Source organism: Monodelphis domestica, chromosome 2, assembly GCF_027887165.1.
Source record: "Monodelphis domestica isolate mMonDom1 chromosome 2, mMonDom1.pri, whole genome shotgun sequence".
Classification (NCBI taxonomy): domain Eukaryota; kingdom Metazoa; phylum Chordata; class Mammalia; order Didelphimorphia; family Didelphidae; genus Monodelphis; species Monodelphis domestica.
The window spans coordinates 504,226,889-504,332,089 of record NC_077228.1 but is presented as its reverse complement, the minus strand read 5'-3'; the positions used below and the strand labels follow the sequence as shown (position 1 = coordinate 504,332,089).

General features: G+C 37.6%; 3 protein-coding genes and 1 pseudogene across 3 annotated transcripts in view; 2 read left to right on the top strand and 2 right to left on the bottom strand.

Annotated features, from left to right (window-relative positions):
• Positions 1 to 3,054: 3,054 nt before the first annotated feature.
• Positions 3,055 to 43,836, bottom strand: CRLF3 (cytokine receptor like factor 3). Its single transcript, XM_001368313.4, has 8 exons — positions 43,591 to 43,836; positions 31,160 to 31,367; positions 22,527 to 22,614; positions 21,388 to 21,565; positions 20,088 to 20,310; positions 19,173 to 19,305; positions 5,517 to 5,629; positions 3,055 to 4,573 (listed from the first exon to the last, which is right to left on the bottom strand). Exons 1-8 carry the CDS (start codon positions 43,723 to 43,725, stop codon positions 4,317 to 4,319), a joined length of 1,335 nt encoding a protein of 444 aa, XP_001368350.1. The 5' UTR covers positions 43,726 to 43,836; the 3' UTR covers positions 3,055 to 4,316.
• A 125-nt stretch (positions 43,837 to 43,961) lies between these two features.
• Positions 43,962 to 47,038, top strand: LOC130457533 (ADP/ATP translocase 3-like; annotated as a pseudogene).
• A 7,732-nt stretch (positions 47,039 to 54,770) lies between these two features.
• Positions 54,771 to 85,598, top strand: ATAD5 (ATPase family AAA domain containing 5). The gene is made up of 23 exons (XM_001368271.5): positions 54,771 to 55,189; positions 56,686 to 58,598; positions 59,134 to 59,215; positions 63,111 to 63,275; positions 63,675 to 63,801; positions 64,095 to 64,176; positions 65,948 to 66,129; positions 66,523 to 66,680; positions 67,141 to 67,303; positions 67,688 to 67,975; positions 68,304 to 68,400; positions 68,792 to 68,871; positions 69,114 to 69,256; positions 69,352 to 69,502; positions 74,839 to 75,003; positions 75,232 to 75,362; positions 76,584 to 76,677; positions 77,989 to 78,053; positions 79,874 to 80,054; positions 82,150 to 82,334; positions 82,833 to 83,695; positions 84,262 to 84,420; positions 84,555 to 85,598. Exons 1-23 carry the CDS (start codon positions 55,115 to 55,117, stop codon positions 84,631 to 84,633), a joined length of 5,628 nt encoding a protein of 1,875 aa, XP_001368308.4. The 5' UTR covers positions 54,771 to 55,114; the 3' UTR covers positions 84,634 to 85,598.
• Positions 85,599 to 99,209: 13,611 nt separating this feature from the next.
• Positions 99,210 to 105,201, bottom strand: part of TEFM (transcription elongation factor, mitochondrial) — a 13,996-nt gene continuing 8,004 nt past the window's right edge. The window contains exons 3-4 of the mRNA XM_007485568.2: positions 104,887 to 105,036; positions 99,210 to 102,274 (exon numbers count right to left, since the gene is read on the bottom strand). Of these exons, the coding sequence (XP_007485630.2) occupies positions 101,837 to 102,274; positions 104,887 to 105,036 (588 nt within the window). The 3' untranslated portion in view covers positions 99,210 to 101,836. The remainder of the gene's footprint in view (positions 102,275 to 104,886; positions 105,037 to 105,201) is intronic.

Sequence of the window (105,201 nt, the reverse complement as noted above, 5' to 3'; positions counted from 1 at the left end):
GGATGACTTCACAGAGGGAGCTATGAGGCTTTTGAGGGAGAACATACTAGGCACAAGGGAGAGCTGAGACATCCTACAAATGTTGCCTTGGGCAAAGTACCTCTCATACAAAATGCAAATGATAGCAAAATTATGGTTAAAGTTACAGATGTGGAAATGGAGGAACATTCCAACAAACTACAAGGTGTGTGTAGGATAAAACCCACCCTGTCAGGTGAGGCCAGAAAGGTGAAGTGATTTTTCAGCTGGTGGAAAGGCTTTGAATGCCAGGAAAATGAGTTTTAGCTTTACCACGGAGCCCTGAATTTGGAACAAAGGAATGAGAGGATCAGCCCCTCCATGAGGAAGGTTAATTTGTAGCATTATATTTGAGATACAATACAATGAAGTTAGAAATGCTGGTGAAGGGAGTCAGGATGGAAATTGAGGCTGTCAAGGAGTGGATAGTCAAAAAATGAGTAAAAAGATGACATAAGAACTAGAATTGCCCTCAAAGAATTTACTGGAGAGACGAGATGAGAATGTTTACATAAGTACAAGATATTTTCAGAGGAAAGGTGGGGGGAAGAGTTCTAAAAGCTGGGAGGGGTAGCAAGACATGGTTTCACTTCAATTGAACCTGGGTTATAAACAGCAGATAGAATGACATTCATTGGAAGAGGGAGAAATGTCAAGTTTAGGGCCCCCCAAGTAAGTAGGCCAGTGTGTCTGGAATGTTAGTGTATGAAAGGCAGGCAGTAAAGTGGAATAAACCTGGGAAAGTATGCTGCTGTGTACTGAAGGCTTTTGGTTGCCCACCTTGGGAGTTTTTAGAGGTAATAAAGAGCTAATAAAGCTGCAGAGTGACGAAAACTTTGGGCAGCTTTGTGACCAAAGGGATCGAGGGCCTCTGTACAGGAGAGAGACCCGGAGTTCACACTGGCAAACAACATGCCATTGGACTGGCTTTATGGGGTGAGAGAATGAAGCATTGAGGTGCACTCTAAGACCATGTGACTAGGATGATGGTGTATTCAACCAGAGAAGATTGAATGATGATGAGGGAAAGGCAGGTCCATGTTGTGCTTGCTGACATGGATATGCCTAAAGGATATTCCAATAGAGATGTCTGGGGGTAGTAATGCAAGAACTCCATGGAGAGATAAGAGATGGGTATACATTTCAAAGTTGGATAATAGAATGGAAAAGGCTGGTGACAAGAACAAAGACAAAGGATTTTCACAAAAAGAGCAAGAAGAACTGATCAAAACCTTCAAGGCGAGAGAAGCTTTTGCATTGGTGAGCCTGGAGAGCAGGAGTGGGGTTAGAGCTAGATGAAGAGGTGAGAATAGAGGCAATGAGGGTACAGCTTTTTCTCAGACAATAGAGATACAGGAGAGAAAAGCCAAACAAGTTAAAGGATGGGCTAAGTTTGGCATATTTGTTGTTTTAGAAGAGGACGAATGACATGGGAGTGATGACTTATGTGTGAAGTGCATTTAAGGGAGGCTTTTGGAACAAAGGGTTCTTATCCTCCACCCATTCTACTGGGGGTGTCTTCACAAACTGCCAAATGAGACAGGAAGGGATGGGGTCAAGGAACAAGGCCAGGGGAAAAGGGAATGAAAATAGGGCTATTTTGAGGAATCTTGATGGACAGAATAGGGAAGAATGAATGTTGGACTGATGGCCTCTTATTTCCTCAGGACCAAACAAGATGAGGTCCTCTGCTAACAAAAAGGGAGAAGCTTGAGAAAAGTTGATTTAGAACAGCTGGAAAGAAGGATCGCCAATCAGGAAAGAAGACAGGATTGTGTGCAGCTTGAAGAACCCAGGACAGGGCCAGGTCAGCATTGTAGCATTCATCTGGTGATTGGCACAGAAGACTTGAGGTTCTTCCTGGTTTAGGGTCTAAGGAGGCTTCCTGTTCTACCAGTTTTGTCCATTCTGAAATTTAAAAAACAAAACCCTATTCTGTATGTAGTTTCTTTATGAATGTCCCCAGGACATCAGTAATTCCGAAATAATTGCAGTTAGGCTCTTTGTTCCATGTCTGTCATTTGAGTTTCTGTTTTCCAATAGTTTGGATAAATATTTTTTTCCCCCTAGCTTATATTTCCCATTCAGTTTTGTACAATTTCTGTTTCTCTTGTTCATTACTTCTATATGAATTTATTGAGGTTTTTTTTTTTTGTAAACCCATATCTTTGTATTGGTCAAATTTCCTTCATTTCCTCTTATTGGTGTCTTAATTCATGTGATCATCCAGTATATTAGCGATCTCTCCCAGCTTTGGAAGAAATATCCACAAATACAAAAGAAATCTCAATTTCTACCTTCATTAATTAAGTTCTTTAATTAATCTTGTACTTTTCTTATCATTGATGAGTTTTGTTCAGTATCTTTCCAATGTATGCATTTGAAGCTATCCTACAATATTTTTATCTGTACCATCACTTTCTTTTACCCATTTCAAAATAGTTTCTCTTCTCTTTCCTTAGCTTAAGCTGGGCTTTTTCTTTCCTTTTCTCTTTTGGCCAGGCATGTGAGAAACCCAACACTGTGGCTTCGTCTCTGTCTGACCTTAACAGAACTTAGTCAGCCGAGGATAGCTGTAGCTGCCAAAGGCCTCGTAGACTGTGTAAACCACACAGTTTTCTTTGGCACATCTGCTGCACTAGACCTATTAAATAAATTCAGTTACCATTTCAAACTGATTTATTGGCAGTTTTGTTTTAAGTAGCTAACATTAGTTCATAATATGAGCAAAAATTAGTCCTTGGGTTACTTTTTCGAGTTTATACTAGTTTGGGCTAAAGATCTCTCTAAGCACAATTCACTTAAATAAGTCTGTTGAATGAATGAAATGAGACAAAATGAATCTTGCTGAAAATGAACTTTTGCATTTTTTCTTTTATAAGTTAAAAATACTTAAGAACATCCCTTTGCCCCATCAACCCCAGCCAAAAAAACTCCATAAAGTTAATTTACAGAATGAGTTTTGTTTAAAGTTTTTGATTAAATAGTGCAAGAACTAGTTTCATTAAGTACTGCAAAAAAAGAGAAATGCATACGTGTTTTGTACTGTATTTTATTCAGATTCAGCACTAATAAAGGCATGTACATCTGCCACATCTTTTTAACTACCACAAACCAAAATGAAAGACTGCTAACATATAAAAAAATCTAAGGGACAATGTCATGATTGTCAAACAGGGAACTAAATCCCAAAATAAATTATTTTACAAAAATATCAAACTTGCTTTTTCAAACATGTTTCTACCGATAAAAAATTCACATTAAAATTTGTTAAGTTGGTATAGCTATTTAAGACCATTATTTTAAGAAGAGGGCCTTAAAATAAATATTTTACATAAATGTAAAGATATCCAAAAAATCAAGTATCATCTTCTGTTTGGTTGGTCCTTGAGGGACAAACAAGCCGATAAGGCGCACTAGAGACCACGTGCCACAGCTCCACCCGCCACATGCACACCAAGAGATGTCATGTGGCTAACACTGTATGTGCCACTCCTAGAAGCAGCTTTACCCTGTGAACACCCTCTAGAGTACGGCAAACTCTACTGCAAAGTTTGAGCAAGAGAAAATACTTTGGTTAGATTATTAGAGGCACAGAAATAAAATACAGAAAGTCAAATGCTTTGAAGACAAGTATTATTACTGAATGCAAAAATTCAATACTGTCCTTAAAATCCCTGAACACACAAGGCACACTGGTGAAGAACAGCTAATCTAATGAAAGAGAACAAATAAGACCTTGATTTCAAGCTGGATTTTTTTTTTTTTGGTTATAAATTAAACCTATGTAGCAAGAGAAGACATTGTAAAAAAAGAAAATTGGAATGTTCCACATTTGCAATTCATAAGAGCCGTAACAGACAAGGTGGAACCTACATTCCATCTATGGCTCTTCCTATACTCCAACTGTATCAGGTCTGAAAGCGTTTTTATAAAACTTTGGTCTTGAAATATGAAGACTTAATCATAAGGTCGTACAAATGGGGTTTTCCAGGTTGACAACCAGACAAAGTGAATAAGTACGGAAAGACTGTTGGAAGAAACCCCCTGCCTACCCCTGCCCCCCTCCACGTTTTATTCTGAGAAATCCATTTCTGTTTTATAATGTGAGACTTTCTTATCATATACTTGGAAATAAACTTGACTGCATTATGTTTTTGTCCAAATAATACATATATTTGTAAATGAGTCCAGTTAGAAACACATTCGATTTCTAAACTGCCTATCTGAGAGATGAGCCTGGCTTTGTTACTTGTTAAACTTGGCGGAGGGTATCCTGATACCAATTAATCAGAAGGCTAAAACACCAATACTTTCCAACCAGGGTAAAAAAACGAACATCCAAAGTAAAGAGAAACATAGGCTTGATCAAGTAGCCAGTCAAAAACCACTTCCCTGTTATTCGAGCTAATAGTTACTCTCAGTTTAAAGTTCCCAGCATCATTATTAGCCGTAGTGACCAGCGTCACAGCTTCCATGTCAAACGTGACAGTGGACCCAGAAGTAACCGCAGGCAACTGGTTTGTCATCTCTTTCCCATTTACAAAAACTGCACCTGAAACAGAAAGAGAGGGTCAGTTTGTGTGGACGTTGAAGCCGGACAAAGAGGAACGGCCTCAATGTCTCCTAGAAACCACTAGGGCTGGGATCCTGTGACTGGCCCAATTCTTACTTTGGTTAAGAATATTCATTATTCTAACAAATTAATTCTCTCTTTTAAACAATTCCAAATGTCAGTCTTTCATAGCTCATAACTAAATGATTCATCGCCAGTACAATGAGAGACAGCTGTGTCTGACTACACAAAAAACATTAACTATTCAAAAACTGATTGGTCCAGAGGGATCAGTGGGTTGTAGTTGAACAATGAACTGGGGATGAGGAAGGGCTGGCTAGGTCAGGAGTTCTTAACCTTTTTTGTGTCATGGATCTCTAGCATTCTAGTGAGGCATATGGAACTTCTTTTTCCATTCTCCCCCCCTTCTCAGAATGTTTTTAAATTTTAAATAAAATACACCAGATTACAAAAGAAAGGAACTACACTGAAATTATTTAAAATAACACCACATTCATAGACCCTGGCTAAAAAGCCTTGCCTTGTACCTAGGTACAATCTCCTTTTAAAGGCTGGGAAAAAAAAAAAGAAAGCCCCACATCATAGAACTGGTTAAGTGGGGAGGACCTGAATGGAGATATTCAACTCAAATTTCCATTTTATCTCATTGACTCCCTGACCTGAGCGAGTCCTGGATCAACCATTAACTAGGGGTGTGACATTAGCTAAAAGATTACAAAATCATATATATAAAATTGGAGATTAAATGAGATAACTAATGTCTCTTCTCCCACTACAATAAATGTTTATCTAGATAGAGAAAAAGATAGAAATTTAGATAGATGGATACAAATAGATCTCTTACTAGACATGCACTTACGTAAGAATAACTTGTTAATTGGAGTATTTTATATAGACAGTTAAAACCTAAGTTATTTCTTACCATTTGTACCAATACACACTGCTTGATCTCGTTGTAGGGAGTCATATCCATTTTGTTTTTCTACACAAACTCCTATACTGTCTCGCTTATCTGGCTGGCCAACAGTTTCAACTCTGTAGGAAAAATGTGCAAGTTAATCAATTAAAAAAGGAAATGAACCTATAGTAATCCAGTGGCCTCTTATTCTAAAATATAGAGAGAAATCCCCCTGGGACATTTTCCCTTTCCAAATGTACAAACTTCTATTTTGTACTCAGTCTAAGACTTACTACAGTCATGCAAGTTGTGGTTATTTCCTCACCCAAACTTCACAGGCCATGTGAAGCCTGTGAGCCAGAAACATGACTTCTGACAGGTCTGCTGGAGACCCCCCTCCGTCACGCCCAGGAGCCTTTGTTTCTGCTTTAGCGCCAGACTGGCTCCCACTTGTCTATCACCCAGCCTCATGCCTGACAGTCAGCTTAAATGTGAAGCAGCAGGTCATTCCCCTCACATTTCAGGAAAGCGTATCGTTACTTGCAAGCTGAAAGATTAACATGAAACTGTAGGTTGTCCTTAGGAGGGTTTTGTTAATGGACAACACTTCAACCATCATGACAGGCAGAGGGAGAGGAGAGTGTAATTTAAGGAGTAAATTAAATTTCTGGGATGTTTTTCTTCACCCAAGGCAATAATTTAATTATTTGGAGGGTAGTGTTTCTATTTTAGATATCTAAGGACATTAGAAGGAATCTAGCATTTTCAAGCAGAATCCTAAGGCTCAATAACAAAGTACAACAAAATATAGGGGGGGGAATCCTCAAAATAGTGATAAATCCTTGGAGAAGAAAGTTCTTTAGCTATAAGCATCCTCAGTACTTAGTATTTTTATTTGAGAATTGTCTCTGAACAGAAACACAATATGTTACAGGAAACCAAAATATCCTCATTTCCTTTAAATGTTTTAGTATGAAGATAGTATTTTTCTCAGTCTTTATTTGAATTTAATTTGTATGAGTTTCCAAGATGTTTAACTTTTAACAGTAAAAAGTTAATGTTTCTAAAATGCAGAATTTAAAAAAATAAACAAATATTATATTGTTTTGACAACAGATACAGAAGTTTGAAGAAAAAAAAACATTTTACAAAGAGCAAATGACCATGGGACAAGTTAGGTTAGAAAAAGTGACATTAAAAAAAAACAACCAAATTCACCAATCTATGTTGTGATTATGCATGAACAAATTCAGAGGTTACTTTTAAATTGATGAATTTTCTTAATGCATATTAAAAAACGTAATTTACAGAAATTCTGTTTATATTCAAGTTAGTAGAAATGCATCTTATAGGCTTTTCTTCTTTTTTTTAAGTTCTTTTTTTTTTAAACCCTTACTTTCCACTTTAGAATCAAGACTGTTTTTGATTCTAAGGCAGAAGGGCAGTAAGGGCTAGGCAATTCGGGTTAAGTGACTTGCCTAGGGTCACACAGCTAGGAAGTGTCTGAGGCCAGATTGATTAATTTTTTTCTTAAGTAAATAAGACTTCCTGGGAAGGAAATGGACACTTGAACAGTAGTCAAAGAACAGGAAAAAATCTATTTTTATTTCTATTGCTTTTCAGCTAGCCCCCATTTCATGTAGTTAGAGCAGCAGCCCGATACATTGATTAACAAGGTCTCTGAAACCAAGTTCCTACTTTTAAGGAGGTTACCCAGGACACCGAAAAGGTTGGATCATTTCTGGGTTGATGTTGGCAGCAGCTGAGGAAGAGCTCTGCACCAAGGGTTCTGAATTTCTAGCCTCCTCATAGTGCATACATTTTTGCCCATCTGTTTTTTTTTTTCCAGGCACTTAAATGACAAATGTAGGAAATTCAGAGAAATGTGGAAAAATCTATATCAACTGTGTGAAAACATAGGTATAAGGTGGCCTCAACAATATCAAGGAAAAAACTCTACCACTAAAAAGCCAAACTGCTTACCTGAGAACCCAATCATGGCCTTTGGGGCAGTGAACATGCTTTCCTCCCCACAGCAGAGAGACAAGGATGCCTATGGCAGAAGCTTGTATACTCTGTCAGATGCAGGAGACCAAAAAGACCTGGTGCTGCCTGAGGAACAGCTTCCCAAAGGAAGGTCTTAGGAATATCAAGTGGGAAAAGTTGAAAGGGGAAAGACTGAGGGGCAAGAAGATGAGAACAAGGCTACTGAAGAAGTGAGAAGTGAAGCTTTTTGGTCATTCCAAAGATGGTCAGCCAGGGGACAGCTGGGTGGCTCAGTGGACTGAGAACCAGGCTCAGAGACAGGAGGTCTTGGGTTCAAGTTTGACCTCAGACACTTGCTGGCTGTGTGACCCTGGGCAAATCACTTAACCCCCATTGCTTAGCCTTTACTACTCTTCTGCCTTGGAACCAAAGATGGGTGACCTTCCTTTGAATGTTCTGTTCATGACTTGGCTGTAAGTCATTGTGTATATTGTTTCTTGGTTCTGCTTATTGTATATTCCATCTCATCATCATAGCTTTACTTTTCTCTCCTGCCTCTTGGAAACACTACTTGCCCATCCAACTCTGCTCCCGGTTCTCCCATAAGAGGTCTTTTCTGATTCCTGCAGCTGTTAATTCCTCTCTCATCTCACCTCAACCAAATTACTTACTAAAATAACTAAAGTACAAAATAGTACTGATGTATATGTGTACATGTTGCTTCCAGAAGGAGTCCTTGCTCCTAGAGGCAGGGACATTTCTGCTTTAGTCACTGTATTCCCAGTGACCAATAGAGAGCTTTGCATCTAATAGATTCTTAAACAATGTTTGCAGAATTACAGAATTTTATCTCAGTATTCACAAAATCAGTAAAAAAAAGTATTTACAGTAAGAAAAGTATAGACTCAAAATAAGTATGGGGAACATATGACAGTAGGGAGGCAGGGCTGTCTAGCCCATTTTACTTCTGTTTTCTCTGGAAAGAAGAATGATTTTGGACTGCAAAGGACAATGGGAAAATGGCTTATTGGGAGCTAAAATCTAAGATGACTAACTAGTGAGCACCAGAAAGAGAGCACCTAACTAATTGCCTTTGAGTTCAAGTTTCTTGGTCTGGCCAAATTACATCCCACAGTACTCTAAGAGGTAGAGATGTGATTGCTGAGTAGTCAATGAACTTTCAAAGATTGTGGAGAACTGAAGACGATGGTGAAGGGTCACACCATGTGAGGATCATTTGAAAGGACTAAAGTAGGGGAAGCTAGGTGTATCCGGGGATAGAGAAGCAGGCCTACAGTTAAGAGGACCTAGATTCAAATCTGACTTCCTTGTTGGGTGACCCTGGGCAAGTCACATAAGCCCAATTGTCTAGCCCTTGTTGCTCTTCTGTCTTAACTGATACTAAGACAAAAGGAAAGGGCTTAGGAAGGAAGAAAGAAAGAAAAAGAAGGAAAGGAGAAGATGTACAAGGCAAGATGGCAGCTGCAGTCTACTATTTGAAGTGCTAGAGCATTAAAGGTGGACTAAATTTCTTCTAATTGGCACAAAAAGGCAGAACTAGGCACAATGAGTAGAAGTAGCAGAAGTAAATTTAGGTTTGATGTAAGGAAAATCTATCACTTAAAAAATTCTACTAAAGTAAAATGAACTACTTTAAGAAGTATCATGTTCCCACTCTATGAAGTCTTCAAACAAAAGTTGGACGCTGAGGCATGTCAAGTATGGTATAAAAGGGATGTTTAGGTTTTCAATTTGACTATATGGCCTCTCTAGTTTCTTCCATGCAATCTGATGGTTTTTATCCCCATTCATACTCCTCCACAAAATAACAATGAATATCTTTCCAAATAAATTCCACTTGGGGCTGCTTTAGGGTAAATGTTTTAGAATTAGGTTAGTCCCATCCAGATCCACATTAAGATTCAAGAGTGGAACCATGTTATATGTTTTTAGGCTTTCTAATCCTTTGAGGAACCACAATGATAACAAAGGCAGGAACCCCTGTGGACTTCAAGCTCCGCATCACTAATCTTTTCACCATGAAAATCATTAGACCAGTAAGCCTCTCTGTGAGCTTTAACCATACCATCTGCCATAAACTCAACTCTGATTGGATCTATTTATTATTTCAAGTCTAATGAATGTGTTTACAAATAAAAAGTTGCAGAGAATGAATGCACCTAGTAATCAACAAGTTACTAAATGATTATTTCAAATTAATTCTGACTCATGGAATTTGGGCCTGGGAGAGACCTTACAGATCACCTATTTCAACTCCCTTACTTCAATTGAGAGACATGGAGGTCCCAAAAGGAAAAATGATTAGCCAAAGAGTAATAAAGTAATAGATCGTAGGTCTGGGACTTGAAGCTAGGTTCTCCTCCTACTGTATCTTTTCAGGAAGAAATGGGATATTTCAAGCAACAGCACTGTTTCTTGAAAATTGCTCAGGGCCTGGCTTTTCTCTACTTTCATTATTAGACAGCCTTCCTAATACTTCATAAATTCTGTTAGTTTGCTCCGATTATAAGACATAATATAAACAGTTGCAAGTTGAGAGCAGGTGATAGTTATGGATTTTCATGAACACCCTGGATTTATGACATACTATTCCCAGTAAGACTCATCTGAATCTCTCCATACTTTCACCCTCATTAAACTACCTACCTCCTTTAGTCTGGATTGCACAGACCGGCTTCCTGAATAGAATATAAGCTCCCTGAGACCAGGAATCATTTCATTTTTGGTTTTGTGTCTCACTGCTATCACAGACCCATAACAGATACAGGCTGATTACCGACCTTGCTCATGGTCACATGATAAATAAGACACAAGCTTGGAGGGTTAAGCTGGATCTTCTGACTTCACCTCTTATGTCTCCCCCCCCCTCCTAATTCTGCCTCTGTTACAGCCTATAGTCCTATTATAAGGAGGAGAAGAGAAGTGAGAAGGAAGACTGAGGAGCACCCAAAGGGATAGGCTGACTACACATTCAGACAAAGGAAAATGTCCTCTCCCCATTACCAAAGCCAACTCAAAACAGCAAATGATCCTAAAATGAGTCCTTTCTGTAAAGGAATTGGCTTAGTCAATTGGGTTTGTTTTCACTGAGGGGCTCAGGGAAGTGAGAGTGAGATCTAGAGATGGGAGGTCCTGGGTTCAAATTTGACCTCAGACACTTCCTAACTGTGCGACCCTGGGCAAGTCACTTAACCCCCATTGTCTAGCCCTTACTGCTCTTTTGCCTTAGATATACAATACACAGTAATGATTCTAAGACAGAAGGTGAGGTTTAAAAAAAAAATGCTTTGTTGAGCACTATCCAGCAAAACTGAGTATAATCCTTCGGATAGGAAAAAAATTAGGTATTTAAGTATTTCCAAGCATACTTGATAAAAAAAAAAGAGAGGAATGGAAAATTCAGTATTCAAACAGAAGAGTCAAGAAAAGCATAAAAAGTAAACATGAAAGAGTAATCATAAAGGACCTATTGGAGTTGAAATGTTTGCATTTCTTTCTTTCTTTTTTTTTAAACCCTTACCCTCCGTCTTGGAGTCAATACTGTGTATTGGCTCCAAGGCAGAACAGTGGTAAGGGCTAGGCAATGGGGGTCAAGTGACTTGCCCAGGGTCACACAGTTAGGAAGTGTCTGAGGCCAGATTTGAACCTAGGACCTCCCATCTCTAGGCCTGACTCTCAATCCACTGAGCTACCCAGCTGCCCCCAGTGTTTGCATTTCTATATGGAAAGTTAATACATAGAACTCCTAAGACCTTTATCATTAGGGTTATAAGAAGGAGTCTATATAGATGGGCATGAGCTGATTATATTGGGGTGATATCCAAAAGAAGGTATGGGTGAGAAAGAGTGATGTGCTGAAAGAAAGTGGAGGGGAGAGGCAGAATGGAGAAGATTTTCTCATATAAAGAAGGTATACAGGGCAGAGCTTTTATGATGGAGGGGAAAATGGCAGGGGGAAGTGGCAGGCAATGCTTGAACCTCACTCTAATTGGAATTGGTTCAAAGAGGAAAGAATCTCTATAAACATAGACATCTATCTCATCCAAGAGGGAGATAGGCCAGGAAGGAGATAAGAGATGGGGGGTGGGGGTGGGTGGGAGGTAGCAAGAGGAAGGGTGTGTCAGGGGAGACAGCGATCAGGCAAAATGGACAAAGAGGGACAAGATAAAAATAGAAGAAACAGAAGAAAATGAGATGGAGGGAGAAGCACAGTTAGTGATCATAACTGTGAACATGAATGGCATGAGCTAACCCATAGACCAGAAGCAGAGAGCAGAATGGATGGGAAGTTAGACTCTAACAATATGTTGTGCACAAGAGACACTTGGGACAGAAAAACACAGGGCTGGAGCATTATGCTTTAGTTGAAGAGAAGGAGCGGGGGTAGCAATCATGATCTCAGAGTAAGCAAAAGCAGAATTAGATCTAATTGAAAGATATAATCAGAGGAGTAGATTTTGTTAAAGATACCACAGACAATGAACATCAAAAAATTTTATGGCAAATTTCTCTTATAAAGGCCTTGTTTCATATATATATATATATATATATATATATATATATATATATATATTGAGAGGTAGATAGAGAGACAGAGAGAGAGACAGAGAGAGAGAGAGTATAGAACTGAGTCAAATTTATTAAAATAAAAACCATTCTCCAATCGATAAATGGTCAAAGGATCTGAACAGGCAGTTTTCAGAAGAAAAAATCAAAGCTATCTATAGTCATATAAAAAATGCTCTAAATCACTAATTCTTTATGAGAGAAAGACAAATGAAAATAACTCTAAGGTATAATCTCACACCTATCAGAAAAGACAAATTCTGGAGGGGAAAATGGAAAATAGACCCATTAAGGTAATGTTGGTGAAGTAGTGACCTGATCCATTCTGGACAACCGTTTGGAACCAAGCAAACCCTGTGATCCAGCAACACCACTACTGGGTCTTTTTCCTGAAGAGATCAGAGAAATAGGAAAGAGACCTCTCTATATGCAAGGATATTAACAGTAGCTCTTTTTGTGGTGGCAAAGAATTGGAAATGGAGGGGACACTCATCAACTGGGGAATAGCTGAATAAGTTGTGTCATATGATTGTGATAAGAAATGACTGATGGGACAAGGCAGGGTTAAGAAAAAAAACATCGGCAAGACCAATAGGAGGCAAAGAGAAGTGAAAAGACTAGGGAGATATATGGAAGTGGTGCCAAGATTTTGAAGTCTCCACCGATAAGACAAAATTGAAATTTCCCTCAGAGAGGGAAGAACATACACACAATCAATAGGGTATAGATGGGTATATCATATAGGAAAAATAGGAGGGGAAGGCAAGAAGAGAAGTGGGATGAGGCTGATAGAAAAAGAGGGCAAATTGCGGGAGGGGAGGTAAAAAACTAAACAGAAATAGGCTAGAGAGTAATACACAACAATCATAATGGTACAATTTTTTTTATAAGTCTCTAATAAAGGCCTCATTTCTCAAATACATAGAGAAATGAGTAGAATACATAAGAATACAAGTCATTCCCTAATTGCTAAATGGTCAAAGGTTTTGAACAGGCAGTTCTCAAAGTAATTAAAGCTCTTTATAGTTATGCAAAAAATGCTCTAAATAACTATTAATTAGAGAAACACAAAATTTGGAGGGGATGTGGGAAAGATGGGACACGAATGCACTGTTATGGGAGTTGTGAACTGATTCAATCATCCTAGAGAGCAATTTTTAACCTATACCCCATGGGCTATAAAACAGGACATGCCCTTTGACCCAGCAATATTATTACTAAGTTCATATTCCAAAGAGATAAGAAAAAAGGGTGGGGGGAGGAAGGACCTATATGCACAAAAACATTTTTTAAAGTTCTTTTTTGGGGTGGAGCAAAGAACTGGAAAGTGAGAGAATATCCATCAACTGTGTAATGGCTGAATAAATTATAGTATATGATTGTAATGGAATACTATTGTGCTATAAGAGATGACAAGCAGGAGAAGCTCAGAAAAACTTGGAAAGACAGGAACTGAAGAAGAGTGAAGTAAACAGAACCAGGAGAATACTGTATACTGTGATCAGAATACTGCATAATGAACAACTGAGTAATTTTGCTATTCTCAGCAATACAAGGATCTAAAACTATCCCAAAGGACTCATAAAAAACGTCATCTCCTTCCAAAGAAAAGGAACTGATAGAATCTGAATCCAGCTAACAGCAAACATTTTTTATTTTCCTTAATATTTTTTATTCGTGCTTCCTTCCACAAAAGGATTCATATGGAAAATGTTTTACATGATTGCACATGTAAAATTTATATAAGATTACCATCTCAAGAGGGGATTTGGAGTGGTGGGAAGGGAAGGACAGAATTCAAGACTCAATATTCTTTGAAAAATACTAGAAACTTTTTACATGTAATTGAAGAAAAATAAATAAAATAAAATGGCAAAAATTGACTGATTAACCTTAATTAAATGCCTTGGGAGACAGTAGTTTTCCTTTTATGAAACATCTTCAAAGGCTGGAAGGGCTGTAGAGGGGATGGATGACATAGCTCTTCTATTCCTAATATTCTGAGATTCCAACCCTTCTGTCCCTTTCTCTTATCTCTCTTCTCTTCCTTAGCAATCATATTTTGATTTCCCTTCGGCTCTACGTATTCTACAAAGATGATTACTAAAGCTACTCTATACCCCTACTATCCCTGGAGATCATCTCAAATTTCAAAATGCCTGCCAGACCTCCTAGCTGCTGTGCTAACACTTAAAGCTCAACATGCCTAAAACTTCACTCATCTACAATGAAAATCTGCCCCTCATAAGAATTTCCCTAAGTTGGCTGACAGCAACACTATTCTGGTTAATTAAACTCAAAACCCTGCAATCAGCATCTGACTCCTGATCCTCCCTGACAAACATCTGATGGGTTCCATTGTCTCATACTTCTAACCTCACCTCTTTCTCTCGAATCCTGGGGCTCGCCTCCAACCTTCATCCTATCTTCTCAGGCCTCCTCCCTCTAACAGTCTCCTGGATGGTGTGGGTTCTCCTAGCTCCAATTCATCCTCCACACCACTGCCAACAAGCTCTTTTTTTAAATTTATTTGAATAAGTTTATTTAGTCAATTTAGAACATTATTCCTTGGTTACAATAATCACATTATTTCCCTCCCTCCCCTCCTTCCACTCTTCCCGCAGCCAATGCGCACTTTCATTGGGTATTACTTGTGTCCTTGATCTGCCAACAAGCTCTTGCTAATGTACATATCTGATTCATGAAGTCTCTTGACTGCTCAGTGGCAGCTTGCTTCCTGTAGGAAACCCAGCCCAGTTCCATCGCCATCAGGGGGCGCCCTTCCTTCATGGCACAGCTGTTCTCTCTGGATCTGTGCAGGCGGTACCCCCCCAAGGTTTTTCCTTTACAATCCCATCTATCCAAATCCTTCCTCCTTTCGAGACCCAGCTCAGGGGGCGTGTCCTCCACAAAAACATCACCTGGTTATTCAAACTAGACCTGCTCCTCTCTGCATGACTGATCCCAGTCTTTATTGATTTCCTTTTAATTGGCATTATTGAGGTGTTCAGGGCTCATTCACTTAGCAGACTAGAAACATATTGAGGGAGAAAAAACCCATGTCTTCCTATTTGTGTCCTTTACTTCTTATAGGCACTTAGTCAATGTTAGCTGGACATAAAATAGGGATCATATTAGCATTTGACTGCGAGGGTTGTTGTGAGATCCAGTGAGGTAACCCATGAGAAGTGTTTTGCCAACTTTAAAGTGCTCTGTTAGCTTTTCTTACAAGTGCTAGAAGCGACACCCAATTATGCATCTATCACTATCGGTTTAACTGTGACCAATAAATCAAGACACTGCAGCTAACTGAACTTATTCCCTCCTGTGTACATGAGAGGACTGGACTAAAGCCTCGTCTACCCCCACCACAACCCCAGTCAAAGGAATGAACACGGTATTGCAGGGTAAATCCCTTCCTAATAATGTCAAGTTTGGGATTTCATATAAGCATTAACTCTTATATCAAACACTCAAGAACAGAAGAGGTTCTCTAATAAAATCTCTATCAACTAAGAGAATTCAGTCAATCACCTGCTCTGTCAAAAACAACTAGAACTGAAATAATGTAGGAAGGGATGCATTTCAAACGCAAAAGCTTCCACACCATGAAAAATAATTAAATTACTAACTGAAATAAGATCAAATGTGCTGGCGAACACAAACAGTCATCTGGAAATGCCAGAACAGAGAGCAAGAGCAAGGTTACCATTGGGGGTAAATGGGCCTCATCTGGGTTGGGTCAGGGAGAGGTTTGGAGGCAAGCCTGCAATGGGGAGCTGAGGATAAGAGGATAAGAGCACTGGGATCGAAACAACAGGTCTTTGGTTCAAATCCCAGCTCTGCCACTTACTCTGCCACTTACACTTACCTTAGTGAACTTGGGAGGGTCACTTAATGTCTGTGAGTCTCCACCTCCTCCTCACTTAGAAAATGAGAGGACTGGATGAGATCACTCTGAATGTCCATCTCAACTCGGAATCAATGAGCTGCAGGCACCAGGTAATAGAAGGTGCCAGAGACACAGGATCCCTATTTCCAGCAGATACAGCCTTGAGTAGTGTCCACATTCCTAGCTGATATTCCCCAGGGAAATATTGGGATGGGGGAATGTCTAAAGAGAAAGACTGTTCGTGGCACACTGGTCGTACTTTACTCCATTCTGCCTCCAAGATTAAGTCAAGTTTAGTAATGACACAGACCCAACACGACTTCAGCGGCACCTGCCTTCACTGAAACTTACTTTACAAGGGACAAATGCATTCATTCCACAATTAGGAATAGAAAGTTTAACAGGTAAATACCTGGCTGAGGGAATTAAAATAAATTAGCTTCAAAACATAACCAATCAGTGAATAATAAATAAAAGAGCATCCATTACCCCCACTGTCTTGTAATTCAATTTTTAAAAACCATTTATTTATTTAGTACATGGGTGCAAGACACTGTTAGGTTAGCAATGCAAACAAAATGAGACACAATATCTCTATTTGTAACTTCAGAGGAAAAATAAGAAATATGGGCAACTAAGTGTAAGACAAATGTGAGTTTGGTAAATTCAAAGGCAGCTAAATGGCTAGATAGAAATGGATAAAGTACCAGGCCTAGAATCAAGAAGATGAGTTCAAATCCAGCCTAGCTGTATGACCTGGGCAAATCACTTAACTCTGTATACCTCAGTTTCTTCATCTGTCAAATAAGCTAGAGAAGAAAATGGCAAATCATTCCAGGATCTTTGCCAAGAAATCCGTAAATGAGATCATAAAGAGTCAAACATGACTAAAATAATTCAACAACAACAACAACAAATAAAAGATTCCCAAATGAAGTGGCCTAAAAAATTTGGGACAGAGACAAACTGCTTCCAGCTGCTACTGGTAGTGAATAGGATTATGGAGGAGGTAGCACCTAAACTAGGGAGAGGCTCTGAATAGCTAGCAATGAAGACTACAGGAAGGAAGGCTCCCAGCTCCCCCCGGGTATGTGCTGCATCTTTATCAGACTGAACTCCTACTAGAATGCCTTTCTCATATATTGGAATGATATTTCCAATAAGGCTTGCAATTGGTTCAAGGCATGAAAGGCATACACAACAGTTGACAATTTTTTTTGGCATGTGGAATATTTTTAGTTAGTTATTTCAATGTTTTAAGCACCCTTTCCTTGGATGTCCCTTTTAATTAACTTCAAACATTCAGAAATGAATTTTCTAACAACTTGATCAATGAACAATCTCTGCTTATCTTCTGCAATGGTCATATTTCACTGTAGGACACAAATGGTTTTTCTTTTGGCAATTCTAGCTTACGATGAGCAGACAAAGCAGAGATGAGACTTTTATTATCTTTTGCCTGGGGGAACGACAAAAGAACTTTTCTCCTCCAGAAACTCTTTGGTTAGTATATATAGATATTCTACTGTTTTATAGATGCTTTTCTTAAGAGTGTGTCATGTCTTGTTTTCTCAAAAGTTGTGGAGTTCTTTCTGAACTTGTCCTGAGAATTAAAGTAAACATGACTTCAGAAACATTACATTGGGACTACAGTTCCCAATGACGTATTTCTGGATGGTGCTTAATTTTCCTTTACACTACAAGAAAGCTTTATTTTGACATTTGTCAGAACTGGCTTTAATAGTGATAATCCCTTCTTAAAAGGATCCCTTCATATGGTAACATTAAAGATTTCTTTCCCTTTGTTCAGGATAGAATCTACATGCTTTTTATAGGAAGCTGAAAGACTAATTTATTCTGGAAAGAAACAGTATTATCAGGTTGAGAGGAAATAGTACCATATTGTTCTATCATCTTTTATAGCTTTCAATGAGGCTGTGCATCTACTGGCTGAGGCTTTATTTTAGTAGGACTTGAAGGTTTCTTAGAGCCTTTCAGAGAGCCTTCATTTTTATTTGTGGTGGCTTTTGAAATACATAACTTTAATTTGGACAACTATGATGATGGGAGCTAAGGCTCAGTATCAGTGCCAAATTAGCATCTTGCTTCAACTTCTCTACAACCAGATGTTTCTTCTTACTATTTATCTTAGGACAAAAGGTCTGGCTAAGAGACACACAATAGATTTTATTGTCATGTTCATTTGTAACACTTTTAAGTTTCATTACAATTCTCAAGGTAATACCTATTCAATATCTATTGTTGACTTGGTCCAGACATTGGAGGACTACAAAGAAACAGCTTCATTTTCCCTTATTGTTCGTGTACTTTTTCTCCACAGAGATTTATTAGAATTTTTTTTAATCACCCATTTTAGGGTTGTTAAGTTTCAGGGCTATTGCCACTTTCTGGAGTAGGTCTCCAGAAACCTGGATACTTATTAATGGCTCAAAAAATTTGGCTAGGGAAGAGGAAGAAGTTACTGGTTTCAAAAAATCTTCAGATGTCACCACCCTATCTTATATAACAAGGAACAGAGAGTAGTGTTTATAGCAGATATGGAATACATGATAAAATAGCTAACATGGGGCCATATTTGAAAATGAAACCTTATCCTTTTAGGATCTGAAATTTACAGAAGGAATTGCCTTGCTAGACTAAAATATAGCCCCCCCACAAAAAAATACAAGAAATAAAAATGAGGTAAATCTTTCCTTCTCTCAATAAAGTTTCAGTTTTAAGAATACTAATTTAGAAATGTGACCTTAGGATTCACCAATGAGATGTGATAAAAACAGAAATAAACAAACTAAAATATAGGAAAACAATAGGAATTGGGGGATATAAAATAGAGAGTTAATAATTTGATTTTGAGAGAAAAGTACAACTATAAACAGTAATTTTACCTTGCTAATCTCTTACACACATACACAAATGATACACAAAACTTGGGATAAAACATTCTTTGACATCCTGATCTGTAATACTATTACTGTGTTTGCTTTTTCATTATGATCAATAATAGTTGGCAGTAGCATCAGTTTCACCACCAACCTGCCAATTTTCTATTTACCATCCTAAAGAAAATACCCAAGAAACCCAGAGCCAACGAACTTTCTCTAAAATTTTAATGTCCCATTTCTGAAGAAGGCTAAAGATATTCAAAGAAATAAATTTACTAAATGCACAACACATATTTTCCAGCATCTACTTGCCTGAACGTTAATGTCTGCCCACAGAAATAGGTTGGAGCACTGGAGTAAAGAACACCTGTTGCCTGGGAATCATTCCTGAGTGCTATATTTCTTCGACTGCTCAGGCTGTATCCCTCAAAGCCAGCTGTCCATTCTTTTTGGAGGCAAAAATATGAAAAATGAATAGAATCATCTGGAGCATTCTTACTATACACATCTGAGTCAGTTATGGATGGACAAGAATCAATATTGTAGATCTGATATACATGATCAGTTACAATTTGATAGTTATACCTCAGTTAAGAAAGCTATTAATCTAGTCCTACCTAGTTGTGAGGTGCCAGTGTTTAAAATAAAGTCATGATGCTCAAGTCCTATATCTAGCTAATGCTATTTTCTCCCTAATACCAACATGATCAAGTTTATTCTGGGTTTATTCTGATCTAATTTATCTGAGTAAATTATATTCCAATCTAATTTAGAACTAATCCAAAACACAACTGGGTCTTATTTTTGCTAAAACAGCAGGGTCAGTTTCAAAATTTTCAAGGAAAACTCTTTCCACAGACTTGTTTAACTCTTCACACAAGTCAACAGGCAAGAAATCATCTCATTTAGATCAATTTCCATAGACCTGTCTAGTCTTATCCTAGATCTCTGGTCATAAAACCAAATGGAGATAATATATGTGAAGCACTTTGCAAACTAAAGTATAAATGCTAGTTTTTATTCTAAAACAAGGCATCAAGAGTGCAAAGAATCTTTCTCAATGGTCATAAAGTTAGAAAGTAATAGACTTGTGAAGTTACATTGACTATCATGCTCTAATGTCTAAGTCAAGATCCATCTCAAGTAATTGTTTGTATCTGAGGAGCTAAAAGTATAAAATGTAATATTTTCACCTACAGAATAGTGCTATAGAAAGAAGTGGCATACCGTGAGGTACCAATGTAGAATGGCCTATCTGTGGAACACTCCAAGGACTCCACTCCTGCCGACCATCCCCTCGAGCGCAAACTCTGAATTGATAGTCAACATTGGGGTCTATATGTAATACTATGAACTCGGTTTCAGAACCAACGTATACGTCTTCAAAATGGTTTGAAGTACTCTTACGGAACTGGAGTCTATAATCTTGGGCTGTAAAGTCATCATCAACCTGCAGAGAAAAGTTTAACATTAGCCAAATGACCAAAGGAAAATTTCCTTCAATAACATCACTCAGAAGCCTGAAGAGAAGTGCCTATGAACTAGGGTTCTCTTTTCCTTTCCTTAGGACAACAAACAGCAAATTCAAATTAAACATTTGCTATACTTGAGAGTGAAAGACAATGACACTATAAATTCCTTGGGATTAAGGACTACAATATGTCATTTTCCCTCTCTGGCACATATGTGACTAATAACGTCTGTTGAATTGAATAATTTGTAGTTTCCATGGAAGATGAATAATTTTGCTTTTTTGGAAGCATGGTATCAAAATACAACTCTGGAAAGCAACTACATAAGAGATTACTGGGTAAAAAATATAATGCTAGAGACAAAAGACTGCACATATCAATTGTCCCCTCTCTACAGCTACCTCTGTACAAAATATGGAACAAGGACTTATATTTCATTGAGTAGAGATTACCAATACCTATTTTATTTGAACATTACTAACATTAGTGCTCTCTTCTGCATCATTATTTCATTTTAAAAATTAAGATTTATCATATTTAGAAATAATATTTTTACAAATTGGGTAGCGATCTATAAGTAATATATTTGTCAATAGTTGCTAGACTCAAGAGATTAAACTTTACACATCCTGCAAGTTAATGAGAACATTTTCAGAGAGAAGTACTGAAATAAAAAATATTATTTATGAATCTTATTTTAGAAGTATTTTAAGAGAACAGTAGTGATCACATATGGAGGCAGGCCAGCTAGTTTTCAGTAATATCTTCTGGCTTTTCTCTTTAACACATCTGTAGCAGATCTCAAACCCACTACAAAGCTAAGCTGAAAAACTGGTGATGGGAAAGATGTGAAGGAACTAAGAAAGGCCCTTTTCAAAACTATTTAGAATAGCTATCTCAATCCAAATTTCCTTTTACTATATTTTCATGATAATGGGATTTTTATTTTGAGAAAATTGGAAAATATGCTGAAGCCCTAAACATGAGATAAAAAACAAGACATCAACTTTTCAGACAAACATTTTAAAGCAAATTTCTCACACTGAATAGCTCACCTTACACCATCGTACTATAATACCTCCAGGCTTCTCTATGAGCTCTTCAATCTGTACTGGTGGCCGAGATGCAACTGTGCCATGATTGAAAATCTGATCCTTGACTATAGTGAGAATTGAGTCATCCAACTGAGCAGATAAACACGGCACATCAACTAGCAGAGGCACTTCTGGCAAGCTGGAGAAACAATGTTAATGCTTATTGTTCAATATTTAAAAATATAGAGACTGGAGGGACAGGCAGTTAAATGGCTCAGGGGATAGATTCAGGCCTGGAGTCAGGATGATCTGTGTTCAAATCTGACCTTAGACATTTCCTAGCTGTATGGCCCTGGGCAAGTCACTTAACTCCAATTGCCTAGCTCTTGCCACTCTTCTGTCTAAGAACTGATACTTAGACAAAAGTAAGGACTTTTAAAAAAATATTGAAACTAGAGGAAAATAAATTGAGGGAATAGTTAGTTGCTCCAAATTCTATATTACTTACATGCTGTTGAAACTCAGAAGAGTACTGAAGCCCAGGAAAGTTTCTAGCAGCAGGAGTTATGCAAGATGTTACAAAGATTTTCTTCCCATTTTACAACCATAAGGAAATATAACCACAGAGTTTAAAGAAAATTGGTAGTCTCAACTGTCAAATTTGCAAAGATTAGCCTCTCTATCTAAGGAACGTTTTTGTTTCAACAACAACACATCTGGAAACTAAAACCATATGAGCTTTTCATTTCACATGGACATCAACAAAACAAAAAGAAAGATAATAATTGCTACTGTTTTATTTTAATTTTTAAAATTTATGTTATTTTTTTCCACCTCACTTTCATTTCTGAATCTACCCCCCTTATCTAGTGAGCCATATCCTTATAACTAAGAATTAAAAAAAAAAAGTTTGGCAAAACTAACCAAAATATCAACCAAGTCTAATAATATACAAAATGTTCCAGAATCCTTCTCTGAAAAAAAAAAATAGGCAGGATGCCACTACTATGGTAATATTGCCAAGAAGAATAAAAAAATAGGAATCATTGGAAATGAATATCCTCTACCTCCCTCAAAATCAGATCTCTGTAAAAGAGAAATAGCACATAGTAGATTCAATTCTCAAAAAAACAAACTAAAGGTAACAATAATTCCTTTACCTGTCCAATTGAATGTGTGAGGCCTTTTTGGTAAAGCTCCATAGCTTTTCATTCTTTTCTCCCACACCACCAACTATGGCAATTTCACCTGGGGCCAGAGAAAAGAAAAACAGTAATATTAAGGAATATGATAGAGAAAAAACCCAAAGCACATTTCATCTATCAAGTGGTAACTGGCAGGATTCTTATCAAGCTGGGTCTCTGGTCTAATGGATAAATGAAAGGCCAGGAAAAAAACCCAACAAATCTTCCATATTTCCTTAGCTCATATACAAAGGAAGAAAAATAAAGGCAACTATTAATAAGAGGTACTAGTAAGGGATGGTTCTCTGGAAGGAGATAGGGAGGAGGGAAGGAAGGAATTTAGGATACTTAAAAACAAAATTAACAATAAAGTTTTGCTATTATTTTTAAAAAGTATTAGAAGGGGAAAAAAGTTAAGTCTAAGGATTGAGGGGGGAAAGGGATGGCGATAAAGAGGCAAATAAGTATTTACATAGCATTATATTAAATGCTTTTAGAAATATTATTTCATTTGTTCCTCCCTACAATGCTATAAGTCCTATTATTACATTTTACAGTTGAAGAAACTGAGGCAAACAGACTAAGTAACTTGCCAGAGGTCATGCAGCTAATAAATGTCTGAGATCACATTTGAACTCAGGTCTTCCTGACTTGGGGCTCAGTGCTCTATCTACTGCACTGTCAGCTGCCTTTATGAGTAAGGGGAACCAATGGTCAAGTAATCAAAGGAAGGCTCTGTTTCATAGAGGTAAAATCTGGTTAATCATGGCTTTCACAGAAAGACTACTGACTGTCAGTGAAACAAAGAGCCCAGTACTGTCTAACTTTTCTCATCACAGAATCATTAGCAAACGTGTATATTATTACCTTCCCAGTACAGCTAACAGTCAATATCTTACAAATGTAAGTCATAGAATTATATTTTCTAAAAAGAATTCCATGCAATATTAGTTGAAGACTAGGTTGAACAGAGAAATGATAGAAAAACTGATGGAAGCAAAATAGGACCACCAAGGAAGGACTATATGACTGAGCTAAATACACTCATTTGTTGAAAAGAAGCAATAATTCATATTGCTTTTATTTATCAGACTTTCACACTGCTATCACCATCCTAATGTTAAGATCACATTTTAAGATCTTTAAAAAAAGGAAAGTAGGGAGTAGGTCAAGTTCAACAAAATGTTTGAAATTCTATAAATAAGTTTTTATTTTGCAAGCCAAAAAGCAGAATTTGATGTTTAAAATACTTAAGTACCAAATAGCGTAACAAATATTTATAGTATGTATACTAAGAAACTTGTTTTCTAAAATTTAAAATATGTATATATTTCCTATTCCATAGAGAAGTGACATTCTTGACCTGTACTGAATTGCCTTTTAGTTTTTTTCTAAACTTAAAGCATCCAGGGAGATAATTATGTGCTGTTTATAAAACAAACTTTTAAAAAGGCAATTTGCCTTGGTGGCTAGCCGAGTCACACTGAATAAGACAAAGATATAGTGTCGTTTGTATGTGAATGAAGATGATATTATGAATAGTGGGGTGGAGTGAAGTTATTTTCCAGTAGTCATGACCCATGACCTACATTTATCCACAGATCTGTCCTGGCACACCTCTTGTGATTAACACCATGTACTTTAAGGAGTCACTAGCAAGGATAAGGAATATGAGTGAAGAAATGAAAAAGCATTTTTTGAATTCAAATTTATTTTACTTTAGTTTTTATTCTCACTCTCCCTATCTCCTCTGCCACCCCACCCCAATTAAGAAAGCAAGAACAGGCTTTGTGTCCCAAGAGTGAGAGAGCAGTAGAGGATGTGGGAGGTAAAAATGGATGCTCAGATCAAAAGAATCCTTTTTCAAGCTCATCTGGGACTACTTCTGGCAGCAAAACTGGCAAAAAGGTCAAGAGGAAAAAGCACACTCTTCTAGAAAAGTCCTTAAAGAAGGAAAGGATGGGAGAAAGTTCTAATGCACTAGCGTCATTCACACAAAGTAGTGGCAGGGATGACAATACTCTAGGTTGGAAAAATGAGATCTGCTGCCAGCATTTGAGACCCTACATTTGAGAAGAGTACTGACACTAGAGAACACTGGATGGACCCAGATGGTGAAGGAGCCTGGCAGAAATGCCTTTCTTTCAGGCTAGATCAAGGGAGCTGCTGTAAGAACAAATCTCTGATACTGATGATACAAATAAAAAGAGGTAACAACTCCTGTATGAGAGTATCGTCTTAATCGGCCTTTTCACATTGGCTTTTGTTTTCTCAACTCTTTATCTTCCACATTACTGTATTCTTGGACTGCCAAACAGTATTTCATATATGAACTTTTTTTTTAGGGTATGTTTAAATTCTGTTCTGAAGAAAGCTCATTGTCTCTGCTTTATTAAAAAGGAGTGCTTGATATCCACCACTCGCTGTAAGGCAAAATCACATCATGACATGTAAGTGTTGTGGTCTCTTTTGGATCAGAAGTGTTGGTTACTGGTAAGGACAATATTAACAATTTGTGGATCTTTTAGTTTCAGCTCAATTAATGTTAAAGAGGCATTAAATAGCACTGGATTAAACAATAAACATTTATTTATAAAAGCTAGAGTATATCATCTGTATTCTTCAAAATATCCAAATATTCAAAATTGATTTTGGGGGCAAATGGCTCAATGGATTGACAGCCAGATCTAGAGACGGGAAATCCTGGTTTCAAATCTGGTCTCAGACACTTCCTAACTGTGTGACCCTGGGCAAGTCACTTAATTCCCATTGCCCTTACCACTCTTCTGCCTTGGAACCAATACACAGTATTGATTCTAAGATGGAAGGTAAAGGTTAAAAAAAATCAAACAACTTGATTTGACTTAAACTGTTTCCACTGCTGCCATGATTTCATTTCTCCTCATTTTTTGTTTCATTTTCCCTAGACTGGTTTGGCTTTTTGATGCTTAATTTCATTTCTTTCCTTTAATGACATGTTAGTTTTTGAAGGCTTCAGTGAAATTCCTGAAATACTAAGGTATCTCTTATTAAGATAACAATTGTCAATTTAAACACTGAATATGGAAGTCTTAGAATCAATTCTTCTGTAATAAATACTGATGCACACTTCAAAATGAACATTGCTTATGTTATCCCTAAACAAGTATATGTAATTAATTACTCTTGGATTCTGTCTAGTTACAAAGCCACTTAGTTTAGTTTACAGAAAGTCACAATATAAAGTTGTAATCTGCCTTTACTTGTGAAATACGTTTACAGATTTTAGGATGAGGTCTGTAAAATCAGATATTATTGTTAAATTACTTCAGACTAGGATTTAATAAAAATCTAGAAAGTTTACTGGCTCTAATTTTTTATTTTAGATTTGAAAGTATGAATAGCACATAGACTCTGACATCAGAGAGTATGGGAAGTATGCAATCTTTGTCATCTGAGAGATAATTAAGTTTAACCAAGTTACTCTATTATTACAGTAAACTTTTAGAAGAATGAGCTGGTCTATTTTATTTCTGGCTTCTTCCACATTAGACTGTTGGGAATTTTATGTTGTTCTGGCCATGTATCCAAGTCAAATTGATTGAAATACCCTTAGCTTTTAGTTGCTTTTTCCTATTGTGTCAGAAGAATGAGGCACAAGAATGGTGAAAAAGAGAATATACAAACACTTTGGACACAAAAGCAATAAGCTCTGAAAAGAACATGGACAGGGATCCGTCTGAAACCATGTAAACCTGTGAAAATCTTATCTTCAGTAACTATAACTGAGAGATTAGAAAAGGTGGAGAGATTAATGGCTTTAAGATTAAAGACAAATAGAGATAAAAATACTTACATTTTGAAGGAGCCAGAGTTGATCATATTTTTAGAACAAGATATATATATTTAGATAGGACAGTGAAAATGAGGAAGCAAGAAAAATGAAACCCATTACATATATGTCTAATTAATCAAAACATATTCCTATGCTGGCCATAACAACAAAAATCTTTGATCTGTACTCTGGCTCCTTCAGCTCTCTGTATGGAGGTGGGCAGGGGGCATGTCTCATCGTGGAATTGTTGTTGGTTAATCAGATTTACTAAAACCTCCATGTCTTTATGATATTGTTGTTATAATATAAAGTATTCTCCTAGCTCTGCTCTGTCTTCTACATCAGTTCCAATGACTCTTCCCAGGCTTCTCTGAAGTCAATTCCTTCATCATTTCTTATATCACAACAGAATTCCATCACATTCATACACCACACCTTGTTCAGCCATTTCCCAACCAATCACCTTACTTTCTCATTCTTTGCCACCACAAAGAAGTGGTGCTAGAATTAATTTTTGCACATGTGGATCCTTGAAAAAAGCATTTATTAAGTCCTTCCTAGATGATAAATGCTGAAGAAACAGAGAAAAAAGATGGTCCCTACATTCAAGTTCGATTGCAAAATAGATGGCAAGGTCCAGAAGTCCTAAAGATAGTATGGGGGGAGAGGGGAAGACAAGGTCCAGGGGTCCTTAGGTTATATTGGTAAGTTATATGACAGTGCCAGGGGGAGCTGCAGGCCACAGAGGAAGAAAAATGGTAAGGTATGGTTTTGTTCTACGGTCACTGGAAGCTACACAGTAGATGACCCCAATCATATTAAAACCCAGTATGTACAAGAAGGGAGAAATCAAAAGGCACAGCATATCTCTAGGTGTTGATAGGTCTTCCCACTGCCTAGCCATCACAGATGGGTATGTTCTGTGGACACAGAAGTTTCAGAAAAGAGCAAAGCTCACTGGAACCCCATGGAAGCAACAGGATCAACCCTGGATCCTTGGCTTTATGACTAAAATCATGGTCTGTCTATACAACACTTTGCACAAAGTCATCCAAAGACAAGAGGAATACCACTACTTTTGGAAAAGTGATTACTATATCCCAGGACACAATGTGTACTGGTGTAATTACTGGTGTCATGATGTAAAAATACTCAGATCTAATATCTACACCACTACATCCAGTCCTGAAAGTAATAAAGAAATGGCATCAAACATTCCAGGTCATCAGCAAGACAGTCTATGACAAGCCCAAAGATCCTAGCTTTTGGGACAAAAATCCACTATTTGATAAAAACTGCTGGGAAAATTGGAAGACAGTGTGGGAGAGATTAGGTTTGGATCCATACCTCACACCCTACACCAAAATAAACTCAGAATGGGTGAATGACTTGAACATAAAGAAGGAAACTTTAAGTAAATTATGTGAGCACAAAATAGTATACATGTCAGATCTTTGGGAGAGGAAAGACTTTAAAACCAAGCAAGACTTAGAAAAAGTCACAAAATGTAAAATAAATAATTTTGATTACATCAAATTAAAAAGGTTTTGTACAAACAAAACCAATGTAACCAATATTAGAAGGGAAGTAACAAACTGGAAAACAATCGTCATAACAAAAACCTCCGACAAAGGTCTAATTACTCAAATTTACAAAGAGCTAAATCAATTGTACAAAAAATCAAGTCATTCTCCAATTGATAAATGGGCAAGGGACATGAATAGGCATTTTTCAGTCAAAGAAATCAAAACTATTAATAATCACATGAAAAAGTGTTCTAAATCTCTTATAATCAGGGAGATGCAAATCAAAACAACTCAGGCATCACCTAACACCTAGCAGATTGGCTAACATGACAGCAATGGAAAGTAATGAATGCTGGAGGGGGTGTGGCAAAGTTGGGACATTAATTCACTATTGGTGGAATTATGAATTGATCCAACCATTCTGAAGGGCAATTTGGAACTATGCCCAAAGGGTGATAAAAGACTGTCTGCCCTTTGATCCAGTCATAGCACTGCTGTGTTTGTACCCCAAAGAGATAATAAGGAAAAAGACACGTACAAGAATATTCATTGCTGTGCTCTTTGTGGTGGCAAAAAATTGGAAAATGAGGGGATGCCCTTCAATTGGGGAATGGCTGAACAAATTGTGGTATATGTTGGTGATGGAATACTATTGTGTTAAAAGGAATAATGAACTGGAGGAATTCCATGTGAACTAGAACAACCTCCAGGAATTGATGCAGAGCGAGAGGAGCAGAACCAGGAGAACACTGTACACAGAGACTGATACACTGTGGTACAATCGAATTAGTGGCAATGCAGGGATCCTGAACAACCCAGAGGGATCTATGAGAAAGAACATTATCCACATTCAGAGGAAAAACTGTGGGAGTAGAAACACAGAAGAAAAACAACTGCTTGATTACATGGGTTGAGGGGGATATGATTGACGATATAGACCCTAAATGAACATCCTAGCACAAACATCAACAGCATGGAAATAGGTTCTGATCAAGGACACATGTCATACCCAGTGGAATTGCATGTTGGCTACGGGAAGAGAGAGAGGAATAGGATATGATTTTTTGTAACCAAGGAATAATGTTTGAAATTGACCAAATTAAAAAAAAAATTAAAAATAAACAAAAATAAATTCCAGGTCATCAGGATATGAATTTCTAAAACGAATTGACCCAAGTTTCAAAGAAATATGTGCTTTGCTAAGATGAATAACAAACAAGGAGGGACTGCAGATGAAGTAGACCAGCAATGCTACTAAGGTCCTCAAGTGCCATGATCACCAAGCCCACAGGCGCCAAGTATCAGACCATGTAGCTTTGCCCTAAGACTACCACCAAAGCCATTGAACTCAACCTTTCCATCAAACATTCAAATTCCATGAAATTCAAGTCTAGCAATCCCAAACTTACCAGAAATTCTGAGAAAACCAGACACTGATCTTAAGTCTACTGGCCCACCAAACCCACTGACAACTGGCACTAAGGCTTTTAGGGGTACAAACTACTGGTCTAAAACCTTATCAAACAAATGCTTCACAACAGAAGAACTTGTTTGAATTCTAAATGCAGTTTTTCCCCAGCCAAAGAATCATCATTCAGTATCATCTATCACCTTCATATATAGGAGTATTTCCTATACCAATGAAATCACAGGTCCATTCCTTATCCCTCTTGTTTGTTTTAGGGAATAGGAAAATAGTTGTCAAACTCTACAGAATTAATTTATGAGCTGTTATTATTATTTATGTGATTGTTGAGACAGCATGTTATAATGGGAAAGATATGAACTTGAGAGCCCAAAGACCTTTGGTACTGACCTCCTGTGCGACCTTGGGCAGGTCTCTTAACCTTTCTGGGTCTCAGACTTCTTATCTGAAAAGTGAAATGCCTGAACTAGAAGATCTCTAGGGTGCCTTCTCTGTCATTCTAAATGACATGAAGAACTTTTAAAAGGATGATCAAGAACTGGAGAAATTCCATGTGAACTGGAAAGACCTCCAGAAATAGATGCAGGGCGACCAGGAAAACATTGTACACAGAGACTGATATACTGTGGCATAATCAAACGTAATAGACTTTTTTACTAGCTGTAATAGGGAAATGTCCTAGAGGAATGTGAGATGATACAACCCACCTAGGAACTCCCTAGGGCCAGTAAAGTGAAACCCTTGGCTTATAAAAAACAAAGTTTATTTTATAAAGGGAGTAAGGGAAACTGGTAGATAACACTCTAACACTTAAAAACTAAGTTTCACCCAACTTCTAAGTCCTCTGTGAAAGGAGAGCTTTCTTTTTCTTCTCTGGGCCATGCCTACAGCTCCCTACTCTATCTAAAAAACAAACCCCCACACGCTATCTGACTCTAACCTGATCTGCCCACTAGTGATTAACAAAAAGAGAGGGAAAAGCCTTGGTTTGGCTGCACTAAGTAACCCAAAGTCCCAGATAAAAATCTTTGGATTACCTTAGCCCAAGAGGACTTCTGGCAGATGATCTTTGTACTCAGGGAAAATGGTGCTCTCCAATGATTCTCTACCAAGAAGTCAATCATTTCTCCATGAAATTTTGACTATCTAGGGAAAATCTCTCAGAGCAAAACCTCCTCCAGCTTGGTAGAAATTCAGGCAGAGAGTCAAACCTTCCAGTTCAGTGGAAATCCCAGAAGGAAGTCAGTTATTGTCAGTTCAAACTCCCACAATTCCTCTCTCCTTCCCAGAATCCTCTCCCAGGGCTTGTATCAAAATTCCCTTCTTTTAGCTAATTCCTAAAACCACTCTATCCCTAATTTATATTCCTATATAGCAGCAATGCAATGACCCAGGACAATCCAGAGGAACTTAGGAGAAAGAATGCTCTCCACATCCAGAGAAAGAACTGTGGGAGTAGAAATGCAGGAGAAAAATATAGGATCAATCACATAGTTTGACGGGGATATGACTGGAGTTTCAATGTAGATATGAATAACATGGAAATAGGTTTTGAACAATGATACATGTATAACCCAATGAAACTGCTTGTCAGCTCCAGAAGCAGGGAGGGAAGAGGGGTAGGAAAGATCATAAATCATGGAAAAACATTGTAAATAAATAAATAAAAATTAAATAAAAAAGATCATCTTACAAAACTACCCAAATTGAGAAAAGTCTCTTGATTTCTCACAAATCACTAAGACATCATAAATCTTATAAAAACACACACACACACATACACTGATCTCTCTTTAGAAGATTTTCAAATAGAAAAAACTTTAGAAGGACCCCAAGTTCCTACCTTCTCGGACTAAGTCTTCGGCTGTGCTGACTCCATGTTCTATGAGCTTCTGGCAATCATCTAATGGCTTGATGGTCTCCTGCTCAATGGTATCCACTTCTTGCAACAATGACACCAATCGTTCATCCAAGAGCTTCCTGAGCGTTCCTTTTAAATCATTAAAATGTTGCCTGAGGACATCCCTTGTCTGTGATGCACTATCTTTGATCTGAAAAGACATAAAAATTGAGAAATCAGAACCTCTTAAAAAGGCCAGGATAATAGATGTATCTGCATGATCATGGACTTAGAGCTAGATGGATCCTAAGGGATCACAGCCAATAGCAATTCTAGGGCATTGCATAGTTATCCTCTGGAGACTATCACTTGAGCCTGGGTTCAAGTCCTGGCTCTGAGACTTATTGGTTGTATCTTTGAGAAAAGAAATAATTTTCTAAGCCTCCATTTGCTCATCCATAAAAGAGGTGCAATAACAATTGTAGTACCATAGAGTTACTCTGATGATCAAAATAAGATATGTTGAATGATTTGTAAACTTTAAAAACATAATATGAATGTCCAACTATATGTACAAACATCTATCTATCTATCTATCTATCTATCTATCTATCTATCTATCTATCTATCTATCTATCTATCTATCTATCATCTATCTGCCTAAAACAGAACTCCTCTTTCTCCACAACTTCAATTTTCTTCTGAACTTTCTTGTTACTGTCAAAGGTACTACTGTATATGTTATCACCCTTTTTTATAAACTTGGGATCATCTTTGATTCTTCACTGTCCCTTATCACACATATCTGATCTATCACCAAAGTCTTGACCAGTTTATCTGCTTTCATGATCTCCCTTATCTCCATTTCATTCTCCATTCATATGACCATGACCCTAGTTCAAGCCCTCATCATCTGTCAAATAAACTTTTGCAATATATCTCCCTATCTTTAATCTAGCCTTCATGCTTCCACCAAAGTAATATTCCTAATCCTAGAGATGACTACATCATTCCTACCATTACTTCTCATTATTTCTGGATCAAAACCACCTGACTCCAGACTACCTTTTCTGCCTTATTATACTGTATTTCCCCTTCATGAACTCCATTTGTCTAAAGAAATTTGATTACTTGCTGTTGCTGACAGCACACAGCAAGGATTTAATAAATGCTTGTTAAAGACTGATTAGATATTACTGGTTATTAATATTATAATTATTACCACCTGTATTTTCTGATAAGCATGATTAGATATGATGCTATTCCAGATGTGCGCAATAGTTTTAAATTTCTGAAGTTTTCCTTAAATAAATTTTGTTGGGAGAAAAACCACATGAAACGGAATATCACTATGTTATAAGAAATTACAAATGTGATTAATACAGATAAGCATGGAAAAACTTATATGAACTGATTCAAAGTAAAACATAGACAAGAAAATAATACACATAATGACCACAGTGAGGGTAGTAGAGTATCACTCTGAACATGGCAAAACTTATAAAACTTAGTATGTGCTTATTTTCATTTGTGTCATTCTATTTGTCTTCTTCTAAAAGGGAAAATCTAATATTGAAGGAAATGGTGTGAATTGTATGTTATGTGAATTTTTTGGAGAATACTCAAGTTATATTTGTTATAAATAGATAGGGCCAGAAACATTTTTTTCTGATATCTTTTCCTTGAAAGACTGACATTTAAGTTACTTTGTCCATTCCCCTGTGAGCCTCCTAGGAATGAAAATTAACATCCAATTCAGGGCAGAAAGACTCATATTTCTATGAGATAGTTTCTCTATTGTGACTTTTAATTCATTCACATAACATACAATTCACACCATTTCCTTCAATATTAGATTTTTCCCTTTTAGTAGAAGACAAACAGAATGACACAAATGAAAATAAGCACATACTAAGTTTTATAAGTTTTGCCATGTTCAGAGTGACACTCTACTACCCTCACTCATATTTGTTTTCCCTTTTAGGTTCGTTATGCCTAACTTTGAATGACCAAGAAGAGCCATCCAAGGAAAAACATATCCAAACGTGGTAGTCAGAAAATAGAAATTCAGATTGAAAAAGAATTGAATTTTAATTTGTCATTTTATCAAAAGATTGTCACAAAATAAATCCAAGTATCAAAGAAACCAAGATAAGGCCGATGATTTAATGTACTTAATGTGGTTTTTCGTAATCATAACTTCTTATATGTTTTTAAAAACCAGAGAAAAGAAAGCATGGGGAAAAGTGATATAATACAAATAAACCACTATGGTTTGAATTGTCTTTATAATTTTTACATACATCACACTGCAGGAAATTCTTCAGTAAGCACCCTCCATAAGAAGTTGTATCTAGATTTTTATAAGCAACGGATATAGCACACATAGGAAGTACCTCAGTTAAAGCAAGTTTCCTCTTCAGAAAGAATTCAAAATCTCCTCAACTAATGCAAAACTTACATATATCTTGTTTTCCTTTTAGCATCTACAAAAAAAGGAAGTGTGTGGATATGGAGCAGCAAAAAAGCTAGGGATGAGGGAATATACTAAGCCCCCTCACTTCCTGTAATCCAATTTCAGGCTTTGTCTATGTCAAAGCCTTTCATTTACTGCTAGAAAATGAAATACTGCCTTGGAACAAATATCCTTTCCTTCCAGTATTACGGTGTAGAACAGTGTGTTAAACTCAAATAGAGATGGGGATCACAAAATCATACATAAGGATCTGTGGGGTCACACACTGACTTAGAAAGTCACATTAATATTATGTGTTCCACAGTATTTTTTACTTATTTTGCTAAATATTTCCCAATTAAATTTTAATCTGGTTCAGCCACATCAATTGTGATTGACATCTCTGGTGTATATAGCACTTCAACCATATTGAACTTAACCACATATCTAACCAATTTTTTACTTTAATTTTGTAAAATTCCTTAAAAAAAAATTCTGACCAGCTCCAATAGACTTTTTTCTTTACAGTACTTCTCAGCCTGAAATAAAAATAGGGAATGATTTTATAAGCAAAGGTTCTTATTTTTTTTCAATACTATGTATTTTGTTTTATGCATTTGTAAAAACTCTTTTCTCAGAAGGGGTCTATCAGCTTCACTAGACTGATCTATGATACAAAAAATGCTAAGAATTCTTGCCATAAACATTCTAGAAGTGCCCATATTTCACCTGAGACTTTATCTCAAAGACAGTAAAAGACAGACTTTATTAAAATTTTATTCTGAAATCAAAGTAAAAAGCATGTCAGTAAGTGACAGATCATTATGGCATAGGAAGAAGGCCAAAGGATCTGGAGTCAGGATGTCTAGTTTGAATCCCAGCTTTGCTACTTCACTTGCTTATAAATCTCCAGCAAATCAAATAACCAACCACTCTGGGCCTCAGAGTCCTCCTCTATATAGAAAAATAAAAAGATTGGAGTAGATGATCTCAAAGGTCCACTTCTTTAAAATCTATAATTCTATGATATACTTTAAGATTTTTGAGAAAAGAGACAACTAAGTGGCTCAGAAGATAGAGGCCTGGAGTCAAGAAGATTTGGGTTCAAATTTGCTCTCAGATATTTCCCAGTTGTATTACTCTGGGCAAGTCACTTGATTGCCTAGTCCTATTGTCCCTCTGTTTTGAGAGTTCTTGCTAAAACAGAAGAGTAAAGGTAAAAAAAAATGATGGGACAATTCATTAAGAGAAAAATCCAGAAAACTGGAAAGTAAATTCTTCCTGTAGTTTTTGCTTAAGTATGCATTCCTGACCAATCTGGTGAAGGAGTTGTACAATCTTCATTTCGAAGAGGACCAATAACATCATAACATCATTGGGTGATGTCTTGACTTATGCTTGAATTGGATTTAAATGAGGTGGAGTTGTACAACGTGTCAGCCTTTCTCTCTGGAAGTCCAGAGTGATCAAAATCCAGTGGCAAGACAAAAATTACCTTGGCATCTTCAAAGACCAACCAAGTTCCAAACATCCCACTCAACTGGAACAATTGTCCCCATTCAACCATTCCACCTGGGGAAGTCTTCATGTACTCAGGGTAGACATTTCCCCCAACTCACTGACAGATTTGAGGCCTGTCAGTAACTCTCAATCTGGTCTAGCCTATCTGGTGAGATGGCTTTACCAGTGTGTGGCCATTGAGCATGCTACAGTTTCTTGGAGCCAAAGGAGAGAGTTGGGTGATATGTTGAAAAGGGCGTCTGTAAGCTCTTACATACCAGAAATGCTAGGCCTACCTGAATGCCTTAGAGAGGGGGATAGCATCATGGAAAGAACACTGGTCTTAGAAGCATAAAACTGATGCTGGAGATTGTGTGATCTGGGCAAATCACTCATTCTCTAGGCCTCAGTTCCGTCATCTATAAAACTAGGATGATAATACTTGCACTAATTTGACAGGATGTCCCCAAAGTTACTAACTGTACATACCCTTTGACTTAGCAATATTTCTATTACCCCAAAGAGAGCAAGAGGAAAAGGTCCCAGACAAGCAGAAACATTTAAAGGACCTCTTTTTGTAGTGGCAAAAAAGTGGAAAATAAAGGAATGATCATCAAATGGGAAATGACTGAATAAATGATGATATATAAATGTAACATCACTGTACCATAAGACTTGATTATGAATTTGAAGTATGAACTGATGGAGAAAAGTCAGCAGAATCAGAAAAATAATTTATACTGTCAACAATTCTCTAGAACTTGAGAGTTTGATTAATACATGGCCATTCATGATGTTGGAGGGCAGCTAATGAAAGCATATCATCCACTTTCTGCAAATGGCAGATAAGTTCTTAAAGTATTTAATGCATGACATTAGATTATGAGGTCCTTGAAGGCAAATGACTCTCTTTTTATTTGCATTTGTAACCTCATCACTAAGCATGTTTCATAAAAGTTTACTATCTGCTGACTATTGACATTCATGTGTGGATACTTTAGTGTTTTAGAAAAGATTAGTAAGTGGGAGTCAGAAGACCTGGATTCAAGTTTTTGCCAAGAATAAAAACAATAATCTCTTTTTTTAAAAGAAGGGGGATAGATAGATAGTTTTTTCTTTCCTTTTTTTCAATTTAGGGAAAAGTAGCTGGGAAAGAAAATAATTGCTTGTTAATTGCAAAAAATAAAATAAAAAATAAAAGCTTTAAAAAAAAAACTTGCCCTACTTCCTTCATTGGACTGCTTTCAGAATAGCATTTTGTATGTTGCCCTTAAAGCATTATACAAATATGAGCTGTTATAATTAAATTGGCATCTGCTGAAAGAAGACAAAAACAGCAGAAGTTGAAAAAAATTAGAAACTGAGAATTGCCCAAAGGATGGGAATAACCAAATGTATCACCAAAATAAACTGTAATAAGGATTATTAACATTGACTACTAAGTTCTGGTTCAACTTTCCACTAAAACCTCTCCAGTAATGCAGAACAATAATTCAAGTTTACAAAGTTTCTAATGTGGCTGGATCTAATCCAACTGAAATCACTGGGGTTGGGTTATTTTTTAAGCTTAAAATTCAATGAGCTCAGAAAACACTGAAGTCATCAAGTGTATATCTCAATGCTAAAGGGTATCCTTTCTTGATTCTCCCAATGGCTAGTGCCAGGTTTTCCAAACTACCTTATATTTAACAATTCTGTATTTATCTATAAATAGTTTGTATCTACATATACATGAACCTATCTCCCTAGTCAGAATGCAAATACTTGAAAGCAAGGATTGTCTAATTACTTTTTTTTGAATATGCATCACTCAGGGCTAATAATGCCTGAGATATATCAAATACTCGTTGATTGTTGGATAAAAATATGTGCAACACTCCTGCCAAAATGCCTATGACTAATAGTCATCATGGACTTAGTTACTGAAAATTCATAAAACTGACTTTCAGAATTATCAGTGGGTTTTTTTATGCCATAAATACTAGTATCAACTCGATGAATTCAAATACATATGGAATACCTACTATAGTATTTCTATGAGAGTAAGAAAGGTAAAGATGTGATAAAGATTGCACTTTACTCAAGAGACAATGGGAAGCCACTGAAAAATTCTAAACAGAGGAATTATGTGAGCAGAGCTTTGGTTTAGGAAAATCAACAGGAAAGGCCAAGGCAAAGACAGACTGGAAGGAAGCTAGGCCTTCAGTCTAGGAAAGTGGTAATGAGAACGTGAATAAAGTGGTAACAGGACAGACCTAAGGGGGATGGTGAAAGCAGATATTTTAGAAATAAAGGAGAAAGGGGGCAGCTGGGTAACTCAGTGGATTAGGAGTCAGGCCTAGAGACAAGAGGTCCTGGGTTCAAATCTGGCCTCAGACACTTCCTAGCTATGTGACCCTGGGCAAGTCACTTAATTCCCATTGCCTAGTCCTTATGGTTCTTCTGCTTTGGAACCATTACATAGTATTGATTCGAAGGTGGAAGGTAAGGGTTTAAAAAAAAAAAAAAGAAGAGATGTACAGGAATGGGAGGAAGTAGGAAGTAGAGGAGAGGAAAGAATCAAGGACCCAGGTTTTTAGCTTGGGTGACACTGAAAGGTAATGCCAGTAACAGAAAAAGGGAGTTCAGGAGGAGTTATTTGTCTGAGAAGATGACTATGGTTTTAGATACCGGCTAGTCAGTAAGCATTTATCCTGCAGAAAAGCATCATGGTCATGAAAGCTTTAAGAGACTCATAGACACAGAGCTGGAAGTTATGACAGGTGGAGATATCTAGCAGGCCGCTTTGGGAAGTGACACCCTAGAGTTTAAGAGAGAAGTCAGGCCTGGAGACATGCAGAATGTAAAGTGGTGAAAGTAAATGAAATCTACACAGGAGGAAATATACACCATAAAGAGACCTTAGCTTTGGGCAGTTTGGGAGTTACTTATGTAAAAATTAAAATTAAGCCTCAATAATAAAAAGTATATATTTTAAGGGATTTATTTTTTGGGGGGAGAATTTATTAATGATCATTAGAAACCAAGGAATAAAGAAGATATAAAATAAAGACCATGTGCCCATGATGCCCATGACTGATCAACCCATTTAAATCCCCATGCTTAGCCATCAAGCTTGATATCATCATGCCAAAGAGTGAGGGGCAGGACTGCCCACTCAATATTTATCCCCTGTCTACAGGTAATGACAGGAAGTCAGTGGGCTCCTGGGAAATGTAGTTCTTTTTTTAGGGTAACAGATTTTCAGTTATACACTTAGAAATGATCACTAAAATTAGAGGAGTGGATGAGATTGCTGAGGAGAGTATAAAAAATGTGAATCAATAACAGAACCTTTGGGGAAGAGGAACCTACAGGGGAAAGGAGAAAAAAAAAGTCAAATAAGTAAGTAAACTTGTTTTACTGAAGTAAAACAAGGAAGGAACAGCAAGAAAGTCCAAAAAATGGGGCCATAAAAACCAGAGATGAAGTGAGTATTAAGAATGAGGTTAAGGAGAAGAAAAAGGCCACTATTAACTTATAAAGTGTGATACTTTTATAACCCTGATGAGAATTATTTCAATACAGTGATGAAGGAAGGGACATTCAGCATAGGATTCAGATTTCAAAGACTTGAAGAATAAATAAGAGGTGGAGTAGGGGGCAGCTAGGTGATTCAGTAGATGAGAGCTAGGCCTAAAGACAAAAGGTTTTGGACCTTCAAATCTGGCCTCAGACATGTCCTAGTGTGATCCTGGGCAAGTCACTTAACTCCGATTGCCTAGGTCATTACTGCTCTTCTGCCTTGTAATGGATACCGAGTATTGATTCTAAGAAGATAAGGGTTAAAAAGAGAAAGTGAAGTAGGTAAGAGAAGAACCCCTCTTTCTATGTGGCAGTATAAAAGAAGAGAGAGATGGGTATTTTTTTTTTGTATCGATTTTAGGACTGGAAAAACCTGAAAGTGTTTATGGATAAAAGAAGTCATCAAGGAGGGAGAGACAGAAGATGCATCAGGTCAAAGGACAGGACTGTTGGTGCAAAGCTTTAGACTGAGAACTGCAATCCCCTCCCCAGATCATAATACAGAAGAAGAAACCAGTGATTAGAAGGGGAGACTTGACCAAAATGACCTATAAGCAGCAAAGCTGTCATCCAAATGACAAACCCAATATTCTTTCCAGTGTAGTACACTGTCTCTCTAACAAAAAGGCTTGGATAAGAACAATACTTTTGTAAGATTCAAAGAGCCTCCTCTTAATTATAGTCTTCATTTTAACAGTACTGATCCTAGATGGCCACTTGAACATTCTTTTATCTATCTGGATTTAGATCTCATTTTAGATTTCTAGCTTCAATATCCTACAATGTCCATTCATCTCTATATATCTAAGACTGCCTGTTCTACTCTTTCCTCAGGTAATAACTACATCAGACTGTGAAACAGCTTTATTTACATGTATGCTTTGTTCAATAGAAAAATCAGAGAGGAAGATTATTACCTTACTCCTACCTGACAATCATTATCCTATCTTTATTTAGCATTCTTTGGAGGTAAGGGAAAGAGATTTAGGCTATAAAATTTAACTCAAGACCCTCTAAATTTCACATAAAAAATAAATTCCCAAACAAATATCTAATATTACATTTTATTAATAATAGCTAGGTAGTATAGTGCATGGGCTAGACTTGGAGTTTAGAAGACCTGAGTTCACATCCTGCCTTAGACACTTCCTTAGCTGTGCGAATTTGGGCAAATCAGATAAACTTCTCTCAGGTTCAATTTCCTCTTCTGTAAAATTAAAATAACAGCATATCTATCACCAAAGATTATTGTGAGGAACAGATGAGATGGCATATATAAAGCACTTCACAAACTTTAAAGTGCTAGATAAATGCTAGCTGTTATTTTACATGAACACTTAAAAAAAGAACTCAGCCAGAAGCAAAACAGAATATTTTAATATGACCAAAAGAAGGTATACTGCCCCTGGCATTCTTCTGACTCTATATGCAACCTTCATCAAGTCTGTTAATTTGAAAAAATCCATTATGGAAATCTATTTTTCAAAGGTTAATAAATAGGGATAATAATATTTGCACTATTTTCCCCACAGGGTTGTTGTAAGGAAATCACATTATAAATCTTAAAACAATATATAAATGTAAATTACTAGTGTGTGATTACTATCTAAAGGCAATTACATTTACTATGTTACTTTTAATTCGGTTTTGGAAGTATGATTCCCTGAAAGGCAAAATGATAATTTAATGCAAATAAGCTTGTTACCAACATGACCAGTGGAAGTTGTGGTATGTGCTCTTCTTAATCACACTATGCATATAACTACACCTGTACAATTCATAGTATCAAAATAGGCCACCTAAACTGCACACACACTATAAGCATCAATGCAGTACTACAGCATGGGATGATAGAAAGAAGGGCAAGTAGGAGGTAAAAGTGGCAGTTAGGGCAATTTCCCTCAATGAGGTATAAAGACTTCCTGTCCTGTTTCTCTAACATAAATAGATTTAGAATTCTGTAGTGATGCCTGTCTTATGTCTGACTCAATCTAACTTTTAAGAAATGTGTTCTATCCTTTGGGAATAACTGCCTAAAGAGAATATGATGAGCATTTTAAGAGAGAAATTTCACAGTGTTACTGAGAAAAAATATTTGTTAAAAATGGAAGGAAATTAAAGATACAGAGGTAAAATTCTATTTTAAAGTGACAAATTTCCACAGAAACCTTACATGCCAAATCATTAAAGTGTAGATATGTTTAACATACTAAGAGCAGTAATACTTCTATTCCCTTCATATATGACTCATTTTTATGGACAATTATCCAATCTCAATATACATATGGATGCTTTTAATGTCAAACACGTAGCTCTTGGTTAATAAGGGCAGTATGCACAACATAACATTTTATAGAGAAAACATGTACTGAAATTCAGATAAGCAGACTAAATCAGAAGGTCAAGTCAGAGAGTGGTGTTTTGGATCTCTCACACACACACACACACACACACACACGGGCACGTGCACACACACACACACACACACACACACACAAGTGCAAAACCCAGACGGAACAAAAATAGGTCTGAAAAGCTCTAAGGAAGTGAACATTTCATGTCATTTTATAACTACTTAATTCTTCCTTGAGTAACAACCTAAGTGATTACTAAAGAGAATAGTTCGTTCATTTTGTATTTTCATTTCATCACCAAGGATTTCAGTAAGTTAAGCATTTTTCTTAATAATTTCAACTCTATTTAGATAAGGAAAGTGGTAAAGTTGATACAGTTTCTTGAAAACAAACTTATTTCTGGCCTTTACTGACACTCCTACTCACTATGCAGAACTTCCTTTTCTCTGGGCAGGGCACTAACCTAACCACAAGTGAAGAAGCTGCTACATATTAATTGCTTTGTTTTGTTTTTGACAGAAACACTAAATTTTTTATTCTTTCTTCTCAACTTTCACTTAGATAAACAACTCTCCAAAAACCACTGTTTTATGTGTGAGAAAGTTAAGATTACTAAGATGTCTTTGAAAGATGAAAGGAAAGAAAAACTATATTAAGAAAAAATAAAATTACTTATTGAAAAAGTAAAAATCCAAACAAATTTGTGATCATTTCTACCTCAAGAAAAATCTTTGACCATAAAATCATAAATTTCTATTTTTGAACATCATTATAAAAATGACTAAACCCTAAAAATTACCAAGCCACTGAACAAAAGGAAATATTTTCTTTAATAACATTTTATAAAACAAACTCCAGTTGAAATGCAAGTGACAGAGGACTCATTCTTTCAAGTACAAGTCTCTGCATCATCACCAACATTAGTAATCTACTGTAATTTGCTTTGGGGACAGAAAGTGTTTTAACTAGCACTAGTATAACACACAGAGTCCCCTTCATGAAATGGAAAGTACAGCATTAGTCAGTCCATAAAAGGCTAAGTCATCACAAATCTAACTGGAATATATGCTCTAATTGTACCCTAAGCAGGCAGGATATTAGATCTTTATAAAGTCTTTCTAAAATGCAGCAATATGAGACAGTTTTTTTAAAAAGAGCTTACAGTGTCTAAATTTAGGGACAAATTTTAAAAAAAGAATATGTGTGAAAATAAAACACTAATACATTTAGCAAAGAATTATGCTGTTATTTTTTAATGTAGTTACCTATATATGAAGTGATTATTACCAGCAATAACCATGTTAATATTTTAACTTTACCTTTTAATTGGGAAAAAAGATTAATCATAATCAGGAAAAAGATAATAATCATAACATAATTCTGGCCAAATGCCAAAAATTAATTAGGGACTAAAAATTTCCTAGGAAAGCAAAAAAGATATGCAATGTTATACTGTAAATATCTTGACATCTTTGTTTCGAAGACTTCTATTACATCTAAAATGCTGATTGAAAGATAGAATTTGGTTTTCCGCTTGACCACTGCTTTACTATTATCTTGGTTATCAAACCCCTCTCTGGGGTCACCTTTTTAAAGTAAGAATAATAGGGATGGAGAAAGCTAGGTGGCTCAGTGGATAGAGAGCCAGGACAGGAGATTCTAGGCACAGACACTGCCTACTGCCTGATCTTGGGCAAGTCACTTAATTCCCATGGCCCAGCCCTTACTGCTCTTCTGCTTTGGAACCAATACTTGTTATAGAGCCTCAGACAGACAGGTTTAAGAAAAACACTAAACAGTCCATGCCAGCTCTACCAAACTGGCAAAGATAAGAAAAACAAAATAGGAGACATTTATATATCAGAGATATTACATTATTAACCCAAGACAGGCCTGAATTTACAATTCTCATGAGCATGAAAGTTTATAGTTTATAAAAATAAAAGGTAATAATTTATATAAAAATACATTTCTCTTTACATTTTCATTCAATCTGATACATCATGTGGATTTTATGTATCCTTGCATCCATTAGAATTGCACCCTGAAATATGATTATATGAAGTTTTACCTAGAATTTCAGCCCTAGAAGGGGCTTCAGAAGTCATCTAATCCAGCCCATCCTTTACTTTACAATCGAGAAAAGGGGACTGAGGCACGAAGTAGGTCACAGAAGACCCCATACATACACACACACACACACACTGACAGCGACCCTCGTCTCTCTGCTCAGCATCCCCTCTGCCTCCTCTCCCAATTTCTCCCCCTCTTCTAGACTCTCTTTGCTTGCAGTAGTTTCTAGGACAGTCTGGCCTCAAAACTCACCCTCGGCCCCCAAGTTGGGGCCTACTGGGACCCACGCAAGCTTTCCTAGGAGATCCCCTCACGCCCCTTCCCACGCCTCCGGCAGGCCCCGCCCCTCAGCGGCCCCTCCACTCACACACCCCCTCGAAGGCCCCACCCCCAGGGTCCCTCAATTAACGCCCCCTCTCAGGCTCCGCCCCTCGCCTCGCGCCCCCTCCCAAACCCTCCCCCCTCCCGGCCCCTCCTCGGACTCGGACCTGCCTCCGGGCTGCCTGCAGCCCCTGCAGCCGCTGGCCCAACTCGCGCCGGTAGCTCTGCGCCGCATCAATGCTCTCCCGGGCCTCCTGCAGCAGCACCTCTGGATTCGGCTCGGGCTCCATCCTCCCTCTCATCCAGCCGCCGCCGCCGCCGCCCCGGCCCCGGGTCCCGGCCTTAGCCCAACCTCTTCAGAGGCGGAAGCGTCAGACCTCCTCCCACGCTGGGCTTTTCGAACAAACTTTATTGACAGCTCAGGTTGGGCGCAACACGCATCCGCGAGGGACGGCCACGCCCATCACCCACTGACCAATCCACGAGTTCCAGGGAAGTCCCGGAGCATCCCCAATCCCAGAGGGGAGGGAAACTCCAGCCAGGAGAGTGCCGGTGTCCGAGCGCAGGCTACGTTTAGGGACGAATAGACCAAAGACTAGAGTGTTAGGCGCTGCCTTAGAAGGGTTAAGGCAAACTGAGACTCTCCCAAACCAGGCGGTGAGCCTCTTGTGTCTGGAAGATGGTTTTAGGCTTAATTAATTCCATTTAAAGCTCTTAAATTCAAGGTTCCTGGGCACACTCAGAGAAAATGGTCAAACGGGCAGTATTTGTATCTCTTCCTTTCCTAGAAAATGGTCCAGGAGTTTAGAAGAGGGGCTGCTCCCTAAAGGGGAGGCAGGAGGGAGGTTCCTTGGGGAGACAGACTTTGAGAACAGGGGTTCTGGTCTTGCCACTGGTCTTCAACAACTGGAAACGAGAGTAAAGCTGACAACATATTGTAGTCGGGCTTTGAAAGAGTTGGAAAGCAGAGAAAAGTAGGGAGGTCTATCCAGACAAGGAAACAGCTAGGACCAATGGGCAGAAGTAGGCACGTTCACATTGGTTCTTATTAGTATAGAGTAGTCTTTGAGAACCCAGGGTAATTTTCAAACTACGATGCAACATTGAAATAGGAGTTTAGTGGAGAATTTTAAAACAAACATGAACTTAAGTTGCCAATGGGTTGGGAAGGGGATTTTTAAAAATACCTTTTTTTGTTCTGGAATGAACATTCACATGTACAGCAAAGAGCAGAGAAGGAGGATTATGCATGAAACTACGAATCTCTTACGTGCTTTTTTGCTTCCCGTTTAAGTATATAATGAATTCAACATGTAGTTAGTTGATTGTTTTGTTTTGTTCTTTAAAAGCATATTCAGGGGCAGCTAGGTGGCTCAGTGGATTGAGAGTCAGGCACAGGGATAGGAGGTCCTGGGTTCAAATTTGACCTCAGACACTTCCTAGCTGTGTGACCCTGGGCAAGTCACTTAATCCCTGTTGCCTAGCCCTTACCACTCTTCTGACTTGGAACCAATACAAAGTATTGATTCCAAGAAGGAAGGTAAGGGTTTAAAAAAAACAAACATTCAGTTACTATTAGCCCAATTTTGCTACCATGGAAAATTGTAGCAGGAGACAAATGATAAGTGTGGTTGAAATTAATTAATCTGGTAAGGATTTTAAATGCAGAGTTGAGTTTGGATTTAAATTTGTAGGTAATAAAGAGCAAGTTCATAGACTGTTCTAATAGTCCACAGATGAGATGAGTCCAAACTAGGGTGGTGATAGAGGAATGGAAAGGAAAGACCAAATGCAAAAGATACCATAGCGTTTCTCTGTGAAAATACAAGGAAAAGGCTGATGTCAGGGTTTCAAGCCTGGGTACCTAAGAGAATTCTTTGATACATCTTGTAGCTGCTCCTGCCAAAGATACAGATCATATCCCATACACATTTTCTTATTCATTCTGCTTTTTCTGTGTCCTCCAATAGATTCTTCACAGGGGAGTTGCCTGAAATTCTGGGCAACATTTCCTTAGATTCTTGACAATGCATTGATAACAAAAATTTATGACTACTGACCATAAGTTGTGTAATCCAGAGATAAGTGACACAGTGAGCAGAACAAAGGACTTGGAGTCAGGAAGATCTGAGTTTATATCCTATTTCAAAGAGTAGCCCAGGACTAATCACTTATCCTTCCCCAGCCTCAGTTTCCTTATTGGTAAAAACATGGATAATAATAACACCTGCCTCATAGGGTTATTGTAAGGATCAAATGAGTTAACATATAAAGCACTTTTTATACTTTAAAGGGATTTATAAATATTTACTATTATTATTAGGTGCCCTGTGTGGTGTTACCAGGCAGACTTGTTTTAGTTTCCTTTCCACACCCGCTTCCTTTTCTAGGCATCTATATCTCTGATAGTATCCTTTAAACACTATTCTACCAATACAATAATTGACACCTAATAAATCCAGAGTTTATCCTTCATTCAAGGAGAACCAAAGATATCACAGGATGGTGTCGACTTGCTTGTGAGTTAGTTTTAAACAAGACAGAACTACAGTATGTTGTCAGCTTTACTCTCCTTTCTAGTTGTTGAAGACCAGTGATAAAAGGAGTTGGAAGGACTGATGATGGTCACAGATGCAGTAGATGCCCTTGGTATCTTGGCTGTCTGAGCAAACTCTATGTGCTGCACAATGTCTACTTTAGCCATCTTCATAGCCACCGAAACAAATTGTTTTCATCTCCCCATTCAACCGGGAGAAGTCTTCACATGCTTGGGGTAGACATCCCCTACATCACCGATGGCTTGGGGTCTATTGGTTACCCTCAACCTGGTTTAGTCTGTCTGCTGAAATGGGTTTACCAGGGTGTGGCCTCTATGTGTGCCATAGCTTCTTGGAATCAGAGGTGTGAATTGAAAGGTAGACTGCAAAGGTAGATGAGCAACCCTAAAAAGAGCTTTACAAGCCCTTACACCATCTGTAACGATGACGGAACAAGCCATCTCCTTTGCCAAGGACTTCTTGGCTGGTGGCATCGCCGCTGCTATTTCCAAGACCATGGTGACCCCCATCAAAAGAGTCAAACTACTATTTCAGATGTAGCATGCAAGTCAACAAATTGCTGCAGATAAGCAGTACAAAGGCATTATGGACTGGATTGTCCGAATTCCAAAGGAACAAGGGATGCTTTTCTTCTGGCAGGGTAACTTAGCAAATGTCATCAGATATTTCCCCACCCAGGCCCTTAACTTTACCTTTAAGGATAAGTATAAGCAGGTGTTTGGGGGAGGAGTGGACAAGCACACACAATTTTGGAGGTATTTTGCTGGTAATCTTGCCTCTGGTGGTGCAGCTGGAGCCACTTCTCTGCTTTAGATTTTGTGAGAACCCGCTTGGCAGCTGATGTTGGGAAATCTGGCACTGAGAGAGAATTCAAAGGCCTGGGAGACTGCCTTGTGAAAATCACCAAATCTGATGGAATTCGAGGCTCATATCAAGATTTCAATGTCTCAGTGCAGGGGATTATTATCTATAGAGCTGCCTACTTTGGAATCTATGATACAGCACAAGGTATGCGTCCAGATCCTAAGGACACTAACATTGTGATAAGTTAGATGACTGCACAAACAGTGACTGCTGTAGCAGGTGTGGTTTCCTATCCCTTTGATACAGTAAGGTGGCGAATATTGATGCAGTCTAGGCGCAAAGGAGCTGATATCATGTACACTGGGACAATTGACTGCTGGAGGAAGAATGCTAAAGATGAGGGTGGCAAAGCTCTCTTCAAGGGTTCCTGGTCCAACGTTCTTAGAGGCATGGAGCTCTTAGAAAAAGGGACTCATTTATTGTAAAGTGGAGGAATTCCATGGAGACTGGAACAACCTCCAGGAAGTGATGCAGAGCGAAAGGAGCAGAACCAGGAGAACATCGTACACAGAGACTGATCCACTGCGGTACAATCGAAGGTAATGGACTTCTTCTCCATTAGCGTCAATGCAATGTCCCTGAACAATCTGCAGGGATATAAAAAACACTATCCACAAACAGAGGATAAACTGTGGGAGTAAAAACATCGAGGAAAGGCAACAACTTGACTACAGGGGTGGAGGGGATACAACTGAGGAGAGACTCTAAATGAACACTCTAATGCAGATACCAACAACATGGAAATGGGTTCAAATCAAGAACATGTGTGATACCCAGTGGAATCGCGCGTGGGCTATGGGAGAGGTGGTGGGAGGGGGGAGGGAAGAAAAGAAAATTATCTTTGTTTCCAATGAATAATGTTTGGAAATGACCAAATAAAACAATGTTTTAAAAAAAAGGGACTCATTTATTGTGATCCATTATTTACACAATGGAACTGATGATGATTCAGTATATTGATTCTATTGGTTTGGGGGAAAACAACCATTACTGTGGGTCCAAGGAGGCAGATCAACTTAGATAGTCTAGTTTAATGCTATTTTGTAGGACCATAAATTTGTGTTTAAGTAATTTCGGTGCAATTCAAGACCTGAGAAACTACATTTGTAAGTCTTCAATGCTTGACATATCTGTTGTTGCAATGTAGTATCTTTCAAACTGAAAACTTCTGGATTCAATCACCTGGCAAGTTTGTCACACCCTTTAATCCTCCTCTAGATAACAAATGTGCTGATGGAGGAGCATAGATAGTGCTGATAAAGTAGATTCTCAAACTTCTTTTTCTTGTTTTGCTAACTTACACTAATAAGCTGACTCAGGAAGTAGAATCATAAGAATGAATTCACAATCTATATACCCTGAAACTTTGGAAAGTTGTAGTTTGGGAAATGACTGATAATGTTCAATGATTGACTCATCTTTTAGGCATTTTGTATTCTATTTTGAGTTAAGATGCTTTTGCATTGCTATGATGACACAGAATTCATTCTGGCTGCTTAGAGGAGATTAAGATGAAAAAGTTGGGGATCTTGAAGAGTGATTGAATAGCTGGTAAATTCAAACAGTTTCAAGGAGCAGAGATATGAAAGTTGGGTGTTGGGTTGGGCAATCACTATCTACTGAAGCAGTCCATCACATATTTGGATAATTGTTAGTGTAATGTGTGTTGTGAAACAGCATGCACAAATATGCCTTGCCTGCTCTGGCTAGCCACTTGTGTGACTAAGATTTTAGGTGTGTTAAAGTTGGTGATGCCCTAGTGATAAAGTGAGGAAAGGATCTGGCATTTTGGTATGACATGGTCAGCTCTGACGGGTTCCTCAGTTTTCCCTCTGTCCCATAATAGTAGTGGTACAGGGTGCTTCATGAGTTAAAAGAAATTTTTCTTCCAGCTTCCAGCTCAGTTAGTCCACTGCCTTAATTCTTCCATGTAGCAAATAAAGTGCTAAACACCCCAAGAACAGGTTGAAGGGATGGGAAGTCCTCTTTGCCCCTATACCCTGGCCACTTGGGAAATGTGATCTCAGCTAGGCCAGCTTGTGTCTGGGCCCCGGCTACCTCTTCTATTCTGTATTTACTTTCTTGAGTAGTATAGTTTTTCCTTTTTTTTTTTTGAAACTGTTGCCTTCTATCTTAGAAGGCAGACAAGTAGTAAGGGCTAGGCGGTAGAGATTAAGTGACTTTGCCATGGTCACAAAGGTCAGAAGTGTCTATGGCCAGATTGGACCCCAGAAACTCCCATCTCTAGGCCTGGCTCTCAATCTACTGAGCTACCTACTTGCCTCCTGAGTAGTATGATTTTCAAGGTTTGGAGAAGATCTGGTAACTTCAAAATGTCTAAAGGTCTTGAATCCACTCAGCAGCAATAAAAGTTTCTGCATCAGAAAAGTCCATTGTTGTGAAGAACCAAAGGCCCTGGACCAGCTTGCCTAAAGGCATTTGAAGGAAACAATGTATAATCAAGGTGAAATGTAAAATTCTAAACAGTAATTTTATACTCTTCACATTTAGATGGTTTTAATGAATGGGAGTCTCTTAGCTAAGAATAACAGTAATCATCACTATGACTCATTTATTTTATTTTTATGTAACTTTAATTTTATTTTACCTTTTGTCAACTAGCATACATTAATTTTCTCTTCTGCCCCTTTCCCCACTAATGAAAAAGAAAAAGAAAACCCTTGTAACACATGCATAGTCAAGCAAAAAAAAAAAAAGCACACTGGTCATATCGAAAAATCCATGTCTCATTATGTACTCTGAATCCATCACCTCTCTGTCAAGAAGTGGGTACCATGCTTCATCATCAGACTTATGAAATTGTGGCTGGTTATTAGATTGATCAGAGTTCTTAAGTCTCCACTTTAGCCCAAGCATAATTTTACTACAACACCTTACTTAAACTTTATGTGAATCTTTGTTTCAGATGTTTCTTGTAAACATGTTGTTGGATTATTAATCCACTTTACTATCCTTTTCTGTTTTATCAGTGAATTTACCCCATTCACATGGACAACTATGATCATTAATTGGGCACTTCCTTCTATTCTATTATACTTTTCTTTCTTTCTTTTTACAAAGAAGAAAGTGGTGAGAGAGAAGGAGTGTGTTCACTACCAGTGGCCTCGGTTTGGTGTAGACTTCTGCTCCCCAGATCCTTTTCTCTTTCCTCCATTTAGAACCCAATCACAGGTTTGTCTTCCTTCCTTCCTTCCTTCCTTCCTTCCTTCCTTCCTTCCTTCCTTCCTTCCTTCCTTCCTTCCTTCCTTCCTTCCTTCCTTCCTTCCTTCCTTCCTTCCTTCCTTCCTTCCTTCCTTCCTTCCTTCCTTCCTTCCTTCCTCCCTCCCTCCCTTCCTTCCTTCCTTCCTTCCTCCCTCCCTCCCTCTGTACCTTCCTCCCTCCCTTCCTCCCTTCCTCCCTCCCTCCCTTCCTTCCTTCCTTCCTTCCTTCCTTCCTTCCTTCCTTCCTTCCTTCCTTCCTTCCTTCCTTCCTTCCTTCCTTCCTCTCTCTGTCTCTTTTTTCTTTTCTCTCTCTCTCTCTCTCTCTCTCTCTCTCTCTCTCTCTCTCTCTCTCTCTCTCTTTCTTTCTGTTCTACTCACATCAGTGTTTGTTTTGGTTACGATTAATCCCTCCCTTAAAAATTTCCTTTTTTCCCCCTTTCTTCTTCTTTCTATACTTTCCCTCTTATTATCCTGTTGAGTAAAATGTACTTCTATGCCAAACTGTTTCTGTATATTATTCCCTCTTTTAACCAGTTCAGATTAGAGTAAGGGTCAAGTATCACCCACTTACTCCAACTCCTTCCTTCTTGTTTGTGTAGTCTTGTACTCTAGTATCCTGATTATATAAGATAATTTTCTCTATCCTCTCCTTCTTCCCTGTTCCTGCCAACTCCACAGTGTATTCCTTTTCCCTTCCCTTCCTTTTTTTTTTTAAGATCATCAAAACATAACAATACCTCTCCCAGATCTTCTGTTTTCTTGGACTCAGTGACCAATGATGATAATAATAGAGCTCTGATAGGACACATTTACCATCTCCCTATGTTGGAAAGTAAACAGTTGTTTAGTCTCTTATGATAACATACTCATGTTTATCTTTTTATATATCTCTTGACTTCGGTGTTTATATTTTTCACATACAATTCTTGATTTTTTCATCAGGAATGTTTAGAAGTCTTCTATTTTATTAAAGATCTATTTTCTATTTTACCCCAGCAACATGTTTTGCTGGGTAAGTCATTCTTGTTTATAAGCCTTTATCTTTTTCCTTCTGGAATATTAAGTTCCAAGCTCTCCTCTCCTTTATAGCTACTAAATTTGTAGCTACTAAATTGTCTGCAATTCCGACTTTGAATCCTTAGTACTTTCATTATTTCTTCCTGGATGCACACAATATTTTTGTTTTAGCCTGGAAATTATAGATTTTGGATATCATGTTCCTAGGAGTTTTCATTTTGGGCATTTCTTTCATGAGGTGACCATGGGATTACATTTTCACTTTTGTCTTCTTGATCTAAGAGATCTGAACAATTGTCTTTTATGATTTCTTGAAATTTGATCTTTAGGCTCTTTTTTTTGGTCCTGGCTTTCCGGTTTCAGTGATTTTAAGACTATCTCTTATCATTCTGTTTCCCAGATTAATTGTTTTTGCTATAAGATGCCCTACATTTCTCTCTATTTTTTCAATCTTGTGATTTTGTTGTTGTTTCATGGAGTCAATAACTTCTATTTGGTTCATTCTAATTTTCAAGGAGTTTGTTGCTTGGGTAAGGTTTTGCACTTTTGGGTGAAACAATTTTCAATTGAACAATTTTCACTTTTCATTTGAATTTTTTTCTTGAATTGCTTTTTTTCCTTTGGAATTTTCATTTCACTTATAAAAAACACTATGAAAACTCTTTAGAAAATATTTGCTTCACATTCCCCATGAATTCTAGTTAAAATTGTAGCTAGACTGTGGTTTCCCTTGAGGCTTTTCTTATAAATATTCTGGGGTCATTATTTTCTTTTGGAGTTGTGTCTTGAGCATTCTAGTCACCATTGCATCTTTTTATGGTAAGATTCTTTTTTCATTTGGCCAAGCAATCACAATTCTAGAGGGAATGTCTGGGCTCAGCTTGTGTCCTCTTGGATCCTGCTGCTACTTTCTGGGGTTAAGTATTGGCTTAATTTAGGATATCAGTGGTAGCTCATGCTGGGAACCTGAATGCTTTGAGTGCTCTGAAATTCTGATTTAGGGCAAAGTCAGATCACTGTCTTCCTGTCTGAGCTTGGTAAGTTTCTCATCTGTGTTTTGGATTTCTTCTGGTGTATTGTTTAGATTTTTGTGGAGGAATTATGTTAGGCAGTTCACTATACTTCCTATTATTCTACACACACACACACACACACACACACACACACTTTTTGTTGTTTTTATTATGGGAAATAAAGGCAGTGTCAGCAATATTATGCCAAAAACAAGACCATCAACCTCCCTCCCCCCTTTTAATACAGAGATAAGAACACAAGGAAATTCAGATGAAGTGTAAAGAGTGAAGTTTTGAAAATAATTTGTGGAATTTATTGTTATTTCTCCTTTGTTTCAAAGAGGACCATTGACATAACAGGATGGTGTCTTGATTTGTGCATGAATTGGGATTAAGTGAGGCAGAGTTGCATGAAGTCATCAGCCTTACTCTCTTTTCTAGAATCATCTAAATACGTGGGCAAGACAAAAGTCAGGATGATGGCCTGGCATGCAATGGATGACTTAGCATCTTTTCTGACCAAGCTTTAAGCACTCCACTCTGTTGGAACAAATTATTCTCATTTGCCCATTCTGTCAGAGCAGGTCTTTACATGCCTGGGGTAGATACCCCTTTAACTCACCAGTAAGTTTGAGGTCTGTTGGTTACCCTCAACCTGATTTAGCCTGTCTGCCAAGATAGTTTAGTGGGGTGTGGCCAAAGAACATGCTGAAGTTTCTTTAAGTTGGGTGACAGGTAGACATCAAAGGTAGATGACCAGCCCTGAAAAGGGCTCAGCAAGCCCTCACCCCAGAGGTACTAGTCCTTCATACACCCTTGTGGAATTTATTATATATCTAAAGGAAAACAAGCTGTATGGAAATGGAAATTTGCAGTTTTGTAGAGAATCATCTTTTTTATCTTTTGATGCAAATCTGGAAATGCTCTGTTTCAGAATTTTAAAATAATTTTTTTTAAACCCTCACCTTCCATCTTGGCCTCAATACTGTGTATTGGCTCCAAGGTAGAAGAGTGGTAAGGGCTAGGCAATGTCTGAGGCCAGATTTGACCCTAGGACCTTCCATCTCTAGGCCTGGCTCTCAATCCACTGAGACACCCAGCTGCCCCCCAAAATAATAATTTAATTACTAGATTGAGTTATCTCACAAATACCAGTCAGCTAGTTTCATTAACGGCTTTCCAGGGAGCATTAGCTGATTTTCCCATGCCTCAGTCTTACCAGAAAGCACTTGCCCAGGAGATCTTCAAGAGCTCTCCCAATTCTTTTCATCTAAGTTCACACAGCTCCTGGTGTGGGAGTCCTTCACCCAATTCAATACTGATTTCAGGATATAGAAAAAGGAAAAGAAATATTGCCCCGAAGTATTAAAATAATGGAAATCTTGATTGCACTGTTGTGGCCAGGAGATTTTTTCCATCTGAGGGATCCTTTCAACTTGATATTACACAAACAATCCACATTTTGTTATACAAAGGCAATGAATAAACATTCAGAAGTTAATTTTGGATCCTTAAGTCCTAAGGCCTTTCCTAACCACCTGAGGGCATAGGAAGAAAGAAAGAGCTGTGGGTCGGAGACTCCTATTCAGGATTCGGAGACATATTTCCGCTAGAAGCAAGGAAACATTAAGTAAGAAAAGTGCCAATCTCTTAGTCTTGACAGCCGAGGTGGCTCTCAAAAAGCTGCGGGCAATGAGCAGTGTGGTCAGAGAGGGGTTCGTAAACTTGGAATTGCTAAATGGGTTAGGATTAGAAATAGTGCATTCGGGAAGAGGGGAAATTTTGAGAAAAAATAGGAGTTCTGTTTTCACAAGTGCAGTTTGAAATGCCTGCAAATGTCTAGTATCGGTAATTAGAGGCTGGAACTCCAAAGATAAGGAGATGAGCCAGGATTAACTGTAAACTATTAAACTTTAAGGTGTAAGTACTAAGTACGGCTTTTCGGGGGGTCTGGATCGGTAATTTTATTGGAGGAGGGAGCCCCTAGCGAGGCCATTCCCTCTCCCCTTATAGATTTGCAGTAATTGACTTTGAGCGTGACCTGGAGCGCCAGGAGGCCCCCAGTCTCTCCTCCGGTGTGTTCAAGCCCAGCTTGGAGACCCACTCCTGAATGCACTAGTTTGTGCAGCTTCTTCACGTTTGCGCTCTTAAGGAAAAGGAGATCTCGTTCATTGATCTCGTTCATTCCAGCACCCGAAACGGCGAGGACTAGACAGGTAGGAAGCGGCCAGCTGGGAAAACGCTTTAAATGTCCGACAGAAAGATTTGCAATTGATCCGGGGGCAAAGGGGGGGGGGGCATGGGAGCTCAAAGAGCAGGACTAGGGCTGCAGGAAGCCCCCGTGAATGGACAGAAGGTTGTTCCCGGCAGCCAGATCTGGGGCTGGCAGAGGTTAGTCTTTAAGCGGCCGGCTTCCTTCCAGCCTCAGTCACTTGCTACCCGAAGGGCCCGGGGGTCAGTTTCCTCCTCTGTAAATGAGGGGTCGAACCAGATAGCTCCAGACTCCCTTCTCCCTAGCAGCAGCTCAGTGGATGCCCGAGGCTGGAGACCAGGAGAGAAGTTGACTGAGGGGTAGGTTCTGCCCCTGTTCGCTGTGCCGGGCTAATGGCCTTCGCGGCCGCCGTCCGCTCCTTGTTCCGGATGTGCGCAAGCGTCCCGCCCCCGCTTCCGGCGCTCCAGGACGGCGCGAAAACCTAATTGACAAGAAGTTCTCCCCGCCGCTCTGGGGCCTTCGTTGTCTCTCGTATCCTCCCCCTCCCCCGCTCAGAGCCCCTCTCTGCCCCGGCGCCCGGGCCCCCGAGGGTCTCCCGCCGGCGGGGGGAGGGGGAGACGCCAGCGCACTACCCCCGCTTGGAGGGACTGCGCCCGCGCCCTTTCTGCGGGGTCTCTTCCCGCGCCCCGAGCTCCTCGGGGTCCAGCCCAGCCTCTCCCGCCATGGCAGCTGCGCGCGCTCGCCCCGGACCCTGCCCCGCTCGCGCCTGAGGACCCGGCCACCCCGGAGGAGCAGAGCCGGGGATCATGGTCGGGGTGCTGGCCATGGCCACGGCGGCCGCGGCTCCGCCCCGAGCGCCCGGGAAGGACTTGGACATCCAGGTGAGCCCGGCCTCCGCTAGAGGAGAGGTCCCCGCTTCGCTGGCAAAGAGCTAGGCCCGGGGGAGGGCCGGTGCCTAGTCCGTGGGGAAACTGTTTATATTGCCCACCCCTGTTCGGCTCCGTGAGCGTAGCCCTGGCACACAGCATGCAAGTCACTAATGCGCTGAGGGGTTGTTAATGTCCCTGGTTCCGAAGTCCACATCGATGCCCAACTACCCTCAGTTACAATGTTCACTCCCCGCAGGACCCCCTATCCGATCCTGTGTCTCAGGTCCCCTATTTGTAAGATGGGTTCTGGGGGTCACTTACAGCCCTAGAACTCTACCCCCTGCCGAGAGTGCGGATCCCCACCCAGTTATGCCTTGGGAATATCCCGGGCAGCCAAGGGCCTTTTCCGTGCTGTTCACCCAGCCCCCAAGCCCATTTTGCTCTGTGTAGCCTTTCAACATATGGTACACCCCCCACCCTCCATTCTTCCCTTGTGTCTGAGAAGATGGGCTGAGTGGCCAGTGAAGTCTGGGCTTGTCCTGCTTGAGAACTTAGATAGCACTCGAAGGGCCTGAGAGGGTCCTCTACTTTCTCAAATAACAGCTTTGAATGTTTTGAGGTGGATTTCAGTCCCAGGGCCCCAGGCTTACCTTCTGCCATCAAAACTCTAGCCGGTATTAACAACCCCCTCCTCCCCCCTTGCCTTAGACTGGTTATCAAGGAGCCAGATCAGACTGAAATAGACTATTGAAATACCGATGGGGAATGGTGCATTCTCAAGAGAAAAAGCAAACACTTCTTTATGTCCTTGACATGAAAACTGACAGTCTTTTCTTTTCATTTGTGTATATCTATACCTTTAGTCACATGTGAATAATTGGCAAAAAATTATTTTTGTTTTTCTAATTCTGGTCAATATACATGAGTATCCAGACATCAACCTTACTTAAAAGTGAGAAAATGAGTGATAAATTAAGCTCAGTGTTTCTCCTTATCTGATCATAGTTTTGCTTCTTGTGGATAAAAAAAGGTAAAATACTTGAAACTTAGTGAATCTGAATTTTAAAGATTTCTAGTGAAACATAAAATAGTAAGGTAGCATTGATTAATGAACCACCAATAGTGTGATGTCTGGTTTTATTAAATATGATAACTAGATTGCTACTTTATACTAAAAACAAAAAGATACACATTACTACAGTTCACTTCTTAAAAACTACTGGTGTTAGAAGTTAACCACTCTTTAAAAGCCAATTCACATGAAATTGGGTAAACTTTCTCACCCTAAAACAACTCCCCAAGTCACACAAGTTGTTTTGTTCTAGGTGTTTCTAATGTTTTCTTATTTTTTAGATAGTTTCCTTATCTGATATATATTAATTAGTGCTTTTTATTTTAAGAATCCTTTTCTTCATTACTTCATTTGTTTCTTTAGATAACAAAATAAATCCTTCTTTTTACGCTGTTATCATGAGTAGTAAGACTTTTCTTTTTTTTCAAACTTATAGCCATGCAAGAAACCAAGGAAAGAAGATGATGGATCCTGTTGTAAAACAATTACTGAGTATATGTCACCTATAAGGAAGACTGCGGACAAAGTTTTCTCACCACCAAAATCTAATAACATCTTAGATTATTTTAAAAAGACTTCACCCACAAATGAAAAGCCTTACATGGCTAAAGAGCGTAAAATTCAATCTTCTAAACCATTGCATGTTGATGACAGGAAAGAATGGAAAACACTTTCAAATAGTCCCTCCAATTTAGAGCTTAAGACAAGAGGAAAAAGAATTAATTTATCTCAACAACTGAATAATATTAAAAAACTGGAAAATGAACCTATAATAATTAGTAGTGATGACAGCAGAGAAGAAATGAGTTTAAATAATGTTTTTGTGAATAGTGATACTTCTGCTTTACTTACCCAGGAATATATAGAGACCTTCTCTGAAGGTAGTCACAATAATAAAAAGCAGTCAAGCACAATGTCCTCTTCAAAAGATCAAAAGAACGTAAACTCTGACCAAAGCAATATAAAAAATGACTGCAAAAAATTAAGGAAGAGGAAGCACAAAGATGATAAAGGCCTAACTAGAAATTTATCATTAGAAAAAGAAGCAAACCAACAATATAAAAAGGAGCTTAAAGACAATAAACAAACTGATGAAGTTGTGAATCTTACAAGCAATTCCAGTCTGGGTACTCACATGCCTAAAACACCACCCCAGGTAAATGATAATACAGTAACTGTATCATATGAAGAATTCTTAAGAAGTCAGGAAGAAAACACATTGGAGCACATTGGAGAACCAAAAATGTTGGTTTGTAATTATTCTGATACTGCAGATAAAGTTGATAAAAGTGGGAACACTAGTGATCCTGAAGCTGATGAAAGTTCCCAGCAGTTGTCCCTTAAAACAGTGACTGTTCTTGCACAAATCCATGCTGTCCCCCCAAAACCTATTTCAAGGATAAAGGGGAAAAAGATTATGAAAATACCATCAATTTTCTTAAAACAAAAGGAATGTGAAATTGGAAATAATCTTCCAGAGTCCGAAAATGAACAGACAATTCAGAAAAGAAAATCCAATGTAGTTATAGCAGAGGAAGAATTGGAGTTAGCAGTGTTAGAAGCTGGAGGCCCTGAAGCTGTAAAGCCAAAATGTACAGTGGAAGAAAGACAACAGTTTATGAATGCTTTTAGGCAGCCTGCATTTGATGCTGTTAAAAATGGAGTTAAAAAATCCTTGGAAAAACAAAAAGATGCTCAGGAAAAATCCTTGAAAGAGGAAGGGGGTAAAGATGACTTATGTAAAGTAACAGAATGTCCTAAAATGCAGAAGGATTCAAATAATGACAATTTACAGCCATGTGATCCTAAGGGAACCCCAACCAAAGGAAAAAGGAAAAAGCTTCAGAAAAAGGATATAAGAATATTGGCTGCTCAGGATGCTAGTAAAAAAGAAAGTACTTCATGTGATGTAAATTCGGAGCAAAGTCCAAGTAGTATCAGAAGAAGTTTAAGACAACAGAAAACTGAAGCTTTCAAAAGCACTCACTCTCATAGCATTACAAACTCTATTTCTGAAGGCATTCCAGACTGTCATCCTTTACATGTTTCCACTCCCAAAGTCAGCAATAAATCATCAAGAAAGATTACTACACCAGTAAAAGCCAGAGTCACATATCCTAAAGATGTCTTAGATGTCAGCCTGGGAAATGATTTCACTCCAAAATCAACCCAAAAATCTTCCCCAAAAAACTTAATAAGGATTAGAGACACTGATTCTGAAGATGAACAAGTTGTTGATGGTCCTGGAAAGGTTTCTACTTCAACAGCTGCCAGCATGTCCCTGGAACAGCATGGTTTATATGTGGCTGAATTGATAACAATACCCTTTGATTCAAAGAGTCCTATTAGGTAAAAATATGTCTTTCCCAAATGCTTTAGAGAATTTTGTTTGCTAGAGAAAAGGTCCTATCAATAATAAATTCTTTTTAGGTTTCTTTTTTTCTCTATAACATAACTTGCTAAATCTACATTTATTACACAAATTTTATATAAAGAGCATGTGTCACTCTTAGAAGACTTAGATGAAATTCTTATTTTTCAAAGTTTCTAAGCTCTATTATTTCAGAATTACTGTTCTTTGAATGTGAGTTTTATGCAATTAAGGTTTAGATTAGGAATAAAATGTAGAGCCTTATTTTTTGGATGGATAAAAAGTCCTGATTTTGAAATCTTTTCAGACAAAAGTTTAATTTGACTTGACTTACATCAATTTAATTCTTCCTCTGAGTAGATAGCTTGAAAATGATTAAAGTCGCCCTTTGTTTTCCTATTTTATAATCCCTAAAATTGGGTCTCTTTTTGGCTCATTTCTGTACTAGATGATTATATTTCCACATTAGATGATGATAAATAAATTGTTTCTTAACATCTTTTCCTTTTTCAGGATGAAATTTACCAGAATTAGTTCACCCCGAAAATCCAAGAAAACTGAAACAGATGAAGATTTTATTCCCAGGAGTAGAAAGGTAATTTAAATATGAGATAATTCAGTCATTCTATCTTTTGTTTATCCTTTTAAAAAACTACCATCGGCAGAAATTAGTTGACAGAAAACGTGTATTTTTAAAAACTTAAGTTATCACTGTTCCAAAGTATTTATATTTCTCCCTTTAGTTTTGTCAAGTTACCCGGTTGTTATAGTAAAATCCATTTAAAATAATAGGCCCAAAATGGTCAAAGGTTTTCTTTCTTGAAGATAACTGTCTAGTCAGCCTTTTACCTCTTTGGCTTATGTTTGGTCATTGGTTCAGAAATTTATTATTATTATCTCAGGAAAAATAAAGCACATCTAACAAGGCTAGGGATGAGAACTGGGAACTCCCAGGTGAAGACGACTCCTCAGCAATTTATAGTTTTCCAGAGTTTCTGGGGACAGAGGTGTCAAACATCCTGTCTGCCTACCACAGTCCCTGCTGTGTCCCAACCAGATTAAAATGTAATTGGGAAATACTTAACATATCAAAATACTGTAAAACATAGGGAACATTACTGTATAATCCTTACTTTATATGTTAGTAACAATTCTAAGACAGAATGGCAAAGGTGGGGAAATGCGATTAAGTGACTTGCCTAGGGTCATAGAGGTAGGAAGGATGTGAAGTTAGATTTGAACCCAGATCCTGCAGACTCCAGGCTTGGTACTCTATCCATTGTGCTCCCTAGCCAGTAACATTTTATTTATTTTTTTCAAAAACATGTTCATTTTATTTTATTTTATTTTTGACTGTAAGGATTGTACTTTTTTAAAAATTAATTTGGTCAATTTCAGACATTAGCCAGTAACATTTTAAAGCTAAGTCAGTATACAGCCCACAGGGATTCTAACATAAATCCATCAATAGTCTCCATTTCTATTTGAGTTTGACACCATTGGCCTATAGCACTGAGTGGTTAAATGATGTGTCCAGAGTCACAGTCATTATGTGTCAGAGGTGGGATTGAACCCAGGGCTTCCTGACTTTGAGGCTGACTCTTCACTCCACCATGTGGCCTCTAATATATAGTTTACAAATTTCAGTGTCCTTATCCTCATACTTTTAGGCAATTCTGGCATTTTTATTTGACCTACAAACATATCACTTTGTACTCAGAATTTTTTAACTGAGAGGCATTGCATTCTGAATAACATTTACTCACATCTGCTCATTACTTAGGGGAAGCCTCTAGGAGTTGATCTTTGTAAGCATCTGCCAATTCTCTTTCCCATTTTAAATTTGCCAGGGGTGAGAAGTGGGCAGGTGTCTGTGGGTTCTATAGATCCCATTCCCTGAGGCTGTCTTTGAGCTGACCATGCCCAGAACAGCAGCAGAATCCCTGACATCCTTAGCCCAATCATAATCATTAAGCCAGTGAAGTGAAATTAGTAGAGCTTGGAATGTGGGCTTGACCTAGAATCTGGAAGATATTTAGAATCCTCTCCACTGTTGCAGTTGTTCATCTCTGAGGTATGATTTATGCTTGTCCCTTCACTTCTCATTTTCACTGCTACCATTCTCAGAAGAGTTCAGAGCATTCTGATGGCTTTCCCATCTCCCTCACTTTGTCCTCTCCCCTTTCCAGTTTGTACTTCACACTGCTACGGCTTTCATAAATATTCCTTAAATATCCCTTTCCTGGTCATTTCCCTGCTTTAAGACTTTGAGTTGATCTGTTGCAGTTAAGACCTCTGATCTAATGATCCATTCCTCATATCTACAAATCTATTTTCTTACTATACATTAGTTATATCATGAGCTTTCCTGCCTTGTACCATTCTGTTCTAAAATTTTTCTTCATCTATTTAAATTCTGCTCATCAGGTTAGATCTAGCTCAAATCCTGTCTCTATCTAATATAAACCTACCTACCTAAACTGCATCTCTGTTTCTGTCTCTGACTCCCTCTTTCCCTCTCTCCCAACCCCTCTCCTCTCCCTCAGGCTCAAAGTACAGCACTTACTGTCTGCATCAATTAGCACTTTATAATTCATACCTCATATTCTGTTTTTTTTTTTTAATGCATGTCTTTTTCTTGGTATTCAGATGGTCAGATATTTTATGGAATGGACCAGGTCTTTTCCTTTTCTCATACTTCCTCCCTGCCTCTTTAGTCTCTTCCTTCAAGGGGCAGCTGGGTAGCTCAGTGGATTGAGAGTCAGGCCTAGACACAGGAGGTCCTAGGTTCAAATTTGGCCTCAGACACTTCCCAGCTGTGTGACCCTGGGCAAGTCACTTAACCCTCATTGCCTAGCCCTTACCGCTCTTCTGCCTTGGAGCCAATACACAGTATTGACTCCAAAATGGAAGGTAAGGATTTATTTAAAAAAAAAAAATCTCTTCCTTCAAGACTCAACCTTTCCTGATCTTAGCTACTACTTTCCTTTTCAAAACTACCTTATATTCTGTATATACTCACTTATTACACATTTTCCCCCCAAGTAAATGTAAGCTCCTTGAGGGCAGGTCTGTTTCACTTTTGCCCTTGTATCTGTAGTTCCTGGCACATAATAAATGCTTGGTGACTAATTATATAGAGGTACTTGATATTTGTTTGTTGATTAATACTTTATTTTTTTAAACTTTTGCTTCTGTCAACATGTTTTTTTCTTTTAAACATTATTTTTGTTTGGCCAATTTCAAACATTGTTCTTTGGATACAAAAATAATTTTCTTTTCCTCCCTCCCCTCCTGCTACCCCTCCCATAGCCAACACATGATCCCACTGGGTATCACATGTGTCCTTGATCCAGACCCATTTCCATGTTGTTGGTATTTGCACTAGGATGTTCCTTTAGTGTCTAAATCCCCAACAATATCCCCAATGGCCCCTGTTGACAAGCAGTTGTTTTTTTTTGATGTTTCTACTCCCACAGTTTGTCCTCTACTTGTGGATAGTGTTTTTTCTCATAGATCCCTGCAGATTGTTCAGGGACACTAATGGAGAAGTCCATTACGTTCGATTGTACCACAGTGTATTAGTCTCTGTGTACAATGTTCTCCTGGTTCTGCTTCTTTCGCTCTGCATCACTTCCTGGAGGTTGTTCCAGTTCACATGGAATTCCTCCACTTTATTATTCCTTTTAACACAATAGTATTCCATCACCAACATATACCACAATTTGCTCAGCCATTCCCCAATTGAAGGGCATTCCCTCATTTTCCAATTTTTTGCTGCCACAAAGAGTGCAGCTATGAATATTCTTGTACTTGTCTTTTTCCTTATTATCTCTTTGGGGTACAAACCCAGCAGTGCTATGGCTGAGTCAAAGGGCAGACAGTCTTTTATCGCCCTTTGGGCATAGCTCCAAATTGCCCTCCAGAATGGTTGGATTAATTCACACCTCCACCAGCAATGAATTAGTGTCCCTACTTTGCCACATCCCCTCCAGCCTTCATTACTTTCCAAAGCTGTCATGTTAGCCAATCCTGTCAGCATCAGTTCTAAGAGGGAAAAGTGGTAAAGCTTAGGGTCACATAGCTAGGAAGTATCCAAGGTCATATTTGCCCCAGATCCTCCTGGCTTCAGGCCTAGTATGCTATCCATGGAACTGCCTAGGTGCCCCATTTATTAACACTTTCCCTGGTTTTGGTGACCCATATCTGATATAATTTTAGGATGAGAAATGTCTTCTTTATACTTGGGCAAATATTCTGATTAAAAATTTAAAAACTAAATTTGCAAATATTAAACTATCTTCCTCTAGACAAACTTAAGACAAGTGACAAAGGTAAGCCCAGTATAACTGAACCCAAAGCTTGATAATTCCTTGGTAAAAATTTACAAATTTTTTGAGGAAATAATATACTGACAAATTTGTTAGTAAATACTACATATGAATTATTACATAATATCAGAGAATCTTATTTTGAATTTTTATTACTAGGCAAGCAGTGTTTCTAAAAATATATCAAAGGCAAAACAGTTGATTGAAAAAGCCAAAGCCATACAGCATAGCAGGTCAAAGATTAATGAAGAAGTGTCAGCTCCTTTGCGACGTTCCTCTAGACAACAGATTCTGACTGAAAGGAGAAAATTATCAGAGATAGACGTAAGTGTGCTCCAAATATTTACTGACATAAATAGAATACTTTGGGTAGAAAGGTCTTTTAAGGGTACATATGGTATTCATTTACAACTTTGTGGTAATGGAAAATAACATCTTTGCATCTACCATATTGCCAAGGTTCTAAAAGTAGGTGTCTGAGGTGACTATTCCCCCAGTCACAAAACAGTTGCTATTCTATAAATGAGGTGGCTCAAGTGCTTCCTTTTTATCCAGGCATAATCTGAAAGGGAAGAGGAAAGAGAAAATTTTTTCTGATTGAGTTTTATTTTTTATTTTATTTTTATTATTTTAATCCATTCTTAAATTCTACAGAGAAATTTTATACAATGTACTACATGTAATAGATAAAAGAAATCTTTAATCTCTATTTTTTCATTTTAGGATTCAGTTATAACTATAGATTCAAGTGCCACTTCCTCACAGAGTTCAGAGAACAAACAGAAGGAAATCCAGTGTTTGAATGATGTGCTGGGGAAAAAAATTAACAAGACAACTAAGAATTTACCTGGTATTTTGATTTCATAAGAATATTTATGTTAAAATTTGTTGGCAATGCCTTTTATAAATGGATACAATTTCTTCCCTTGGAGAGCTTAACATTTAAATATTTAATATTATACTTCTAAGAAGTTGCCCCTTGGCAGACTTGGATTCTAATTTACTAAATACTCCACATATCTTCTACCTGACATTACTTTTTGTGTTTATTCCCAGGAAAGGGAGGAGAGAAAGTAACTAATTTTGGAAGCTTTTGAGAATGATAGAAGATATGAATCTAATCTGTGCATTTGTTTTTTCAAGGAAAAATAAAAATGGCTCCTCTGTTCTTGGCCAAAAAAACCCATAAAGCAGCTGAACCCATTGTGATTTTTGATGACAACAGGTCAGTCTCTTGCAAGCTAAAGAACATAGATAAATTTGTACCAAATATTTTAAAATCTGTGGTGTTTGGGATTCAAGCAAATAAGTTGTATAGTGTTCCATTTCTGTTTTACCTAATGTTAAAGTGTATAAGGTTTTTAATCGTTTTTAGCTATTTCTATATTGTACATGTAAAGATTATCATCAAGTTTACAGCAGTTGCTGCTCGTAATTTGGTGTGATTTCTGATTGTGCTTTTTTACTGACTAGAAAGAGACCCAAAGGTCTGAGAGAGAGAGAAAAATTCGAGCCTTCTTTCTGTTTCTTGGAACATCTTAAATCATCAACAGTCTGGAGTTATGGCTCAGTAAACTTCTGTGGTTTTGTATCCTTGTGTTCCTTCCTGCTTATAGTTTCCCCACTTTGGGGGCAGGTTAGTAAGGCAGGTCAAGCCAGCAGTTTTTTAAACAGTGCTTTAAAGAAGATAGTAGGAAATTCTGCAATGTCCATAATTACTTCTCAGAATGATCGTAATTTTAATTTAAATTCTTAGTCATTTCCTTATTTACTGTGAAACTTTTTCTTTAAACCATGTTCATCTGTGTGTAGCATCATTTGTATACTAGTAGAAAATCAACCATCACTTTTTTTTAACCCTTTCTTTCTGTTTAAGAATTGATACTAAGTGTCAGTTCCAAGGCAGAAAAGCCATAAGGACTAGGCAATGAGGGTTAAGTGACTTGCCCAGAGTCACACAGCTAAGCAGAATCTGAGGCTAGAGTTGAACCCACAACCTCCCATCTCCAGGCCTGGCTCTCTCTTCACTGAACCACCTAGTTACCTCCAATTTTCACTGTTTGGCAATTGCTCCTTGTCCTCTATTTCTTCACTTTACCTGTCTGTTTTGTATAACTCTGGTCAATGTGTCCATTTGAGCTTCTGCAGAATGAGAGAGGAAAGTAGAAGCTGGTCATTCTTTCACCTTCTTTTCTCATATTTGTCTACCCAGGAATAAAGGATTTTACAGCTATTCCTCTAGGCAGGTAGGCAGGCAAATAGGGAACACAAACTGTCTCCACAAGTGCACAGATTCCATTAATTAGGAACCTGAAGAGAAATCCTGTTTGACAGCAAGACAGCTCTAGCTAACAAAGATGGGACAAGGTTTCTTGACCTATTAAGGCTCATAGTCATGTTATTTTAATTTTTAAAAGCAGTTTTTAAAAATGCATGTTAAAAGTACTTTTACATGTAATTGGAGGGAAATAAATTAAAAAAAAAGAATTAATAGGGCATAATGTAAAGAATATTGTACTTGCAATTTAAAAATTTAGGTCTGGTTCTGGTTCTGCTGTATAATACCTTGGGTCAGTCACATAAATTCCCTTAGTTCCTGCCTGTGAGGCAGAGATAATAACATTCATGCAATACCTTGAATTATTGTTGTATGTTAAAATTTTTCTCTACAATTTCTAAATTTCTAATTTCTAAATAAAAATCTCTACATCTCTAAAAAATTTTCTCTACAAATGTAAGTAATAATGATTTTTCTTATGTATAACCCTTTGCTTTAAACTTTAGTATTTTAATAAGTTATTCATATCTTTATAAAAACACAGCAGTTGTTTTATCTTAGGAATAGAAAAGTTCCTGATGGCACCCTACTTTTCAGGATATTGATTTTGCACTTGGTTGAACTTTACTTAACAAGAAAAATAAGAGCCTTTTGCACATTCTGTTACCAATTTCTCAGGCGTAGTTTTCCTTTATTAAGTCATTTATTTTGTTCAAAGTCAAGGTGCATCTGAAAACTCTCAGGGTGATGAGCAATTTAAAGCAAAGCGTGAATTTCTCATGAGTGGCTTGCCAGACTCATTGAAACGCCATATTGCAAAGAAAGCAGCTGCCTTAGAAGCATATTCTGCAATAAGTTCCTGTTTCCAGACGGTCATCCATATACAGCAACGGGACAACCGTAAGTCTCCATCTGTTGGAATGAATCTAATCAGCCCAAGTATATAGTTAGAAGTAGTAGCAAATTGCATGTTCTAGTTTTACTTGTCTTATATTTGCTTGATGAGGCTATGGTTTCATTATAACTAGCAATTTCACTGGGAATTTTAAAGTACATAAATCTACACAGGCAGCATGGTAGAAGGATAGAATATGAGTCAGAAAGTCATGCATTTTGGCCTTTTGACACTTAATTAGCTGACTGACCTTAGCAAACTCATTCAACCTGTTGGCACTGTGCATTACTGTAGAATTGTTCTCAAGTTTTTTTCATGTGCATGCAATAATTACTCAATAAACATTCATTTGGTTAGTATGAAATGAAAATATGAGAGTCATGTTTCTTTTCCTTTAGGGAACCATTTGTGGAGTTTGACACCCCCTTCATGCCCACTCTTAACTGAACTCAAAGACCTGAATACCAGGGCAATTGATGTCACCAAACACGTCATTGCCCTTGGTGAATTTTCAACTCTGAATTCCAGGCCCAGCATCAATAATTCAACAGTTGCGGTTAGTGTTTTAGAGCTTTCTTACTATATTAAGAATCTGTTTCCCTTGTCAAAAGGTTAAGTACATAATTACATATCTTCCGCTTCTACTTTTCTAGTAGAGGTCAGGCACTACTTTTGTTCATTTTTGTATCCCCAGTGCCTGACACATATCCACTAGTAACTGAGTAGTAGGTACTTATTTATTGGATTATCATTTCAAACAAAATATTTTAGTGAATTTAGATGTCTGCAATAATACTTTGGTGAAATTACTATCAGATTAGAAGGCAAAACAGCAATAATATGAACTTTAAAGTTAAAATAAAGCTTACTACAAATTCACCAGAACCTTTTATTCATCATTATTGGCTTCTCTCAAGGGGAAGATTTGGTTGCCAGGGCTACCTTAGTATTCATGTGTAGTGTCATAAAAATCACTAAAATGGAGTTTTCATGAAATATTTTAAATTATATTACAGTTGTTGGGGATAAGAAGAGATTTTACAGAAGAAATACAGAAGATTTTGCTGGAGGAAATTAGTAGGCATAATCCTCAATTTCCTTCAAGAAGATTTTTTTCACAGTTTTTAAAAAAGCGAACTGAGCACCAGGCACTTTTTGGATGTCAGAATAATAAACAAGGTTAGTGGTCTCTTAGGATTACTATGATATAGATCGAAATGGCATTTTTCAAAGGGCTGTCAGAGCTAATTTTACTGGGAACGACAGTTAAAAGCAGCCATTGGTCTGAAGTAGAGAGGCAGGACTTTATTCAGGGGCAAGCAGGGCACTTGGAAAGGGACTCAGCAGGGCTAAGTATCAATCAAACAGTTCTCTGGTAGGTTCTTATTGGCCCTTTGAACAAAATGCAAGATAGAGAATGAAGTTCTACAGGCAGATTTCGGGGTCCACCATCCAAAGCCTGCCTTTGCCTGTTGCAATAAATTTATTGAATCTTTTTAAGATATTAAAGTTGTGTTTTTTTGTTGATCGTTAAGCATTTACTATTTTTAAACCCTTATGTAGGACATCCCCAAATAAAATCCATTGACAGTCAAAGGGAAACCAAGAGAAAAAGAGTAGAGAATGAAAATCACAAATCAAAAAGAAGAAAACCAAGTGAACGTGGTCATGATCAAATGCCTGAGGGTAAACCAGAGTTAGACAAAGGAAAATTTTCCAGGACATCCAAGAAAAAGCAGGCAGCCTTGGAAAGTATGACATGTAAAGAAGAAAGTAACACAACCCAGGATTTTGATGTTGTGATAGTAGATGAAGATAAGGAATTTGCTTCAGAGGGAACATCTGTCTCTGGTAAATTTCCCTAATGATTTGGAACTTTTTAATCTGCTTATAACTGTCAAACATATGCTTATTCCCCCCTCCCCCCTTCTATTTAAAAGTTCTTTAGACTGTTTTCTTACTCTATATACCTATACTTTTCCCTCGTTTTGGGGATGTCATTAAATAGTAACTTTTAAAGTTTTAATCTAAGGAATCAGGGATCTTTTTCTTTTTTTGATATTGTTGTTGCTTGATTTAAAAATGTATCCATAATAATGTCAGTAATTGAAGTTTTCAGTTTGCCTTTCATTTAAGAAAAAAAATTTCACCCAGTAAATGCAAAGTGTTTTGCTTTTAGAGTCTGGAATTGAGGATGTACTCTGGACAGAAAAATATCAACCGCAGGACTCCAGTGAACTCATAGACAATAGAATAGCAATTCAGAAGTTACACAGGTTGGTAAAATTTTCTTTAAGAGCTTATTTGAGGGGTGGCTAGGTAGAGAGGTAAGCCTGGAGAGAGGAGGTTGTGGGCTCAAATTTGACCTCAGATATTTTCTTGCTGTATGATCCTCAGCAAGTCACTTTACTCCCATTGCTTAGCCCTTAACGCTTTTCTGCCTTGGAACCTATACTTAGTATTGACTCTGAGATGAAAGGTAGGGTTTTTAAAAAAAGAGAGATCATTTGAGATCAATTATAATATTGAAAGTTATTGATTTTAAAATGTTTTGCCACAATTTTCCTGAAGACTTAAAATAATTTATCTTTTCAGATTCATCCTAATATATATTCTGATACTCAAGTCCATGGATTGTACTTAATAATTCACATTTTTTTGTCACAGTTGGTTGAAAGACTGGAAAAGAAGAGCTGAATTGGAAGAAAAAGGAAATGGGAAAGTCAGAAGCGATGACAAGGAGCAAGGTGTGAATAGAGGGTTTCTGCAGTTGCTTTTTTCTGCTTTCATGGGGCCATGAGTTTCACCCTTAGGTTACACAATTCATTTAGATTTCTAATGAGCATTTCAGAGTATTTACTTTTTTTGCTCGTTGAAAAAAGTCCCTGCTTGCTTATATAAAGTAAATATGAATCTGACTGTCATATCCAATGATGGTTGATCATTTTAACAAAAGATGTTACATATATGCTTTTGTTCCTTTTTCTAGACCTCTCTTTCAGTATGGATTTTAAGGACCTTTCTGATGACGAGGATGAGAGTTCTCTTTGTAATACTGTGCTTATCACAGGGCCACCAGGAGTGGGGAAGACAGCTGCAGTATACGCTTGTGCTCAAGAGCTGGGCTTTAAGGTTCATTTAAAATATTTGAAAATATCAGTATAAAGGTTACCTTATGTTTAAAGTGCAACTCAGTTCTCCTTTTTTAAATTTTGTGTTACTTACAGATATTTGAAGTCAATGCCTCTTCCCAACGCAGTGGTAGACAAATTCTGTCTCAACTAAAAGAAGCTACTCAGTCTCATCAAGTTGACAAGCAAGGCATCAATTCACATAAGCCTTGTTTCTTTAACAACTACAGCTTAGGCAAATCACCAAGTAAGTAAATGGTCTCTCTTTTTTTAAAAATTTTTTTAATTTTAAGTTTTTTTCCATGATTCCACGATTTATGTTTTCTTCCTCCTTCTGGAGTTGACAAGCAATTCCACTGGATTATACAAATATATTATCTCTTTAACCCATTTCCATATAATTCTAAATGATCTATTTTTCAAGCACTATGTAGCCTTTTAAAGAAAAATCTTTTAAAATCTTATTAGAACACTAGCAAAATGCAGCCGGAGAGCAATCTTCCATGTTCGTGTTGTTTGTGAGGAGTTGGAGGAGGGACAGGGATAGAAACAAGTATAAGAGAATGTTCCTATCCTCAAGGATGGTAAGTTTGGTAGGAATTTGTGAGAGAGAAGATAAGAATGAATTGGAGTGGTTAGAGTTGGCATCTTGAAGACTTTGTTAGAATTTGACCTTAGTGCTTTAATTTTGACAGGTAGAGTTGGGGGAAAGATGAGAATTCCTGGCAGGGGCACTGCTCAGAACCATAGGGAATAAGTGAGGTATATCCCAAAACTGGCTTGGTGCAATGTACATAATTGAAGAACATTTGGAAATATGGTTGTCTGGTGTAGAATAGAACCAGATTATTAAAAGGCTTAAAAGTTAAACAAATATATTTGAATTTGTGGAGATAGAGGCAGGTGGGAATAATTAAGCAGGGAGTTTGATGGTAAAAGCTGTGTTTTATCAGACAGTCTGACAACTGTGCACAAGATGGAGGGCTTGGTGATTATTCTAGTATGCTATTAGTGTGGAGAGTAGGAAGAGAAATGGAAAACTGAACAGATTTGAAAGGAATAGCTGATAGTATTTGATGAGAGATTAAATGTAGAGGATTCAGGAGAAGGAAGAATCAAAGATAAACCCAAAGCCTTTTATTTCTACTCTGTTGGCACAGCCTAGTGGACAGAATGCTAGCTTTGGAATCGGATTTCTGTGGATTTGGTTCCCTCCTCTTGCATGAGATGACCCTGGGCAAGTTTTTTTAAGCTTTCTGAGCCATAGTCTCCTTATTTCTGAAAGGTGTATAATAATATTTTTAGTATCTACCTTACCAGGTTATTGCCAAGGTTAATTGAGATGATGTATCAAACGCTTTGCTGACATTCAAGGGCTTTTGTTTTCATTATCATAATCTTGGAAGACTAAGAGAAGAGAGAACATTGATAAAATGGCATTTTTAAGAAGCGGTTTGTTAGTTTTGAGCATATTGAGTTTTTAAGGGATGGTGTAACATCCATATGGAGCTGTCTAATAGAACTTGGAAACCTGAGCCTGAAGTACATATTCAAAGTCAGTGTTTGTATTGACTAATGTCAAATTCAGGGGACTTATAATGAAACCTACTGTCCACATTCAGCTAGAGAGTCAGTGGACTCGGTGCAGGTGGAAGTTTGTTCTATTCTCTTCTTTTTAGTTTTGGACATGGCCAATGTAGGAATTTGTTTTGCATGATGGTGCATGTTTGTAATAGGTTTTATTTTTCTTGTCTTCTTAGTAGATGAGAGAAGGGAGGGAAAGGAGAAAATTTGGAATTGTAAATAAAATAAAATTGAATTTTTAAAAAGTCAGTATTGGAAATATAGGTTTGGACATCTTCAATACAGAAGTGATGCTGAGACCATGACAAGAGAGAAGTAGAGAATTAAAGATAGATGCAGTAGGAGAAGAGCTGGCAAAGGAGAAAGAGAAGATATTTGAGGTGGTAGTGAATCATTAAATTGCTAGGGATCAGAACATGTTGGAGAAGAGAATATTTCAGGACTTTGGAAGAGGCCTAAGGTGGGGTTATTGTATTGGAGAAGAACCTCTATAAGAATGGTTGGGGCAGAAGCCTGATTGTTGGGGACTAAGAGGGGAAGGGGCAGATAGAAAGTAACAGTGGAAAGCCATCAATCAGATTAAGAAGTTTGGCAGCAAATGAAAACAAATTCAAATGGAAAAAACTTTAAAGGCACCTGCCCTTGTAAAGCAGTGTGCCAGAGGGTACACAGTTAAAAATGAATTAATCTCTCCCCTCCAGAAGCTTATGTACCATGGGAATGTAATGGTCAATAGCCTCTTTTTACTTTGAAGGAATATAGAAGCCAGACTGACCAAGTTCCTAATCCACAGAAAAGATTTCTTTTAAGATAGATCTGAGCCCTTTTGAAATTGATCTTTGATCCAATGAATCTGTGGAGAGGGGGAGGTGGAAGCTGTTAGGAAGGAAAGGAATACTTGTGGGAATTAAATTGTAAAGGAAAGGGGAGATGGACTTCTGGATTCAGAGTACAGATGGGGCACATTGGCCTTCAAGCCAAGGGATGAAGCATCTTCCTGGAGAAGGAAGATGGATTGAAGATAGGAGGGGACTCTGTTTTGTTGTTTTGCTTTTTTTTAAACCCTTACCTTCTGTCTTGGAATCAATACTGTGTATTGTTTCCAAGGCAGAAGAGTGGTAAGGATAGGCAATGGGGGTTAAGTGACTTGCCCAGGGTCACACAGTTGGGAAGTGTCTGAGGCCAGATTTGAACTTAGGACCTCTCATTTCTAGGTCTGGCTCTCAATCCACTGAACTACCCAGCTGCCCCAGGGACTCTGTTTCTAATGGTCATATGAAAGCAAAGAATGTACAGAAGAAGAAGCTTGAGAAAGTAGAAATCTTCCTACAGAATTGTTTTGACAATGAATATTCTAGGAATTTAGTGAGAGATTAATTTAAAAGTTTGATTAGCAGCAAGGTGGGCCAGGACAACTCGATTCTGCAACAGATTAGGTCTTGGGAGGATTGGGGAAAGGTAACAAGTAAAGGCACTGTTGTCTTTTGTTTCAAAGAAAAAAACTAACGTTCTCAGAAGAATGTATTTCTAAAATGGCTGATTTCTTCTTATATACAGACAGAATAAATATTGTACAGTGGTGTGTGAGAAGTGAGGGGGTAAAACACAAGAGAATTCTACAACTTTGGCAGAGCCTTGGATGAGGCATTGGCTTCTAGGCGAGGTTTGGAAGTGCCTTTTGGCCTTGGCTATGACAGCTTTGCCATAACAAAAGAAGTGCTGGTGGGCCATAGTTTTGTTTTTTTTTGATATCGAAACTAAAATGTGTTCATGGATATTGCTCTTCCTTGACACCCCTCTTCCCCAATTGTGCAGTAATGTAGACTGGGATTGAAATAATTTCATTTGGTATGAAATTGAAATGAGATGTGAACTCCAACCTATATGAAGTTGTTTCATTTTATTTTTTTGAAAATTTTATTTAATTAGTCAATTTAGAGCATTTTTTCTTGGTTACAAGAATCATTCTTTCCCTCCCCTCCCTCTGTCCCTTCTCATAGCCAATGTGCAATTCCACTGGGTTTTACATGTGCCCTTGATCAGAACTCATTTCCATGTTGTTGATGTTTGCACTAGGATGATCATTTAGAGTGTACATCCCCAATCATATCCCCTTTTGACCCATGCATTCAAGCAGTTGTTTTTCTTCTGTGTTTCTGTTCCCACAGTTTTTCCTCTGAATGTGGATAGTGTTCTTTTTCCTAAATCCCTCCCAGTTGTTCTGTATCATTGCATTGCCACTAATGGAGAAGTCCATTACATTTGATTGTACCACAGTGTATCAATCCCTGTATATAATATTCTCCTGGTTCTGCTCCTCTCATCTACATCAGTTTCTGGAGGTTGTTCCAATTCACATGGAATTCCTCCAGTTCATTATTCCTTTGGGCAACAATAGTATTCCATCACCAACAGATACCACAATTTGTTTAGCCATTCCCCAATTGAAGGGCATCCCCTCATTTTCCATTTTTTTTGCCACCACAAAGAATATTCTTGTCCAAGTCTTTTTCCTTATTATCTGTTTGGGGTACAAACCCAGCAGTGCTATGGCTGGATCAAAGGGCAGACAGTCTTTTAGTGCCCTTTGGGCATAGTTCCAAATTGCCCTCCAGAGTGGTTGGATCAATTCACAACTCCACCAGCAATGCATTAATGTCCGGACATTGCCACATCCCCTCCAGCATTCATTACTTTCCATTGCTGTCATGTTAGCCAATCTGCTAGGTGTGAGGTGGTACCTTAGAGTTGTTTTGATTTACATCTCTCTGATTATAAGAGATTTAGAGCACTTTTTCATGTGCTTATTAATAGTTTTGATTTCTTTAACTGAAAATTGCCTATTCGTGTCCCTTGCCCATTTATCAATTGGGGAATGGCTTGATTTTTTTTTGTACAATTGATTTAGCTCTTTATAAATTTGAGTAATTAGACCTTTGTCAGAGATTTTTGTTATGAAGAATTTTCCCCAATTTGTTGCTTCCCTTCTAATTTTGGTTGCATTGGTTTTGTTTGTACAAAAATGTTTTAATTTCATGTAATCAAAATTATTTATTTTGCAGTTTGTGATTTTTTTTTAAACTCTCGCTTGGCCTTAAAAACTTTCCTTTCCCAAAGATCTGACATGTATACTATTCTGTGTTCACCTAATTTACTTAGTTTTCTTCTTTATATTCAAGTCATTCATCTATTCTGAGTTTATCTTGGTATAGGGTGTGAGACGTTGATCCAAACCTAATCTCTCCCATACTGTCTTCCAATTTTCTCAGCAGTTTTTGTCAAATAGTGGATTTTTGTCCCAAAAGCTGGGATCTTTGGGCTTATTATAGACTGTCTTGCTGAGGTCACTTACCCCAAGTCTATTCCACTGATCCTCCTTTCTGTCTCTTAGCCAGTACCATATTATTTTGATGACCACTGCTTTATAGTATAGTTTGAGATCTGGGACTGCAAGGCCACCTTCCTTTGCATTTTTTCCCCCATTATTTCCCTGGATATCCTTGATCTTTTGTTCTTCCAAATGAACTTTGTTATGTTTTTTTCTAATTCAGTAAAAAAAGTTTTTTGGTAGTTTGATGGGCATGGCACTAAATAAGTAAATTAGTTTGGGTAGGATTGTCATTTTTATTATGTTAGCTTGTCCTATCCATGAGCAATCAATGTTTTTCCAATTGTTTAGATCTAGTTTTAATTGTGTGGAGAGTGTTTTGTAGTTGTGTTCATATAGTTCCTGTGTTTGTCTTGGCAGATAGATTCCTAAGTATTTTATATTGTCTAGGGTGACTTTAAATGGACTTTCTCCTTCTAATTCTTGCTGCTGAGATGTTTTGGAAATATATAGAAATGCTGATGACTTATGTGAGTTTATTTTGTATCCTGCAACTTTGCTAAAGGTGTTGATTAAATTTCTACTAGCTTTTTAGTTGATTCTCTATGACTCTTTAGGTAGACCAAAGTACTCATTTTAAATAAGATTAAAATAACATTTTTTTTTGGTAGAAAAATTCAGCTCACCTAAGAAAATTCTTACATCACCAAGGAAGCCTCCACTTTCACCAAGAGTCGTAAAGCGAGGACTCCCCCCTAGAACTTTGGCAAATTATTTTAAAGTGTCTTCCAAACAAAGTAATGAAGAAGTGACAAAACCCCAGAAGGATAATAAAGGTAAGCATTCTTTATAGCAAAATAGAAGTCAAAAGCAGTATTATCAACACATTAGAAAAAGATTATGAAACATTTTTTAAGTTTCTATGAGTTACTTATTTAAACACCAAGATATTCTGTAGAATATTTCTGGGCATTTTGATGATAACCTCATTCAATGAGAACAAATTCTATTGAAACAGTTTTCTATTAATGAATTTACTTGATATCCTTATGACATGTATGTAGAAATTATTTCTTCTGAAGAGAAACAAGATGCTCAAACAAAATCCACAAACATCTCCAACCCAAATGTTAAGGAATTAGGAGTGGAGGAATCCAGCCGGAAAAATGCAACATCTCTCATCCTTTTTGAGGAGGTAAGATGGTAGATTTTTAAGTGATTAATACCACAAAAAGAAATATTTATCCCTTTGTTTTATGGCTGAATATCTAAATAGGAAAAATTTTGAGATTACATTTTTGCATTACAAATGGTAGCTAAAGAGAAAAAAATAAAAAATATATATTAAATACAAACCGAAATGGTGTTTTTTAAAGCAAATGGAAATGCAAATCCTAGGGAAATTAATTTTACAGAAGGTAGATCACTAAAATGGAAGTGTTTCTTCTGCATTTATAGCCAAACCTGTGGAGGGAAAATGTCATATATACTTATTTCTTAATCCCACACAGTCTGGCTTCTGAGACCATCATTCCACTAAAACTGCTCTCTTTAAAGTCACCAACCATTTGGAGACCTTCTCTTCTGGTTGTCCTTAGCCATAGTCTATCCAGGCACTTCTTCGGGGCCTTCCTTCCAGACACTAAGATTTACTACCTCAGAGTCATCCTGCATCTCTCCCTCTTGGCTCCCACCCATATCCAAACAGGCACTAAGGCTACTAGGCTCTGCCTCCAGGGCTCCTCTTGTCTATTCCATTCTTTGCATTCTCATGGCTTAGATGCCATCCCTTTCTCATCGACCTTGCCTCTGCTCGACACTCACCCCATTCACTTTCCATCTAGCTACTCTCCCTTGATAATCTTCAGACATAGATCTGACCCTGTCACCCTCCTCATTATTGCCTCTTGGATAAAATGCAAATGCCTCTTGTCATTTAAAGCCTCATAGCCTATTCCAGCTAAATTGCCCAGCTTGCTGTCCATTCTACACAACACTGCATTTTTCACCCTTGGCCCTTTATGCTCCTTTGTCTTTATCTGGTTACACAAGTTGTGCGGCGCCGCCCCTCCACCCCCCCCAATTAGCACTGTTGGTCATTTTAACTTTGTTTCCCCAGCACATAGGAGGCGCTTAGTCAGCATTTGTGAAGTTGGAATTTCCTATCAATCTTTATTGTAGTTCAGAGATGCTAGAAATTATTCTGAATGATCCCAAATTTCACTTATAAGTCTTTGCAAATTTTTAGCTTAACTTCAAATGATTTCTCTATTCTTTTACTATATAATTTAGAAAAAGTCTTTTATAGTATAGATTGGTAGAGACTAACTAGTTCAAGCCAGGTGCCAGAATATTGACAAAATGACGATCATCCCTTTGTCCCTAGACTTTGCATTCACAGCAGTCTCTCTCCTAGGTTGATGTCATATTTGAGGAAGATGCTGGATTTCTAAATGCAATCAAGACATTCATGGCCACAACTAAGAGGCCTGTAATTCTTACAACAAGTGGTAGGTAAAACTGACTTGAGCAGAATTTGTTTATATTGGCTTAAATTATTCTGGCAATGTACTTCTTTTTAGTTGGGAAATTTATCCTGAATTAATTGCATAGTGGGATTTTTTCCCTCTCTATAATGTATTCATGGATCTGCATCAGATGTTCTTCCTACATTATTAAAGATGTTAAAAAGTCATATTAAGGGACAGCTGGTGACCCAGTGGATATAGAGGCAGGCCTAGCATTGGGAGGACCTGGGTTCAAATGTAGCCTCAGATACTTTCTAGCTTTGTGACTGTGGGCAAGTGACTTAAACCTGTTTGCTGTTAAAAAAAATTATACTGGGAGTAGCTGGGTAGCTCAGGGGATGGAGAGCCAGGCCTAGAGATGGGAGGTCCTGGATTCAAATCTGGCCTCAGACACTTCCCAGCGGTGTGACCCTGGGCAAGTCACTTAACCCCCATTGCCTAGCTCTTACCACTCCTCTGCCTTGGAACCAATACAGGTTTTTAAATATTATACTGGGAGTGGTGGAATCATTGTGGTAAAATTGGAAAGAGCCCATGGTTTGGAGCAACAAGACCTGGGTCTTCTTAATTAGTAGTAGTATTTCTTTGGATAAGTCTCCCTTTCCCCATCGATAAAGCAGAAATAGCTGAATTGCCTATATTGCCTAACTTAGCTGATCCAATGACGTAATGTAGGAAAAGCTTTTGGTAATCTTTAAAGCTCTATAGTAACAGCCAATATTATTAGTTGCTAGTGATTTAACTAGTGAACTACTAAGGGGTATTTCTATTCCTGGAAAGATTTATGCTGAAAATTGTATTGTAAAGTTGAAAATACATCCTAAAAGGATCGCTTTCATGTGGCAAGACCTCGAGTCCTTTTATTTATCATGCTGGTCACTTTAACTTATTAGCTGCCTTCCTAAAAATGTCACTCTGAACTGAACAGTGTTCCAGGGAAGGTCATGAGAATGTCTGCTCTCTCCTCTGGGACACGAGGCCTCTCTTCGTGTATTCACTTTTGGTTGCCTGAGCATAATTGACACTATGTGGTTCACTAAAATCCTCAGATCTTTTTCAGATGAACTGTTTATTCGTGTCTCCTGTATATTACACTTGTGAAGTTGAGTTTTTGAATCCAGATGTACGATTTGAGATGTAGTAGAGATTTCAGCTTGACATTCTAATTCTAGCCTGATGGTTCTTGGTTTGGGATAGGACTCCAGTTTATTAGCCAGATATCTCACCTAGCTCTGTGTCTTCTGCACGTTTGATAAACTCTTAATTTAAGATTTAAGAACTTTCTTTTTGCAGATCCAACATTTAGCTTAACATTTGATGGATCCTTTGAGGAAATCAACTTTAAAACTCCTTCCTTGGTAAGTGTTTTATTTTTTTACAAATTAGATGAGTAGTGTAAATATTACATAAAGATTTCAGGCCTGGAGTGGAGAGGTCCTGGGTTCAAATTTGACCTGATACACTTCCTTGCTGTGTGTCCCTTAACCCCATTTGCCTAACCCTTATCCTTTAATTTTAAAGTTGTTACTAACATAAAAGGTAAGGGTTTAAAATAAATAATTAAGATGACATGGTAGTGTAAACATGGCATGTTATATATATAGTGTGATATCAGAAAATGTCAGAACTGGAAGTGTTCTTGGCAATCATCTGGTCCAACAAAAAGCAAGAGTTTTAGTTGCATGAATTTAAGAAGATGCCAGCATTTCCACAAATTTCAGGAAATTTCTCTCCAGTGTTGTTTTGCCTTCCGTAGGTACTTCTAAAAGCTCATTAGTTAAAGGAAATTGTGTTAATTATTTGAGTAGTGGCTTCTGATTTGATTAGAGAATTAGCCTGAAAGCTTTAGGTTAACACCCTCCCTCCCCACAATCTAGATACTAATTTAGTTTGTGAACTGTTCTTTTCATATGCTAATATTTTAAAAAAGATTTAAAAGTATGATTAGTATATTGTACCAAAATATAGAACCAAATCTTTTGTATTAAAAGATACGTGATCAAAGATAGTAAACTAGTTTTTTTTTTAAACTCTTGCCTTCCATCTTAGAATCAATACTGTGTATTGCTTCCAAGAGCAGTGACTTGCCCAGGGTCACACAGTTAGGAAGTATCTGAGGCCAGATTTGAATCCCGGACCTCCCCTCTCTAGGCCTGGCTCTCAAGCCATTGCGCTACCCAGCTGCCCTCTAAACTAGAGTTTTTAAAAGATCCTGAACTTTTCCTGTCCATAAACAAAAACATTTAATGAAATTCAAAAGTAATACGTTTTTTAGAGGCTACTTTTTGACCATAATTAACTGGCTTAGAGCTCTTAGTAAATAAAATGTATTTAACTGTCTTGGAAAATTTGTAATATATAAATACATTTTCTTTTACTGTTGAGATCTAATCAGATTTAAAAGTTTTTTCTTAAATAGTTTTGGGAAGATATGTATTAACAGAAACTTAATTTGTGCATTTAAGAGTTTTTCTTTTAGGAGATTTTGTGGGTAGGGGTCAAAGTGATGTTGACTGTCTCCTACAAATAATGAAGAGGATTCCCTTCTATAATGTATAGACATAAGCTTTTGCTTTTTTGTTTTTAATAAATTTTATTGAATATCATTTGGTTTTATATCACCCACATTTCTCAATGTATACTACCCTTTCTTTCTCATAGTTATCCTTTTTTAAAAAGTTTAGTAAAACCAACCAAGATATCAAAAAAGTTTAATAATATTTGCATTGTTTCATCCCTGTTGCCTGTCTCCTCTACAAGGAAGAATGTGGGGAAGCAAGGACATGCTTTTCTAAGTTTATTCTGAATATCCAATAAAATGAGCGTTTCCATATGCAATGTGGAACAGGAGAGCTTTGTACCTGAACCTGGCATTCTCTCCTATGTAGCACTAGCTTTCCTTTTTTAAGTATATTAACCAATTTAACTTGTAACTTTCAAGGTTGTTCTGCTTGTGTATGTATGATTTTGTGGCCTTGCTTCTGTTCTCAAGGAGCTACCTTGCCATATCTCTTCTTTAGGGTTTCATATGCTTTTAATTATAAAAATACAAGGCATTTTCTTTACTTGAAAGAATGTTGGGAACATTTCATTTTTAGGAAAACTTATTGATGCAGTTTTTTTTGGACACTCTGTAATCAAAACATACTTTTCTATATGTTTCTTTTACATTTTATAGCTCAATGTTGCCAGCTATCTGCAGACACTCTGTTTGGCTGAAAATTTAAGAACTGATGTAAAAGACTTTGTCACCTTGCTGACGGTTAACAGTTGTGATATTAGAAGAAGCATTCTCTACTTACAGTTCTGGGTTAGAAGTGGAGGTGGATTCTTAAAAGAAAAACCATTATCACTTCATGGTGGGTTGAACTGTTTAAAAGGATGTGTCCAACTGTAAGTATGGACATTATAAGCAGTTGATAATATCATCCTTTTCAGCCATCATTTATTATCTCTTATCATCTAAGATAGATTTAATTAGCAAGCATTAATTAAGTATTTACTATGTGCAAAGATGTATCTCCTTGACATAGTAGATATGTTCCTAAAAAGTAACATAATGAAAAACATTTAAGTTGATATTTAAAAAAAAAATCTTTTCATTTCTCCTTCCTCTTGTTTGCTATTAACATTGTTACATTGATAGATACGCTTTGCACTTCTTATTAATATTTGGTTAGCATTGATTCCTGATACTTAGTTTAAAATTTAGACAGGTTTCCTAACCTGTATTTCAATAAAATGAAACTCTTGTGTAACACCAAAATATGTTTAAAATATACTATTTTAAGGCATCCCACTTGAAGCATTTAAAAAGTTTTAAAAATTGATATCCTTTAGTTATTTGTACCACTTACATTTCTCATTGTACCTCTTCTTCCCTCTCCCAGAGAGCCATCTATTATAACAAAGAATTAAAAAAAGAAAAAAGCAGTTCAGTAAAAAACAATCAAGTTATATAGTATATGCATTTTGCCACACCTATAGCCCCTTTGCAAAGAAGCAGGATGTGTGAGGTACCTTCTCTTATCTCTTCTTTGGGGCTACACATGGTCATAAGTGAAACTTTTGAAATATTAATATAACTTCTTAATTTATCTTTAAATAAATTCAAGTTTTTCCTTAAAATGGGCACACACATGTTTTAGATTAAGTTAAAGAGCTTATTCACTTCATAGACAAATAGAGTTTATAGAGGAAACCTTCAGAGTAAAATTAGTTAAAAATCATGTATCGCCACCAGAATTATGGAAGAAATAAGATCTGGTTCCTGTCCTTGAAGACTTCTATCAGTTGTTTAAGAAATCAGCCTTTTTATATACAATACTGATAGGAGCAGCTTTAAAACAAAAATAAAAGGAATACGTATAGTCTAAATGGTGTATATAAACCCTGGGCAAAGGTGGGATTTGGGAAAAAAAAGTCTTCTTAGCAGAAAGATGAATCTTGAGCCAGGTTTCCAGGAGATAATGAAAATGGCTTGTCCAAGAAGAGATTATTATATGGTTTCTATTTTGTATTAAAATATAATGAGTAGAAAATGGATAATAAAAATTATGGCCAAGTATGCAGCTCATATCGAGTCAAGACACCAATTCATCCGGTCCATTATTATGTCATATATTATGTTGCATTAAACACCAAAAGTTAGGGCTACTCATCAAATGTCCATAAGTGGTTTAAAAAGCCTTAATGAATCTGTTTACATTTTCAAATTGTTCAGTTTCTCTTGGCAATAAGTTCCACAAATTCACTCCTGTGTAAAATATTTCATTTTATTTGCCTTTAAAACTGTTTTTATTGGGCTTCAAGAGGTGGTCCTAGGATACTTATAATGGCTCATTAACATATTGTATCAAGATTTGTGAAGCACTTTTCTACATAATTCTGTGACATGAATTTTATTATCCCCATTTTACAGATGAGGAACTTAAGCAGTGAAGAAAGCCTATAGACCTATAGACCTCTCCTCAGAATAATGTTAAATGCATAAAATATATATATACATAGGATTACAAAGGAAGCCAGCTCTTTTGAAACACAGTCATAAAAATATTTTTAAAATAAAAATTGGACCTCAGGTTAAGAGACCCTCCTTTATACCTTTTTAGAATTTGGTGAACAACTGATATGTATTACTAGATGACTTTAAAAGGCTTCTTCCTCCCTTCTTTGTTTTCTCAGGATAATGACAGTAATGTTAGTTGGTTTTTCAAGTACAACTAACGGAAAATTATCATACTAATTGCATTACTTTTTTGCTTAATTAAAACAATTAAAATGATTACTTAACATTAATTAAAATAATGTTTGATTTTTTTCAGAAATAATGTTTGCTATATCAAAGAACTTTTTGAATACATAGGCTTATTGGAGGAATAAAGGGGTATTGTGTGTATTGTGTTATTATGGGGTAATAATGCTAATATATTCTCTTACAATATAACCCTGTAGGAGAGAGTGATGGAAACTCCAAGCCTGTTTGTTCTAAAGATGATGTTCATCCTAAAAAACATCCTCATACTAGAAAGGATCCTGCTGCTGCTGACCTTCCAAAGTGTGACATTGGCTGTGCAGAGAGCCTCCTTGGTTTAAAGAACATATTCCTCCCATCAGAAGACTTGTTTGCTTTTATAAAGGTACTTTCACAACCATATTTTGAGTTCTTTCTTTTTTCCCCCACTGCCTACAGCAGTAGTTTTAATATGCCGGAATTTTTAAGTCTTACATTTATCTTTGTAACAGTTTACCTAACTTTTATATCCAGTGCCGTATTAAAAGTTTCCCCTTGGGTCAAATATTCTTCCAGTGTTGTACCTCAGAACTAGTGATTAGGAGAAAATTGCTGTGATGTTTCATATGAAAAGCCATCTCAAGGAAAATAAACTTCGCTTTGACATAGATTGGCTCATCACTGTGGAGTCCTTGAGCAATGCTCATTCTCTATCACAAGATAAGAACCAGGTAAAAATTAGGCCCAAGCCACTGTTCTGTGTTGGTGTGCAGAATAACATTTGGTAGAAAGAAGTCAGGCATCACGAAAGCAAATTAACATCATACCTACTATTAGTAGGAAATTAGAAACTTGTAAATACCAGCATCATGTAAACATTTGCTAACACATACTTGCTTTTCAGCATAAAATCACAACACGGGAAGAATGGAATAAACTCATCCAGCTCCTCATCGAATTCCAGAAGCAGAATGTTGATTTTTTATATAGTAATCTTGAATTCATTCTGCCATTGCCAGTTCACGTCATCCCAGAATCAAAAGACCTTGGTGTTTTGCCAGTAACTTCATGCCCTACCCAAGCAAGGAAGAATGAGAATCTCCTGAATGTCAAGCACTTTGAAGAAGGTGGCTCTTCAGTAAAGGCCAAGAAGATGAGGCATCAAAAGAAGATAATCACATTGGATGACAGCGACTTGTTTGACACTGGTTTGAATTATTCTGATGATTTTGTTAGCTTGCTATCAGCCATTCCACCCTCTAGCTCAAAAGAGAGTAGCTCTGCCCTCAAACCGAGTGCAAAAGAGAAGAAGAAACCTTTGGAGTCCAAAAGAACTTTGGTTTCTCTTTCTCCTAAGACTCACGTAGAACAAAGGTGTCCTGCTCTAGTTTCTCATTGTTTAAATTCGCTGACCGAATTTATGGACAATATGTCTTTCTTAGATTCCCTTTTACCTAATCTAAGGGAACAAAAAGAATTTGGGAAAAATGAAGAATTTAACTGGACAAGTGGCAAAGTCAAGAATGGCCTTTGTGATGAGTTTAGTCAAGAGCCTAATGATGGCTGGACTTGCCAAGGCGTGGAAGAGCTGAAGGCGGTTGTGGAAGCACTCAGTTTTACCAAGTGCTCTTCCACTATTTCAAAAGTTTTGGAAACTTCTATGAATCCATGCAAGAAGTTAGGGAAAGAGCCAACTGAAGACCTCACTTTGTATGTTTCAGAACCAAGAAATAATGTGTACTTCAGTCAGTCAGCTGCAGATGTAGAGTAAGTCTGATTTTCTTTTTTGAGATGAATTTTTGTTGATTTTGTTTTTACATTATCTTTGTTTCCCAGTATGTTCCTCCCTGCTCTCTCCCACTCAGAGAACCGTAATAAGAATCCAGTTTCTCTTTGAGTGTGATAGACATGTATGGAGAGAAAATGTTCTCTTTGGTTGAAATCTTTCTAACCTTCTAACACTGCAAATGCTTAGTTAAATATGACACATTAAACTTTACATACTGTGAATTCATTATTGATCAAGAGAAGATGAAGACAATGATCTGCCTGGAGCCAAGGCAGAAGATGAGAGCCTAGGTTGGACAGGTAGAAGCAGGGCCAGAGTAGGGAGTACACTCAAATGCCAGGGAGAGACGTTGTCAATTAATGTGATATTTGGGTGCCATTGAAGATTTTTGAACAAGAGGAATAATAGAATGAAAGCAATACTTGGAAGAAGTTCATTTTTGCAACAGTGTAAGATAAGAGGGAGATAATCAGTTTGTGAATGCTCAGTTCTGTTTTTAATGAATATACCTAAAAAGATTAATTATTTCCCTTTTAACTTGCAGCAAAGCACAGAAGAGGCTGGCAGTCATAAAAACTGTATTTTCTGGTAAATCACTTCTAAACCTGGGGAGCAGGCAAGCCAGCCTCGCTGAATACTTACCCATCCTCCGCAGCATTTGTAGGACTGAGAAGTTAAGAGAACAAGAAAAGAACAAGAGAAGGTGAAAGTTTTAGAAACATTTCAGTGGTCTGTGTTCATTAGATAAAAAGAAACATTAACAAGCTTATTGTTCTTATATATCTTATTCTTATATATATATTATCTTATATATCTTATTCTTCCTTCTTTTGACAGGTTCCTGCACTATTTTGAAGGAATTCATCTTGATATACCCAAAGACACTGTGAGCAGTTTGGCAGCTGACTTCCCCTAATTTTCTATGCTAAGGGTGCCATGTACAGTAAAAAATACTTATTACATTTTGATATTTCATTTGATTTTCCTATCATTAAATTTTTTCTTGATGTACAGTAAAAATAGACTATTTGTATATTTTATATTTGTGATTTGTGTGCAAGTATTTAAAATAACAAGGATCCTGGGTTACAAACTGTATATTTGGTTCTGTTAGCTCTTTTTTTTAGGCTGATGTTTTTGTGAACTTCTGTCTGATTTGACTTTTTTTTTTCAAATCTTGTTTTTCTGTGGATGATTGAGTTATTTCTCCTGGAATGTAGATTTAACTGAAAAGTGTCCAGCGGTGTTTGTGTGCTACGCTATTCTCAAAAATTTTCTCCTTCACTGCCATCCTGTTCCACTGAAAGGACCAGGACTTCTTTTAATTTAATAATGAATTTTAGTAGCTGGAGAATTTCTTTCAAAATAGATTTTGCAAAATTCATGCCCAAGTTGTTGAAGTTTGTTGTCAAACATATATGTGTTGCTAATTTAAAACTTTTAGAACCACTTATTTTAAGAGTCAAGGAAAATGACTTTAATTTTAAAATGGAAGTTTTCCTATTGCCTTGATATTTAGTAATATTCTACCATTGGATTGTCTACACAGTGGAGTTTTATAAATATTTTTCTGCTATCATATTTGTTTTATTTTGTTAACATACCAATTACTTTGTACATTTTTCTACCTTTTTCTACCTTTGGTGTGTTATATTTCATAAAGATTTTAGCAAAGTTTCATATGACTGAATATTTTGTATGCCTTTTTCAACATTAACTAAATTTGGTCATATTTGAATGAATTATTCTTGATGAGTCTTTATGTATCTTGAGGGAACTAAATTCCTGCATTTCTCCAAATAACTGTTAAAGTGTTTCATTTAAAATTTTGATGTAATCTTGATTAAAGAAGGAAAATGTAATTAAATGATTTAAAACATGGTCAATTATTATTTAAAACTACCTTGCAAATGGTCCATAACCAACTTGCCTTTTAAATGCATCATATTTAGAATTGTCTTCCCAATTTTTCACTTTATCTTTAAAAATTAATTAATTAATTTAGAATATTCTTCCATGGTTACAAGATTCATGATTTTCCCCACCTCTCTTCCCTTGAAAGAGAAAACTACCTCCAAAAGGAGATATGTTTTAATGGGAAGGACCTAGATGGGTTAGTGATAGAAAAAACCGAACTAGGAACTTCCCAGGGCCAGTAAAGCACAATCTCTTAATATTATAGAAAAACCAAGTTTATTAAGGTTAGGAAATGATAGATGAGGGCCTAAATCTACATAGCTCTAGCTCCTCCCACAAATCTATGCTCCCCCTTGTGGGATTTGCTCTTCTTCTGGTATTCTTAAGCCCTTCTTATTCACTCCCTGACCTTATCTAGACCCCAAAAAGCTATCTGTCTACCTATATACTACAGATTGTCTTTAAAAGGCTGCGGATACAGGACTCACAGATGTACTGAGTCCTTACCCAAAGCCTGGGTTGACTTTGTAAAAAAGAAGGGAGGCTTTCCTTCTTTTTATAATGAAGAGGGCTGGATGATTTGTCTCACTGGTTAGGATGTAGTACCAGTGGAAAGGTTGAGAGAACCAAGTGATCAGGGAAATAGGGGTTTAGGTAAACCCTGTTGATGGAGGGAAGATGATTGGATCTCTCCCTTCCTAGGGTGAAATAGAGCAAGGATTTGAGATAACCTCCAGAGAGAAAGAAAGATGACTTTCCCTCTCCTTTTTCAAGGGATATCTGACAGACTATATCCTTTGAGTTCCTCAGAGAGCAAAGGCTGAAGGGAAGAGATGTCAGTTCCCCTGTCAGCAACTTCTGAAGAAGGTTTTTAATCTACCTTCTTCAATGGAGAATGTGTGGCAGGCCTAGTCTGGTCTTGCCACAGAAAGGGACTCAAGCTTTGAGTCCTGTTCCCAATTGCCCAACACTCTTCTTGTTGTAGAGATAGGCCAAACCCAAATCAGATTTATAACTAAGGATTTATTGAAGGGAAGGGGTAAAATAAGTTTGAAGGAGAATGGGAGAAGGATGCCCTGTCAAGTTAAACCCACAGCAGCTGGATTAAGAGGCTGGTGCCCAGGCCCACAAACACTTCAGCCCCTTTCCCAACTGACTGCTCCCTTATCGATCTCTCAGCTACTATATCCTAAAATCTTAAATCAGTTCAGGGAAGGCAAGGAGAGACCAAGAAGAATCAGGAGGGTTGGGCTCTTAGCTGTTGAGAGAGTCCAAGCCAGTACTTCCTCTGGGTCTGTGAATCTTGGAAACAGGTGGAGGAAACAGTAGAATGGATTCCTTTGAAGAATACAGCTTCAGAAATTAAAGGTAGGAAATCTGGGTCTTCTCTCATAGCTTGGAGGGTCCCTTCAGCCACTCAGAACTGAACCCATCAGTTTTCAGTCCTGAAACCAAAGACCTCTAGGGCTCTTCCCAAAGCCTCCAGCCAATGGTTCTCTCCCACAGTCCCTTGCTGTCCATACTGTCACCCCAGCTCCTGTCCCATCAGACGTAGGATTCCAAAGCCTTCCTTGCCAATCCCAACAGCTTCCTAGGTAAACCCAAAGTCCCAGGTGACAAAACCCTTGGGTTTACCTTAACCACGTTGTTTCTGATATATTGATCTTTGACAGGTTGATCTCTATACTTCAGGGAAAAGCAGGTCTCCTCCAAGATAGCTCTTCAACCCAGGAATTTCCTAATCTTTTAGTCTTTTCCCAGGAGATGTCAGAGCAAAGATCCTCCTTACCAGCTCAGAGGAAAGTCAGATCAGTAGAGACTGGGTTTTAAACCCAGTAAACTCCCAAGATCCTCTCCTTCCAAAATCTTCTCCCAGGGTTTGTGTCTAAATTCTCCCCCTTTCCTTTTAAAGCCAATCCATGCATTTTTCTCTATCCCATATCACTTATCTTTACACTCTCCACCCTCCCTGAGCTGACAGGCAATTCCACTGGGTTATACATGTATCATTGTTCAAAATCTATTTCCATATTATTCATATTTGCAATAGACTGATCTTTTAATGCCAAAACCCTAATCATATCCATATTGAACTACGTGATTGATCTGTGGGTTTTTTAATTAATATTTGATAACTAAGTATTATATTTTAAAAGTTTTATTAATAATAACTAAAGTAAAAAAGAACTAGAAAAGGTGCTAACCCAGCCCACTTGCAAAAGAAGAGAGCGAGGGTGGCGGAGCCTCAGAATTTATACAAATGTGACCACGCAATGTGGTAGAGAGATTAAAAGGAATTTTGGGAAATACTGAGGGACTTCTGGGGGATGAAGTCCAAAGGTTCAAAATCTCCATATATATATATATGGGTATATATATATATATGTATATATATATATATACACAGGGGGTATATATATACTCCCTGTGATCCTTTGGGAGATCAGTCTCCAATGGATCATGAAAACGTAAACAACTTAAAAATTGCAATAATTTGTGGCTAAAAGGAACATAAAAGAGAAAAAGAACAAAACCAATGATTGTTATACTCATTGACAAAAAGCCAATTGGGGGCAGTTCCCTTTGGCATAAGAGTTGTTTTAAAAAAAGATATAAAAAAAGAGAAAGAAAAGGGATGTACCCTTGAGGGGAGGCTTGGATCCCGAGATATGGAGAGAGGGGGGGAAGGGAGGAGAACCCTCCTTTTCTCAAAGCGGGGTACAGGGGAGACAGCAGATATAATGGGTTTGCTCAGAAAGAGGAGAGGGGGTATTGAAGATTTTCCCCCTTCTGCCTTCCCTCCTTAGCTAAAGCTGCTCTCCTCAATTCACTCTTGTCCCTCTTTTCCCCCCTCCACCACTTGAGACCCAAAGGTCTCCCCTTGATCCCATTCATTCACACTCAGCTTGGGGAACAGATAACTTTAATGTTAATTCAATCAGATAATACAAAAGGAATAATGGGCAGGGAAGAATGGGAAAAGGAAAGTGGGGAAAGGGGGTCCCTGTCTCTATCTAATCCTTTTCCCTCCCTCCTCGAGTTTGGGGGGAACTCAAGCCTTGGCAGCCTGAGTCCCCTGAGAGAAAGTCAAGTTGACTCACCCCTGGGCAACAGGAGCTGAGGTAAAGTCTGCTCAGGTTTCTCTTTAGAAAGTCCCTTCAATTGGGAAGTGTTGGGGGGGAAAGATTTCCAATCACCAGCAGGAAAAATGGGTAACCCTCAGGAGAAAGTCTTTATCTACCTTCTCTCTTCAGTGTCTCAAGACAGAGAGACCCTCACTGCTCTCCCACCAGAGTCTTCTCTCCTCGGAATTCCTCCTGGGGCCCCTCCCCCGTAGAGGTGATCAATTTCATATACTCTTAAGTCTGGCACTTTTTCTCTAGTACCAGTGTTTGTCACAGAGTATACATTCAAAACAAATGCTTTCAACCCCCTCCCCCTCAATAGTTCAAATTTACACCCCCAAAGTCCACTCTGGATCTTCTGGTATAGCATGTCGTCTCTGCAGGCATCTTCATGGCGTCTTCCCCAAAAGGTTTGCCTTCTGGATTCTGGGAGGTAATCTCTTGTTTCTTTTTCTATTCTTTTTCTTTTTTTTTAAATAAAAATTCTTACCTTCTGTCTTAGAGCCAATACTGTGTATTGGCTCCAAGGCAGAAGAGTGGTAAGGACCAGACAATGGGAGTTAAGTGACTTGCCCAGGGTCACACAACTGGGAAGTGTCTGTGGCCAGATTTGAACCTAAGACCTCCTGTCTCTAGGTCTGACTTTCAATCCACTGAGCTACCCAACTTCCCCCTCTCTTGTTTCTTATCCTAAATTAGGCTCAAATTGAAATCAAAGTTCACAACAATAACAGTTATCCCACCCCCCCACCCACCCCTGAGGAAGATAATAAACACAGGGATCACTCAGGGATGTATTCCTTTTCCTTTTTCTTTGTTAAAATTCCTTAGAATAGGTTAGTATTAGAGTAAGATAGTTGAGTGTAGGTTGTTATTTTGGGTAGATTTCTTAGTTTAGGTGATTGGTAAGTATTTTAGATTGTGCACAAATACAAAAAATAGTGTTTCCAACACGATTTTTGATTCATGCAAAATGGGGGGAGTGTGGTAAAGGATGAAAAGTTTGCAAAAACTGAGAGGTGCAAACTTCAGAGTGATTGATAGGAGCATGTGACTAAGGGTCACATGGGAGCCTGAGGCTAGAGATCTGAAAAAAGATTCTATGCCCAACTGACTTCTCTCCTGGAAGGACCTGAGTTTAAGGCTTGGAAGAGATTTTCTCCTGAGACCAACAGAGGAAAGAGGTTTTTGGATCTGGCTGCTGGCAGCATCAGTAAGAAGATCTCTGGACCTGCTTGGATATCAACCAACTGTATGTAGATTCTGGCCCATTTGATTGGACTCCTGGTGTGAGACTTGGATATTAGAAAGTTAATACTTAGCTTAATAAGATAGTTTAGATAGTTTATAGATATTAGCTTTTAAGATAAGTATAAGTATAGTTTCCTCCTAAACCCCTGTTCCTACCCTTCCCAATCAATAAATTTGAATTTATTTATATGTTCACTCTTGTTCTTTCCTCACCTAAAATCCCATCACAAAAGTTTTATGAATCAATTGACAAAAGAAATAAAAAACATTTAAAAAATCCAAATAAAAGAGAAAAAGTAACTTGTGGATGAAATATAAAATATCAAAATCTTATGTCTAAAAATATAAGTAAAGGAAAAACAAATCTATAACAAGCCTTTGAATCAAGGCCCAATTAAAATGATTTAAGAAATTATGCACTTACCCAATCAATAGCCAGCACTACAGAAAGTTTGCCACATTGAAAGACAGAATAGGGACTAGATTATGGGAACCAGGTAGGAGCCAAATTGAGATACTTAGTAGAATGTGGGACAAGGAATACCTGCTTTTGACACATGTCAAAACAACCACCTCGAACCCCAAACAAGTTCAAATACTCTTGTCTTGACTTAAAATTTCATCAATCCCAATGGGATTTGGTCTCTTTGAACTTGTACTCGATAGGCACTATGTAGATTGTTTTGTATTCCCTTCTTCTGGAATCAGACAGAATCATTAAGCAAAGTCCCATAATTTTTAAAGAACCAACGGCATCATTTTTATAGTCCAAAGCTTTTGGGGTATGCATTGACATTAGGGTAAATGTGTTTTAAATTTATATTTCTGAAAAATCAAAAAAGTTAAAGAAAATCTCAATACTGTTGACATGTGCTTCAAATACAAAAAAAATAAAAAATAAAACTCAAATACTATATTGTACATGCAAGGAAAAACAGTAATAAAAAAGTTTTAAAAATAAAAAATATATAGCTTACAATCAGTGACACACTGTGTCAGCCAAAGAGAGGTAAAATATAAAGATTTCTCACCAAAAAATGAGATATTTTTCCTTTTTAACTTGGCCATGAACCACTGTGAGTGCAAATGATTTTCAGAATAAAATAGTAATACAGTGGTACAACAGAAAATGCACATTCAAAGAAGTACCAAAGTCCCCAAAATTCACAATAGCCCAGTTAATTACAATAGCAAACAAACCTACTATCGTATTCCACATGAGTTGCTGTGTGACATTAAAAAAAAACCAAACACCTATGAACTCATGGATATTTGTCAATTTTTACAGACATAGCAAATCTTTCAAATTTGGCAAAGATATTTTTAAACAAAGTCTCTTACTGTCATTATTTCAAAATTTGGCAGAAGAGTCTAGAAAAAAACCAAACCTCTGTATTGTTGAGGAAAATCTATTTGGGGTCTATAATATCACCAAGAAATATAGATTGTTCTGGTGGAAGTAAATTAAACTGAAGAGTTATACAGATCTTTTTGGCTTTCTGCTTTATATAAACACTTTTTTTCTCTGGCAGGTATGAAGTTTAAAATTGCTCCACCCTACTTAGACATACCTTAGGGGAAGATAAAGTTGTAATCTCCTGACTGAACAATTAAGGTACTTAGTTCTCACCTTATAGTGAAGCTAGAACTTTAAGCTAAGTCTACTTTTAGGTCTTAATACAAAAAGGTGTTAAGTAACTATAAAGGTTAAATTAATCACAAAAAGGTCAAGTAACTAACAAAAGGTGAACTTAACAAAGAAGTGTTAAGTAACTCAAAAGATATAATCAAAGAAGATGAGAACTAAAAGTATGAGCAGTCCTGGAGAAAGCCTTTGATGTGATTGGTAGATGTGAAAATTTAGAGGAGGAGATACAAGGGTGAAATGTCTATATATTTAGGATTTTTCATCTCTCAGAACACTCTCCCTGATTGGTGGTGGAGAGTTAGCTGAGAGCAGTGTGCTGGCCTTTCGGCATCTTGGCGTGGCTACAAGCTATTGTCTGGTTCAGTGGTAAGTTTCTAGCTGAATTTTCCTCCTTTACTTTTCCAACTTTATCCCCTTAGAAGCCTCTAATCTTCTTCAGAGACCTAGAGGCAGGGATTTTAAAACTCCCCCTGGTACAGGCCAAGCAGGAAAATCCTATATCCTCTTCCCTCCTCCTTAAATCCCCTCCCTCTATTTTAATTAAATTACCATAAATTTCCAGACTGACTTGGGTATTTTATTTTGGGATTTTCTCTGGTGACCAATTAACTCTAGATCTTTAAGTTACAACCCTAAAATTATATTTACACAGGAACTTCTATTTGGTTCTCTACCTTTAATACAACATTCTTTATACTATATATAAAAACCATCTATTTAGAAATCACTAGTTATCCAAAAATCATTTCTGAAGACCCCTTAAAATTACAATTTAAATTCTTAGCTCATTAAATTCTCTAAAGATTGTATACCATTGTAACCAGTTTAGATGAAGTGCATCCATCAACATCTGTGTGACAATTAACAAAGGCAAAAAGGTAGAAAAAGCTTTTAAGACAATGTGATCTTCAATGGATCTAGTGACAAGGGTTTGGGCAAGATGTTCATGGGCTTATACAATGATATTTTGTTTTCCAGCAACGGTACAAAATAAAGAATCATGTAACAAAATAGCATTGATTAGATTAATATATGAACTTAAAAAGATTAAACCTTAAAACAATCAGTAAATACAATAATATAAGCAAATGACAAGGTATAGGCAGGCAGTGCAGTCAAAATCCTTTTCACCAATTCAATAGACTTGTTCACTATTATAAAGTGAAAAGGGGAAGAAACTGAAAATGGTTAGGAAGCAATAAAACAATGGATTCTGAAAAGGTTTAAAATTCACCTCCAAATCTCAGTAAGGTTCTTTCCCATCCCCCATACTTATTATCCATTTAGATTTCGTTTGTCAGAGCTCTGAAGTTTGTTATAGTGAGGGAGAATTCTGCACTGAATATAGTATGAAGGAATCTCAAATTGGATGTATTGTAGAAGTTGGGCAGGCCCAAATGCCAAAGGTGTGTGGGAAGATTAATCTACCCTCTGAATCTCAGGATTATTTAAACTAAGCACAAGGACCACTGCACCTAAGAACAGTAGTAAGAAAAGACACTCCAAAATTTTGAGCTGCTTGAGATAGGTAATGCACTGCTCTTTCATAGAGTGAGCCATGCTTTGTAACAAGTATACTCCTTAAATAGAAGTTAAACAAAAGGAGACCTTAATTGGAAGGTAAAGAGACTTTTTTTTTAGGCTTTTTTCACTAAAAGGCTTTTAAGAGCTATTTTTCTGTGCTCTCTTTTCTTTAAGGGCAAAACTGGTAGGAACAACAATAGTGTATTTGAATATGAGAGAAAGAATACTCTTTGGTGGGTCAAGAGAAAAAATCAGGCTTATTTCCCCAAATTCTGACTTTGAATCCAATGATTTGGACTAACTGCCCTCCCTGTGAAAAACTTTTAGTAACAGCCTTCTAAAATAGGAGTCCAGAGTCAGTTTAAAAAAAAAATCTGCTCAAAAACTAGAAGGGGTGGAGCTGAATAGCTCAGTTTCTTTTTTTTTTCCACACTGAAAAATGGCTAGCACAGGCTCAAAGACCCACGTTGAGGAGGAAGGGGTTTTGTAAGTATTGGGGTTTTACCCTCTGCACAGAGACTCAAATCAGAGATAGTGGGAGGCAGCAGTGGAGCAGCTCTTCCTGAGAGCATGCAGGGGGCAGGAGAGCAGGGAGTTAAGCATAAGATAGATTGTTATGTTTAGGAAGGGAATTGGGCTGTATTAACAAAATAGATGAGGAAATAGGGTAAGTCTAGTAATAAAACAATATTGTGTTAGGAAAATAGGTAGTTTAATAATGTTTGGAAAAATACTAGGAATAGGAACATTGTTGCTCACAGTTGATCAATGTTAAAATATTGTTCTTACTGTAAAGATTGTTCTACTTAATTTACTTTACATGTGTTCATGTAGGCCTTCCTAGGTTTTTCTGACACCATACTGCTCGTTATTTTTTATAGCACGATAATATTCCATCACAACCACATATTACAACTTGTTCAGCTATTACATCCTTTCAGTTTCCAATTTTTTGGTGTCACAAAGAATTGTTATAAATATTTTTGTACAAATAGATTCTTTTCCTTTAAAAAAACTTTTTTGGGCTACAGATGTGGTAGTAGTAGTATTGCTGGGTCAAAAGGGTGGGCATAGTTTTATACTCATTTGGGCATAGTTCAAAATTGCTTTACAGAATGGTTGGACATATTCACAACTTCACCACCTGGGCCTCTGCTGTTCTACATCCTCTCCAATATTTGTCATTTTGCTTTTCTGTCATGTTAGCTAATCTGATAGGTATAAGATAAGGTGGTACCTCAAAGTTGTTTTAATTTGAATTTCTCTAATTAGTAATAATATAGAGTATTTTTGCATGACTATAGTTTTGATTTCTTCTGAAAACTTCCCGTTCAAATCCTTTTATGATATGTCAATTGGGGAATGGTTCTTATTTTTATAAATTTGACTCAGTTCCCTATATATTTGAGAAATAAGGTCTTTATCTGAGAAAATTACAGTAAAAAAAGTTTCCTGCTTTTCTTCTAATTTTGGTTGCATTTTGTTTGTGTGGAAACTTTAATTTCATGTAATCAAAATTATTCATCTTACTTCCCATGATCCTCTCTCCAGTCATAAACTTTTCCCTGACAGATAATTTTTTTCAATGCTCCCCTAATCTGATATCACCTTTTATGCCTAAATCATGTGCCCCTTTTGAGCTTATATTGGTATATACAGTGTGAGATTTTGGTCTCTACTTGGTTTCTGCCAAACTTCTTTCAAGTTTCCCCAGCAGTTTTTGTCTGATAGGGACTTCTTGCCCCCCAAAATTGGATCTTCAGGTTTATCAAAAACCATGTTTCGATGGTCATTTACCACATTGTATTGTGTACTTAAATTTATTCCACGAATCCACCACTATTTGTTAGCCAGTACCACACTGTTTTAAGGGTTACTGTTTTGTAACTAGTTTGAAATCTGGTACTGGTAGGCCATCTTCCTTCACTTTTCCCCCTCCATTGATTTCCTTGGCATTCTTGAGCTTTTGTTTCTCCAGATAAATTTTATTATCTTTTTTTTCTAGCTCTATAAAAGAATTCTTTGGTTGTTTGATTGGTATTGCACAAAATAAGTTAATTTAGATGGTATTGTCATTTTTTATTATATTGGCTGTGTCTTTCCATGAGCAATTAATATTTCTCCAATTGTTTAGATACCATTATTTTTGCAAAGTGTTTTATACTTGTGTTCCTATAATTCCTGTGTCTTTGCAGGTAGAACATTAGTTATTCTTTGATAAACTCCATAGATGAGATTAAACCACTGAGTACTAAAAACCTCCTTTGCTTAGGCAACCCTTCCTTCAGCATGGCTATCTTGGATGGTGACTCCAGATGGACAATAAGCTGAGCCCCAAATCACCTAGGAATTCAGGAAAGTATAAAGTTTTGAAAGATCATTAGTTATTCCCTACTAAGGCCCATCTTTTTAATAATGATATAGTTCATCAGTCCTGGAGACTCAGGCCCATAATCCCTGCCCCTGAAGAGGCTGAGGCTATGGTATATGCCATTGCTTGAAGGAAAGTAAACCAGCTCAGGTTGGAATCAGTAGGTCAAAGCCCCTGTAGTGGGGCCTAGGGCTGTTAGTTCTGGCACTGCTGGCCTAGAGGGCACCAGATTTTGAAAACAAAATATTATTATTTCCCATGAGTCTACAGAGCTGGAACACTATAATTTTAAAAGAAGCACAATCACAAGTGATTGATTAATGTTATTGGTAAAAGGGCAGTTGGGTGGCTCAGTAGACAGAGAGCCAGGTCTGGAGACAGGAGGTCCTAGGTTCAAATCTGGCCTCAGATACTTCCTGTGTGATCTTGGACAAGTTCCTTAACCCTCACTGCCTTGCTCTTAGCACTTTCCTGCCTTGGAACCCAGTATTGATTCTAAGATGGAAGGTGAGGGTTTTAGAAAAAACACTAATGTTAGAGCATTATGGTAATAGCCAAGAAAAGCTGTTAGCTGTTCCTATTCCTTGTGTGGTCTCCAATAGTAGGACTATATTCTAAAAATATTGACCAGAAAAAGGCTTATCTGAAAAGTTTTAAATTTTGATGTTGCTGTTGTTTTTTTTAAATTGTATCCAACTCTTTTTTTTACCTCATTTGGGGTTTTCGTGTGTAAACCTTGAAATTTCTTAGACTTATGAATGTTGGAAATTTCCCCATTGGGAAATTTCATACTGGAAAAAATTTCCCACTGATAGTAAGAACTCTATTGGAATGTGAAACCCCTTGGCATGGGAGGATCCTTCTCCTCCCTACTTAAGACTACTTTAGTTTTGCTAAACAATGGAAAGGGCTTTGACCTATGCTTAAGCATAGAACAGGAAGTTCTTTGAGTTATGATTGATTTTAGAATTGATACAATAGAGATACTTGGAATGACAGAATCAGGTCTTGAAACTACAATCTCCACCCTACTCAGAGTAAAAGGATTTAGGAAGGGCTGCAGCAAAGATCAAGATTTAATTATTTGAGAATATGACCTTCAACAGACATGTGCAAAACCACAGACCTCTGGGCGGTCCTGGGTTAAACTAGAGCCACCATTGGCAGAGGGGAGACATCGACAGTGATTGGTAGATGTGAGAACTGAGGGGTGGGAACTTAGATGGTGGACTAAAAGATAGCAGGGGGCTGAGGACAGAGAGGAGGTTTTGCTCTGAGCGAGGTGGCTCTGAAGGAGAACTGAGGAGATTGTTCTGTTGGAGGACCAGGAGAGAAGGCTGGCTCTGAAGGAGAATTCTCTGGAAACATTTCTTGAAAGGAGACTCTCTTGAAGGTGGAGCCTGAGGTTGGCATGAGAAGCCTTACCTAGAGAGATCTTGGGTGAGTGATAAAACCAACTGACTGATTTATTCATTCTTATTCCTTTCTTACTTTCTCTCTTTTTCTATTGATTAATCAGTGTATTATAAATTAAATTTCTCTATAAAACCCAGTTGGCTTGGGCATATTCATAAATTGGGAATATATTCCCTGGCGACCATCTTATATTTATATAAAACCAAGACACAGTAGAAAACATATTTCAGCGGTCATAATTGTTATATATTTCCCTTGCTCCCAAAACATTTTAATTATCACAGTTTATGGCTTCCACTCTCTTATCTACAACTATTTAACGCTCAAAACTATTTTAAATCTAACACGTGGTAGAGATAATTGAGTGGTTTGCCATTTCCTTCTCCAGCTCATTTTATAGATGAGAAAACAGGGTTAAGTGACTTGCCCAGGACCACACAGCTAGTAAGTGTTTGACATCAGGAGGATGAGCCTTCTCTGGTCTAGACCCAGAACTCTACTTCCTCAAATAGATAGATTTTTGAGGGTATCTTTTATTTTCACATCAGTCATATTTCCCATTGCATCCATTTCTCCACTCTGCTTCTCCCAAAGAACCTTCCATAGTAGGTAATGGGGATAGAAACTGGATCTGTGGTTTCACTGACACAGAGAATGTAATAAGTAATAATAAGGGACTATATTGATTGGTAATTGATAACTAATAGATCAGGCAGTTATCTTCTTTCTTCTGTCTTCCCTCCTCTCTCTTTTCTTCCCTCCCTCCCTTTAGCCTCCCTTTCTGTCTTCAAGGTTAAAGACATAACCCTTCAGTTGGTCTGTTCCTTTCTTCCAACCGCTTCTCCAGGTAACATTCCAAATCAGAATATTCTCATTTGAATGACAAGCCGTCATTCTCAGCTGCTCCTGTCTTTTTGCATGCTTTCCAAATTTCTCTCTCTTCCACAATCCTCCCTTTTTGTCTTGGATACTTACCTTTTAGATATACATTTTTGTTATATTTCTAACTATCTAATTCTTTAAGTCTGTATTATGTTAAATATTCCTTTACCCTCCCACAACAACAAATCCTAATCTATCTTAGCTATTCTGTCTACCTAATTCTATGCTAAGTTTGGGTATAGGAAAATGGTTTAGGTAATAGGGAGTTTACATTGTTTTGAACATGTAACAATTTAAAACAATTTCTACAGTTTTGAATATGTAACTACCTTATCTCCTAATGTCTATAAAGTCACTAAATAAAATTTCCATTACTAACAATTGCTAACCTAAAATCATAATGTACTCTAATTTCTATACTTAAGTAGTTTTTATATGTCCCTCCCTCCCTAAGACTTTGAACAAATTTTTCTAAACTGTCCCTATAGTTTAGTTATTAGAACATTAATAAATTATTCTAATATAGTTAGTTTGTTAGTACATTAGTATTCACATATGTACATAAGTTGTTTCTATACAGATTTACATTTGTACAAATATAATACATTGTTCTTGATTTCCAAATTTTTGAACCCAATTTTCAGGATGTGGAATTTCTTTTGGCAGAACTTTTTTTAGCCCCCATGAGCATTGTCAGTTCATTGATAAGACTAATCCAAATCAATATCCTTCTTGAGAGCAGTTTTTCCCTTTCTAAAAAAAATAAAATAAAACTAGGAGGTTGTAAGAGGAATTTCTCTCTCTCTCTCTCTCTCTCTCTCTCTCTCTTTCTCACTCTGTGTGTGTGTGTGTGTGTGTGTGTAAGAGAGAGAGAGCCGAGAGCCAGAGAAAGAGAGATGGACACCTTTGTTAGTCTGGGGAAGCAAAGGACTCCTTAGAATAAGAGTTTGTTACCTATATTTCCAATTGGAAAAAGAGAAGGAAAAAAAGCTAAATTTCCATCATAAGTTGATGAAAATAAAGATGTAATTTTTTTTCTGGTCAGAAACTGCACTGACAAGTTGGCCTACAGAGGAGCAATGGGGAGGACTTTGATTTCTCTAATCCCATTAGCATGACCTACCTAAGGAAATAAGCCAAGCCATAAAAATGTGTTGCTCAAAACCAAATGTTTGGGGAAAATTTGACAGATTGGTGCAAAATAAAGGAGAACATCCAGCTTCCTTTATTGATTGCCTGTCTGAGATGGCTGAAGCTATAATGGGTATAGAAACAAACACAGAAGAGTCTACATCGCATGTAAGGAGACAATTTTTGAAAGGATGCACACCACACTTAAAAAACCTTTTCAAACATTATTTTCCTAAATATGACACTGAGTTTAATTGAATTATGAGAGGGTACATCATATATATTTGAGAGTCACACAGATCAAAGTAAACAGGTGGCAGATTTATAGCAAAAATTGGAAGAATCACAGAAAAATTTAAGAGACAAAGAAATTGAAGAAATTAAAAAGTTGAATACTGTTAGGACATACCCAAAACCTGTTTATAAGCCAAGAACAATGCAGAGACAGACTAGGCAATGATTTTTTCTGCCATAAGACAGGATACCTGATCAAAGACTGTTTTCTAAAAAAGAAGTATGAAGTTAGTAACAACAAAAGCACAAAAGTAAAATACATAAGCAAAAGCCCACTTGTTGTGATCATTGTACGTTAAAATCCACTCAACATGCAACAGATTTGCAGCAAATGAGAGAAGCTATAAAATCAGAGACTAAACCCAAATATGTAGATATGGTTAGAAGAGAATTATGAAGCCAGGATTATAATGTATGTAGTTTGGTACATGGAGATGGGAGAAAATAGTGAAAGACAGATGGCTGTTAAAATTAGGAGAAAACAGATAAGAAACAGTGAAATGGTGATGTAAGAAATTAAATCTGTGAGTGATGACAAATGCAAAAGATCAAATGATAGGCATTAACATTATCTATGTCTTATTGTATTTGTATTTATCTTGTTAAATATTTCCCAATTATATTTTAATCTTGTTCCTTGACATTCTAGAGCTGTGGTGGCAAACCTATGGTACATGTGTCAAAGATGGCACATAGAGCCCTCTCTGTGGGCACATATGCAGTTGACCACCAGTTAGTTATTAGAAAGGCAGAGGGACTTGGGTGGAGCTGCTTCCTTCCCCCCCCTCCCCCCCTGCCCAGCAGCCCAATGGAAGCACACTTATTCCCTCTCCTGAGCAGAGAGCTTGGGACACTCCCCTCCTTCTCTCCAGCACACTGTAGGGAGCATAGCACAAGGTGGGAGGAGGGGCAAGGCACGCAGTAGGGGTGGGACACAGTTCACAGTAGGGGACAAGGCATGGCATTGTCTCTAAAAGGTTTGCCATCACTACTCTAAATTATTGCCAAAAGGTTGTTTTACACTTCTAGCCTAGAGCAGGGGAGGCTAACTAATTGATTTGCCAATGTTCTTATAGCCCAAAGTGGGAGACTTAAACCTAGGTCTTTCTGAATCCAAGGACAGCTTCCTATCTGCAATGGCAGGGAGGCTAGGGGTGCTCTATCACAGAGTCCATAGAATGAAGTAAAGTATAAGGAGACTGGAAAGGTAGCAAGGAACCAGATAGTAAAGGCTTTTAAAAAAGCCCAAACCCTGAGGCAGGCAAAAGGAAAGCAGAAATAATTAAATACAATAGGGCTTGTCACCAGAGAGTAGGAGCTTTTATTATTCCAATATTTCCTGGGGAGACACAAACATTAAAAACCCCAAATGAGAATACATGTCATTTTGTCAACCTGTAGTGTAACACCACGTATGGCACAGCTTGCAAGGGCAAGGTCATATGTCATATGCACCATCATCTAAGAGGCCAGACAAGTAGAAGGAAGGAGAGCTACCATCTTGGTAACTTTAGCACTGGACTCTCAGTAAACATTCTAAATAACTAATCTGACATCACTTTTTAGCCAATCACTAAAAATGTAAAAGCTTTGCAGGTAGACGTCTAAAAATCCCAATTTCAACTAATCATGTTCTCTCAGTCTTTGACAAAAAGGTAGGCATATTACACAATCTTAAAAATGCTGCCAATAAGAGCCAAGGATAATTTGGAATTTTTTAATATTACTACTGGAAAGGAATTAGTCTAGCATTGGTGAAAATGTGGCCCATATACCCTGGCATGCCAGAAGGGGCTGCTCCACTCCCCTTTTCTACTATACCTGAGGTCATTTTTCACATGCTCTGCCCCTCTGCCAAGCTACCCAATGCAAGCACTTCCTCTCTCCTCCTTCTCTCTGCCATCTGAGGTAATGTAGGAGGCTCACAGGTGGCTTGAGAGTACAGTTTGAGCCCATGATCTCTAAAAAGTTCCTAAACGCCGAACTAGTCCAATCCACTCTCGTTTCATAAATAAGTCATTTTTCTGGGGTCAGTGTGGTTTAGGGGAAAAAAACCAGTAGAGAGCAGAGATCATATCTGCTGGTTCTCAAAAGGAGGCTCTGAGTTTCTGCCTGGCAGTTTGCAGAACCTGAAGCTTTTCCAGCTTTGTATGAGGAAGGTCACGATACCAGCTCTATCCACAGAGACTAGTGCAAGGTACCTACCTCTTCTACTTCCTGTCCTGAAGAAACAAAGAAGAGGGTGATACAGACTGCTGGAGGCCTGATGGGTGGGAGAGCTGAAGACTCCCGAGGCCCAAAGGCCTGACTAGAGGTCCAGGAATGGTTCTTTGTTGCCAACTTAAGAGGCCAGTGGGCTGGGAATCATCGCTTTAGAGTTAGAAGGGTTTAGAATTAGAGGCCATACAGTTGAGGAAGCTAAGGAAACTTGTTCAGGTCCAGACAGAAAGTGTACAACACAGGATTTCAGACTCCAAGTCCAGTGCTCTGTTACATCATGCTGTGAGCAAGACAAGGTTTAAGAGCCATTGTCTGTGCCATCTTGCACCCAAGAAAAGCTTTATGATTGAGGGTCGAACATGAAAAGTTCATAGAAAGCCACTGCTTGCAGCAGGGAATCCCACAATTCTTCCTTTATTTTTCTTCCATCAGTCTCCATCATGCTTCTATAGCGCACTAGGTTCTCGAGTGGAAAGGAGACCCGGGGCTTTTCTTGCTTTGGGAAATCTGAGAGAAACTGCTGCACCAAGGCCATGCCACTAGTTCGCATAGTCCCAAGCATCAAATCAAAATGCTTCCCCACCACATTACGGTTCATGCTCAACACCCGATGTTGGCCATCTTGAGCAAACGTTTTGTTTAACAAGGAATACAGCATGGCCTCCACAATGTGGAAGTGTAACGTGACAGGAAACAGAGTGGTCTGCTGAAGAGAAAAGGTTCTTTTTTCCAAAATATAAAAATCTGCTTCAGGAATTTTTGAAACTACTGAAGAAATCTAAAAGCAAGGAAGAGTCACAGAGAAGTCAACAGTTATTGATGAGTCATTTTCTCCAGCACATCATTATTTCCTCACAACAAAACTATTTAACCCATTTTACAATGATTAGAGGAGCTGTGTGTATTTGATAAGGGAGCAGCTAGGTGATGCAGTGGATATCTTGGACTCGGAATTGGGAAGACATCTTCCCGAGTTCAAATTTGTCCTCAGACAGTAGCTGTGTGACCATGGGCAAGTCATTTAACCTTATTTTCCTCATTTTTAAAATGAGCTGAAGAAGGAAATGGTAAACCACTCCATTTTTTTTGCCAAGAAAACCACAAATGGGGTCCTGAAGAGTTGGACATGACTAAAATGATGAAGCAACAAATTAAATTTGATTCAGAAAGAGTGGATTATTTAATAGTCCTCCAATACTGTTTGAATTAATAGGTGCTTTATTAAATTGTATTTTTATGTAGAGTTGGCTCTAGAAATGTTACTTTTATAATCAGTTAGAAACTAAATTTTTTAAAGTGGGTTTATAATGAGAAAACATTGTGGGAGCCAAAAGCCTGGGCCACACTACTCCTGGCTCTGCCACTAACGAGGAAGGGAAAGATTGGGCAAGTCCCTGAGCTTCAGTCACCTCATAAGTAGGATGTCAACTAAACAAGATGACCCGGGTTCTTGCACTAGTCTAAAATGATTATTTACCACATGTTTTCAAATCAATATTTGCCAATCTTGCTTTTCTTTCTTTTCTTTTGAATAAATTTATTATTTATTTTTTACATTAAAAAAAAATTCCAAGCTCTAAATTTTCTCCCTCTCTCTTGCTCCTTTCTCTGCCCTACTGAGAAGGCAAGAAATGTGACTTCAATTTATACACGTGAAATCATGCAAAATGTTTCTATATTAGTCATGCTACAAAAAATAGCAAAAAAATAAAGTAAAAACAATTATGCTTTTAATTGTACTCAGATACCATTAGTACTTTCTCTGGAGGTACACAGCATTTTCATCATGAGTCTTTTGGGATTGTCTTGGGTCACTGTATTGATCAGAATAGCCAAGTCATTCACCGTTGATCATCCTACAATGTTACTGTGTTCGGCTCACTTCACTTTGCATCAGTTCACATAAATTTCAGGTCTTTCTGAAATTATCCTCTTCATCATTTCTTATAGTGTAATAGTATTCCACTCTTATATACCACAATTGGTTCAGTCATTCCCAATTGATAAGCATTCCCTCACTTTATTCTTTGCCGCCACAAAAAGAGATGCCCTATTTTTGTATATATAGGTCTTTTTCCTTTTTAATCTCTTTGAGACACAGACCCAGTAGTGGTATTTTTGGGCCAAAGGATATGCACAGTTTTATAGCTCCAAACTGTTCTCCAGAATGGTTGGGCATGTTCTGCCGACAGAAAGTTAGGGTTCTTATTTTTCCACATTTATCATTTCCCTTTTCTGTCATGTAAGCCAATCTGGTGGGTGGGAAGTGGTACCTCAGAGTTGTTTTAATTTGCATTTCTCTAATCAATAATTACTTAGAATATTTTTTCATGTGGCTATTGATAGCTTTGATTTCTTCTGAAAACTTCCTATCCTTATCCTTTGACCCTATATCAATTGGGGGAATGATTCATATTTTTCTAAATTTGACCCAGTTCCCTATTATATTTGAGGTAGTAGGCCTTTACCAGAGAAACTTGCTCTAAAATTTCTCCCCCAGTTTTCTACTTTCCTTCTAATCTTGGCTGTGCTGGTTTTGTTTGTACAAAATTACCCATTTTACTTCCCTTGATCTCTATCTCATTTGGTGATAAATTCTTCCCTTAACCATAGGTCTGACAGGTAAAATTTTCCATGCTCTCTCAATTTTTTCTTTTTCTTTTATTAAGAAATATGGGACAAAACTCAGGAGAGTGAAGTTCTAATTCTAACTTTGCCATGTTATGTTTACAGGCAAAGTCAATTGCCTCCACTGTCAGCATGAAGAAACAGGTACAAAGTGATTGGTAACACTTGTCCTGTCTACCTTCTTGGGGTCATGAGCATTAGATGAAAATATGGAGACCCTTTCAAAAGTCAGTAGTGAATAACAAGTCTGGATTGGAGTTAAAAGATCTAAGTACACATCCCACCTTTAGTCTGACTGTGACCAGAGGCAAGGCAACATTAAAATGGGATTTGTTTTCTTCTTTTGTAAAAGGAGAACAGAACCTGTAGCTCCTCCCTTCACAAGGCCCCTATGGGGCAGAGAGGAGATAATGTGTGTAAAGAGCTTGGTAAGCTTTAAAGTCTTGGATGAATGCTGACTATTCTGTAAGATGGTGGTCGAGTTTTGAAAAATTTTCAATACTAGAATTTAATTTTCTTTTTTCTAGTGCCCACTTACAAAATTTTAGTCCCTACTCAATTGTAAAATATATATATATATATTTCTAGAGTCAACTGTGCATGAAGACCCAACAGGATGGAAAGAGCCCAGGTGAGAACAAACATAAGAACAGATGGGTTCCAACAACTCTGCCACATTACTCTTTGCCCTATTCCTCCCAACACTATGAGGACACAGATTAAGCTGCAAAGAGAGCTCTTGGAGCAGGATAGCTTACTCACCATTTTCAGATACATAGCCGGCGTGTATGTTTCTTTCATCAGTTTAAAGTTATTTTCTTGTCGCCAGTCAAGAACCATTACTGTGTTATCAAGGTGAGCCCAGGCAATTCTTTCGTTACCAAAAACAATAGAGACAATACTCTTAGCTGCCTAAAACAAATACAAAATATGGTTCAACTGCTAGCATCTTTGAAGAGGGTAAGACCTATTTATAAGATTCCCTTTAGAGAGATGGCATACCTGGGTCACTCTCCCAAGTGCCTGGCCTTCCATTACCCACAAATAATATGTGTAATATACCAAGCATAAAAGGAA

Coding starts and splice junctions, on each gene's coding strand:
- CRLF3 (XM_001368313.4), bottom strand. CDS start 43,725: ATGAGAGGGAGGATGGAGCCCGAGCCGAATCCAGAGGTGCTGCTGCAG. Junction 20,311..21,387: donor TTATAGTACGATGGTGTAAG/GTGAGCTATTCA, acceptor TTTTCTCTGCAG/GTTGATGATGACTTTACAGC. Junction 19,306..20,087: donor TTCTACATTGGTACCTCACG/GTATGCCACTTC, acceptor GCCTCCAAAAAG/AATGGACAGCTGGCTTTGAG.
- ATAD5 (XM_001368271.5), top strand. CDS start 55,115: ATGGTCGGGGTGCTGGCCATGGCCACGGCGGCCGCGGCTCCGCCCCGA. Junction 63,276..63,674: donor GAAAATTATCAGAGATAGAC/GTAAGTGTGCTC, acceptor TTTTCATTTTAG/GATTCAGTTATAACTATAGA. Junction 80,055..82,149: donor AAAACCATTATCACTTCATG/GTGGGTTGAACT, acceptor ATAACCCTGTAG/GAGAGAGTGATGGAAACTCC.